Source organism: Arvicanthis niloticus, chromosome 2 (genome assembly GCF_011762505.2).
Source record: "Arvicanthis niloticus isolate mArvNil1 chromosome 2, mArvNil1.pat.X, whole genome shotgun sequence".
NCBI classification, from domain to species: domain Eukaryota; kingdom Metazoa; phylum Chordata; class Mammalia; order Rodentia; family Muridae; genus Arvicanthis; species Arvicanthis niloticus.
The window spans coordinates 118,499,634-118,642,166 of NC_047659.1; the positions used below are offsets into that span (position 1 = coordinate 118,499,634).

Sequence of the window (142,533 nt, forward strand, 5' to 3'; positions counted from 1 at the left end):
TTATTGGGCAAATTGAGGATTACTATTGATTGCAGGGTAATCAGAAGCATGAAGGACACATCTGCTTCATGACACTCAACTGCTATCAGTACAGTTCTTCTTGAGCATTTTGAATACTTCAAGCCAGGGGTTGACATACACTGAGAAGTAGCAGCGGATTTGCTAAAACAAAACAAAAAAAGAGACCAATACACATATTTTAAAAGATGAACGAGAGTTGGGCATGGTAGAACTCTGTAACCTCGGCAACTGGGAATCTGAGGTGAGAAGTTTACAGTAAGAAATGGGCTCCATAGTTAGACTACTTCTAAAAACAAAACAAACAATAAGATAACGTGGACAAAAATGGAAGGTTATAAGGAAGAGAATATCAAACCTGAGGCTGGGTAAGTAGCACTGCCTCATTGCCCCTTCAATCCTGATATGTCATTTCATTCATGTGACAAAAAGGTTGCTAAGACTTTTTGGGAGAAGGTTCTGTTTGTGGTCAGATGTGGAGTAGGAATAGGGGCCGCCAACTCATACTCACTGGGAATTACTGATTCCATTTCCCACCATCATCATTCACATGGTATTTACCACGTCTTCTCTCTCTGGGCTTCTGTTGGATCTGCATCTCCTTTTTTCTTTCCCTGCTTCCCTTTCTCGTCATAGTTTCCTTCCTCACTCCCTCCCTCCCTTCCTTCCTTCTCTCTACTTAGCTACCTGTCCACCCACACCCACTCACAATATTCGCCCTTCTAACCCCATCCACATTTATCCTTCCATCCTTCCACCTATTCTTTCCTTCTATTTATGCTTCATTTGCCCAAACCAATAATTTTATGTCCCAATATGAAAAGGGAGCCCAGGAAAGGACACATTTGTGTGTTGAGAACCTCCAAGTCATTGTTACTAGGTTGACCATATAGTTTATGAACTGGACAAGGGCAAAAGCATGAGATGAGGCTAATAATGACTACATTAAAATTTTTGACATCAACCAGGATGATGCTGGGCAAGGAGGGACATATGGTCATCTTTGATCAAATTCACTTGGGGGAAATTTAAGAGAAAGTTACAGTGCTTTTAGAATTCTAGGCTAAAGATTCCTCTCTGTGTTGGACACACTCTGTCTATGCACACAGAAGTGATCATGGTGTGGGACAGCATTAAGCCAGCCTCCTGCTGAACCAAAATGAAGTCTTCTGGGGTCTGAGGTACCTTTGGGGCTGAAGACCTCTCAGCAGGTCCCTCAGCAGGCCATCCACTCAGAATTTGCTTTCTACCCCTACACCAGTCAAATTATTTTCATATGTACATTCCTACTTCTGGCTAGAATACAGTTAACAATTAACTGCTTCCCTTGGCCTAGGCTGTCCCCTTGTAGTTTGGCCACCCAAATGCTTTCTTTGGACCTCTTTCTCCTCCTGTGATTCTTCTAGCATCAACAAATGATGGCTTAGCCTTTTCCATTTCTAGTTTCTTCTTTGAAAGAGGAGATTACATTCATGAGATTTTCTTTTAAGCAAGCTTGAGTAGATCCCAAACAGGTCTGCCTTCTCTTATGGTAAAACCATGAAGAAAAAAAATGGCTTTATGTGAATGAGTTTGCCTAGCACCTTGTGAAGTTCCCCTTGCTGGACATCACAGAGGCTGTTCTCTGTCTTAAAGCAGGTGGTCCGCTGCATTTCCACTGTGATATGATACTCCATGTGATTTGTCATCTGTGGATAGTAAGGAGAAGGCAAATGGTGAATAACCTCTTCTCACCATTATGGCTTCTATACGGGTGGCTTTACACCTTGCTCCATGCAAGAGCCCAGTCTTACACAGTTGTGGAATCCTTGCTCTTCTTCCTGTCTGACTCCAGTCCTCTTTTAGCCACCCATTGAGACATCACTAAGACTATCACCCATCTTTCTCCATGGGATCAACCATCCTCTGGACAGCATTGAAAAGGCTAATTGTTCCAGACAGGATTGTGCCAAGTTTTCTGTGAAAGGCTAGATAGTAAACAGGCTAATCTATGTAGGCCATGTGCCCTGTGTTGTCACTTTTCAAACTGCCCATGGCAGTATAACAACCCCAGATGGACATATCACAGCTAGCTGCAATAACACTGCTTTAAAAGGCACACAACTAATACAGTTTTTCCTGGGAGGGTAATTTTTAGTTATTATTGAAAGGACAGATTCATCTACTCTAGTGAATGCACATTTCTCTTAAAACACCCACTTTCAGTTGGGGATGGAAGCCTATATCTGTAATTACAGCACTGTGGAAGTTGGCACAGGAAGGCTGCAAGGTTGAGCCTAACCTAGTCTGCACAGTGAGATTTTTATCAAAACAAATTTATTTATTTTGGAATTTACTAAAACAAAAGCCTGGAGCACAGGTTGCCTCTGTGGAGGAGACACAGGGAAGCCACACACTCACCTGCTCCTCAATCTTGAGGATCCGAAGGATCCTGAAGTTGTACAAGTCTTCACTTTTCTTGTTGTATTGATCCGTGACATACTCCAGGGTTTTCTTCACAGAAGAGTGCGATGCATTTACTTCATGTACCCGTATAAATGTTTTCCTCTTTTGTTGATAACTGAAGGCCACCAGGGCCACCAGAATGGCCAACAGGAACCGTGTTGCCTTCCATGATCTGTCTGTCATCTTTCAGCTGGAGAAGCTTGAAAAGATCCTCCCACTTCATCTGTTGAGTCAAACTGACCACAGCTGCCCTGGGTCAGACTTAAGGGCAGCATGTATTCACACCCACAACTCTCCTCTCTTTTTCCCCCATCTGCCCACTCTAGGAACATTTTGTAATGACTGGCAAGCTCACGCCCACTCTCAATCTTTTTTTATTGAGTGATCTCTCTCTCTCTCTCTCTCTCTCTCTCTCTCTCTCTCTCTCTCTCACACACACACACACACACACACACACACACACACACACACACACTTATATGTTTTAATGGCTGTTCCTTCAGCAACACACACTTCTGTGACCTGCTACTTCCTTACTGGATGTCAAGCTAGAGGCCTCTTTCTGCTAAGCTTATGTCATGAGGGACCACAGAACACTTGAGGGATGGGCAACTGAGGAGACAATAGGGATGCTGGATCTCAGGAAGCATAACATAATCAGCAGGACTGTGTGAGGAGAAACTTATCAGGAGGGACCGGATCTGAAGAAGCCCTCTGCTTGCCCTGGCTCTTGGACACTGTTTCTAGGCAATATGCTAAAAGAGCATCGGGCTAGGCAGAGAGAGAGAGAGAGAGAGAGAGAGAGAGAGAGAGAGAGAGAGAGAGAGAGAGAGAGAGAGAGAGAGAAACAGCAAGGATCTAGAAAGCCTCACTTTGTGAAGCTGGTGACACCTGAGTGTGGCTGACTCCATGTTTTACATGTGGGTAGGGAGCTGAGAGAGGGGGATGCCAAGAGTTTCCTGCCTGACAAGTTAGGTTTCAGCAAGATCAGACTCCATAGATTGGTATCAAAGGGCAAGGGGACAGGCATGCGAGGCAAGCTTATGCGATGTTAAGAGGAAGCCTACAGGTCAGTGGTTCTCAACCTGTGGTTGCAACCCCTTTGGCAAACCTTTATCCAAAAATATTTATAGGAAAACATATAACAGTCTCAAAACTGCAGCTATAAAAACAGTTTCATGGTTGGGGTCACCACAACATGAGGAACTTTATTAAAGGGTCACAGCATTAGGAAGATGGAGACCCACTGCTGTAGGGTATTTTTCAGAAGGGTACAATACCAAAACAGGTAGTAAGAGCACTTAAAAGAAAGGTGTGAGTATGCATACCTGTATACCTTTGCTCACACTGGCATGCACATGCATGCAAACATATGTACCCATATCTCTGCCCTAAGTATGCATTCACATTGTTATATGCATTTCCATACAGACACATGCACCTCCATTCCTACCCTAAGTACATATTCCCATTGATCCTTGTGTAGCTATTTCCTCTGAATTGAAACATTCCCTTCTTAATGCAGGAGACTCATTAAGACTAAGGAAGTAATAAAAACTCAGAAGTCTCAGAAAGTTCTTCAAGTACCTCCCCAAGGTTATATAAGCAATCCTCCCCAGACTCACTGCCTACAAGTTATTCAAACAGTTGTAGAAGTCTCATGAGTCATTGCCTATGCTGGAGTAGGATTTTCAAGGATAGAGTTGCCTTTAACTCACCCATACTTTTATAAGTAACCCCCCCCCCCCCACTACTGAAGGTAATCCCAATAAAGTCACTGGTTCACAAAACTAAAATCAGAGATGAAACCAAGATGCCTTTCTTCAACCACACATCATTGCTACCTTATCCAAGTCCCCACTGGGTGAGAGTCCTTCTCATATGGAAGGGTCTAGGGTCTGAGACTTGCACCATTAAATCTCCATACCTACTTAGTGTCATTTAAAGAACAATCTGTTGATACTGACGGCAGTAAGAGCACTCACAAAATAGGAGAGAGAGGAGACAGAAGGTAAGACCTCTCCTGGTTTTATTATAGTGTTGCAGAAGACATCTGTCTGGGCTTTGGGTCTGCTTGATTGATTTCCCAGAGGGCTTAATAGCAAGGTTGATGTCCTGAAGACAACACTTGGTAGAGGAGTTTGCTCATTGCATGGCAGGCGTGAGGCAGAGTGAGACAGACAGGAAGGGGCTGGGGTCCTGATCTCCCCTTCAAGGACATACCCCCTGGGATCCAACTTCTTCCAGTGGTTATGCCACTTAAGGGCATTATAACCTCCGAGGAGCTCCACAGGCTGGGACCATACATGAGCCCTCAGGAGACATTTAAAGCACCAATAATACACTGTATTTCTCCCACCTGTGGGTCTATATCTGTGGAGGTGATGTCTTCTCTTCCTTCATCCCACTTACTACTTCTGTTCTGTGTTTCTCACCTTATCAGCCATGGTTTTCAAGACCTTTTTGTTACCGGTGGAAGAAGTGGGGACTGAGAATGCCATTTGGCTCCAGTTCCAGGACTCCTGGCCTTTGCAGAAATGGAAAGCTGACATCCTTGGGGTTGTCCTCTCGTTTCTCCTTCTCACTACCAGGATTCACTCCTCTGTTGTGCTCCTGGATGCTGGATGAATTTCCCGTGATGATCCCTCAAGTTACCACAAACAGTTTACAACAAAGTAACCTTGCCATCTCCTAGCAATCAGTTCTTCAACCTCCAACACGCTCATTATTTCTCCTATGACTCTCCATCTCTCTCTAATGAGGACCCTGTGAGTGCATGGCACCTTACCACTGTGGCAGTCTACCACCTCAAGATCCCTGTCTATAGTTCCTGTCTCTTTTGACTGTAATCAGTGTATTCACAGGTTTGAACGCTTGGGCTGGGGCAGCTTGGGTGAAGATGTTACTGTCTGTCACAGCAGCACAGAGGATTTCTCTTCTGCTCTGCTATTTGGGTTCATTCCTTCATTCCGAGACTCCTTTGATTTTATCTGTCATCTATCTGTCTGTCTGTCTGTCTGTCTGTCTGTCTGTCTATCTATCTATCTATCTATCTATCTATCTATTTTGGACTGGGATTTGTGGTCCCCTTGTAGTGTCTCTCACACTATAGGATGACTTCAATCCAACCCCTTCTTGGATGTCTGGCCATCCAAGAAAGAGAGCAAAGAGCCAGAGACCATTTCGTTTTAATACTTCTCTGTTCTCCAATCTCTGGCCATTGCACTTTGTAAACATCAGCAAGGAGTGTAGGTAGCTTTCCTACCTACTATGAAAAGCTTGAGTTCTTTTCTGGCACCTAGCTTGACTCCTGTCTTCATACGTAACAAAGACTCCATTGTAACAGTCAGCAGAATATTTATCCTCAAGTTTGCAGGGACTTGCCTCATGGTTGAAGCTATGAACTAGGGGTTACCGGCTGCCAAACTGTCGCTTTCAGGTAGATGAATGTGTAGGCAGTTCATCTAGTTGTATCTAAAATTTCTCACACAGCCTCCAACCTTGGTGTGTTTGTAAGTTCTCTGATTTAAAGCAGAGATAGTAGCCATAGCCAAGCATAATAGTGCACGTCTTTAATTCTAGCAGTAGGGAGGCACAGCAGGTGGCTCTCTGTGAGTTTGAGGCCATCCTGCCTGTGTCCCATGGCCCTCTCCTTCCCTCCTTCTATGAGTGAAGAACAGTAGTCAACAAGGCTCAGCTGTGATGATCTTTTCTAAGGGGTCATTAGTATATCTGATGGAGATGATGGCAGTTCTACTTGGAGGCTAATACTGTACAGCACCCCTGTTCAAGCATTAATCTGTTTTTAGCTTTGGTTATGCTTCCTCGTTTGTATACTGTCAACAGTATATGAGAATATCCTTTCCACAATTTCTGCTGGTTGCCCCAAATTCCTGATACTTACTTATACTAATCATAGGGCAAATGCACCAGACTCTTGCCTCACAGCTTTGAAATCAAACAGATACCTTGTCAGCTGAGCCCCCTACCCTCCCAAATACCCACACTGACAGGAAGTCTCCTCCCAGAACAGCCAATATTCCCTAGGTGCAATACTGGAATTTTAGCAGGGTAGCCATGGATGGCTGTTCTGACTGTCATGTGTTTAGACATATTCCTTTGACCCATTGATGCCATTTGGAAAGCCTAAACTGGGACTACCTCTCTGAGTCTTTGTCTCACACTCTACTCCCTCACCTCATATCTGCCTGTCTCTTAGCAGATTTGTTTATCTATGTCTGTCTGTCTACTTGTCTACCTAAAGTTGTATATTTAGCACATATCTGTCTGTCTATCTGTCTATCTGTCTATCTATCTATCTATCTATCTATCTATCTATCTATCTATCTTATCATTTACCTATAGCTGTCTATCTATCTAGCAGATAATGATTTACTTCTATTAATCCCAGTTGTTGAACCATTTTTCTTAAAACCCACTAACTTGAAACTCAGCTCGATCAAACACAACATTCCCTGAGTGTGTGACTCACTTTGTGCTGAAGTTCTGTCCCACTCTCCGAGAGTGCTAGTCTATTCTCTGCCCTTTCCCTCTGTCTGACTCTAGAATCCAGTCTATTCTTTGCCCTTTCCCTCTGTCTGACTCTAGAATCCTAGGTACGAGGCTCAAGCACCTGCATTGTCAGTTGGCTCTTCCAATCTCCAGAGTCTGTAGCATTTGTTTTCCTCTTTCTTCCTTAGGAATTTGTTTAACTCTCCCTGAATTTTTAAAAGTTAATTTATTTTGCCACTTCTTGTTAATATTTTAAATTTAGATTAACAGCAATTATACCAATTCATAGATAATTAAATTTAGGTCATACTGAGAACTATATTTATTATAGTTTTTATTCACCCCTTTTTTATTCCTTTCAGAAGACATTATAAGTTTTCTTGTATAGTTTGCTTGCTGCTGTTGGTCAGCCAGGTGGTCTTGCTGATCTGGGCTGGGTTCTTGTTTGCACTGAGGCCTGAGCTAAGTAAGGCTCACGTGAAGGTTAACCTCCATTGTCAAGTTCATTGTAGATAGAATCACTGTGAAAACGTGAGTCTCTCCAAAAAGATTTAATTGAGAAAGAAAACTCACCCCAGTGTGGTTACAAGTGCACTGGGAACCTTAACTGAATAAAAAGGAGAAAGCCATCTCTCTCTACTTCCTGACTGCAGACACAGTACAACCAGATGCCTCCTGCTCCTTCCACCATCCCTTCCCTGCCATGTTGAACTGTTTCCTCAAACTGTGAGCCCAAATTAACTTTTCCTACCTCAGGTTATGTTTGCAACGTATTTTGTCACAATAACAAGAAAAGTAAGTGATATAGTACATGTAAAAAAAATTAAGTGATATGGCAACATGTCCTCAATTTTCAGATCCTGCAGCTATGCTTACATGTTGTCTTAGTTAGGGCTTTACTGCTGTGAACAGACACCATGACCAAGGTAACTTTTATAAGGAAAACATTTAATTGGGGCTGGCTTACAGATCCAGAGGTTCAGTCCATTATCATCAAGGCTGGTGCATGGCAGCATCCAGGCATCCTTGGTGCAGGAGGAGCTGAGAGTTCTACATCTTCATCTGAAGACAGCTATAAGGAGGGTCCCATTGCCTACCTTGTTGACACACTTCCTCCAACAAGGCCACACCCACTCCAACAAGGCCACACCTACTAATAGTGCCTCTCTCTGGCAGAGAATATTAATCCACCACACATGGCAAGAACATCTTTGCTTCTGTAAGTAAAGAATTTGAGCCGGGCGGTGGTGGCGCACGCCTTTAATCCCAGCACTTGGGAGGCAGAGGCAGGTGGATTTCTGAGTTCGAGGCTAGCCTGGTCTACAGAGTGAGTTCCAGGACAGCCAGGACTACACAGAGAAACCCTGTCTCGAAAAACAAAAAAAAAAAAAACAAAAAAAAAAAAAGAATTTGATAGAGAGAAAGAGAGAGATCCCCTTGGGTAATCTGGGTAGATCCAACACAGCCACAAAAGTCCCTATAAGAATGGGTAAAGGACACATAGCCAGAGAACCATGAGAAGACCGTGAAAGCACAAAACCTTTGAAGCTCTGCCTCTGGAAGAAGGGGCCAAAAGACAAAATGTACAGTGGCCTTAGAAGCTGAAAAGAGAAGCGGGTAGCCTGTTACCTAGAGTCTTAAGGAAGAACACAGCCCTGTTAGCATTTGATTTTAGTCCAGTGAAAACTGTTAGACTCTGCCCTCTGGGTAATAAGTCTGATCTGTTTTAAGCCACTGTCATTGTAGCACATGTCCTAAGCCTTGTCAGAAAACATCTTCACTCATTTTGATGGTTCTCACAATATTTAATTTTAATTTAAAAACATTTATGAGGACTGAGTCCTTCTGCACTGTGACAGTATAGGGTTCACAAAATTAATGATAAGACTATTCATTTTCTAGAATATTTTCCTAATGTCCCATGTTAAAGTTTCTTTTTATTTCCAACATCTGTATTAGAAAGTTTCTATTATTTTTTTTCCTATGGGAGTTGAAATTTTCTTACTTCTTCAAATATAGAATAATTTTGAATTGCAATTCAGACATTTTCAAAGTTGTCTGAGGGAACAATGAAAGCCTTTTTTGATAGGCACTTGATCAGAGCTGCATTCAGGCTGCAGATTTTGAACCCTCAGTGTTGGTCACAGCGTTTGCAGTGCTGCTTGGATTTGTGCCCAGTGTCCTAGGGGCCAGTCTAACTGGTGTAGTTTATCTCTTTATTCATCTTGAAGGCCTGGCCATACTGTTAGATCCATACTGTAGCGAATACCCTCTTTCCTTAGCTCTTCCTATTACCAGAATCCTAAGCCTGAAATTCTAGGAGAGTCCAGCACATCACACTGAGCCAATTGCCCCAAAGAAAGCAGAGCAGAGTGATGACAAAAGGACAGGAAAGGATTTTAAATAAAATGGTTATATTGGAAAGATGGAAATTAAGCCTTTCAGCTCATCTTTAGGGTACTGACATGAACTTAAATATAGAAAAAAAACTTAGATTGTGGGGACAGCCCCAGAGATGTGCATGCAGAGGGCATTTTTATGGATGTTTGTCACACCAGGGTTTGTGTCACCACAGGGTTGGGGACATCTTCTTTTGTTTGGGGTGGTGAGAAGGGATAAGGCAGGGGAGTGGTGATAAGGGCTTAGACAGAAGAACAAAGGAGGCAGTCAGGAGCACAGGGCTCTGGTGGGCAGGGCCATGTGAAATCCTAAGCCTAAGAGGGTTTTTATTTATTACAGCAGTACCATCCTTTTACCTTTGTGACCCCAGCCCCTAAGCTGATGCTAAGGACAGTCATGCTGTGGAAGGTGCCCATGCTTGTAGGACTGATTGTACTAGGCACTCATATATGGACCATTGACAACGAATTTTTAGATGGTACTAAGGATCTAGATTATTTTGTGGCATCAGTGGAGTTTGCTGTGGCTCAGTTCAATGACAACAACCCAGAAGAGAACACATACAGGTTGCTAGAAGTTGAGAGAGCCCAGAAAAAGGTGAGTCTACATGCAGAGCATTGTCCCCTCATGAAGAGCCCTAGGCTGGGGGTTGTAGGGGGTGGGCATCAGCAGGGACTGGTGAGTGAGGAGAGCACTGGGCCTGCAGAATACTCTATAGTTACGGATCTAGAGACACTCTCTGACCAAGGACACATTTGCTTTTTCTCTGTGCGACTCCATCTTGGGCTGTTGTTAGACCTGGATCCTGGGCCCAAGGAACCCTTGGTATCAAACACTTTACCACCTCAAGCTGCCTTGCAGCTGTGGAGATGCAGGCCTAGCTCATCACATGGGACTGAATATGGAGGTGTGGAACGAATGTGATGGAGCAAGTATATTCTTAGTATGTGCCAAGCATCAATGTAGGTAAAGACTTCTAGTGTGTTTTGTTAAGGTATGTTGTATATTTGATGTGTGTTGTGCAAAGATGGGTGTACCATTACCTGTATAAATTCCTAAGTGCCCACTTTAGTCAGCTTTTTTGGCAATCTCCACAACAATCCCGTGTGGTGAGCATTCTTCTGTGGTAGGATTTCCTGCTTGAGTACTCTCTGAGTTTTCATGTGTATTTGTTTAAGGGCATGACAATATTCTTAATAACTTCTCATAGCATCCTGAGCAGATTTAAAACTGGATGATATGACTATGCATTCACCACAGTGTGTCTCTAAGAGGAGTGCTTGCATGCAGTCATCGCTCATGTAAAAGACAGTAGATTCCACCCAAGTTCCTCATACCCTAGCAAAGGTAGAGTCCTGCCTGTTTCTTGTTCTATATCAAAAGAGTGGCTTAGCAGGCACTTCTGAACCCAGCCCAACCTGCTCAAGTGAAGGGGATTTGTCACATCATCATGTGGAGCTGCAGTATGTGCAGGTCACTTTTTGTGTAGAATTAGATTGTGATCCTGTGACTGTGTCATACCCTACATGTTCATGTCCCTGTAGAGTGCCAGACGTCAGCAGGAAGTTCGGAAGAAGACTGGTAAGTGTCTTGCGGCTCTCAAAGGCACATTCCTGTTAACAAACATTGATAGCCCAGCCACAAGGATGCCTAGTTATAAGCACATGCATATTCCAAGCATTTGCCCACTTTCTACTTGATCTTCCTGATTTTTTTGTATTTATAAAAAACAAGTATTTATTAACTTTTTGCATAATTTCTTTTCTACAGACATGGACAATGATGTTTTTAATGGCTTTGGAGATGGGCCGCACAGTTTGTAAGAAACATGACGAAAACATCCATAATTGCCCATTGCTACGAGGTTCAGGAGAAAAGGTTAGCGAATCAAACGATTTCCAATTGTATCTGATCTTTTGAAAATAAGAAGATAATCAGGCAAAGCCTGGGACAGGGATTAGAGAGGGTGCGGGAAAATCCAGGTAGAATGAGGACACATCTCAGGGCTCTCTCACTGGAAACAGAAAGGACCATCTTTTCCCCCATATTCAGTAATTTATTACTTTATTTAAAAAATATTTGTATATATTTTTTGAGAATTTTATACGATTCTGGTTCTCCTGTAACTCTTCCCATATCTTCCTTCACTGCTCAACTTCATGTCCTATTTTTTTTTTTTTTTTTTTATTAATCTATCGAGTCTAATTTGTGCTACCTATCTATTCCTGGGTGTGGAGTGATTAACTGGGTACAATTGACCTTCCAGGAACTACACAGAAGGCGCCATTTTTCTTTCTTCTTTTTTTAACATTTCAATTTTTTATTAATTTATTTGTTTACATCTCAAACACTGCTCCCTTCCCCACCCTCCCCCCACAGAGTCCCTCCCTCTACTTCCCTCCCCTTCTCCTCTGAGAGGATAGACCCCCCTCTCCTGGATGTCTACCCCTCTCTGCCACATCAAGTCTCAGCCTGATTAGGCACATCATCTCCCACTGAGGCCAGACAAAACAGCCATGAAGACAGAGCTGCCTGACTGCTACATATATGCTGGGGCCTTGTTCCAGCATTCCAGCCCGTGTTTATCCTTTGGTTGGTGGCTCAGACTCTTGAGAGCTTCTAAGGGGTCGAGGTTTGTTGATTCCTTTGGTCTTTCTGTGGGGTTCTCAGCTACTTCCCTCTTGGTTTTGAGTCAGGCTAGTTATTGGTTGGTCTTTCATTCGGTCTCTGCTCCATTCCTGCATTTATTTTAAACAGGATAATTTTTTGGTCGAAAGTTTTGTGAGTGTGCTCCTGTCCATATCCTTCCACTGGGGTTCCTGCCTATCTACAGGAGGTAGCCTCTTCGGGTTTCATGTCCTCACTGTTGGGCATCGGGGCATCTTGTCTAAGGTCACCCGCATGCACTGACTCCTGGGAGTCTTCCTATCCCAGGCCTCTGAGACTTCCTAGAGATTCTCCCCTCCCACACCCCAGGGAGCTACAGATTTCTGTTTATTCTCCTTGCCCTCTGGGCTTCTCTCCAGTCTCTCCCTGCACCTAATCCTGCCTCCCTGTAGCCCTCCCCTTCCCCTCTCTCACCCATTTCCCTTCCTCTGCCTCCTATGATTATTTTGTTTCTCCTTCTAAGTGTGGTTAAAGCATCCTTGCTTGGGCTATCCTTCTTGTCTAATGTCTTTGGGTCCATGAGGTGTATCATGGGTATTCTGTACTTTATGGTTAACATGCACTTATCAATGAATACACACATGTTCTTTCAGGTCTGGGTTACTTCACTCGGGATGATATTTTCTTGTTTTTTCCATTGACTTGAAAAATTCACTATGTCCTTGTTTTTACTAGGTGAATAGTATTCTGCTGTGTAAATGTACCACATTTTCTGTATCCATTCTTTGGTTGAGGGACATCTGGGTTATTTCCAGTTTCTGGCTATAATGAATAGAGCTATTATGAACATGTCAGAGGGGTCATCTTAAGCAGACAGAGCCTGGCTTCTGTCTGCTTAAGATGATAAACCATGCCTGTAGTCCTCATTTGGCCTTTAGAAACCATCAGGATTCTGGAAGATGAAATTTTTCCTGTGGTCATCAGCCCCCTTCTGCTCATATCTTGGGATTAGGAATTATGTAATTTATCTACTTACTCTGAATTTACTGATAGATTCTGGGTGATTTTCAGTGACATCACTGTGCTGTCTGACATGTAATCCATGGGGTCTGGGACCCTGAAGATGGCTTTCCATTGCTGGACTCTGTCAGGGTTTGTTTTCACCTTCCAACTAATGGCCTCGAGGCAGAACCATTTGTACTACTGTTCTGTTGGGAAGTGCCTGATGAGACCTTCGTTCAAGCACTCCTTTTATTCCTTCAGGATCCTTTGGATGGGGAAGTTCATCCACCATCATAGGTTGCAGGGTTTGTGTGTATGAAGGCAGAATGCAATATGCATATCATGAAAACTAAGCAGGTCAGCAACCTTCCTGAAGTGAAACAGGAGTTGGGGAAATGTTCCTGCCTAAGAACAATGCTGATCAGAAAGGGCATTGGGCAGTGGTGGCACACGCCTTTAATCCCAGCACTTGGGAGGCAGAGGCAGGAGGATTTCTGAGTTCAAGGCCAGCCTGGTCTACAGAGTAAGTTCCAGGACAGCCAGGGCTAAACAGAGAAACTCTGTCTTGAAAAAAATAATAAAGGGCATTGGGTTCACAGACAAGAGCTCTACCCTTCAAGTCTTTGAGCTCTTGAAATAAGATTCCAGCTGTGCTGACCACTTACATAACTGTAAGATGACCCAAATCCTATACACATGTCACAAGGCCAAAGTCAGCTGTTGTACTACATTCAAGGAGCCGCATAGAGATGCCTCTAATTTAAACTTTGTCCCATGAGCACTATGACAAACTCACAGAAATGGGAAGGCCCAGAAAAAATTGATTCTTCACCATAGATCCATGAAATTGAAATTCCAGAGGCCCAAAATAGAAAAGACTACCCAGCCTTCCATTCTGACTATTCTTCCAGATAGTATTGCCATTGCCTTTCCTTCTCTGTAGTGTTCTACCCTCCCACTTGTTAATCTTTTGTCCTTCCAAGGCCATTCCCAGAATCTAAGGAGGTAGACTGAGAGTTCCTCAGCCTGAAGGCAAAACTGTGCCTCTCTTAAGGCAGTGAATAGTGCTGACAGCCATAGAAGTCATACTGGGACCTGGGTGGGAAACACAGTCTTCAGTGAATAGGTAAGAACACTGAGACTAATCTACTAATCTTGTCAGCAGCCATCAATGTCCACAGGGGTAGAATCTCTGTCATTGTTAGTTTCAATCACACACACACACACACACACACACACACACACACACACACACACAAATGTATATACCTGCACACAAACATACACACAGGAGTCTGTCTCCAATCCTCTGCAGAAAGGGCATTCACTGTTACTCAGGTGGCTGCTCCCTAGAAGAGTATTCTGCCTTTCTCTTGAACATGTGAGTAAGGGATGTGGAGAAATTGTAGAATGAATGAATGAACTACATACAAATATGAAATGATGAAAAAAAGAATGAATGAAAAATTTAAATAAACAGTAAACTACTTGACAGAATCTACTCAATACTCTGCACTTCACATAGGGTGATAAAGATTATAGAATTTCCATTGCCTATCACTGAGTGTAACATTTGTGACAAACAGTTAATACAGAAAACTCTAAGCACTATTTAGGGACTCAGAATGTTTTTTGAGATGACTTTAATTGTGCTGGTACTAAAGAGACCCTTGACTACAAACAGTTACCCTCTAGAGGAAAGGGGCCTTCATCTGTAGGCACGGAAAGACCCCTGCCCCACTTAAGTCTGTGCACAGGTGCTGTTCAAGACGGTGAACTGAGTAACCCATGGTTCAGTCTCCACAATATAAGTGCAGCGTACCTGAAAAAAAATTACAATGCATTAATCGGGAAAATGCAATGCATTAAAGCTATCTAGATAGTAAAAACTAATTTAAAAAAAAGAACAAGAAAAGTTAAAACATTGTAACCTATAGCAAGATTCATGAAGCTCAAAGCTCTACAAGAACAAATGATGGAAGTTGCAACAACTCCCCCCACCTGAGCCCAAGATCTCCTGAAGAAGCCACCTTGCTGGGGCTGTCACTCATGTTGGGACACTCTGTCCTCACAGCCTCCCTAACACGTATGGTGAAAGGTGAGCTTCTGCCCCTTCCCAAGGGTCCTTAAAGCCAGGGAATTGCTTGAGAAATCATCTGTTTAGGAACTTCCCAACAGAACATCAGTACAAGATTGTCACCAAGAACCACCCTTTAACAGCCATGAGCTGAAGGGGAAGCCTGAAGAAGCAGACAGTTCTCATTCCCCAAAAAGCAAGCAATGGAAGACTGGTGAGTAAAAGGAGAACATGAGCCTCTTGTTTTCCTGAACCTCAAAGGTCTCTGATGGCATCAGGCTGGAACCACAGACAGGGAAGGTTCCGCCACAGACGGAGGCCACATGGGTGCCTGCAGGTTGCCTGTAGCCAGGCAGCTGGGATATGAGCAGAGGACTGCCCTAGCACTGAGACACAGGCTCTGCCTGCTTAAGATGGTCCTATATCCTTTCTTTCCCAAAAGGTTGTCATTGGTAGAAGGGGTTAATTTAATCCCAAACCTTTCTCTCTCCCGGGCCTTCCTGCAATGGACAATTGTCAATGTCTTCATCATATTTCCCACAAAGCGTACGGCCCATCTCCAGGTCTATTAAATATTTCAGCGAAAATATCTGTCAAGAAGAAATTGTAAAACTATTAGAAAATATTTAATTGGCAATAAGTCAAAAAGAACTCAATGGAGAAGCAAGCAAGAAATGTGAAAGTTAAACAGACAGAAAATAAACAGCACAGAACACTTACTATCTTGTTTCTCTGATTTGGGGGTGAGGAGGTAGGTTTTTTTTTCTTTGTGGCTGTCATTTTGGCTTTTTTAGGTAGTCAATATAGCCCAAGATGACATGTAACTTTCCACCTTACTGCTCCTTAGCTTCCCAAGTACTAGGATTACAGGAATACTCTTCCATAGCCAGCCACCTTTTTTCAAAATTTCCTTTTAATTTTACACAAAGAATATGTCCATTTACCTGAGGATATAGCTCAATTGGAAACTGTATGCTTAGCATGCTCAAAGCACTAAGTTTGACTCAATAGAACTCCCAAATGTCTATTGAGTACAACAGAGCCTTGAGTCTTGGCTCAGTCTATCTTCCCCTCGTAAGTGCCCAGTAGTTCTTAGTGACAGAGTTGTGACTACTATCCAGGGTGCAGCATATTCACACAATTAAATCCACAGCAAAGAACTTGTACATGGTACAGCCACACACAGGACACTACGACTATTATCAAATGTTCATCCAAGCAGCATCGGAGGTAACTGCTGAGTGACTCCTTGACCTAGAGTAGAACACTGGTGAGTCAATCTGTCAAGAGCAAGTGGAGGAGAGGACATGCCAGTTCCTTTAAGTTGTATCTTTAGTGTAGGTGCTAACTGCACAGAGCACTCATCTTCCAAGTACTGAAATGAAATGGCTATCAATTATCCCAATGCTAGTCTCAATATTTATTAAAATCCTATACAGGGTATCTCCATAAACAGAGGTATTTAAAAACTCAAGAAACACTTGAACATGGAGAAAAAGCAAATCTAACCAGGAAATCCTCTCAGAGTGGAACACGTGCCTCACTCAGCAGACCTGGAAATTCTGGGATTCAGGAATTTACACAGATGGCAGCAATATGAACTCATGTCAAGTACAAGGCAATATTCTCATACCCACTCCTAACCAACAACACACTTGAGCCAGACACACAACACCACCAATTACCCATCAACAGCCTCATACACATGCCTCAATTCACACTAACAATACTCTCATGCACTTATATCTGACACACACTAACAGCACACAGGTACTATCTCATACATCTTTCCTACATAGCACACACAGTGTATTGGGCTTGGGACCCCTGCCTGGAAGCAGCAAGTAGAATTCTAGTAGAGAAGAGTGCTATGGTTCAGAACCTAAGATTAGAATCTGCTTTAAGAAGTGGAATCATCAAAGGACAGAAAAGAAAGACCAGAGAGCAATGTATCCCTGGGTAAGAGGGGCTGTTCTCCAACGTGTGACTATAGGATTATGCCACAAATCCGTGACCTTCTGCAATTCTACCTGGCTCATGTATCTTCATGTGGGGGATCATGATGTGGGAAAGAAACATTCTCTCCAAAGGAAGCCAACAGAAGAACTGGCCTCAGTGGTAACACTTCCCATCAATAGATGCTGACACCACCTGAATTTATGCAGGCTTTATCAGCTTTGTAATCAGCTTCCTTGAGGACAATCCCATAAGGCTGCTTCAGAACTACAACAATGTTACATGTCTACTCAGATTGCTTTGCTCTTCCTCAAATCCTCTGATGCTATTTTTGTTGTTTGCTTGTTTATTTGATAGTATTCCTGCCCCTTTGGCCAGGAATAAAACCTTCTAGGGTCCCTCCTTGGCACCACTCACTTTCAACCAGGCCAGCACACACACACACACACACACACACACACACACACACACACACACACACACACATCTGCTCCAACTCTTACCTCCTGGTGACCAAGTCACCATTCTCTTCGTCTTGGCCTGAAGGTTCTTGTCCAGAGGCTGTGGGGGCTGCTACACTTAGTAAGCCTAGAGTGAAATGTTTGGGAATTCACCTGAGAAGCACCACCTAGTGGATTCCCAGTACTCCCAGTTTGGCATCCTGCCTCCTTGCTACCATGTCCCTTCTGCACACCTGCATCTCAGTATTTCCCCTCACCAAGACTCAAGTCACAGAGTCACAGTACCTCCTTCCAGGAGACTCAAATCTCCTGAGTATGCTTGTTTTGTCCTCTTCCAAAGGGGTCTGTCTGTGACAACCTACACTTCTCACCCACCCAAAGAGCCATCACTGTCTTACCTTCTCCAGCTCACATGATCCTGTGTCACTGCATTCACCCCACCTGGCCTAGTATTTTACTCATAGATTTGAGGCCAGCATAGCAGTGTGAAAGAATGGCTCCCTGTCTGGCTCCACAGCTAACTGCCTACACAAACATCATACCAGCACTGATACCCATATCAGCAGGAACCCGGTATACATTCTCACCCCGCTGAGCAATACCCAGCTCTCCTAGCTCCCCTAAGGTACCTTTCATCAACTGTCTGCTGTGGGAGTCCTTGTTTCTTCTACTTCTGGTGCCAGCCACTCTCGTCACCTATCTCTCTGCTGTTCTGATATCCCTCAGTCCTGATTTGATTCCCCTCATCCTGAACTCAGATTGAGACATTGGCACCTCCCTTCCCTCATACTTTTCAGAAGTTAGACTAGTGATTGTAAAAGAAGTCCAAAGTTCGGAGCTTTTTCTACCACTAAATTGAGGGGTTTTATAACATTTGTCAAATAAAAGCCTTGGTTTTAACTTACTACAAGCCCAGAGATCCCCCAGCCCTGCCAAGCGTTGGAATGAGTGCAGGCACCAGGCAGGAAGCAAGCTATTCACCTTATGAAGACTTCTCCGGACTCTCAGGAACTTGTAGGCAAAATCATCATCCTGGTTTTCATTGAAGTGGAACACGACATGCTCCACAGAAATGGCAAACGTCTCCTCATTCTTGTTGATCTCTATAAATTTGAAGCTGCAATCATGAATCCCCAGCACAAGGAGTGCCATAGGCAGGACCGACTTCCACAACATGGCTGTCTTCAGAGTGAGCACTGTGACCTGAGGATGCATGGGTGGAGGGTTGGCGCAGCTACAGATGGTGATGCAGCCCACATGGCACTGCCCACCAGAGGCCCTGGAGTGCTAAGAGCCTCACTTTGACTAGGGCATCCTGCCAGTGGCATCTCTACTCCTCCACTTTGACCCATCCTTTGTCTGAAAGCAGAAGGCAGAAGAGTCCACATTTTCCAGACCTTTGTGACATAAGCCACAGGATCATAGGTATTATGCCACATAGCCTCTGCTTGTACATCTCTGAGCCTGTCCCCGCCCCGGCCTGCCCATTCCTGATAAGAATTGCTGTGGAATTCTGGATTATAAATCCAACCAGTTTATCCTTACGACTCTGAATTCCAGAATGGGTAGAGTCACAGAAATTCTCATGAGGTAAGGTAGGTCTTACAGATTTAAAATTAAAAACCAGATGTCAATGACCTTGGAGCCTCAGAGGACCCCAGTGGGAAGGGTGAATCACGGCTGGGAGATCATCTTCTCTATCATAACTGTAGTCTTGGTGACCAACTCATCACCTCTGCCTCCTTCCTGAGGCCTGCCCCATGTGTGCTTTGCAGCCCAGTATCAGGGAGAATGGAAATGGGGGGAAATGGGTCTTCAGAAATGAATACAAATGGCAGCCATGAGCCTAGAAGCTGATTGGACTCAGAAAGGGGCTAATATGCATCTACACCCAGCTCTGCCATTTGTCCCTGTGCCAGATTTCTCTGGAGAAATGCTCCACATGTTGCCTCACTTCTGCAGAAATTGATGAGAAGTAAATAAGGCAAGGGGATTCGTGAGCTGGAACGCTGTGAAGATGGCCAGCATGGGAAGGGACTCATGCTCAAAGTGTAGGGGCATTTGAGGTTGGGGAGGCAGGAGTGGGTGGGTGGATGGGGGAACACCCTCACAGAAGCAGGGGAGTTGGGATAGGGGGATGAGGGGTTTCCAGGGGGAGGGAACCAGGAAAGGGGATAACATTTAAAATGTAAATAAAGGAAATATCTAAAATAAATAAATAAGATTTAAAAAAAAAAAAAAAAAGACCCAGAACCTAACCATTGCCTTGGGGACAGTGTAAAAGCAGAACTATCTCTCTGACATGGAAAGGGAGAGGACTGTGGACATGACTGAAAACGCCTTCCTACAGCTTCCATGTGGGAGGAAGTGATCTCTCAAGGCAGCCTGATGACCGATGCTCTCTTAGTTAGGTTTCTATTGCCCTGATAAAGCAGAGTGACAGAGATCATTTTGAGGAGGAAAGGATTTATTTCATCTTATAGTTTGTAATCTAACATTCAGAGAAGTCAGGGTGGGAACCCAAAGCAGGAATCTGGAGGCAGGAACTAACACAGAGGCCATTAGTGAATGCTGCTGACTGACTTGTTCCTCATGGCTTGCTTAGCCTTCTTCCTTACACAAGTGGAGAGCACCACAAAGAGCCGGCACCACCCACAGAGGACTGGGCCCTCCCACATCAATCACTATTCAAGAAAATGTCCTTCAGACTTCCTACAGGAAATCGGATGAAAACATTTTCTCAACATAGATTCCTCTTTCCAGATAACTCTAGCTTGTGTCCAGTTGACAAAAACAAAAATGATGATGAGAAGGGATCCGAACAATGAAGATATCTTTTCCCCACAGGAGTACTTCAAAACATGCCTAAGCCCTTTGAGTGCCCACCAGAGTAGGCTCCTATATCTGTTTAAATTCACCCTTACTTGTAGCAGGCCCATAAAATATCTTACCATCATCTCTCTGGGATCCCCAGATCTGTAGTGTGGTCCCTTCTCATTGAAGCTTGTGAGTTGACTGTCTTCTTCAAATCTATATTTAGTTTACCAAAGATTAGCAATTCTTTTATCCCTCCTAAGGAGCTGTTTTCTCTTATGTATTTTTGTTGAGATCCACTACCCCTACTCTGTACTTTTTTTTTCCAGATTCAAATAAGAATTTAGGAGGATGGCAGTCTTGACCTAGAATCCAATGTCATCATCCGCTGTTTTATCTACTCTCTGGAGTGCAGACTCCCACATGTACAGTATGTCTCTTGAAGCTCTATGGTAGCAGAATCCACTGATTTGTTACTTTGGAATTGATTGAGGGTTGGGAAGATGGTACAGCACTAGCCACACCAGCATAAGGATCTGAATTCAAATCCTCAGAGCCCACATGACTCTAAGGTATGGAAGGTATGACACTAAGGAATGGAAGCTTATATTAACAACACCAGTGTTCCTATGACAAGATGGAAAGCAGAGACAGAACAATCCCGTGCAGCTCTCTAGTCATTTAATCTGGTACATCAACCAGTGAGTGACAAACTATAGCCTGTCTAGAATAAGGTGCAAAACATGTGCAATTGCAGCCACATACCAATGTTTACACACACACACACACACACACACACACACACACACACACACACCATACATTCAATATTTTTTCCATTAAATAAATAAGAACAGAGCCCAGAAAGATGGCTTGGTGATTGAGAGTATTTATTGGAGTTTGATTCCTAGTACCTAAGCCAGTTAGCTCTGCAGGCACATGTATGCATATGTACATACCCACATGCAAACAATCCCATATCCCCCAACACACACACACACACAACTTACTTGCATGAACACATGGAAAAAGCATACAAACAGAAACACATACATAGTTTTAATAATTAAAAATAAAAAATATTTTTTTAAACTAAGAATGTTTTAAGTATGTATTTTTAAAAACATCCTATCCTCCTTTGGTTTACTCTATTATCACTCAGAGATATAAAGCTAAATGTTCAAGTATTTATCTCCTTAATTTTTAGATGAATTTCACTGTGATCAGAGAACACAATGTATATGACATTCATTCACTAAAGTTCATGAAGGCGTAGATTATGGACCAAAATATGGTTATCCACAGGTTCAAAACAGTTCATAAACTGAACTTAGGTGATGGTGTGTGTGTATCATATATATATATATATATATATATATATATATATATATATATATATCTCATATACATATATATAAGACACAATCAAATTTGTTTAATAAATTCTCACATTTTCTATGTCTTTGGTGATTTTGATTCTGTGGATGTGTTGGTGACTGAGAAAGGTACCTGAAACTCTCCCAATAAGAACCATGTGTTTATTTCTAGCCCTATCAGACAGCCTGTGCTGTTCAGGAGGGCAAGGTCTTCTAGCCTGTCATCTACTCCTTCACTCCACCCCTGAATCTGAGCTTGGTCCCACTGCAGAGTGAACACCACTGTGAGCCTGGTTCCTGATGTAGAAGCATGAGGAAACAAATGATTATTCCCTGAAAAAAGTGTTTTGTATTCTTTCATTTACTTTTCTTTCATTTTCTTTGTGAGTTTTAACATCACTGTGTTGCCTAAGCTGGTCTCCAGCTTGTGGGCTTCTAAGATCCTCCCCGTCGACCTCCTGTATCGTACTAGACTGTAGGTGGGCACCACTATGCCTGGCTTCTGCATTCCTTATAAATGCATAGGTCAAGGACATAGAGAAATTAGAGAATGAATGAATGTGTAAATGAATGAAAGAGAACACAAATCAACCAGTCCAGCCCATATGTAAGCTGCTTCACATGAAATGAGTTGTCTGATTCACTCCAAAATCTATACTTTCAGGCAGGGCAATAAAAATAAAAATGTTTATCATTTAAGACCGTAGCCTTAGCAAATTAACAACATAGAAGACCCCAAGCACTGCTCAGAGACTCAGAAGATTCTGTGAGATGCTTTTAGTTGCATTAGTACTACATAAACCTTGGGCTACAGATAGTCATACTCCAGAGGAAGGGAGAATACTATATGTATCCAAAGTCCCTCTCCCACTTCCCCTGCTTATGTCGGCACACAAGCGCTAGTCAGGATGGTGAAGTGGGAAAGCCACGGTCGTGCATCTACTTGGAAAACACAATGCACCTGAAAAAATAACCATAATACATAAGTTAGAACATTTTAATGATTGAAATAATGCAGCATGCAAGATGAAAAAAAATTAAAAAAAAAATAAAACTGAAACAACCATTTTACAGAAGCAAGCAGCAAAAAGCTCAAACCTCCACTAGGACAATGGACACAAGTCACAAAATCCCTCCACCTGAGAGAAGAGGCTAATGAAAAAGCACCTGCCTGGGTTCTTCACCCGGTCAGCTCCCCCCACAAAATCCTCCTTGGTTTATTTTACATTTCTCTGGGAGATTAATCCAAATATCTGTCTCTACTATGGTTAAAAAAAAACAAAACAAAAAACAAAGAACACAAAAACAAACCAGCAGCAAGTCGATTCTGTGTCCTCAGGACATAATACATTAGTTGTTTGGCTTTCACAGCTAAAGTTGTAAGATGGCTCTCCAAAGAATTCTAGAAACTAAATTAATTGCAAGTAGTGTTTTGCCTGTGGTCTCCATTTGGCTGATCCTAGCCCTCATAGTATGAAAAACAAGATCGTCTTGTCAACTTCACTGAGTCAATGCTCAGTGAAGAGCTCATTGTTAGGGCTTGTAATTCTATTCATGTCTGCCCTTGTCTTCTGATGAATTCAAATTAGCAGCTTTGTCATAAACTCAGTATGTTCAAAGGCTATCTGCATTCTCACAATCATAGCAGCACTGTTGCTAGTAGCCAACATATGGGAACAACCTAAGTGCCCATGACAGATGAATGGCTAAGGGGTTATGTGCCATGTATAATGAAATATTCTATAGTCATGAAAAAAGAAAATACTGCCATTTATAACAGGGTGGATGGATCCTGAAGAGATAAAGCAGACATATAAAGACAAATACAGCAAGACCTAACTCATAGATGGAATTTAATGAAAACTCAAGTCCACACTGAGAGAGAGAGAGAGAGAGAGAGAGAGAGAGAGAGAGAGAGAGAGGAATGCTATATTATAATAATTTATTCACTAGTTAAAATCCACTAACAGAGTAAATTTGAAGTGTTTTTATCATAAGAAAAAGTAACTATTTGAGGTGAAACATATTATAACTATTTCATTATACTAAATATTTCACAATGTAAGATTTCATCAAAATATCTTTTCTCAAAAAGTATATTATTGTTATTTATCAACAATATCTCCATAAAGCTAGTGGTAAAAATGAAGAACATAAACACTGCCACTATCCTTCTTCATCACATAAAAAAGCTACAGTAATCTTCAAAGGAGAGGTGAAAATAATAGAAATTAAAACATCAGTTTCCAAGATTAAAGGAACAAAGTAAGCCACAGCTGTATAAGAAACAGCTTCCATTTTACAGTGGCTTTATTTTAAATGTTGTTAGGAACTTTAAAACTGTTTTCCACTGAAGTCACTTCTCTGGATATGTGCACACAGGAGATGAAATCACTACCTATTGAAGACTTTTTACTTCCTTGCTTATTGAAGCATTACTCATAATAGCTGAGGTGGAAATACTTGAAATGTCTGTGACTGAGTCAGTAGATCAAGAAAATGTTGTACATGTACACAAAGGAGTAGTATTCAGCTGTAGAAAGTGATTGTACCATTTGTCACAACATGGATAGACTGAAAGACAACCATGCTAAGGAAAGGTAATGAGATGGTAACTACCTTATTCTGGTCTTTTGAATGAGATGGCCCCAAAGGCTTTAAAGATATCTCTCTCTCTCTCTCTCTCTCTCTCTCTCTCTCTCTCTCTCTCTCTCTCTCTCTCTCCCTCTCTCTCTCTCTCTTTGCCTCCTGTTTGTGGATCAGATGTTGTAAGGTCTCAGTTCCTGCTCCTGTGTCATGCCCACCATCCTACTGCCAAACTTCTGGCTATGATGATTTCCTATACTTTATGCCTCTGGAACCACGACTCCCCAAATTAAATGTTTTATTTTTTTAATAAATTGACTTCGTCATAGTTTTTGTCATAGCAATAGAAAAATAGCCAAGACACAGGTGGAGGAGGGGAGGAGGGGAGGAGGGGAGAAGGAGAGAAGGAGAGAAGGGGAGAAGGGGAGGGAACAGAAAATACAGAGTTGTGAGTCAAAGACATAAAATGGATCTGTAGGATGAACATAAGTCAAAGATACAAAGTGAACATATCTAGAGAGCAGTGATTCTGTGCCAAACATGAACACTGGAGTACAAAAGTGTATTGTGTTCTGGAGTTTTGCTGAATGTCTAGAATTTAGACTATAATCTAGATTCTAGATTATAGCTGCTCTTGCCACAGAGGGAAATAGGTAATTTGTATGTAGAAGTGATGGTTGCCAGGCTTCCATTGTTGGATGCTTCCATTGCTGTATTGAATGCCTTTCAAGGTAACTTTTTTTTTTTTTTTTTTTTTTTTTTTTTTTTTTTTTTTGCTTCATGACTTGAATTGGCATTGTTGAGACAAATATTGAAAACATGGATGATTTTAAGAGTTTTAAGTATTTTGTCAAGTTGCTTTCCAAAAACGATTGTACCACTTTACAGTCTCAAAGTATATTGAGAGTATATTTGATAATCTTGTTATTTAAATGTGAAAGAAATCAAAGAGTTATTGTTTTAAGTTATGAAGACACTTTAAAAAATGTCACTAGAAGCTACAAAGAATGAGGTAGACAAAGTTGCCCAAATAAAAATGATGATGATGACATAAAATGGCATGAAGTTGGGAGGGAGGGAGATGAATTGATGGGTTTCAGGATAGGTGAAGAAGGTAGTGGTTGTGGGTTATATCAAAATACATGATATACATGATGAAATATTTAAAAAATAAATTAAGTATTATTTTTTGAAAAATTAAAGTTCTAATGGGAAATACTGACAAAAATTAGTAAAATGAATAAAGTACTAAGATGGGACGTATTCTGGACAACAGACTTACTCTGCATACTTAAAATGAAACATTAATTATTCTATTAATTTCTCCATAGGTTCTTGACATTAATTTATTAAAAAAAAAAAAACCAAAGACTGCATTTGGAAAATGGCTAAAATGATTGAGATATTAGTATCAGAATGTGAAAAACATGCCTATTCATAGGAATCATATAAACAACCTAGAAGAAATCAAGTTAATAACTGTTCTAGACAACTGAGAAAGTATAAGTAGGCTAAAGCTAAGAGGTTTAAGATTGACACAAATCACTATCTTCCTACTCAAAATGTGATCTGGCCTGCCTCTGGTCTGCAGGGCTTTGGTCTCATATCAATACCTCCAAAATTACATGCATATGATGTGCACTTTACCAGTTCTCAAAGTTGGCAGCACATTGGTACCACTAGTGAAATATAAAAACCACTCATTTTCTGATTCTCCTTCCAGGTCCTCTGATTTTACTGGTAAAATGAAGCCTGACATGCCAAGATTCCCCAAGTTCTTCGATTTTTACAAAAATTATTAATTTTATTGTTTTATGTGTTTAAGTCTTTTGCCTGCATGTATGTCTCTGTGCCACCTGTGTGCTTGGTGCTTGAGAAAATCCAAAGATAGTGTCGGATCCCCTGGGATTAGTGTTACGGTTGTGAGCTTCCATGCGGGTGCTGGGAATTTAACCTGGGTCTTCAAGAAGAGCAACAAATCCTCTTAACTTCTGAGAGCACTCCAGCCCCACATTTGCTTTTTATATGGAATAAAATTAGAAAAACCACAAATCCATTCTAACTGACTAGAGATTTGGCAATGGATAGAAATGCAGAGAATGGATAGTACATTTCTCTGCAGCTGTTATAAACAATTCCCCTTCTAGTCTGTTGCATGATTTCTCACGGATACTGAAGAAAACATTCACTACATTACTGTTGGCCACAACAGAGAACGGGAAGTCACCAAGTAACCCAGTGGTAGAGTGTTTGTTTAAATAGAGTCTGGTGTATATACTCCAGTGTTTTACAACCTACCCATACTTTATGGTCAAAATACTATCAATCTTTGCAGCTGCGGGTGAATAATCACCTCCAGGAATTTACTAGACATGAATTTTGGACCCCTACAATGTCACACATGTGTAGCCTGCCTCTGCCCTCTTGGGCTCAGATCTGGTAGAACAGTGGAGGGAGAAGCTGATGGCCTAAGCACAGGAGCCCACAGGCCAGGTGTTTGGTAAAGTGAGGTAATCACAAGTAGGCACATGGATTTCCCAAGTGGAAGATGCTTGCCTACTGTCTCCTGCCCTCAAATCAGCTTGATCCCAAAGGCCAGAGGCCAGAAGATGAAGGGTGCTGCTATGAGGCGAAGTCACATGTGCTATATTGCATCACAAAGCATTGCTTCCCTGTAGAGCCTTGGCTTCAAGGTCAGGACTTACATAACTGCCTGATTAGGGCATAAGTGTGAGCTGAGAGTGCTGGAGACCCAGAAGAACCACAAGCTGGGGTGGCCAGAGTGAGGAAGGAGCCCAGCAGGACAAGCAAGTTGGACAGTCACAAAAAGGTAGGGTCAGAGAACACTGGGGTACACCACCTATTATAGTTCCAATTTACAGGATAGAGTAGATAGTAGCAGGCATAGGCAATATGAAAACACACCAGGCTCTTCCTAGAAGGATGTTTCTCTAGATGAATGGATGGTACCCAGAATGGAGGCAAGAGGCAAAGGCCAGTGGCAGAGCCTCTTTAATTGGGGGTGCTACTGATAGTTTTTTTTAGACAAGGGAGAAATGTCTCTTATGGGTGTCCCAGAAAGTTATGTCTTGAATCCAGCTATGCTGATACTGAGAAGGTGGGTTCTTGTAAGATCCTTGAACTTCAAAATGTATCAGAATCAAACAGTCATTTTGTGGTGCCTTAACCAGACATATAAATGGAACATAAAGCTAGAGGCTCTCATGTCGAGACTGACCTTGTGCTTTGTGCCTTGAGAACAAAAGCAGTTCGTAAAGACTCTCCAAGGACCACAACCTTGTACAAAAGCCATTCAACCTCCCACAGAAGATAAACCTGCAAGGACAGCTACCCACTAATGTGTATTTAACCTTGGACCAATGCCACCTTCATTACTGATTCTTGTAGCTACAGCTTCATTTCATAAGTCTCATAAAATCCTCCTCATTTTAACTTAACATTTCTTATCTCAGTCTCCTTGAATGAGATCATTGTTTCTTAAAGAACACATTTTCCCCTTGCAAGGTTCTGCTGTTTTTAAGTAAGTATATTTTTTTGCATATTGTATATCTTTTGTATATGAGGATGTATACTTGTGTGTGTGTGTGTGTGTGCATCACACAAGTCACAGCATGCTTGTGGAGGTCAGAGGACAGCTTGCAAGTGTTGCTTCTCTTCTTCCAACACTTGGGTCCCAGGTATTGAATTCAAGTCTTCAGGTTCAACATCAAGTGTCTTAACCCTCCAAGTTATTCCCTTGGACTTACACATAATCTTCAGAGAGCATTTTTCTCTGTGTTATTTAGTTTGACAGACCTACAGAGGCAGCAGTGGCTGTTCCACTGCAGCTCAAGCCCCAAGGAGACGTGGAGGACATCTCTTGTACCTTTTGACTGAGGGACCATGGCAAAACCCTTGTGGCTCTCTTTGGTCCTCTTCATCATTCCAGTGGTATTGGATCAACTGGCAGTTGGTGTGGATCAGTCCAAGAATGAAGTGAAGACACAGAGGTACTTTGGATCCATTAATACCTCCAATGCCAATGTGAAGCAATGTGTTTGGTTTGCCATGAAAGAATACAACAAGGAAAGTGAGGACAAGTATGTCTTCCTTGTGAACAAGACACTCCATGCCAAACTTGAGGTAAGAAAGTTCTATTCACGTAGCATGTTCACATACTGGGGCACAGGTAGAGGACAGGTTGTGAAAGTAGACAAATGAGACAAAAGGTGACAGTACAATCCTAAATGCGTGACTTGTTAAGCACAAAACCACTGTGACAAAAGCAATATGCGCACATCCACATTGTTTTTTACACATGTTGTACTCACGTTTGCCTGTCTTATTTTCTTTACGTAATTTATTCTTAATTATGTGCATGGGCATGTGTGCTGGGGGTGGGAGGAGTTGAGTGTGCAGGCCAGAAGAGGACATTGGATCCCCTTATCTAGAGTTGAGAGCCACAAATGTGGGTTCTGGAAGCGGCAATCAGCTCCACTTTAAGAGTAGTATGTGCTTTTTAGCTGCTGAGCTATGTACATTAATGTTTTAATCCAATGTGCATTTAGTAGAAGAAAAGATATTCTGGTTTTATCATAAAGGTGTGTCTCTTTTCACAGAGCCATGCACTTCCCAGCTCTAGGGAGCAGGGTGCACATGAAATCCAATGGACACAGTGCTTCCTGGAGTTGTCAGCACAGTGTTTACGGCTCTATTTAGTAGAAGGCCTCTCCAGGGTTGTCATTCAGGAATTAAAAATAGCAGCCTCAGTTGATGATGTGACTGAATTGAGGAGGTTTTCAACAACTAGGTCACTGTTATCAGAGCTTACGCCCTCTCTACCCCAGGAAAACATGTCATTTACATCTTATTTCTAGGATGTGATGCTGATGAGGTAGCATCTTTTACTGACTGGTCATAGTCCACAACCCATCTTTTACAGCCTCTGCTTCACTTTTATTGGTGCTTAGGTAGCACGTACATTTATTAGTATTACATTTCTCAGAAGCCATTTTTTGTCTTATTTGTAGTAGGTAAGATGGTGGAATGACCAACATTAGTCACAGACCTTAAGGAACCAGATGTCTGACTGAAAGCACAGGAGAGCAGTGTGTCAAAGGAACTCCTCTTAGACAACGCTTTCCCCCCATAGAATGTGTAAATGCCTTCCTGAACAGACCAAATATAATAAAATGAGAGCCTTTGAGTGGAGTCCAGTACTCAGTAGGTGTTCAACACTTCCAGATGATGTCCGTACATAGTGTTAGCAAGAACTGTCACTTTCAGGAATGACCTTGAAGATACGGTCTGAAGTCAGAGCAAGAATTAATGGTGTGGGGGAGGCTGTTGGAAGGTGGGTCTTTCTAGAAGCAGAGAACCATGGTAGGATTCAAGGGCAGGCGGTATATTTTGGAGACCATCTAGGAGTCACTGGAAAGGTAGAATGGAAAGGAGACAGGGCAGCAGAAGGTGGCTGGCACAAGGCTGACTTAACGAGATTGATAGAACTGGTCTACCTGACCTTGGGAAGATACACAGAGTGCACTCAGAGCTGGGCCACCATGTGGGTGGTTGGGTTATTTATCTATAAGTTCCCTTCTGTCCATGGCTGAGAGCTGCTACAGGAGCCCTTGGTCCCTGCTAGAAACAGGAAGTCTCAGGCAATAACCACAGGAGCCTAGCATAGTGTTTGGGAACAATACTGATAGCATCTGCTTCGAGAGGGAAAGCAGGAAGGATCAGGGATGCGAGGGTGGAAAGTGCAGCCAGGCATGCTAGATTCCTTCTGGGAGGCTTCCAGCACGGCCCAATGCCATGCTCAGCTTCAAGAGAGGATCAAGATTTTTAATTTATTATAGGAACACGCACATATTAAGTTAGGAAGCGCTTAGGATCCTTGTGATTAAATTTGAGTTTCCAGGGTTTTTTTCTTTCTCTGTTATTGCTATTATTGTTGTTGTTGTGTTGGTAGTTGAGCCAAGCATCTTCATGATGATCTACCCATAGGTTCTGCTATTGTGCTGTTCCAAACTCCCAAATAGCATCCTGGTTAACTTATTTTTAAAAAGAAGTTGTGGAGATACAGCTGGAATGTCCACATGACAGCATGGTTTAGCCTGTTAGCTTAGTTTCTCATTTCTTTGTAGCCAGAAATAAGAAAGCCTTCACTCTTCCAGGCTGGCTTAACAAACATGGCAGATGCCTGAGCCTGGTGAGTATGTCACATGAGCCCTAGTGCTGACAATTTTCCTTTAAAAACCAGCATCAGCTGCTACATGCACACCCAGTCTCTCTGTGCCTTTTCTGCCCTTGAAAATATAAAGGGAGTGACACCCTTACTGAGGACTGAGGATTCTCTGAGTTCTTTCCTCCTTTGTAGAGACTTTAAAACTTGAGGCTAGCAAAGCCAGCATGATGAGAGTTGGCAAAAACCCTTACAGATTTAGGAGCTCCTGCCCGAAATGCTGGAGACAAGATGAATTTCAGGTCATTTGGATTTTATAATATTTGTCCATACATAAGAAGACATTCTGGAAACAGTTTTCAAATCTAAAACCAAATGTCTTTATTTTCCAAGTACATGTAGCTATTATTTTTTACTATGCCTGCATTAACTCTTTCTGTTCATTGTTTTACAACCTCGTATGTATGTACATATGTATGTATGTATGTACATATGTATGTATGTATGTATGCATAATGTACTTTGATTGTATCCCCCATTATCATTTTTGCCCTTCCTTCAATATCCTTTTTATCTTCATCTCTTTTTGTTTTTGGGTCCCACTGGATAAACAGGGATGGAGAGTTATTGAAGCAAAGCTAATTTAGCAGAGGCTATACCACTGAGGAATATGATTTCTCTAGTCCATTAGCCATTAACTGCTCATACTTTTCCAGGGAGGGGTGGAGCCTCATGAGCTCCTCCTCTTCATGCTGGAGTGTGGATGGGCCTAGCCTTGTGTTGGCGTTGTGCTGATGGCTACTACTGCTGTGAGTTCTTGGGTACAATAGTTGTGACTGTCACATCCAGAAGATAACACTTCACAGCACTCGTCCCTATCCTTTGGTTCCTACACTCTTTCTGTGTTTTCCTTGATGTTCCCTAAGCTTTTTCCTGTTTAGGGCCGAGCACTGAAGAATCATGTATTCTCAGCACATTGATTAGTATGGGCCCCTGTATGAGCTCTCAGTCACTATAAGCAGAAGTGTCTCTAACTTAGGCTGTGAGCTATGCTAATCTATGGATACAAAACAAACATTTAGAGGGTGTATTTGTACTTTGACCAAAACCTGTGGCATAAGGTCACTTGTAAAATTTTCTACTCATGGCCGCATGGTGATTCTTGAGAAGTTTCATATTTTGGAGTATTTATGATTTCAGATTTTTGGATAAGGATTATACGGATAGGATGAACCATTCTATAGTAGTCTTAGCCTTTTCTAAGTCCATCACTAACTCCCAAACCCAATGTGTAGCTCTGCTGGTGATGATATCTTGTGGTCAGGTTCTTTCCTCCAACACAGGCCAGAGTCACTTTTGCTAACCTTTAGAGCACAGCAAAAATAAAATTCAACCTTATCAAGGTTTGTAGAAAGACCTGTTAAAGATCCAGATATCTGCTATAAACCAAACCAAAGACAGAGGTTTAAATGAATATCAGAAGTCTTTGGTGAATTCGAACACTAATGAATGAGTAGATATCCATTTCTTTCATTAAACCCACTACTTCTCTCACTACTTCTCCACACTAAGAACCCTGTGCTGAGCTGGAGTGAGGGATTTGGTCCAGGGAGGTTCTAAACACGGGAAATACACAGTGCTCTGAATGGGGCATCTGGGAAAGGGACTTGGGCCCAGTATGCTGAGGGGCTATCCTCATTGGGACCCAAGGAAGCTTGTGGTTCTGGGAACCATCTTTCCCTTTCTGCCTTGACCTTCTTTGGGTCAAGGCATATTCTAGGCCAGCAGTTCTCAACCTTCCTAATGCTGTGACCCTTTAATTCAATTCCTCATTTGTGGTGACCCTCAACCATAAAATTAGTTTGTTGCTACTTCATAACTATAACTATATTTTGCTACTGTTATGAATCATAATGTAAATACTGGTGTTTTCTAATGGTCATAGGCAAACCCTGTGAATGGGTCAGTTAACTCTCAAAGGGGTGGTGATGCCGAGGTTGAGAACCTGTGCTCTAGCCTATGGAACAGGAGATGACATTAGAAGGACCTGCCTTCAGGAGGCTGTTAACAGAGTTTCACTCCAAGTGGCATTATATAATTGGTCTCAGCAACAATGGAATTCAGCAATGGCACTGTCTTTTCCCCAAACATGCGCCTGTAGAGAGAGAAAAATAGAGAGATGAGAGAGAGAAGGATTTGAATGTTTCCCAAAGCATTTAGGAGTTAATCCAAAACATTTTTTAATCCAAATTGCCCCATTGTTTATTGACAGATCACAGACCGCTTGGAATACCACATTGACGTTCAGATCTGCCGCAGCAATTGCAAAAAACCTTTCAACAATACTGAAAACTGCATCCCTCAAAAAAACTCCAAACTGAAAAAGGTAAGTGACTCCAAGTACCATCTAGGGCTATCAAAGCTTCAAGGTAGTTGGAAAATCTTAGGGTGCCCAGACTTTCTAGGGGGTATGGATTGCTCCCTATGTGGAGTCCCAGAAGGTCCACCTTGCCACCGTTAGACTAGAAGATGCAGCATATTATCAAGGTCACTCCCAACCCTAAGGCTCCCATCAACTCTGGACTTTTAATACAGGAGAGACTATTGAAATACGTTTTCTGAAAGTCTGTCCTCTTGGACTGAGACTAATTTGTCCAGCGGGTGAGGTGAATCATTTGTGCTGTGCAGACGTGAAGGAAGTCTGTTGGTGGACAGTCATCTTCACTCAGAGCACAGGTATTACTCATCCGCCTATTCCAAATGCTGGAGATTCGGCAATATCTAGACCAGAAGGCATCCCAAGCTTTCTCTGAACACTCAACTTTTAAAAGGGCTATCACATCCAGACAGTAGTAGGTATTCACTAGGACAAGTATGTCAGCCCTGAACATGTCCTGATGTCATCTCACATACCTGCTTTGTCATTTACTGTTGTTTGGCACATTGTGATTTTATGTTTATATTTCCTGCTTGGCTCCCTGGAATTTTAGGACATGTCTTCTAGCAGATTCCTAGGCTGATGCATAAGAATAGGGTAGTTCCTTTCCCTTTGACATGCTACTGATGCTCTTTGCCACTGTCTTTTTCAGCAAGTAAATTGCAGCTTTTTGGTAGGAGCTCTTCCCTGGAATGGAGAATTCAACCTGTTGCACAAAGAGTGTAAAGATGTCTAAGGGTGCCTTGGAGCACCACTCCCACTTCTGTGTCTGCTTTTCTCTGTAATAAAGAGCAACATCTGGTTCAAGTCTGTCACCAATACACGTCCCTCATGTGTGTGCCCCACTTGCTTTTTTATTTCTTCTATATTATTATAAATAATATAGGGAAGGGGTGAAATATGGGCTCTGCTCAGGTTAAACCTGCAGCCAACTTGAAGCTTCATTTGCTTTCTATGGCCAATGAAAGGAAGAATCTATTTTCTTTGGATAATAATCCCCTACAGAGAACTGAACATGGTGAGTATTGTCCAACAGATTTCTTGTAGATGCCTCACTGGACCTGAGGCTTCTTTCTGCCTAAGAGTTCTAATTGTGATGTCATCATGTCAGGAGGAGCAACCCATCCTTGGGGGAACAGTGATTTATGAATTAGGGGACATTTGTTTCTTCTTTTGATGTGAGAAATGGTCAGAAAGAGAAAGTGAGAGACAGAAGTGAACTGTTGTCTGGGTGTGTCTGTGTGCAAACACTCATGTGTGTGAATGTGCATGTGGGAAAGAGGAGAATGTTGCAAAGAGGGCAGACAGAAGGTGAGGAAGTGGATAAGCATGGGTGATGGCAGGAGGTAGAATTCCTTGGCAGAAAGTAATCATGTTGAAGCTGGAGAGGTGGTTCTGTGATTAAGAGCATTTGCACTTTTTTTTTGAGGGTGTAAGTTCAATTCCCAGAACCCACATGGCAGCTCACAAAACCATTTGACTCCAGGCCCAGGGAATTCAACACCCTCTTTTGGCTTCTATGGGTACTAGACATGCAGTGCTGCACACACACACACACACACACACACACACACACACACACACACAAGCAAAACACTCATAACCAGAAAATAATAAGTCTGAAAAGACACATTTCCAATTGGTAATAGAGAATAAAAGTTAATAGTTACTTTGCTTGACACTGCTGAACCATACATTTAAAATGGTTTAGATGATAAATTTTGTATTATATATATTTTACCACCATTTTAAAAAATTAAATGACCTTTTCATTTTTATTTCATTTCTGTAGTCCAGAGAATGGGACCCAGGGCTTTGAGTGACACATCTGTGTCTTTTTTTATTGTAGTTACATACACTAGTATGTGTTTATGTATGTGTTTTTACATATTCCTAAATATATAACAACAATTAATTTAAAAGGAGGCCATACATTTGAAAAGGTTCAAGGAGGGGTATGTGTGGTGAAAGGAAGGGGGGATGATATGAATATTTTATAATCTCAAAAATAATAGAGATAATTTTTAAAAATTACTTAAGAAATTTATATAAGGTATATTTTCAAATGCAGAGAAAAGGGTCTGTCTACATATGGTATAAAGCAAAATTAAAATAAAAAAGCAATTCAGTCTTTTTCTGCTAGGCTCAGTCTGTTCCTGTGCTAAGTATTCCTGTCTTCTTAAATTGCCATTCTTCAAAAATAATAAATCAGGTAATACAGTTCGTTGAGCCAAGTTGACAATTAAAAAGAACCACAGTCAGATGGCTGAAAGATTCAACAGACATGAGTGAAAATTCCCGAAGATTGCCATTGCCAAAGCAATGAATGACATGGCTCACTGGCTTCTTTGTGAAACTGACCATGTCTCCATTAAATAACATTACTGTGGGTGGCTGAAAATTAGGGAACAAGCAAGGAAGGGCATAAGAAGTTTGTGAAATAAAAATGTGTCTGTAATAATATATAAGTGTGTTTTTCTTTACGTTCCTCCTTCTAAAATAATTTCAAAGGAAACCTATTTTCAGATCTGCTTTATAAATAAAAATCAAGTTTACAAAATGAGTTTGCTTACCTACATTTAAATGTAAACATGGAATCTGAGCTCTGAAATATATTTATTCATAGGAACTGCCTCAGTGTTGGTGAACACAAAGAGTGCACAGCCCCAGGAGACAAGGAACAAAGACATTCCTACCATAATTATTTTGTAGGAGTAATTGTTTATTGTCTTTATAGGACCTTTGTCTCTTAGAGAAGCAGTGTTATGTGTTTTTAGATATGATGATTTGTGATGATAAAAACAGTTTCTGTTCTAATAGGTCTGCAATGGACAGATTCAAGTCCAATTCACTTCAGGATTTGGTACATAAAAGAAGAGTAGAAACAGAATCTAATTTAAAAGCTACTGTGACTTTTAGGGTACATGTGACTGTGAAGACCAGGTACTTACAGATGCCTGTTTTATGTCAACTTGACACAAGATAAAGTCATCAGAAATGAAGGGCTTTCAATTGAGAATGCTTCCATGAGATCTGACTGTAGGGCATTTTCTTAATTAGTGATTAGTGGGGGAGGGACCAGGCCATTGTGGGTGACGTCATCCCTGGGTTGGTGGTCCTGGGTTCTATGAGGAAGTGGGCTGAGCAAGCCATGTGAAGCAAGCCAGTAAGCAGCACCCATCTATGGTTTATGCATCAGCTCCTACCTCCAGATTCCTTCCCTTCCTGAGTACCTGTCTTGACTTCCTTCAATAACGAACAGTGTTGTAGAAGCATAAGCTAAACAAACCCTTTTCCCCCAGTTTGCTTTTGGTTTTCACGTTTCATCACAGCAGGAGAAACCCTAACTCAGGCAATGGTAATGGGTTTCAATTTCTCTGACACCTTTGACAAACACATCTCTTTTGGGAAGACAAAACTAATTGTCTTCCACATTCAAAACTTTGCACTGGGTTGTACAAGACAGTGTGCTCCCATGCCCCTTTTTTTGTTGGATAGGATGCCAACAATCATGGCCTGACCAGCTAACCTAAAGCTTGACCCTATGCAACTCCCTATAAAATTCACTTGGCTGTACTCTCTTCCCAGTTTGAGTGCAGCTGGGAAATTTTTTACAGCCAAGCCCTTATTACACATCTTTAATACCAAACAATGAAAGTAAAGTTAATTCATAGAAGGAAGCACCCATGTTTGAAAGAGATGCTTAATTGAGAGGCAGATAAAGTGATGAATCATAGAAAGATTTGGAAGACTAGGATATTTCCAACTTTCACCAGAACAGAGAGAAAAGAGAGGCTACTTAAGAGAGAGCAGTACAGAGAGAGAGAAAAATAAAGAAGGAAGTTTTGCCAGCAGAGTTGTATAGAGACAGGTCACAGTGAGAGAACAAGCTAGACACAGGTGAAGATAGAATGAGCCAGAGAATAAGAGGGAGCCAGAAGATTAGAACAAATTGCTTAAGGTTAGTACGAGGCCAAGCAAAGCAATTCAGTCAGAAGCTGAAAGGAGCCGGTTTGAATCAGTCAACATGAGAGAACAGCTGAGTTGCCCAGCCAGTCAGAGTGCAGAAAGAGCTAGAAAGGGTGAGCTTATTCAGCTGTAAATCTCAGAAGCTGAAAACATTCTAGACCTAGATAAAATTGTACAGAGACTAGAAGCTTCCAGGCCTAGGCCTAGGTTTGCAGACAGTGGCAGTAAGCCTCTGAGGTGACAATTATACCAGAGGAATAAAAGTTATGTTTACAGCCACCTGTTACTTTCTCCTGGTGTATTTTCTTTTACCTTTTTTTTTTTTTGATGCATTAAGAAACACTGTGTATTAATTACTCACTGTATGTTTTGACACTTCACCTAAACCCGACATAATAAGCCAAATTTGCTGACTAGCACATGAAGGTATTGGCTTTTATTTTGTAAACAGTGCTGTTGGTTCCTGTTCCAGCCTATCCTTGCTTTTCTAGCTAGAGGCCTTGCAGGAAGGTAGCCTCTGCTTCCAAGGTCAGCAGTGACTCAACAGGAGTTCTCTGAGTTTTCCTCTCTGTCATTTGGCATGTTTCCTTTTACCTTCATACCATTTTTTCTCCCACAAGTACTTTCGTGTTTATACCAGGCTCCTCCATTTTAAGATCTTTAAGATTTCATAATACATAAGAATTAGATGAGTAGAAAAAAAAACATAATGGTACCTGGGGGTGGGTAGAGAGACAGTTTGAGGTTAAGAGCATTTTCTGTCTCTCTAGAGGACTAGGGTTCAATTCCTGGCATCTGCGTGGCAGCTCACAAGTGCCTATGACTCCAGTTGTAGGAAATCTGATATTCTCTCTTGGCCCTGGAGACACAAGGCATACATGTGGTAAACACCCATACACATAAAACAGAATTAAAATATAATAAAAAATTATAATGGAGGATTTCCAGTTCATTAAAGGGGAAACATCAATTCTACGAGCATCACTCCTAGGACAGAAAATACAAAGCAACAATTATAATTAGCTCTGAATTAATTAAAAGAACAATAGTGGTCACAAAGATATGAATGGGATAAATTTTCCTATGAAAAGACAGGAACCAATACCCAATAACATAAATTAGATAAAAGATAACTGAAAACCAAAATGACCAAGAGTGGATATATGTGACAAGTTGGTTAAAAATAAAACAAGTTGGAATGGGTCAGAAAATACAATGACACAAGAACCACGTGGAATAATTCTCAAAAAAGAGATACTAAAGTATTTTTAAGTGTGTTGTTAATGAACTGAAAAAGCCAAGAGTTAAGGGGTTTCCTGTAAGTCACCAGAACAGTGAGTGCCACCACCTTTCCTCTATCTGGCCAGTCCCTGACATTGCGTTTAGAATAGGGGCATAGAGACAAAACTCCAGCAAACATATATACTACTGCATAAGTTGCTGTTTAATGTGTAAGGCATGATTCAATTGGGAGTTGTAATAATTACAAATCTGAATGCATTTCAAAGCATATTAGTGCCTTAAAATAGAAAATGTTGGCAGAATTGCCAGGTGACAAGGACACATCTCAAGGATTTGAGTATTATCACAGACAACTGCCGTTGCTTAGTGACAATTTGAGCACCCAAGCCAGGATGGGCCAGAGGAGGTATGGTTCACAGTGACATGCTCTCCTGAGGGCTGCTTGCAGAGTCTGCTGCCCATACCTCAGTAGATTTGAAATTCAGAGATCAATTCCTCAGGGGACTAGAGCCCATAACTGGAAAATGGTGGTTCATGGAAAGATACTACTTGGCAGGGAAGATGAAAGGAAGTGGAGGCAGAATAAAGTTCAGCTTCCAGAGTCCATCTGAAGAAAGAGAATATTCAGAGCCTTAGAAGGTACAGGTGTGGGAAGCATAGGAGGAGGCCCTAGTAGAGGTTCCTTTATTATTCTCCTCAGGGAACTTGTGGGTCCCACCTGGCACCTTGTCTCGGCTCAAAGCTAGCCTTTGATCCTACCACCTACCCACTTATATTTTTCTTCCTTTTTTTGTTCACCTGTCTCCCTTCCTTCCTTCCTTCTAAAGGTTTTCTTATCTGCATCTCTCCCACCTTCCTTTGTTAGCTCTCCTGTGGTAATGAGATATATGTCAATCACTTTGTGTGTGTACAGCAACTTTGCTTTCTGAGTCAGAAGTTGAATTCACAGGAACTAATCATGGATTTACTTGTCTCTTTGGTTCACTCAGCCTTCATTTTTCTTTTTGTATCTGTTTCTCAGTGTTATCTCTCTCCCCACTCCCACCACGTGCGAACTCTTTATCATGGTTGGAAATGACACTTGCAAAATTTGTATGCTTAATGATTGACTTTTTTTGGAATTTGTTTTGGAATTAGTTCTGAGTAAGAAATTAAGAATGTGTGAGGACATGTGTACAAATGGTTGTTGCACTATACATGCTAATAATACAAACGATGTAATGATACATGCTCAGAACAGGTAACAGGATTCAATTATAAGGCATTACTCAGCCATCAGGTATAGCCATGCTTAAATGATGGGGAAGGATAGATAATGTACTAATGAGAAATTGCATAATAATTTCTGATATTCCTAAGTGCTGATGGGATGTACAATGGGACAACAGGCTAGATGTTGATTGGCAAGATTAGGTAGAATGAGGACAATCTAAGACAGATATATCCTGATGGTGTCTGACACTTCCTTCATTTGCTCCAAATCCAGTCTTTTATATTTTCAGCTCAAACCTGCTTCTCCTCCATTTCCCACTTCACCATAACTTTATGATGTCCTGAGGAGTCACCTCCTGACTCTAGAAAAATAGTTTTAGGAATGACTTCCTTTTATCCATTTACACCCTGGCTAAAGTACCTTCTCTCCTCAAATACAATATTCCCAAGGCCCAGCTCCAATCATTGATGCCAAACTCAAACCATCACACATGGCTAAAAATTGGAAATCCTACCATGCCTCCAGGTCCCTTATAATTATGGATGGTTTTGGTTTTTAATATTTAGGTCACATGATTGGCAATGTCTGATTGATCATGGAGAGGGAAGATACAAGGACAATAAACAAGATGTTGGCAAAGACTGGGTTGTCTTTTATCTTTATCCTAAAAGAAAAAAAAATTGCCACATGGGGCTGTTGGTAGCTGATTAACCAAAGGGTAGATTTAATTAAAATTTCAGAGCTGGATGTGGTCGATCATACTTGTAGTTCCCACACTTGGGAGGCTGAGGCAGGAGGGTCATGAGTTCAAGGTCTGCATGGGCTACATAATGTGTCTGTCTGTAAATCTATCCATCCACCAAAACAGTCAAAAGATGAGAGTAGAATCCAGAACGACTGCGTAAATTAATCCCTTATAATTTGCATTCAGGCTCACATCCTTTATGCACCCTGGGAAATGGAGTGTCATGAAGTTGGGGTGGAATTGGGGATATTTGCTTATTATCACCGGAAGGTGTCTCTGTGTTAGGATTCTACTATAGTTCTGGGCCTTTCAGTAAAGCAGTTCTTTCAGGAAGAGAGCCAATGTGATGTGAATAATTAGCTTTGAAACTGAAATTCCCATGCACTTCTGTCCCTGGTTTACCCTTCCCCATTTTCTCTCTTCCACTTTTATGGCCTGTTGTCTTCATTCTGCCTTTATAGCCAGCTTGTAATGCTTGTGTGTAGCAGCACATCTGTTTCCCTTCAGTCCAAGCACATATTTTATTTTATTTTTTTAGATTATATTTCATTAACATTACAAATTTTCCTTGATTGGGGCATATTTGAGTTGTTTCTTCTCCTTTCCTTTTCGCTATTGCACTGTGTTGTAGCATCTTTTCTGACTGTGTTTATATGCAAATACTTCTGTGGGATATGGTAGTAGGTGCTGATGAATGAGTAATGTTTAAATGCTCAACAAAGATAGCGAGATTGCTGATTATTCACAGAGCTGGCCGGAATTCCTCTTCTGTCAAGAGGCAACAAGCTGATTTGTGAATCTAGCCTTAGAGAATTTGATACTGTTAAGGATGCTTTGCTTCAATGTAGCAGGAATTGTAACATTTTGTTGTTAGGTAATTTAAACTTTTTCTGTTCTGAAGCTTAAAACATTTTTTAAAACCTGTGTAGCATAGATATTTATGTATCTTTTCTATAAGTTGTGTGTTTATGATTTTTGTCCACATTTAAAAAGATTTATTTATTTATTTAATATATATGAGTACTCTGTAGTTGGTTTCAGACACACCAGAAGAGGGCATCAGATCCCATTATAGATGGTTGGGAGCCACCATGTGGTTGCTGGGAATTGAACTCAGGACGTCTGGAAGAGCAGTCAGTGCTCTAACCGCTGAGCCATCATCTCTCCAGCCCCTTGTCCAGCTTTTCTATCAGATAATTTATCTTTTTAAAAAATGCCTGTAAAAAAATCTGTTTCAAGCTGTTTGAGAACTTCATAATTCACACAATGTAGTTTGCCTAAATTCACCCCACCCTTCTATTCCTTCCCTATAACTTCTCTCCTTTTCCTTCCCAACTTCAACTTTGTGTCTCTTTTTCTCTCCTCCGATGTCTCTCCTTCTCCCCCCCTCTTCCGCCCAGCACGGTCTACTTGTTACTAACGATATGTGCATGGGTAAGAGGCCACCTGCTGCAGTATGGTAGTCTCCAAGGGTCCATATTTCTGAAGAAAATTGATTGTCCTCTGGTAGCCATCAATTGCCAGTAGCTCTTCAGGTAGGAGTGGGGCTTCATGAAAACCCATGCTGGGATTTGGGGGGAGCTTGATCTTGTGTGTACATGTATCAACAGCCTCTGTGAGCTCAAATGTGAAACAGTGCCATCATGCTTGGAAAACACGGATTCACCATAGTTATCTACTTCCTCTTTCCAGTGACTCCTAAGCTTTTGGAGTAGGGGTATAAGTCAGATATTTCATCTAGACTGAGTACACTCTTATTCTCTGCGTTAATCAGTTGTGGGTTGCTGTATTAATCACTGTGCTGGATGGTTTTACGTCAACCCAGTACAAGTTAGAGTCATCTGAGAGAAGGGACCCTCAATTAAAAAAATGCCTCCGATAAGATGAGGATTTAGACAGGCCTATAAGATATTTTCTTAATTAGTGATTGATGGAGGAGGGCCTAGCCCATTGTAGGTGGTCCCATCCCTGGTCTGGTGATCCTGAGTTCTATAAGAAAGCAAGCTGAATAAGATATGGGGAGCAAGCCCATAAGCACTACACGTCAATGTGTACATCAGCTCCTGCTTCCACTTTCCTGACCATTTTGAATTTCAGTACTGACTTTCTTTTGTGATAAACAGTGATATTGAAGCCGAATAAACTCTTTTCCTTCTCAGCTTGCATTTTGGTCATGGTGTTTCATCACAGCAATAGAAACCCTAACTAAGACAATCAACCATCTACCAATAAATGGAGCATCTCTGGTGAGGGTTGAGAAATGTATTAATCTGTGGGTATAAAGATAAGAAAATGGGGAGTAGTTTAATACTATGACAATTTAGCAGGATATAACCTAGCCAGCCATGAGTCTTTGACCCAATTAATGGTACCAGGCATAAACTCCATCTTGTAGAGTGGTTTTTAAATCCAACCAGAAAATGCTTATTTACTCCTTAACATTTGTGTCACTATTGTACCAGTGGAATATCTTGCCAGGCAGTCATTACCTCAGTGTGCAGGGTTCACAACTAGATAAGACAAGTGATTACTTTTCTCTTTTGGAAGAGTGCGTAGAAACTTTCAGCACTATAAAAACCAGTCAATAGTGATAAAGCTTTTAAGTCAGTCAATAATAGCTCTTTAATATAGAGATCAAAAACTGTGTCATATATTTATCACATCCTTATAATTTGCTTCATGTCCATCAGTTAGGCTAGTATCTTAGTTAAGGTTCCCAATGCTATAAAGAGACACCATCACCAAGGCAACTCTTATAAAGGACAGCATTTAATTGAAGTTAGCTTACTTTTTCAGAGGTTCAGTCCATTATCATCATGACAGGGAGCATGGCAGAGTGCAGGCAGACATTGTGCTGGAGGAGCAAGCAGAGAGTTCTACATCTTGATCCCAAGGAAGCCAGGAGGGTTTTTTCTTTTTCTGAACTGGGCAGAGCTTGAGTATAGGACTTCAAAGCCCACCCCCACAGTGATGAACTTTCTCCAACAAGGACACACCTACTCCAAAAAAGCCACACCTCCTTATAGTGCCACTTCCAATGGGCTAAGCATATTCAAACCATCACAGATAGCTATCATCAAAAAGACCAACAAAAACTGATGAAGCCTGTGAGTAAGCCCTCACCTATATTTATGCAAGTAACCCCAGTAAAATTCACTGCCTCACCAAGTTGATCTTTGGCAGTGTTTTTACATTAGTTTGCTTTTGGTTTCCTATCTGGGATGGTATGCATTTTTTTCCCATATAACCCCTAAATAGTGCCACACAACACAAGAGCAGTAAGGAAAAGGCTGCTAGGACCTGTCTGAGGTATCCAGGCTAGAGCAGCATCAGAGTAGGCAGCTAGCTTACCTCACAAAGGGGATGCAGGTATGACCACTTGGTAGGGGAGTGAAGTCAGAGGGCAGAAGCACCTGAGGCTCAAACCCCAACAGATGCCTATCTGGGAGCAGGAGCATGACCTGAGTGTGCCGGTGGCCAAGAGCAACCTGGGGCTAGAGGCCATTTAATCTTAGTCTTCACTACAGTTAAAGGTACCTTCTGTGGGATAGAGTAGCCACTTTAAGGCCCAGAGACTAGCAACATGTCTGAGAAGTTGGTTTACACATGGTACAAAGGAGAGTGCTCAGGGTGGTGTTCAAGGACCAGGAAAGTAATCCAGAGATTAGAAAACGGAATCGTGTACTGAACAGTTGGTTCAGATTCTCCTTTAACACACCAAATAAGACACAAGGCGATTAATGGGGCTTGTTAAGATGCTTAAGACACGGGGCAGGTGAGGTGGAGGTGGAGAGACCATGTTGCCTGGAACATGGGATTACATTTTGTGCCTCCTGCTGCCTCAACTTCATTCTGATGGTAGGTTACTAGGATCACAGTGGAGATTTGAGCAAGTGGTGTGTCAGTAAACCAGTTTTACTCACTTGTGGGAACAATATTCTAAGATGATCAGTCAGTCAGTGCTGCTCAAGATGGAGTAGACAAGGCCAGTGGATGTTAGTAAACAAAACTTACCAAGGACACAAATAGAAAGAAAGCTTATTGAGATATGTTACAAGTGGGTCGCAGATGAGACCACAAAGAGGAAAGTGCATGGCTGATAGGATGTAAAAGTTTTATGGTATTTGAGGGCCACTTCCTTGGTCTTATTGACCATTTGTGTGAGATGCAAATACAGATAGATAGGTGGGCATCTCACTATCTTATTAAGCAATACATTTTACAAAACAACTTGTCTTTCTTGAGATTATTCATCTATGTCAGATGCTGAAGGTCATTGAGAATTATGTTCAGATGTTTTTATAAGACATCTTAAGTCACAAGCAGGGTCAAAATAGTTGTAGCTTGGTTGTTAAAATATAGGGGTTTGTTTTTGTTTTTGACCTTTTTCTCTACAGTGAATGCCTGCATTGTAAGTAGTATCAATGTCATATATATTGTTCCTTCTCTTATATAGACACAACATGATAAAGTTTAATTCATAAATTATATGCAAGGATGAATAAGAGATACCAATAAAATAGAGCAACTGTGTAGTGTTCTACAATAAAATGACTTTGAATTCATGAGTTACTTATTTCTGGAATTTTCCATTAATACATTTGAACTACAGTTGTTTGTGTACAACTCAAACCAGAGTGAGGTAGAATGCTACACTTGATTATTGATTATTGATTATTGTCTTAAAGGTTTAATTATTTAATTATTATTTTATTGTTAACTAATATTATTCACTTGAGAGAGCCTACAGCATGAGTTGATTGGCATTACCTATGGAGAGGATACATGGGGCCAGAATGATGTTATCAGAGAACGGCTAAATGACCTCAGAAATATGCTGGTTGTATGTATCACATTCATCTTTAATGCCTGATGGATGTTGGATGTCTCCTAGTTTTGTCATCAAATGCTATGCCCAACCTAAATATAGTCTCTCCACTTCTTAAAAATTCTGAAGTGTCTCTTAAGGTGTTTGTTTGCTTGTGGTCTATACTCTATATGCTTTAACTAGTGTGTCCAGATCTTAGAAATTTTAACTCAGTTTCTCTTCTCTGGTACAACTGGGTATCCTTCAAAACAAATGTGTATTCCTGGCTGAGACTTAATGTGCGCATGTCTCCTAGATTGAGGTAGGTTAACAATGTGGGACCAGTAGTGGTTAGGCCTGGAAGCCTCCACCAAGTAGCCTTATGCATTTTCTTGGCTTCTTAATAAGCCCCATTTTCTCCTTTGTAAAGGAGACTGCACCCAGGGAAGATGACAGTAAGTAAATGACAGAAGAGGCTCAGGGCCTGATGAGCCTCCGGAGAGTGAGATCTGAGCTCTAATAAGCCATCAAGGCCATGAGAGAGATTCTAAGGATGCAGTTCTTGAAGCTGTGTGAAATCTCAGGTGGGGGTTACCACATCCGTGCCTGAAAAATTAAAAACTTTGAAACCATATTCTTGCTGAGAAAGGGCGTTTCATGATGTCAGTGCATAAGGATCAGACATCGTTTTTCATTGTGACCTTGAGAACAAGGAAATTTACTCCACCAAAAAAGAAAAGGAGAGGTGATGGGGGCTGGGGGGATGGGGATTGGGGTGGGCAAGAACATAGAAGTATAAATTTTCCCAGGAAACAAATAATTGACATGGGGAAATGGATTGAATTGTAATAGTAAAGTTTTTTATTAACTTTTTTTTTTTTTTTTGGAGGAGAGAGAGAAATTGTAAGATTCTGGTTGCAGTGTGCACTTTTTCATAATATTATTTTATTCACACTACATTCCAGTTTCTTTTCCCAGTCCTCTTCTCCCAGTCCTGCCCTTACAAAACTCTCCCCTCTCCACTACCTCCTCCCCTTTTCCTCAGAGAAGGGGAAGCTACCCTTAGTTACTACCCTGGGATATCTAGTCCCAGCAAGGCTAAGCACATCCCCTCCCACTGAGGCCCAACCATGAAGTACAGGTAGGGGAAGGGGGATCCAATGACAGGCAACAGAGTAAGAGATAGCCCCCACTCTAATTGTTAGGGGACTCACATGAAGACCAAACTGCATATGCTACTAATGTGTGGAGGGCCTACATCCAGTCCCTCCATGTTCTTTGATTGGTGGTTCAGTCTCTGTGAGCCCTCATGGGACTAGGTTAGTTGACACTGTAAGTCTTCTTGTGGTGCCCTTGACGCCCCACCCCCCACCCCCAGCTTCCCCAATTCTATCCTCATTCTTCCACAAGACTTGGCCTGATGTTTGGCTATAGGTCTTTACATTTATTTCAATTAGCTGCTAAAGGAAGCTTTTCAGGAGACAGTTATGCTAAGTTTCCATCTGCAAGCATAGCAGAGTTATGCTTAATAACTCATTAATAGAGTCCAGGGGTTGGCTCTCTCCCATGGGATGAGTCCAAGTTCGGCCAGTCATAGGTTGGCCATTCCCTCAGTCTGTGCTCCATCTTTATCCCTACAAATCTTGTAGGCAGGGCAGATTTGGGGTTGAAGGTTTTGTGGGTAGGCTGATGTCCCTTCTTTCCACTGGAAGTCCTGCCTTGCTACAGGAGGTGGCCACTTCAGTCTCTATGTCTCCTACTTGTAGGAATCTCAGCTAGGGTCACTCTCATAGACTCCTTGAAGCTCCCCCATCCCAGGTCTCCAGGAAAATTGGTGGGGGACATCTCTGGGACTAGCCAGATACTTTTATTTAATTAACAAATTACCCCTAGAACCCCATGTGTGAGATCTCCAAGAAATATTCCAATTCCTTCTAGCATCAAATGAACACCCAGTGATTCAGTTAAATTGCAACATTACCTGGCACCAGCCTAAGACAACAGAAATTTGACTTGCTTTCATAAGACCACCCACTTTAGATGTCAATCACAAGTGGAAAGTTCCTGGGGTAGCTCACACTTTTTGTTTTTTGAACTTGGCTATGAAAGGAAGGTCCCTGCAACCTCTGCCAGGTTTGATATCTTATTCCATTTCTTGTTATGACTGAATATCATAAATTGAAAACAATAGAGGTTAAGGAGGATCTGAGGTTTGTGGTTTAAAGTACACATTTGAGGGTCCATGGTGAGGGTGTCTGCACTGTATCATAGCATGGTGGAAGAGCAAGTGACACAAAGGTACAAAGTCACTCCTGAAAAACCTAACCTGCTCCAGCATTAAAGGGTACTGATCCACTCAGAGATGAGAGAATCATGACCTGTCTACCGGGTAAAGATTCCCCACCTTAATTCTAGTTGCAATCAAATTTCCTCCCCCCACCCCCAACGTCTTAGCATGGATAGCTGTTAAGGAACAGATGAGCAGCTCGCTGAAGAGTTATGCATAGCAAAAAAGGTTTTTTTTTGGGGGGGGGAGTTTCATTCATCCACATCCCTGCCCCAAGTCTTCACCAATCTGGAAGCTCTTTTAATGCATTGAGACAGGTACACAATTGATAAAATCATTAACTACTGCTGATTAATTCAGTCTTCATTCCCTCAAGGTCAAAGATGAACAGCAAGGTCCATCTTACTTGGTTCGTCTGACAATGAGCTCCACCTTTTTGTTGCCACAGGGCTCACCTAGAGTAACTTATGCATACCTGAGAAGGGTTTGCCATGGAATGTGTAGACGCTCCTTTCTCATGTTATCACTCAGGGACACCTAGGGTTCTAATTGCACAAATGGGGATGAAAATCAAATATGCATTTCTCAATATAGTACAATATCATAATGATGTCAACAGACTTTCCTCCCTTGTAACCCACAGCAGTATCAGGAGTTGGAGAGAAAGGATCCATTGACCTGCAGAGGAAGCAGGGGCCTTGCTGGCTACGTCTATACCAGCTCTGGAAAGAAAAAAGGAACTTGGTACCTTCCTTGATTGAAGCACCATGGCCAGATTCTTACAGACCGTGCTGTTCCTGGTGATCACAATGCAGATTGTATCTAGAAGAGTTGAAGCCTGGAGTTCACCAAAGATTGTGAGGTCATTCGAAGACATCCCCAAATCCTATGTCTATGTGCAGCATGCACTCTGGTATGCCATGAAAGAGTATAACAAGGCCAGCAATGACCAATACAACTTCAAGGTGGTGGATATCCTAAAATCTCAGGAGCAGGTGGGTATGCTGTCTGCTCCTTGCTCCTTTATCCTCTAGTTTTCTGTTGGGGGCAGAGACTAGTGTTGAGGGATAGTTACTACATAGGAATGGAAACAAGCCCATAAGATGTCTTTGTCTACAACATACCACTTCGTTTTAGAAGTGAAGAGTAATTGAATTTTGCTATTTATTAGTCTGAGATGTAGAAGAAACAGCTACATTGGTTACAAAATTGGTTATAGTAACACTAAAACTCTAGGTCAGGGGATAGAGAGATAGCCCAACAGTTAAGAGCACTTTCTGTTCTTGTAGATAACCCAGGATTGGTTACCATCATCCATATGGTGGCTCACAACTTTTTGTAACTCCAGTTCTAGGGGATCTGACACCTCTTTCTAGTTTCTGAAGTCCCCAGGCATGTTCATGGTACCCATATATGCATATATGTGTACTAAACAATCATACACAGAAAATAAAGATAAATAAAAAAAATTTAAAGCATAGGTCAGAGCTCAGAAAGAGTATCTATAGGTTTTGTGCAGTGTTGAGTGCCAGTGCACACGAGCTTGTACAGCAGCCTGGAACTACTTTGGGTCAACTAGAACAATTGCTTCATGTTGATTGGCCTTTTGTCATGGCTCACTCATTCAGCTTGCACAGTTCTAGGTAGGAGCTATTCTGTGCTATAGAGAGCAAACCGAGGCATGGAAAGTGTACAGTGTTGTATAGCTGGTAAGTAAGGGAGTCAAGACATAAATCTAGATCCTTGTGATTGTAATCAGGGCATGACTTTGAGAGACTGGATAGGGTGGACAACTTCTCATTCATGCTCCATAATGGGGAAGAGTCCAGCAAAAGGGAAAATGAGGGACCTGAAAGGTACAAAGTCAGAGGAGTCTGGAAAAGCAGTGAGGAGCTGCCTCAGCATGTAGGAAGCCCCATGTCTCTTTGCTGAACAATTGGGAATATACGTTAGGCTCATGACTGGTCAGTGGCTGAGTGAACTGACACTGCTTACGATTATTTTCAACTTAGAAGCACAGACGTTCTCTAAATTATCATAATTTAATCGATGAGTTCTTAAATTATGGTGGTGTGAAAGCAATACACACTCAATAGAAAACTTGCTTTGACATTTCAAATTTAGATATTTTGTGCCACCAATACATAGTATCATATCCACGCTTATGCACATACACACACAATAAAAATGAAAGAAAACTGTTTCTTGCATTTCCGGTTTGCTTACTTCTGAGAGTACCGCTAAAGTAGAAAGTAGTTTGTTCTCTCCTTCCAGATATTTTCTTTCCATATACACAGATTATGGAAAAAGTCAAAATTCTCTCTCTCTCTCTCTTTCTCTCTCTCTCTCTCTCTCCCTCTCTCTCTCTCTCTCCCCCCTCTCTCTCCCTCTCCCTCTCCCCTCCCTCCCTCTACTCCCTCTATCCCTCTCCACCCCTCTCTGTATGTGAGACAGAAAGAAATATATGAGAGAGGCAGAGCGGGAGGGGGATGGAGGAAGGAGAACAATGTCGGAGTCAGTCCTCTTCTTCCACCATGTAGATTCTAAGAACCAAACTCAGGTTTTCAAGCTTGGTGGTAGGTGGTTTTACCCATGGAGCTATCTCACTGGTCCAATTGAATGTATTTTGTATTCATGAAATCATACTGTATTTTGTTTGTTTTGGCACTCATAATGTCACAGAAATTCACACACACATGTGCTGTACTGTGTGTGAATATATATATTGAATTACCATGATTTTTTTGCTTATATTCTAGCAGATCAGTAGGTTTGTTAATAGAAAGCATAGAACAATGAAGATGCCATTCCATTCATCATAGTCAATACTCTGAGTTTGAATTCTTTGGTTAGAGGGTAAATTTGTAAATAATAGCAAATTGCCCCTGAATGCTACTACTCAATCTATTCTCTTTTTTTATTGGATATTATATTTACATTTCAGATTTTATTCCCTTACCCCATTCCCCCCTGCCCTGAAACCCCCTATCCCATCCTCCCTCCTCTTGCTTCTATGAGAATGTGCCCCCCTACACCCCCACTCCCATCTGTCCACACCAATCTATTCTTTTCAAGTTTTATTTGTCATGCTGGACATTGAACACAGGGCCTCACTTAGGCTGTGGACTAAATAAATTCAGGTTCCTACCAATGCTGCCGGTATGACTCTTGCCATTCATCATATCAGTGGAACTCTCTTGTCTTTTAGATGTTTGTCTGTTTGATGGATATGAAAATATATCCTTTTGTATTTTCTAATACCATGAAAAAATGTGCCATATACCCACATATACATGTATGTATATGGCTGCACTTGTATTGTTTGCAGTTTAATTTTGCTTATACAGTTTGTAGACTTTTGAAAACATACAGCACTTAGCTTTTTCTTTCTGTATGTTGTTTGGATTTTGTGTTTTGTTTGAGAATCCTTCCTCCACCTATCATGAATTTATTGATCAACTGAACACTAGGTATGTCTACACTTTTAAAAGTAAGAGTCAGTTACCAGAAGTCTCATCATAAAAATGCCTCTAGGCTTTTGAACGATGAGTACAGCAGAGGCTGAAGCGTTCAGTAGTGGTTGAAGTCATTGTTTGAGAGGGTTCCTGCAGGTATCCAGACAGGGAAGGAGCCCTTGAAGAGATAAGAATGAAGTTGTGTGCAGATTTACTTCATCAACCTGGAACAGACTTTGGGTAATGCTCATTATCAGTATATTTAAAACACAGTACAATTTGGGAAAAGGTTTCCAGGCAACAATCAATTCCATTCCAGGTGCACAATAAAGCTTAAGTCATGACTGCAAATAAGTGTTTACAAAGTACTTGTGATCCTGAGTGTGGGTTTCATGTTTAAAGGCCTAGAATCTAGTGTGGTCTTTGAATGATAACATAGAGGTCAGCAGGCCATAAAGTATATGTGACATCTCCTCTAAGGCAGAGGAGAGTCTGGAATAATCATTCTGGGGGATTTGGGTGAGGTCTTCCTCTGAAGTAAAATGTGGGTGAGGTCTTCCTCCACAGAGAGCAAAATGGTCACTGGAGTCATTAACAAAATCCATTCTCAGCTTTCTGGAATTCAGACATTTGATTTTTATCTCCTTCATTGAGGGGACACCCCTGCATAATCAATATTCCTAGGTCTCTGAGTGCTTCTCTGTGGGTACAGGGCCCTCTGTGCCCCTAACAACTGTAGAATTCTTTATTCTCTCACTTGGTATGTCAGTGCCTGGGCTCTCTCATAGTTGCCTCTGAGAAAGATATGTGCTATCATTTGAATATGTCCTTCTAAAAACATGCTTTGGAAATTTAATCCCTTATATGAGAGTATGAAGACGTGGCCCTAAGAAAGGATTTTATGCCACAAGGAGAATTCTTATGTTCGGCGTCTGACTAATTTCTCTCTCTGACGTTATTGTTATTGTTGTTGTTGTTGTTCTGAGCATGTGGGTGCCTGTGTGAGTGCTTACTGGTCGGCTACAGGTCAGTGCTGCTCTTCTCATTGATCACTCTCCCCAAACTTGGAGCTCACTGATCTTGCTAAGCTCACTGGCAATTTGCTCGGACACTGATTTGTTCTTAAAGATCTTGAGGCTGCACACTCGATCTTCTGTCTTTTTTTTGTCCTTCTGAACTCCACTATGGTAGGATATAGTTAGAAGAATCCTGCTATCTGTGAATGTGGAGCTCTAAAAAGCTCGAAAATTTAATACCTTCTCTTCACAGGTGACCTAATCTCAAGGTACAATAAATAAATGGTTAATTTTTATTGGAAAATGCTCTTGGTATATAATTTTCTTGTTTTATTCTGGGGATACTCATTATTAGTATAAAATTAAAAATCCAGGAGTTAGGGAGATGACTCAGTCAGTAAAATGGTGGCTGCAAATACATGAGTGCCTGAGTTTGGGCTACAGAATCTACTCAGGTGTTAGGCATTTCAGTGCATATCTGCAATCCCAGCACTTGGGGCAGTGGGCAGGCATAGGAAGATCCCTGAGCTAATTTGCCACATAGCTTAGCAAAATCAAGGAGTTCCAGGTTCTGTGAGAGTGATCCAAGAAGACATGGACATTGATTGATTGTGGCCTTTCAGTGCATGTTCACATGTACATATAACATATACATATATACACACAGTAATAATAAATGGTGTCAATAAATGAAACAATTGTGAGAGAGAAGATAGACAGATGTCAAGTTAAGAATTCTCTCAAATAATCTCAAACCTTTTGCCAGGAGATGTAGCACGGAGGAAGAGCAGATATATTTTCTAGCCCTAAATAGCCAATGGCATATTGGTTCATCAGAGGGGATATTTGGTCCTGTTTTCTTCTATGAGATTTAACTTACATGACTCATTGACAGATCACAGACAGTCTGGAGTATTACCTTGAAGTAAACATTGCCCGAACAATGTGCAAGAAAATTTCAGGAGACGATGAAAACTGCTTGTTTCAACATGATCCTAAAATGAAAAAGGTATGTGGTTGACATAGAGAAAATTGCCCTGGTCCCACCTATGTGATAGAGAACGTTAATCGGACACTTACAACACATTTGCTAGTTTCTTATTTCAGCTTTGCTCATTTGAGACTGTGGTAGCCAGATTGCAAACCTGAGATGTTGTTTCTATTATCTATCATTGACCTCATCCTACCCCATTCTATAAGACATATACATACATATACGTACATGCACCCAGAGAGACACAGACATAAGTACACATAAAGATATGTATACACGATACATAAAAGTAGGCTTAAATCAAAGCCAATTCATTATCTATTGCTATTTTGCATTCTGGACCCAGGGTTCTTCTGGGCAACCATTCTGCTCCTATGGTATGTACTGGCAGGAATGTCCCAGACAATGGGCTAGTCACATTCACACATGTAGTACTAAACAGAGGATTGGCTGATAAAGCTGGAGCTACTCAACTTTCATTTAATCTCTTTGGGGCTTCTCTGGCACAAAGTCATAGAGCAAAACTCTGTCCTGTTCTTTTTCCAGGACTAAGGGGTGTCCTGGCATATGGATCTGTCCTTGCTAAAACCAGAGAGATGATCCTAAGGCAATCTACCACTTTAATTTCTATTATTATTATTATTATTATTATTATTATTATTATTATTATTATTTCTCTCTCTCTCTCTCTCTCTCTCTGTGTGTGTGTGTGTCTGTGTGTGCACATGCATGTACTTGTGCATGCCAGAGGTTAATGCTGGGTGTCTTCCTCTACTGTTCTTTATTTTACATCTTGGAAACATTGTCTTTCACTGAAGATCCATTTGGACTAGATGGGCTGGCCAGGAAGCCCTCAGGATAGGTGTGTCTATGTTCTCACACAGTGCTGAGGTCATAGCTTTGTGATGTTGTTTTCCATGGTGCTAGAAATATAAATTCAGATTCTCATACTTATTCAGCAAGCACTTTACCCACTGAGACATCTCTGCAACACTACCATCTTAAAGAAGAGATAAGTAGACTCTGCTATTAGTTCTAGGTAGTGGCCATCTTGGTCGATACCCTGCTCCAAGTTGTACTAGGAGTGCTATGTACTAGGAGGGTCTGAGCCAATGGAGAGCAGGTCCTGACCATCTCATAGACATTCTTGATGCAGGAAATGTCAGGAAAAAAATCATCTTATCTGACTCTGTTAAGCCTGCTGTTGTATGGAAGACCAGGGAGTCTGTGGGGCTGGCTGCCTGAATGAGTCTGCATGTCCAACATACTTCCCCATGTTCAGTCTTCTGTCCTGTCATGGATAAAGGTCATGATAGTTATGCACTAGTGTTACCAGGCTTTGTGCCCAGATAAGTTCATAGGGGCCAGCCTGTCACAATGGGATCAGCACTAATGTCTAATAAGCAAAGACATTTTATATGTCAATTTATGCTGTGTAAAGGAATTATGTTCTGTAAGTGTATATCAATTTTTTTTTCAGAGCTGAGGACTGAACCCAGGGCCTTGCGCTTGCTAGGCAAGCGTTCTACCACTGAGCTAAATCCCCAACCCTGTCAGTGTTTTCTAAAACCATATTCTCATGAAATACATTAGGGATAGAAGTGTTGTTATGCTCTCCTGGAACCGTTGATGAATGTCCAATTCTTCCTTCCAGACGCTTCATGTAAATCGCTTTTCTTTTTAAACTGCTGTGTACTGTGCATATTTTGGTGCAATTTCTTTGTCTCCTCTGCTTGAGGCTGTCATTTATGTCATATTGATATCATAGAAGTATGTCAGCTTTACATTTTATTCTGAGTTATATGAATTTTTAGGACAGAGCTAGTAAAACAAAAGTGCTCATTGTCCACCATGAGCCCGGAGCCCCACCCCTTACGAGCCCGGAGCCCCACCCCTTACGAGCCCGGAGCCCCACCCCTTCAGGATTCTGAGACCAGGTCATGTATCTCAGTGTGATTTTCCACCTGAAGGCTGTTCTGCTTGGTGTCTGGACAGATTTTCTACTTCTTCTTCTGAGAATCACAGGGCTCTGTGCTATTCTTGTTTTATTGATTCCATGGGGCAGGATCAACAGGGAACCAGGCACAGCAGTTGGCCTTTATGGACCACAGGAAAGTGGGCTGTAGAGGGAGATGGATTTGTAAGACTGATCAGTTTCTGGATTCAGACTGATTCTGTGAGGAAGGGTGGCTCCTCTGCCTGAAGATTCAAGGTTGGCCATACATGTACTGCAGTAGGTATAATCGATTCACTCTCTTAGTTCTCGTAAGTCAAATCCTGGGACCTGGAAGTAGGGAATTATGGGATTTTCTCCTATTCTTTCATACTAAAACTTTTTCTGTCTTCTCTTTCTCTCTGTCTCTCTCTCTCTGAGTGTGTGTGTTTGTGCTTGTGTGTGTCTGCATGTATGTGTACCTATGTATGCATGTGCATAATAGATATTTTTGTGGACAAATGTACATGAATACCATTCTTTAACCTATCTTTTGAGATAAGTTCTAACATTGAGCTCATTGATTAGTACACTGGCTGGCCACTGATCTCTAGGATCTGCTTGTCTCTGCTCCTGCTGTGCTTGGGTTATAAATGTGTAACTATGTCTAGCTTTTTTACATGGGTGCTGGGGATCCAAATTTAGACACTTTACTATGCCTTCTCCACAGTTCCCTAAGTAACTGTCTTTTATGTTTCTTTCAGATGGTGTTTTGCATTTTTATTGTTAGCTCCAAACCATGGAAGTTTGAACTTAAAATGCTGAAGAAGCAATGCAAAGATATCTAATAAGCATCCAGTACACCACGCTTGCTTTTCTTTTAAATGCATAAAGATGCTTGTAAGATAATGGACCAACACAGCTAACCTGGTGACTTTATTAAGTGCGTGCGTGTGTGTGTGTGTGTGTGTGTGTGTGTTCCTTGGAACTAGTGCTGAGAGGTGAGATACTATTTTCTGGGGCTTGGTAGCCTTCTCTAGGTGGTTCCATCATTGCTGAGGAAAGGGAATCTGCAGACAATAAATGGACATTACTTCTAGCCTAACAAATCTCCAAGCACAAATAACTTCCACCATCCACAGTGGCTCTATAGAGTCCCTTCTTCACTCATGAAGTTCACATAGTATGCATGGAATTAGCAAAGCACTAGAAAGGCACCTGCCAGTTGCATTATCACCTTGGCTGTCATCCATGTCTTCATTACCGTTTCTGGTTGTTTCCTGAGAAAGGCAGTTCCTACTTAGCTCACAGCAGGCTAATAGGCTTTATTGTCTTAAGTAAGGGCTTGGGAAGATGGAGAGAGACAGTTGCTGTTTTGCATCATAGTTCCTTAGCCTCCAAGTTCTGTTTGGTCCTGAGTGGCTCAAGTCACAATCTGGTAATATTCACAAAGAACTCTCCAATGGTTTTCTGATTGAGTGGTGTATTCTCTACTTACAAATAAATATGGGGCAGACAGCTTTGTTGAGATCAACCAGAAGACCACAGCAGGCTTGCGACTCATTTGTGACGATGACTGGTCTAGATCTACAGGTGCAGACAGCAGATAGCCTTCGTTGCCCCCAACGTCTTTCTGGAGCTTAGAGAGACAACTAAGGTGACACGTTGCTCCTGGCGAGCAGCATCCACTAAAATTGCCCCCCTCCCTTCTGTGTGTGGTGGGTGAGGTTACCACCATGGAATCCTGCTATGGGGTCAGACAGCAGACATAATTCACCTTTGCCTCCTTTGACCAGGTGCCTGGCTGTGCTGAAGGGTTAAATGTAATGGCACTTTTCCTGATCCCAGTTCTGAGGTGGTTGGGAACAGGGTGTGAGACTCTGGCAGAGGAATTCTTGTAGAATTAGGCTCCCTGCTCTGAGATCAGGCTGTCTCTACCGCTCCTTATCGCTTCTTCATGGTCTCACCTCCTTCCTACTGCTGTGCACATTTCTTTTGTTTTGTTTTGCTTTCTTTTCTCCCCCCCCTCTAACTTTACATTGATTCTTTGTGAATTTCACATCATGCACCTTAATCTCTCTCATCTCCTCATCCCTTCATAACCACCCTCTGTCCTTGTAACCTCTCCTTCAAAAGAAAAACTATCCATTGTGGAAGTTGTAGAGTGTGACAGTAGGTCCCACAGTGTATCCTTTGTAAACACTTAAAAAATTTTTTTTTTATTGATTCATTGTTTTACATCATGCACTCCAGTACCATTCACCTTCCCATCCCCTCATATTCACCCTTGCAATCTGCCCCCTAAATAAAAATACAGAAACAAATAAACAAAAACAAAACATAGACAACATCTCATCATGGAAGCTGTAGTGTGTCACAGCTTGCATCCCAGTATCTTCACTTGCAAATGTTCATCGCATGGGCCATTTCTCTGGTTTCAGATCTTTGGCTTCTGTGACACCATCAATATAAGATCCTCACTAGGACTCCTCCAGGTTATCCTGATGTTGTCCTGTGTCATGAAGACCCTGCAGCTTTGGAACAATAGGACCTGTCCTTTCACATGTCCCAACCATTTGCAGATGATATTGATTTTGGGGCAGGCCAATTCAGAACCCTCAATCCTGGGCTGGTAGCACGGTGGCTTTCCCTTATCTGAACCAGCAGTGTGAGCTCTCCAGCACTGTTCTGGCTAGGCCACCCAGCATTATTGGCAGAAGGCAGGGTCAGTTCTTCTGCACTCATGCTCTCAGGGCCAGCTCACCCTCAGCCATGCCTCCAGAGCCAGCTCCACTGTGCTTTCCACTCAAGGCTTGAGTCCCACTTTATCAAGTGCTGCAGCCTTTGAGGGGCTGGACCAACTCTCCCCATTCTCACACCCTTAGCAATGACTCACCAGTGCCTTCATCATCAGGGCCAGTTCCCTGTGTTGCCCAGGGCCCATTCTCCTGAGTGCTATCACTTGTAAGAGGTGGGGCCAGCTCTCCAGAGCACCACAGCCAGTGAGGGGTGAGGCCAGTTGTGCACAGGCCTTGGACATACACATGGTCCCCTATGGCTGCCTCAATCAGATATATCCTCGTGTTCCCAAGTGACAATATGAACCACAGACATTGACATAGATCCCTCCTGCTTTATAGTCAAGGACCCAGACATAGCCCTCAGTAGCATCTTGTGCTGGGAGCTCAGCAGAGGTCCAGGTGTCAGAGTTGATCACTTACAATAGGCTACTCCTCTCCACCCTTGAGTCTCCAGTTCACCTCTCTTGATAATGCTCCAGCTGTTCCACTTCTCTTTCTTTCCCATCTGTCCACCACATATACATTGTGGTGGCTCTTGCTTTAGGCTGGCCACATGGGCTGGCAGGCTGGTGGGCTCCTGTGTGACACTCTCCTCTGGTAAGTGGGTGTCTACAGTGCACCAGAAGGCAGGTCTGTGGAGGGAAGGTCTATGGATGGCATGGTGATCCACAGGTCTCTGTCTGTCTTCCATCTCTCACGCTGTGCTGAGCGTGGTGGTAGGTAAGGCTCTGTGCACCCATGGTCTGTCTTCCTCCCCATGAGATGTGCTACCTGAATTTGATTTTATTTGATTTTTTATGTGTCCTAGGCTTAAAACAGCTTTGGTCACAAAGCCAGGCAGGTATCAAGCTAGGATCAACAAAGGATAGCCATATGGGCTGCCCCTGACTGATATCAGACCAACACCACCAACAAGGTGTTTCTTTGCCCATTGTCAGAGGTTTGTGCACATTTTTATATCTGTGAGCATATACATAGACATCTGGTGGGTTTCCTCACTGAGCAGGGGACACAGGTCTTGGGAGCCCAAATCTTTGAATGTTTGTCAGCAGGTCTTAACTTCTGGTTGGTCCTAGACAAAGGTAGGCTGATGTTCCTGTTGGCTCTCCTATTATCTGGTAAGAATAATACTGATAAGATAGAGCACTGAGGGAGACTATGGTTAATCTCCCTTCAGAGAGGCAGTCACAGGCCTTTGGAAAAATTATTGCAGCATCATCCATAATTTTCTGTAGGGAAAACTCAGTCTGTTAAACCCAACCTGCAGGGCCCACAGCGTTGTAGTGCTTCTTCTCAAGCTGTATGCACAGGGCCATGGAAGTGGTGCTGGAGGAGGAATGACCTTTGACCCTCACAGAAGGGAAGCACACATACCTGACAGTCTTCAGTGTATTACTCAGTTTTGCATAGCGGTGACCTCAGTCCCAGAAAATGGAGCCCCATCTCTCAGTTCAATTTCTCTCATCTATTTTTTTTTCTCCTGAGCTACAACACACCATCTCCATGTGTACAGATGGTATACTGTATTTGGGTTAGCTAAACTCAGTGCTTTTACAGTTCCACTACCTATTTGTGTTCTAATTTGACATGAATTCCTATTTGTATATATGAAAGATATGTGGTATATGCACATGTATGTCTTGTTATGTGATACACCTATATGTATACATGCCTAAGGAAGCCAGAGGTTGTTGTGGGTTGTCTTCTATCATGTTCCACCTTGTTTTTTTGAGACAAGGTTTCTACTGAACCCAGAGCTCACAAATTTGCCAACACATTGCTGGCTTGTGAGCTTCAGGAATCTTGTCTCTGTCTTCCCATGGTTAGGATCATAGGCATGTGCCACCATGCCTGGCTGGGGATACAAACATGGATTCTCATGCTTTCAAGGCAAGCCACTTACCAATTGAGTCATGTCCCTAATCCCTTAATGCCCATTTTTAATGGCATTAACATAAATGGCCTATTTTGAAAGATGAGCTATTTTCAGAGAACTTATTTCAAATTAACTAATTGTCTTGCTATGACCTTGTTCAAAATATCATCTGGTTTGTAATCATAAGGATCATGGGACTATGGAGGAATCCTGTTTCATGTCATTGGGACTAAAACACTTATTGTCTCCAGGAGAGTGCCATTCAAATATCTCTTTAAATGTGACCTAGGTGTTGTTCTAAGTCTTGGGTAAATATTTATGTGGGTGTGGGAGAATGGAGATAGAATGAGTTCTGAACCTGAAAAGGACAGGCTGCTAACAAGGAGAGATGAGCAAACACTCTAGGCTACATGCTTTCAGCTGACTTTAAAAGTTAATCATGCTGAAAGCCAGTCAGTTGTGTTATATATTGTTGGTTTCCAGCAGGCTTTATTGGAAAAGATACATCTGACTGAAGCTACCCCAAGAACGGAAACCTCCTCTTCAGAGAATGTTTCCTGTTATGCCCTTGGGAAAGTTGCTTCTATCTTCCTGTCCACCTTGGAAAAGTAGCTTTTCATTATCCATCTCCTGGGAAAGTATCTCTTTGCTGTCTTCCTCCTTCTCCACTGAAAAGAGGCCTTTTCTTTCCAAACAATTAACCACAGAATCAGCCATTCCCGGAAAAGGAACTACAAAGATTCGAGGACCTGAGACATTCTAATCAGCCCTTTTTTTCCCCCTTCAGGTTCACAGAACTCAGAACATCCTAGAGATAGCAGTTCTGGCTTGGTAACAGAGAGTAGATAGAAACTCCAGGAGTTTCTAGCTACCCTGCTGCCAGGCAGCCTTTCTGACACATCTTTTAGACACCCTGTATGTTGTTTTGGATTCCTTGATTGTCTGTTTGTTTATTTACTATGTGTGTGAGAGCCATGCATGAGCATGAACACTTTGATATGCCTCAGAGGACAACTTGGGGGGAATTTGCTTGTTCTTCCACCAAAGGAATCGAACTTGGGTCATCAGGATTGGCAGCAAGAGTGTTTACCTGCTGAGCCATTTTTGCTGATTTCCTATGCAAATCTTTTACCCACAACTTCCAGACAAGTGGTCTTTGTTGGTCACAGGCTCCATCTTTTCAGTTTGCCAGCTCTCTAAAAAGCTTTTCCTCTTCCCTTACCACTTTTTCCAGGTTGGCTAATCCTCAGAACTTGAAGCTCTTTCTTGCACTTCCCCACTGATAGGGCGTCAAGACTAGGGAATTTGCTGGTTTTGGCCATTTAGTGTTCTTATCATAGGATGAGTATATCTGCTGAGATGCTAGAGAAGAAAGACCATGGTTCTTATTTTGAACAATGGAGCACTTCTCTCTTCTGGGTGAAGGTGTTCCCAGATCTGCTTTCTGTGGAGACCAAGGTTCATGAAAGAGCCTGCATGCTCATGCTCACAGATCCCTAGAGGATGCAGCTACTGTGAATCACTGAAGTGTGCTGATACATCAGAAGCTACAAAGACCATAACTGGGCATTCTGAACTAGTATTTGGCACATTATTTCCAAAGGAAAACAAAACAAAAAGAACTATTTGGGTGTTTGGGGGGCCAGGGGATCTCTTTCCCAATAACTCAGTGCTACTCTTGCATTTTGAAAGTAGCTATCAGCAAAGTTTAAACAGAGGAGGTTGATTGTGGTTCAGTAGACCACATTCACACCGCAGATGGTGGCTGAAAATGGCTCTTGTCACATAGCTGACAGTATCTGACAGTAAAAAACAGAAGATGGGTATCATATATATCCAGGGCAAAGCAAAGAAAAAAAATGGGTTCGACTTCCAGGAAGGAGACAGGCTATGGTTGTGTGTGACCATAGCATGGGACCACTCAACATAAAAGAGTATGAAGACAGAAGAATTTATATTAAACAAGACATTATCAAGGGATACACAAGTTCACTAGTGAAGAAATCACCACTGAGAACACTGAAAGCAAAAAGGAGGGAAAAAAATTGAGGCCAGAACAAGGCTCAAGGGACAGAAAGCGAAGAGACAGAGGGAAAAAAGTACAGACTAGGAAACAGAGCAATGCCGGGAAATGAGAGGATGCAGATAAGGATGCAAGGCCCTTGCAAGATGGTCTTGAGTGCTCAGCTGAGCCTCTGCCTATAGAGAGAAAACAGCATGACAGCATGTGGTACTATGACATCAGCAGGTGCCTGGGCCCTGAGTCTGAGTGACTTATGCCAAATAAGAGCCTAAAAGCAGAGACAGAATGGGCTGGTGCATTCAGCCTGTGGGGGTGGGAGGCAGAGGTGGGTATTCAGAGACACTGGTTGCAGGGATAATGACAGCAGTAAGACTGACACAATGAAGGAACCTAATTGATCAATTGCTATTAGACTTGATGTTAGATATTAAGTATGGAACAGAGGCTGAAGAATGTTAATCTCTGACCTCATTTGTATGAAGAATTTAGGGAAGCAGAGCTAAAACTGGCAGCACTGTGCATGCAATTTGAACTCCATGAATGAGGAAGAGACTTCATGGACAATCAAGGGCCCAGGATCTGGGATGAGTCACAATCCCTGAGGATGTTTCCAGGGACACCTCAAAGGTACTTGGTCCCAGATCTTAGCCCCAGGTCCTGAGCACAGCCACAGTGCAGTACAGGCTCCTTGAATACAGTGAGTTTCATCCTGTCTTGGTTCTGAGGCCTATATCATCATCTTGTTCTGCTAGGCTTGGGAGTCCAGGGGTGGTGGTGGTGGTTGGCTTTGGTGCAATCCCCTTCCTTATGGCTGGATTTATGATAAGCGTTTCTATTTCTGACCAGGTGCTTATTAGTCTGAGCCAGTGAGTCGCCTCCTATCCGTGTTCTTTGTCTTGGCCTAAGAAATTCACACAGGTTCATGTGTGTGAATGGGGCAGTTTTCTACTCTTCGGACTAGTTGCCTACTCAATTTAGAATTCCCTCCTAGGATAAAATTGATTATGCTGGAATAAGAAATAAACCCTCCCACAGGATTGAGTATGGAAAGGTTTTCTTGGACTCATGTACATATAGCTCAACCCAGGTAGCCTCCTTCGATGGTCTGTTCAGAGCTGCTCTGTGTACAACTATGGGGCTTCTTTCTTCCAAGTCCTGTCCTGAAGCAGGAGAGAGTGAGAGATGGGACGTAGAGAGCATGAAGCTTGTAAGTTTTATATTATTTTGAAAGAGGTAGAAAGTACTTTATACTTGCATTGGGTGGGGTAATTTACAGTCTGTAAAACCACTTGAACAGGTTGGCTGACTGCATCTGCTTGGTCTGTCTGGCCTCTGTCGTACCTGGTCTTCTAATTTTGTGTTTGTGAAATTAAGGATGTCTTAGACTCTCCTAACATGGCTGAGGCTTGCTATGTTCTTGTAGCATAAATTACAGGTTCTGTTTTCTATTCTGACTCAGTGCCAGCTGCATGTGGGATAATAACTATGGTAACTTCTCTCTCTGTTTGCATCTGTGATTTGGTGGTTTTGTTTGTTTGTTTGTTTTTTGAAAATGGAGTCTTGGGACATAGTCCAGGGTAGCCATGAACTCATAATTCTTATGTCTCTTCTCCCCCAATTCTGGAATTATAGGCATGCAGTATACTGTAACGTATCATAACTTCCTGAGTATTTTTCTTAATTTCACAGTCTCCATCTGTCTTTCCCAGATGCTCTCTGAGAGCATGACCAGGCACCATTACTATGGTTGAAGATGTTGACTTTGTTTCCTTTTCCTCAGGGACGTTTAGAAGATGCTTGGGCAGCAATGAAAGATGGTGTGTGGGTGTGTGTGCATGTGATAACTGAGAAGGAGTCTGTGCCCAAGCTGAAGAGATTATGGTTTGGAGTTCTGCCTGATAAACTCCAGTGGGTCTGACAGGCTAAGACAGACAAAGCAGTGGATGTGGAATTCTGGAGCCATGTCCTGTCCACTGGGAAAGAAATCTCTGCCTCAGGCCATGCTGCTACTTCTGCTGAGCTTTCAGGTTCTCATCATCCCTGTCTTGAAGGCCAATAAAGAGACAGACAGATCTATTCACTTCCTTCCCACAGTGGAATTTGCCGTGAACACATTCAACCAGAAAAGTCAGGATGCGTATGCCTACAGGATGGAGCATATCATGAGTTCCTGGAGGGAGATGGTAAGTGACCACATCCTTGCCTAGCTTGTCAGAATGTACATGCTAGTCAGTGAAGGATGGGAGAAGGCAATCCACCTTTTTGCAAGTTATATATAACCTAATTCAGTCCGTTGCAATGTTTAACATACATTTTCCTTATAAACATTTTAAATTTTAGATAATTTCTTGTCTTCATACAAGAAACACATGCCATTTTTATTGCTTTGACACCACACTGATTAAATGAGAATTTTAGAGTGGGCATGTCTTTCTAAAGATTCTTAAATTATATTTTATTTATTTATTCATTCATTCATTCTGTGTGTGTGTGTGTGTGTGTGTGTGTGTGTGTGTGTGTGTTGGCATACACATTTCTCAGAGAACAAACTGGGGAGTCAGTAATCTCTTTCCACCATGTATATATTGGATATTGCGTTCTGGCTGTCAGTCTTGGTGGTAAGTGCCTTTATCTGATGAACCATCTCATTGGCCCCAGAACAGATACTTCTAAGCAAATAAAACCACCTAGTAAGAAAAAGATTTACACAAAAGTGCTGACAAATAAAGCTAAAAATATACTAAAGACACATTTTCCCCAAAGATAGTTGGTAAAATCGGAGAGAGTAAAATAAAGACAAACAGAAAACTTGGTTGCTGAGGATTCATGGAGCACAGAGAAACCCACTAACTCTCCTGAGAGCTCTGGACAGTTCCTCCTCTCAATTCACCTTTTGCTTCGGGATCCTGGCTGACCCACTCTGCCCACCCAACACCTTAGAGCTTGTCTGTTATTCTATAATGCTCCTGCAGAGCAGAGTCAGGATGGCAACGCTCTTCTCCAACTTTGCACTTTTAGCTGTGGGGGAGTGGCATTCCATTCCCCCTTCCCTGGCAAGAGAAAAGCAGAGGGGCTCTAGCCCTGCCCAGTGCTGAGGTCTCTGAGATCTCCATGCAGCTCCTAACAGATTTTCTAAAGCACACACTGTAAAACAATCAAGGCTTCTCTTGAAACACTGCTCTGGGCTGTGCTTATACTGCAGGTGTTGACTTGTAGCTCAGTTGAGAGAGTATCTGGAAATATGGCTCCATGTGTTGGGGGGGGGCTCTCCAGCAAACACTGGTAGAGCAGCCACCCTCCCAAAACATGTCCTGTGATTCTGGGAATGGAGATATCAAAGGTCAGATGTCTGCAGAGAGTCTGGGTCCTCTGTCATCAAATGGAGGCTACAGAGTCTAGAGATAACAGTATGGACTCATCTTGACATCTTTGCTTTCTAACAGGTCCCTGCTCTTGAATCTTAGCTCTCTAATCTAGAGACCACTACCCTGGCTTCTGTCTTCAGGTCTCGAGAAACTCCAAACGGAGAAGATTCTGGGTCTCTTTCTATATTGAGTGCAGTCACATAGCCCCTTACATGGCAAGTGGGTCTACTAATTTTAATCTTTTTCTGTTTACAGGTAGATTTTCCAGCCGTGTTTTCCATGAGGCTTCGGCTGCGTAGAACTATATGCAAGAAATTTGAGGAGAGTCTCGACATTTGCCCCTTTCAGGAGAGCCATGCTCTGAATAATGTAAGGCAGGACACCAACCCTTTTAATTTTCACAGCTGTATGTGCTGCAGGGGGACAGGGTCGGGTACAAGAACAAGTGACAGAGCCATGCCTAGAGACCTGAGGATGGGTAGGTGCGAAGCTCCTCAGGACTCTCTAAGCCACAATGTGGAGGTAACAGGTATCCCAATGAGGCACACACAGAGCATTAACCAACCTGAGCTCTCAACACTACCCACTGATTCAGTGTAGCTGCTCTCTAGAGTCTATAGCCTTGCAATGCTTGTGTTTCTTTTGATCCTGTGTTCTGGATATACAAAGGGTTGCCCATTACCTCATCTTCATTTTCCTCCATTGGCTTCAGCAGAAGAAGTCCAGTAGGCTCTAACACATATTTGCCTGAATATGTAGCTCTTAGGGTCCTACCCTGACACAATGTCTGAAAGTGAATGTTGAGGAGGAGCCCCACTCTCATCCCTTCCAGGACTTGCCTTGGGGTACTTGTTCTGGGGAACCGGGATAAGGTAAAGCTTGACTGTGAGGACAACCCCATCTAGCATTAGTTGAGCATCTTATCAGAGGCCTCACTAACACATTATCTGATAGGCTAAACCCAAGGTTGGCTTGTTCTAGTTTCATTTGTGTTGCCTTGTTAAAATACCCTGACAAAAGGCATCTCTTGGGAGAAAGGGTTTATTTTACTCACAACTCCAATTATGTTCATTATATCAGAGACCTCAGGCAGCAGAGAGAGACCTTAAGGCAGCTAGTCATATGGCATCCATTGATGATGCCGAGTTTCTCCTTTGGGCTCCAAGCTCCTGGAACAATGACTCTGAGACTCATATTTACAAAAACCTTGGCCATAAGCTTTGATAGGTTCCTCAATTAGATCATAACTAAATATTCCTGTTTATTCTAATCTAATTTCTGCCATGTGGCTAGTTACCTCTACTCAGCTCTCATGTGTCTATCCTTCTTCATGTCCCGAGGAGACTCCTCCTATACCTGGTTCTATCCCAGAATTCTCTCTGCCTATTGGATATCCTGCTTTCTATTCTACCCTTTCCTATATGCTTTTTATTGACATATGATGTATCAATAAAGTACACAAGAGATTCTCTCTACAATCCATAGTCAGAAATAAAGAAAACTGAATATATGCAGGGTTTTAGTACTTAGCTTACTTTTCCCACTCTAATATATTTCAGATTCTCAAACCAGGAAATAGTGCCACCAACAGTAGGCTGAGTCTTTCCATAATTAATAAAATCAAGACAACTCCCCACCGACATTCTCACTGGCCAACCTGATCTAGGTCGTCTCTCACTAAGATGATCTGGGAACAGATGATTTTAAATTGTATTAGGTTGGCAATTAAAACTAATTAACCATCAGTGGGTAATCTTGACAGGGTGCTTTCTACTGTTACTGTTAGGTATGTGAATTACACAAGAGCATCCTGGGTCTCTAGGATCTAGGATCTAGAGGTCTCTGCTGAGGGGGAATTGCAACAAGTACCCTTGGGTTTCCATGGTGCTTCAGATCAAGACACAAGTCAAGATTCGTGAAGGGTTCACTGAGCAGTCTGAGGACACTTGTCTCCTTCTACTACCTATGGGTCTATGGAAGGGAAAGGGTAAAAATGTAGGCTGTTCAGAGTACAAGACACAAACTTTCTCACCTTTTTTTTTCACTGTCTTTTCTTACTATTTTCCCTTAGACCTTCACCTGCCTGTTCACTGTCGGTACCTACCCCTGGATAACAGAATTCAAGCTTTTCAAGAGTGTGTGCTCATAGTTTCTCTGACTGCAGTCATCCATGGACTGGCCATGTACTTCTCTGCATCCATGAAGGGGTTATCTTTAGCAGAACTTCTATGATCATGTTCCTTGTTTTGCAACATTGTGTAGTATCAAGACTGGGCATGTGAATAATAACAACAGCGAAAATGTGTATCGGTGCTGTTTCCTCATTTAGAATAGCTCATTAAATATTGCATTTCTGAACATGTTTTGTATGTGATTTTAGAGAAAGTACCATGGGCCAGTGGTGGGGACAATTTGAGTTTCTAAAATGTTGACCACACTTTGACGCTCTTGAGGCAGTCACAGGAGACATAGGTAAGTAAGCTGTATAAGAACTGTTGTCACACAAGTTCTGAAGTACAATGGTGACTGTGGTCTCCTAGGGCACCAAATATCCAAGATAGGGCCCAGGTTTCTGACACTCTTACACCACAGCACATGTGTTCAGCCTCTGATTTCCAGAAAGAAGCTTGCATGCTCCCCTGGTTAAAAAAAAAAAAAGAAAAAGAAAAAAAATAACAAGTTGGGTTTATATTTACTAAATAATTACTTATTCCTTGATTTTTTGATCAGTTAAGATATCCATAAAATAGCTAAGAATATTGAATTTGAAAACCTCAATTCCCAAGACATAGCAGAGGACATTTTAATGCTTACTAAAACTCATTGGGTTGTGGGCTGGAGAAATGGCTCAGCAGTTAAATGCATGTACTGCTTTTGCAGAGAACCTGAGTTCAAATCCCAGGGTCCTCTTCTAGACTCTGTGTGCACTTGCACCCCCACCCCTCACATAGTTCTTAAAATAATCACTTGGCATGACATCAGCTAGGTGGCAGGAGAGGACTTGATAGTACTAATTTACAGAAAACTCAATTTTAGTAACTATGTGCACATGAAAATATCCTCAGAAACTATCAGAAATCAGGTGAGATGTCAGCACCTTGGGTAAACACAGAAATAAGAGGAGACACACTAAGAAGGAAAGTTTACATTACTCTTACCAGCCTGCTCCAACTGTAGGAAACAGAGACATTTTTTCTGCTGGTGAGAGAAGACTAGATTCTGCTTTAGATGACAACACTAGATTTACCTTGTGAGTCCCAAATACAGCTAGGACATATTTCACAATCAACCTCTTTACCAAGATGGTCCATAATCTGGGACTCTAGCCCCACCCAGAATAAGAATTGGCCATAGACTTTAGACATCCCAAAGGGAACAGGCCTACCATGCAAACCATGTAGGCCCTAGTGATCTGGGTTACAAACCTTCACCAATTTTAAGTCTGTTACCCATGATCTAAGCTCTACCCTGACCCCAGAAGAACCAGAGTCCTGGGTCCATCATGTTCCAGCCCACAGGGGCTAAGTGTATCCTGTTATAACCCTTTGATCAACCATGGCAGCAAGTTCAACTCTAGAGTGACCTTAAGAACATGGACTAGGCCCAGCTTTTTAGGTCAGTATTCAGACCAGCACCTGTTCCAGGCTTAGATCAGGAGGTGATAGAACCCTGAAGAGGTGGATCATGGGGATAATTATAAAAATACTTAAAAAATACTTGCAAAAGATATTTGGACATTAGACTTTTAGTCTTTCTCTCTCTGTGTGCGTATGTGTGTGTGCACGTGTATGGGCATGTGTCTATGTGTGCCCTAACTTCCTTTCAGTATAGAAGTGTTTAAAGACATATTCCTATCATGATGTCATCATCAAAGGCCCAGAAATACCAAACCAAGCAACAATGGTCTAAAACCTTCAAAACTCTGAGCCCAAATAATTTTTCCTCCTTTAAGGAAATTTTCTTACTTACTGTGTCAAAGCAACCACAATGGGGTTAGCCTCCGTGTATCTCTGTCACCTGTGGGATCAAGATAGGGCTGTACCATTCTAGCTCTGTCACAAAGACATCTTCAGTTATGGCCAATGGAGTTCTCACCATTATCAGGAATTCAGGTCACCAGAATGCCACACATGGCTCAAAGATATCATGTTCTTTTTATTGATGTTTTTTGTTTTATTACATTTATTTTTATGCATATGGGTTTTACTCAAATGTATATCTGTATACCGTTCTGTGTGCCTGGTCCCTGGGGAGGTCAGATCCCATAGCACTGGAATTACAGATGATTGTGAGACACTGTTCCGCGCCCCTTTTCGAGTCCCCTTCGCCCGCGAAAGAGACACGTGAGGCAGTGTTCGGGTAGTTACTACAGCGAGGCTTTATTCTTGTATCAGCAGAAGCAGAAATACCCCAAGCCCGGGAAAGGCACTGCTATATGTACCCTAGAGTGGCGTGTTCACTTCTGATTGGCTGTTCACTCATCACCCCATATTACGCCCCGGGATGGGCAGTGACTTTGGCGTGCTTTTGCCTTTTGCACCTGCGCAGTTAGTTGTTTACTTGTGGGAGCACAGGATGCCCGCGCCATCTTGTAATGGCGAATGTTGTACTGCGGCTCCTAACAAGACACCATGTGGGTGCTGGGAATCAAACCCAGGTCCTCTGGATTTGCAGCCAGTACTCTTTACTATGGAGCCATCATCTCTCTAGCCCTGACCAAAAAAAAATTGAACTGTGATTGGTCCTTGTGATTCCATGGCAAAGAAGCTTTCTATAGCCATAGAAACTTTGTCCAAGGCAACGGCAAGGACAACAGTATAAGCCAGTACCACTAAGCATTTGTGATCACTCAGACATAAGAATATGCAAAATAAACTTAGAAAGGCTTTGTATACCTTTAGCACAGAGTCTATGTCTACTTGCAATATAAACTATGGTACTTTCTAAAACCAGTGAACTAGTGACCCTGCCCACCACATGCTGTGATTCAGTAGGGTCTGTCAACATTAACAGAGTCACCTCCATGGTGTTTGTGATCCTGTGATGTCCCTATCATCTCCCTTACCTCACTTCATATGTAGAATGCAGATATAGACCATGTATGATCAAGGAAGAGTGGCTGTGTTCTAACAAGACCTGCTACTAATGGTCATATGGTTAGAATCCCAAATCCACAGTTTTCTGTCTATTTATTGAGAAATGGAGATAATCATTGGAACCATCGATTATTACATTTTTTAAATAAAACTAATCATTCTAAAGGGCTCCAACAGATGATTCCCTGTAGTGTATCTTTGGAGTCACAGGTTACCAGCAAAGAATCACAAGGATTTTTTAAAAGATTTATTTATTTCATGTATGTGAGTACACTGCCGCTGTCTTCAGACTCACCAGAAGACAGCATCAGATCCTCATTACAGATGGTTGTGAGCCACCATGTGGTTGCTGGGAATTGAACTGAAGACCTCTTGAAGAGCAGACAGTGCTCTTAACCACTGAGCCATCTCTCCATCCCAGAAATTTTTATACAATATTCCATTATCAAACCATTGCCGGTGACAAGCTACTTGCAGATAGGGTATTTGTGTTACTGTCAAATTATTTCTTTTAGTTTTCTTAGTTTCTAGAAATATTCAATCAAAAATATCTCTCTGTTGTTTGTTTTTAGATTTAAACAATGGATTGTAAAATTGAATGTAAAACTTGTTGGAAATCACACAGTAGCCAAGGTGCAATTCAACAAGCATATGTACTTGTAGCCTCATTAAACACTATCATGGAGGGAACTAGAGTGTCTTGAAAATTAGGAAAGGCTTTGGGTTGAATGGGGGCATTTTGTATTTAGTAGTCATGCTTCTTGTTGAGGGCATGAGTGTGAAACTCCAAGCATAGCATTAGCCTACCATCCAATATAGAAACAGGCAGAAGCTAAGAAGAGAGGGGTAAGTGTTTCATGAGGGCACTGGACAGAACATTTGTTCTATAATCTTGAGTAGTGGTTCAGGTCTAGGATATTCTCTGCTTCTAGGGAAAAATAAAGTCTTTCTTCAGTATTGCCTTGAGGTCTTCAATGAATGTCAGTACTGAGAATCTTCCGGGACCTCTTGAGTGGAGAGATGAGAGCCAAGGGCTTATGGTCCTGAAGTTTTTCTTCAGTGTGAGTGGTGAAAAGAACTTAATGTAGCCCATTCAAGTGGTTTTGTGTGTGTGTGTGTGTGTGTGTGTGTGTGTGTGTGTGTGTGATGATTCTGGGTCTCAGGGCATTATGCATGCTAAGCAGGTACTAGGCCATGCTCTTTTACAGTGGTTTTTAAGATCAAGTTTTCCAGTGTGTTCTTTCATGTGCAGTCTCCAGGTTCTAGACCATGAAAGGTTTAGCAGCTGATGAAAACACAGAAAAGCTCCTTTGATCAGGTAAATATATGGTCTAGCAAACGTATTAAAGCCTGGAGTTTGCAAGGCTGTGCCCAGTTATGTATTGGATGCAACCTAATTTTAAATGGCAGATGTAGGATCTAAGGAGGCTTCCAGCTACATAATAAGCTTCTACTGAGCAGGTGATGCTCCCACAGGGCCCATTGTGCTCAGTGCTCTCTTGATGCAGTTGAAAGCCATGGGTGAGCTCCCTCCTAGAGCAGGCCTCATTGATTTCCATGTTGAGTTCCCTTATCTTTATTGAGTATCTCCTTAAAGATGTTCCACTTAAAAACTTTGTAAGAAATTGTTTGAGAGTTTCATACAGACGTATAATATGTCTTGATTAAATACACCTCCATGATTTCCTTCCCAATTCCTCCTCCACCCTCATCCCCATTTTAATCTCCCAGTCTTATGTGCTCTTAAAAAATCCATTGAGTCCACTTAGTGCTGTGAGTCCATATATACAGCATCCCCTCCACATCCAGAAAGCACTGTTTTGCTGCAGTCATTTACTATATTGGCTTTTTACAATCTCTCTACTGCCACTTCTGCTGTGATCCCTGAGCCTTGGAAGGGGGAGTGTGATATCTATTTTTTATCTAGGGTCAGGATAAGGGAGGCAATAATCAAATATATTCACAAGAAGTTATAAGAAGAAATATCCAGCCCATACCATAATCTATAATAGCAAAAACTAGAAAAACCCGAAGAGTGTGTTTGGGGACATTGACTTGAGAACTGCAGCTCTGGGGCTCTCCCGGGTGTAAGATGCCACTGAGAAACCAGGGCATTTGAGTTCAAACCAGCATAACTCCTGTCTAGAGGCACTGCTCTGCAAAGTGATAGCTGGTAGATGAGAAGACTTCCATTTTCTTTATCATTAGGTGCATTCTTATTCTTATTCATCTAGAACTTAGTGAAGCTCCGTTCAATGACTTTTCAGATGAGTGACTCCTACTTGTGGTGTGGACTGCATCTACCTCAAGGTGTCTCTTGAATCCAAGTTACTCTAAGCATGGCTCATAGAATGAAACTATCACTACTTCCTATAGCTAATGAGAAATGAAAATTTTTCTGACTCTTGTTATGCTACTAGGTCAGTAGTCTGGGAGGGGGGAAGGATGAACACTGGGTTATAATAAGCATCTAGGGGATTATAGCTCATTAGTAAGTGTCTTAGTCACTGTTCTATTGTTCTGAAGCTATACCATGACCACAGCAATTCTTGTAAGAGAAAGCATTTACTTGGGGGCTTGCTTAGAGTTTCAGAAGCTTAGTTTGTTATCATCATGGTAGGGAGCATAGCAAGAGACATGACAGGAATTAGTTGAAAGCTATATCCTGATGATCCACAGGCAAAGAAAGTGGGGGAGAGGGAGGGAGAGATATGGGGCAGGGCAAGAGAGAGGTATGGAGGGGAGAGGCAAAGAAGGGGGCTACATTTAGTGATAGACTTCCTCCAACAAGGCCACACCAACTTCAAAAGGTCACTACCTCCTAATCTCTCTGATTCTATCAAACAGTTGCCCTCGCTGGTGATGAAGCATTCAAATATATGAACCTACGGGGGCCAATCTTATTCAAACCACCACAGTAGGTGCAGATAAACAGTGAAGACATATCCACAGAAAGGAATCTTAAGTAATATCTGAAGAGTATGTTATTTAATGTAGAGAGTATGAAGGTGTCCTGGAGTCCAGAGTATAGCTCACGGAGCTTTAACCTGCTAGAAAACATGCCGATTAATATGAGATTGTCTGTGGAATTGGGTGGTCTGAAGTTGTTGGCTGGTTTGCCTCCTTCCTCACGGTGGTATGTGGCTCCCAGATTTGACCGTTCTATACCTGCATTGTATAAATGGCCTGCTGATGGACTTCTTTTGGTGCCATGCCCTGACACAGATCAGGGAGGTGCTGGTGCTTTAGATGGAACAAGTACTTGCAAATACCAGGCACAGATGCACAGTAAGGGTCTCTTCAGTGTCAGAGATGGGCATCTGTGGTCAAAGGCCAAAGTGGTCACTACTTGGTTTTCAACAGTCCTGTTGAAACACTGCTACTCTCATCATGCCACTATATTTCCACGTAGTCTCTGATTGACAAGAAACAAAGGCAAAATGGAGATAGTTGGCATAAATATCCAGATACTCCAAAATGTCAGAATAGTTATTCTCTGGCTTCTTTGGAGTGTGTGCTGGACCCTGGTACAGATGCCTCAGATAGGACTTAGTGGTTTCTGGTTCATCAGTGTTTCTCAAATATGAATTATGACATGTCCCCTAAAGATTATTAGATGTGGCTCCATTTCCAAGGGCAGAAGTTTCCAGTGTTGTCCATTACTAAGTGGCAACAAGGAGATGCTTTTGCTGTTCTTTGTTGGGGGACCACTCCCTGGACAGTGAAGCTACCGTCCACCCTCCCTGTACCAACTTCAGAGACTTGGGGAAAGATAGGTGAGGAATTTCCTCAAGAGAAAAGACCATCTGTGCTGAGAGGAACTGAGGCTTGCCTTCCACCACACTGTACATGTGATGCCCTGGTGGGAAGAACAGGTAAACAATCATTTATAATGAATCTCTGGCCATATGGGTCATGTCATGAGACCACAGCTCAAATGGACCTTAATGGTGGTATCTGGGACAACTCCTGAGGTCTAAAGGAATGGCTACCAAGCCATTTTGCTGACATAAGTCCACCAAGAGCTCAGCTTTCCCCCTCATGCCCATAGCCCACAAAGCTTATTACATGCTGGTGTTTAATGAGCTAATCTATATGATGAGTCTGTACAAAAGAACATTTCTAAAATGCCAGGACACACGAAACTGCAGACACTCGCAGAGCTTCTTAAGCCTGTGATTGCTGATTCCTATGAATGGCAAGTATCTTCAGAAAAAGGAGCAGGCCTGGATCAATGCTGTAGGTAGATCCTTGTGGTGGATCCCAGTCAGAGAAGCCCCTCAGAACAAGTCATTTTCAACAGGTTGAAATGTTTTGAGCCTGGGCTCTTGATGCTGAAGGAACAGGTGAGAATCTAAGGAAACAATCAAATGAGACAGAGGGTTGGGGAGGCTCAGGAAGCCTGTGGTTTATTGTCAGGAACACTCTCTACCCAACCATATCCCATTCTTAGCTAGCAGTTGGAAGAAGAAGGCTCTGGTCTACAGGTGTAACCACCAACTCAAATTCTGCTTGATGCTGGGCTGTCTACATCCAGGCTTCCCTTTGATCCAGCAGTGTTTTTCTTATTGTTTGCACCCAATAAGTGCCCCCAAAGAACCTTTTGAGCTGTTGCTTTGTGATGCAAGATCCTAGGACCAGTAGGAGCTGTTCTGTCCCAGAAGGGATTGACTACTATCAGATTTAAGTCAACAGTTAAGCTAGTAATTATTCTTGGTAAGGGGTCTACTATCCCGGAGCGAGGCTGTTCCTAGGTGTTTAGGATGTTCCTTTTCTTGTTTCTCAGAACAAGTGCTGGAGCGTCATCAGGAGATAGGGCCTGGAAGGAAGACAGTGGAGCCCCTTCTTTCACTCCCTCTTCAGACTGTGTCAGTGAAGGGTCCATAATATAACATCAGAATTCAGTAGGTTCCTTCCCCCGAATCCAGGGGAGGAGAATGAAGACCAGACAAAGAGCATTTGTTACTCGGGCTCAGCTTGCAGGACTAGAGAAGACATGAGCATTCTGAAGCCATGGTGCCTAAGGAACAGGCAGCAACTATTGGGAGTGGCCAGAATTGGGGAAACAGGTTGGCCAGGTCTCCTTTAGGGGCTCTTTTGCTCTTAAGACTTAAGACAGGACTTAGGCAGTTTGCCACTGGACCCTCCTCGGGTCTCTAAGCATGGCTCTATCACCGCTTTTGTATCTCCCCCCCCCCCTCCCCTTTGCAGCACTCACAACTGTGAAAGAGTGGACACTCATGTTCTGTCTTACATTTTCCAGTTCAGGTAAGGGGCAGGTGTCTAGGCTTTCCTCGAATTTCTTACAGATGGTTCTTGTCAGCCTCAGCTTCAGGAAGAAAGTCTGTAGTGGTTTTTCCTGAAGATAGAAAAATACCAAAGTGAGCAGACCCTTATTGCTGCCCATTCATAGACTTGTCTCAGTACTGGGAGAGACCTGGCCTCTCTCCCGAGTTTGGAACTTTTCCAAGGATTATCCCCTTCTTAAAGGTGAAAGTCTTGGAGGGGATGGTCTCTAGCGTAGAGAGTTAATAGACAGGAGGAGGCAGTCTGGTAGAGGATAGGGGAAATGAGAGGCTGAATCACATACTGTTCATATATCACGTACCTCAAATCCTTATAATCTACTCTTCCAAAGGAAACCCATGTTTCACTCTTAGTAGGTGCCTGGACTAACCTACATTCCCAGAAGTCAGGCTCTGGTAGGGTATTGACTCTGCTGATAATTCAGCTCAAAGAGATGAAACCAGAGCTGCAGGATGCTGTCACCTGACCTACATTAAGGAAATTCTCATGTTACAATCACTATGCACCAGCACAGCAGATTGGAATGATGGCTTGTATGGTAAATTTCTATATAATATGAGCTCTAAAATTTTCCTCCTGCTTTGTTCCACTGAACCCCCTTTCCTTCCCTGCCTAGTCTCCCACTCATCCTGTCCTTTCTTCTCACAAGACCAACTCTGCCTCTAGCAAAGTCATAGCCTTAGCTCACAGGTAAGGTTCCAGCCTAAGAGACCTAACAGGGCCAGCTAGGTGCTCGAAAGAGATTTCCAGAGGTCTCAGCTCTGTGCAAGTCCCTCTGCCTTTCTTCCACATTCTGTGGGTATCCATCACCATTTAGGATGGTGGTCAATGAGTTACATGAATCTGCCAAGGACTCAGAGTAGGAGGGAATTAACCCAGAGAAGGAGCTGAGCTGGCAGGTGGTTCTCAGGACAGTTGGCTTGTCCTGACAGGCAGTGAGTCCTCCCAGCCTACCCTTTGTTTCTCTTCCTTTCACTTTCTCAATCTTTCCAATTACTTGTTTGTGCATGTGTATGCACGCATGTGTGCATAAAGCCTAGAGTGACATCAGGAGTGTTCCTCAGTAGCTCCCGTCTTACTTTTTGACCCACAATATGTCCTCACTGAAGCTGTGGCTGAACTATACTACGCTGGTCAACAACATGCCCTCTCCAGGCTTTCATGTCTCTGCCTTCCCAACACTAGGACTACAGGCATGCATCCCTGAGTCAGGGCTTTTACATGGGTGATGAGGATCCAAACTCCAGTTCTCATGTTTGTGTGGCAAGCCCTTTACTGACAAATCCCTTTGCAGCCCTCCAACTGTTTTAATTTTTTAATATGTTGCAATACATATTAAATATCATTCCTCTAGATATCACTTGAGCATGTTTCTGTAAGAAACTCCAATTAAACTCATTTGATTATCAATAACAACAACAAAATAGACAAGGACAAAAGGTATGAGAAAAAAACTAAGCAAGGATGGGAGGGGCATGAGAGACTAATGGGAGGCAAATACGATGAAAATACATTATATACATTTATGAAATGTCATGATGAAATCTGTTATTACACATAATAAATGTATGCTAGCAAAAACTTTTAAAGGTGCTTTTGACATATTTTCAGTCTTTGCCTATGGAATTTTTGTGTAATTATTTTCTTTGTTTAATAGAAAGATCCCCCACTGGGCAGTGGTGGCGCATGCCTTTAATCCCAGCACTTGGGAGACAGAGGCAGGCGGATTTCTGAGTTCGAGGCCAACCTGGTCTACAGAGTGAGTTCCAGGACAGCCAGGGCTACACAGAGAAACCCTGTCTCAAAAACAAACAAACAAACAAACAAACAAACAACCAGAAAGATCTCCCTAGAAATGTCTATCCTGTAAAACATTATTATTATTATTATTATTATTATTATTATTATTATTATTATTATTATGGCATTAAAGTCCAGGTCCTCCTTCTGACTTCCAAAATGCTGGAACTATATTTGTATACCACCGTGCCTAATCTAAAATGTGTTCTTTAATTAAGTAAGTACTATCATACAACACGATAATATTGTATAGTAAATTTTTATGAGAAGACTTAATTTAAAAGAATGTGTAAGTAAAAAGGCATTCTAACCATACAAGCCAAAAGATTCATATGTAACGCAGCCATGGACTGCAAATATCTACCCAAGACTAAGTGTCCTGCCTGCTTCATCAGGAAACAGCAAGTATAGTGGACAAGGTCACCCACCTGTACTTGAAAGAAAGTCATGATCTCCATCAGCCGGTAGGCATATTCATCCTTGCTCTGATTGTTGAATGCACTCAAAGCAAACTTCAGTACGTCAGGGTTACTGACTGGCTTATCGATGTAGATTTTATCCTTTAATGAACACCATGTGTCAGCTGCCTGGATATAGATACCTGAGAGAACCAGTAATATTTTCCAGGGCACAGCCATCTTTCCTGCTGGGCACAGGACCTGATTCTGTTTCCTGCCTTTGCTCTTACAGCCCTGCTCATTTAAGTCTAACCCTTAAGTTAATTCCCTGGGCCCTGGACTCCTCCCTCTGGGGATTCTCTTGGTCCTCACTCTGAGTTCCTTCCTCCTTGCTACCACCTCCCTCAGTCAAAGCTGTCCTTTTTTTTTTCCTGTCCTCGATGGAGCAAAAGCGCTCAGGCAGAGTAGTTTGGATAGAACAAGTAAGACGAGAGGTGGAGGGGCCCCTCATCTAAGTCCCGCCACACTTAACTTCTGTGACTCACCACCGGATAGAAGAGCCTTTAAGAAGACACCCCATGGTCAGATGCTGAAAGACTGGTAACTAGCAGTAGGTGTTAGTGAAAGGTAATTTCTGGACATGCCAGTAGAGGGAGACAATGACTCAGGAAGACAGAGAGAGAGCAGCTTGAATTGATTTTTATTTATGCTAGAGCTGCAGCGTGGCACAGGGGAAGCAGTTGTTTCCCTTCTTGGCTTGATGTTCCTAAGGAATGTTCCGCTGTGCCTCTGTGATAGGGAACTTCCTCTAACACCTTGCAGGCTGAACAAACATTCTGGTATAGGCTTCTGGAAGATGGAACCAAAACTGAGGTGTCTAGAGTTGAGGAATCCAAGGTCAAGTGCACTCCTGTGAATTTTCCTCTAAACCCAGCTTCTTAGCCCCAGGGGTGAGTGGCCTCACCTAACTGTGCTGGCGTACTGCTTGCTTATGTCATTGCCATATCTTCTTGAGGTTCTACAGAGAGGTGGGCATTTGTGCCTCCTGGAATTGTAGCTAGCGAATGTGAAAAGCAGAGGGAGAAAAGGAGGTGCCTAAAGGAGTTTAGGGGTGTGCCTGTTCTGTGGCCACTGGTGCCCTCTTGTGGTCATAATTGTCGAAGCTCAGGGAGTACAGTCAGAGCTTTCAACCGTGGCAGCAAACTGGACAGGAATATGTGAACACCACACTCATTTAAACAAGACTGAAACCTTGTCTTCGTGGTGAAGTCTTCAGCCTGCATCATCAGCTAGTTGTAATGTTTGGGGACTGTGAGTGCTGACTCTAACCAGTGTGTCCATAGTCTGCCTTTTGAGGTGGTACACAGAGTTGGACAAAAGCCAAAAGACTGATGCTCTCCGGCCCTGTAACTCTTCCTAACTATACTGGGGTTAGAAGCTGATGGCTTCTTGTCTCCTTAAGTCTCTGTGCTTTATTAAACACTGGGAACTTAACTCTTTATTACTGTTCTGTTCTTAAGTACCGGCTAATAACTATTCCTGTTGTATGTTTCAATAAGCACTGAAAACCTAACTGTTAATGCATAAATAAGTGTTGGGGAAACTTAACTTTTTTATTTCTCTTATTATCTGTGCTTAAATAAGTGCTAATATCTGGCTATTAACACAGGCTGTTTAGCTGCAGGGGAGTTAAGTAAAAGGATTTATTGCTAGGACTCTTTCTCTGGCAAGTTAAACTTGCTGGCCAGGTTAAAGGCTTGGAGCTCATTAACTCTTTTTGAAAAGAAAGAAATCACTCACACAGATAATGCACACACCCTGGGTGAAGCAGGAAATGGCTGCACCATTTTTTTTTATTGCCTTCAGCTTCTTATATAGCTTTTTGACAAAAAGTTCTCTATGTAAGAAAAAATACCTCATAGCCAAAATGTTAAAAAAAAAAAAAAAGAGGAGTTACAGAAAGGTATTAGTAACAAGTTTAAAGCAATGTTTCACACTGTAAGCTCATTATAAGTTCAAAGTAACAGTTTTTATATAGCATTGCCTAATCATAGTGCACACTTGTGGCTTCATCCTCGAACCCAAACGTTTTTCCTTAAACACAGATTTGTTCCAAGCCTATATCTCTTTTTAGTGTAATTATGAAAGCTCATTGTATTTCTTATTATGTGTTCTTTACTTACTATTAGGAAGAGTAGACACATTCTCTCTTGATTTTAACTTTATAACATTTTTTTTTTTTTTAGCAAAACAACTAAAACCATCTCCTATAGCTTTCTTCCTAAAATTAGTTGAATCAAATCAGGAATTTTAAAAATCATTAACTCATCCAAACATCATTAATTCATGAAAGTTCATCTTCATGTTTATCTTCAGGAAACTTGCCCAAGAATTATTAGCCTATGTAATAGTGATAGAAGAGGCAGATTAATAGCAAGAAGCAATTCTAGGATGAAGTCTCTAAGGGCCTTGCCTCTCAGAGCTCACTCATTGCAGACCATGCAAAAAAAAAAAAAAATGGTGGACCATTTTCAGGAAAGTCACCCACTAACATTTAGCCTTTCCTAAGTGGCTCCTGATAATATTCATGCTATATCTGTAAAGGCCTGGGATGGCCTCCCTTCTTTGGCGGCTGGGAATCTAGTATCTCAAGACTGAAGTCAAGTGTCTTAGGGTTTGTATTCCTGCACAAAACTTCATGACCAAGAAGCAAGTTGGGGAGGAAAGGGTTTATTCAGCTTACACTTCCACATTGCTATTTAGGAAGTCAGGACAGGAACTCACACAGGGCAGGAACTTGGAGGCAGGAACTGATGCAGAGGCTAAGGATGGGTGCTGCTTACTGGCCTGCTTTCCCTGGATTACTTAGTTTGATTTCGTATGGAACCCAGGACTACCAGCCCAGGAATGGCACCACCCACAATGGGCCCTCCTATTCTTGACCACTAATTGAGAAAATGCCTTACAGTTGGATCTCCTGGAGGCATTTCCTCAGGAGCCTCCTTTCTCTGTGATAACTCCAGCTTGTGTTAAGTTGATACCAAAACCAGCAAGTACATCAAGTAAAGAGTGAATGTCACCTTTTTTTCAAAAGCTTTTATGATCTTGTAAGAACTCTGGCTCACTATATCTCAGTAGGTGTTGCTTTTCATTTTGGGGCAGGCAGAATTTCTGAGGTGCCTATATCTGCTTCCTCGAACTGGACATCCCATATGTGTGTGTCTTATAGGAAAGTTTTAGTAGCTTCTCAGGACTTTCAAACCAAAAATCCAGAAAACATCAATAACAAAAAGGATCAGTAATGAGTAAAAACAAATTGCCAGGTTTTCTCTGTGAAGTGGTGACACCAGGAAACCATCTTCAAGATGTGCTATGTGTGCCTTAGTAGCCCACAGCTGGGTCTATTTTCTGTGGCATTCTAAACCATCATATGTAGATGCATACAATTTCCAAGGAGATCAGAATATCTTAAATGAATGCTAGTTCTGAATCCTAGGAGGGCTGTCTTGGGAAGGAATATGATCTTCTCATAAGTTCCAGTGAATGGATGAGTGCATGGCTCCTGGACCACATTTCAAGAGGTTCAGAGAATAGCCCTGGCTTACCTGCCTGGCTCATGTTGCCTTATCTTCTTACCACTCCACTCCATCTTTTCCATTCTTGATCCTGTTTCTGTGGGTCCTGCTAGGTCTTAGGATTAACTGTGTGGTTTCTAAGCCACTTGCCCAGGACCCTGTACTTTCTGCTTTGCATGCTTTAGAGGGCTCTCAAATAGCCCTTGCATTCCTTGTGTCTCCCATATGCTGACTTTCACAGGTTGAAGACACACTGTAGGATTCTGTGTTTTGTGTTTGTGTGTGTGTCTGTGTGTGTGTGTGGTCTATGTGGGGAATAGAGAACAGCTTTGAAGAGTTGGTTATGTGGGTTCCAGTGATTGAGCTCAGGTCATGAGGTTTGTGCAGCTGGTATGTTTACCCATTAAGACCTCTCTGGCCCAGAATCCAGGATTCTAGAACATTCAGCACCCACATCTTTGGCCCAGCTCTTCCATTGTGGCTTCTTTGTCTCAGTCTTCAGGAGTCTTTGAGTTTTGATAATTTAAAAAATGAATCCCACAGAGACTTCCAGAAAATCGGAACTAAAAAGAGGGCAAAGGCTGCATGTAGTGATGGCCAGCGGGAGTTAAACTACAAACACAAAGTTGTGAGCCCCAACTGGAGACTGCCATATATACAAGTCAACAGCCCTGGAGGCCCCATTTCTACCTCCTAACATTGCCCTCACTTCTGATTTGTAAATGGGGTATCCTCTGCCTCAGCTCTCTTCTCAGTGGAAGACTGATGCATTTAGGGATACTGTTCTTCCTTTTCTGTCCAAGGACTCAGAACTGGCATTTCCATTTCTCTGGATGTTTATTTATTTAGAAGCCAAGGTTTCAATTTACCGTTGACTCTGTGTGGACAAAGTGGATTTGAGGAAGGTTAGAAGGAAGAGAGAAGAAAAACTGTTTTCTAATATAAATATGTTCCTCTGAATGTGTTTGTTGCTGCCTATAGATTTGTACAAAAAATGGCATTTTCCAAGTGGTGGTACACATTTTAATCCCAGCACTCAGGAGGATGAGGCAGAAAGGTCAGGAGTTCAAAGCAACACTGAGCTGCATAGGAAGACTCTGTCTCAAAGAACTAAGGGAGGAGGAGTAGCTCAGTGGTTGGTTGGCTGCTGTTGGCATAAGATCAAGACCCTGAGTTCAATCTCTAGTAATGCACAAAAGGATTAAAAAGTCTTTTCCTCCCTCCAGAAGTCAGTCTCCAGAAGTCAAAAGTCCTGAGGCCTTTCTGTACATAGGCTAGTGTTTACTGTGTGGATCAGGAAGCACTACCAGACCAGTTTCTCTCTTCCTGCCAATACGATTTTCTTTTTTGAGCACTTGGGTGCTACATAACAACAGTCCCAAACCATTATTTTAAACCAACAGTTTCAAAGTGTTATGGTGCCACATTTGCTAGATAAAATATAGGTTTCATTATAATAGAAAATCCAAATTACATAGGCTTTGGCCAGCCAGGAAATTATGTCATAGTCTCAGAGTAAAACAATTTCCTATTTAGCTTTATGAGAGACCACTGTGCTGATGCTGTTTCTATGCAGGCATTAACAAGAACCATCTCCCCTGGGATTCGCTTGACCCACCCCTATGCTCCCTCAAGCCGTGTCTGGAGACTATGAAATTCCTCAAACTTTGAGACATTTAGTATCATGATGCCACAGTGGAAAATCCCAGCTCTGAAACATGTGATAGCCGTAGTCAAAATGCAGGGTCACTAATATTTGATATTAAGTTACCCTTGCGGAATGAATATTAGGGTTGTATGAGATATAAGTGAATTTCATTTTTAGACTTAGTTTCTGTTAGGTTGAAGGAAATCCCCATGCACTCCGAAAGGACAAGCCCACTGACTATGTCTAAGTTGACAGCTTGAGCTCAGCCTGGGCTGGACACTGGCAGGAAAAAACAGGATTGCCAAAGGATACTTGCAGGAACCTATGAAAAGTTTGTGTTTGCCAGGAAAAGCCACTTCCTTATCTCCCCCTCCTCTGTTGGATGAAGCATCTGGCTTCCTATCTCAGGTAGGAAAACAAAGCCAATGTTATTGTCTAGACTCCTTTGTTCCATATTTACATGCACTTACTACACATCCCAAAGCCCACAAGAGCTTCCTGGCCCTTCCCTTTTTTCCACTCCCCTGCACTAGGCTAGCTCCCAGGCTGGTACAGCTTACACCTCACTTCCTGCTCCCTTGTTAGGACAAGGTATTTTCCCCAGTTCCTCTCTATTCTCTCTCTTGTAATTCTCTGCCACTATTCTTCCTTCTTTCGCAGATAGCTCTAGTCATGTCCAGTCTGTTATTTTTTTTTTCTCTTTGCTGTGGACTCTTCCCACTGCCTCTGTATGTTCTCTCTTATTTACAACAAAAACTCCATAATTCCCCTTTAGCTATGAAGCAGCCATTTGGGTGGCTTCTGTACAGTATTCTCACTCACAGTTTCCATATCTAAGTTTTCTTTTTGCTTATAAATTTTCCAAAATCCATAACAATCTCAAATCCAAAAAAGACTTGATCCTAAGCATTGGAAATAAGTAATACTTAAGCTGTTCATAATTAAGTCTTAGGCCTTTAACGTTTGCACAGTCATGCTGCATTCTTACAGTTTGGGTGCTTTCTCAGTTCGAAATGACGAGTCATCATGCTGGCATCTGTAGACAGAACTCCTTCATTATCCGTGCTGTGCTCTGGTCCTTAGTGCCTCACCCCAGCAGATTGGCCATCTATATCATTCTACTGCCTGGATTCTACTCCTTTCTTCTTAGAGTTGAATGCACTTTCCATGTGCCTGCATCTGTTTCTTCAGGAAAGGCACTAGGAGGGTATAGATGCCCCCCTTTTTAGCTTTATTAGGAGCCACTATGCTAGTGACATTTCTTTCTATGCAGACTCACAGATCAAATACATTTCAACATGTCAAAAATTTGTTTATAGCTTTAAAACAAATCTCATTAAAAATCCTTTCCCGGGCTGGAGAGATTGCTCAGTAGTTAAGTGACCACTACATGGACTTCCAGAAGCTGGGTTCAATTCCCAGCACCTACGTCACAATTCACAACTGTCTGTAATTCCATTCCAGGGGCTCCAAAACCCTCACTCTGACATACATGCAGACAAAACACCAGTGCAGATACAATTAAAAATAAGTAAATAATTTAAAAATCTTTTCCTTCTGTATTTTGTCTAAATACTTCTTTTTATTTACTTTTTAAAAAAAGTTTCATACAATACATTTTGATTATTTCTGTCTCACAACTCCTCACAGATTCTCCCTGCCTCCCTACCAACCTAACTTCATATTCTTTCTCTCTTTTAATAAAAACCTACGAACACACACACACACACACACACACACACACACACACACACACACACCATGGAGTATGTTTGAGGTTGCTCAACTACTCTTAAGCACAGGGCTTGTCTTAGAATGTGGTTGATAGACCTAGTGCCATTACATTGAACAACAGCTAATTTCCTTCTTCTCGCAACTATCAATTGAAAATAGCTTTTCAGCTGGGATTGAGATTTTTGTGCCTAATTCTTCTTCTCCATGTTAGAATATGCTCTGGCTTGAGCTTATGCAGGTCCTGTGCATGTTGTCATAGCGTCTGTCAGTTCCTAAGTGCATCAGTCCTATTGTGTCTGGAAAACACTGCTTTCTTGGAGTCATCTGTCACCTCTAGCTCTTACAATCTTTTTGTTTCTTCTTCTGCATAGCTCTGTGAGCCATGATGGGGGATGTGAGATAAAGACATTCCATTTTGGAATGAGTCCAGTTGTGAGTTTCTGTGTTAATTACTATATACTGCAAGAAGCTTCTCTGGTGAGATGAGCCATGCACCAATCTCTGGATATAACAATGTCATTAGGAGTTATTTTTATTGTTGTGTGTATTCGTGCAAACATTCGTGCATTGTATGTCTGTGTGTGTGTTCAACTTGAAGTCTGAATGTATGTGTTGTGAAGGTGACATCTGTTGGAGATGGATGCTCACCTCCCCCCCCGCCCCCCCAGATGCACAGCTTACTTTTCTGGTACTGTTTAGGAAGTAGCTGGTTTTTGTTACTTTCTGAGCCTGCTGCAGTTTGAATTTGGCTTGTCCCTGACAAAGCACATGCTGAAACTTCATCTCCATTCTGAGAATTAAGAGATAGAATTTAGGCAAACAGTATAGTGTAGCCATCCAGCGGCCACGGACAAACTGGGTTAACTTGAAAGGAGGCCTGGAAATGAAAAAGAGACAGAAAGGCAAGAGAAACATGGAGCCAAGACAAAGTTCTCTGATCAAGCCTCAAAGTTTAATATTCAGCTCTTGGATACATAGGGAAAGCCCCACCTAACCCATCCTTTGTTTCAGATGGATTATTAGATTATGTCATAGGTCAAGGTCAGCGGGCAGTTTGTTCTAAGCTCCTTTAGGAATTTGCACATGCAGCCAGGGTGAGTGACTCCACCTAGGTCACAATTTCCGGCCTGGGCCTGCTCAAGGCTGGGAAAGGGCACAAGGGCACAATGTAGGTCAGTGGTAGGTGATTTGACTAACTAAGAAGAAGTCCTAGATGAAATGGGAGGGAGGGATGGAGGGAGGGAGGGAGGGAGGGAGGGAGAGAGAGAGAGAGAGAGAGAGAGAGAGAGAGAGAGAGAGAACATGGGTGGGACTAAGCATTCATGTGACTGGTCAGTGGATCACCTTGAGAGTGATCTGCTGTGCAAGCCACTTTGCTTGCCTGCTTTCTGGAGCACATCTATCTTACCATATGTACTGCTTTAAGCCATCAGTAGATGCTATCCGCTTGACCTTGGACCAGAACTGCAGAGTGAAATAAACCTTGGGTTTACAACATACTCTGTCTGTGGTACTATTATTATCAAAAGAATTTGAAAAGGCCAAATTCTACCAGGGTTCCTAAAAGCACGTTGGCTGCTTCACTGATAGAATGAAGAAACTTATATTTTGATCTTGGTTCAAAAAGAGAAATGCCAGAATGTATTCAGGCCTGGGGTGACTTGTGAGCAGAGCCTGCCCCCTGACTCCCAGCCATAGCCTTTCATGGATGGATCTCTGTGCCATGTCCTGTCTTTGAAGTTTGAGTTTGGATCCCAGCTTTTAGGAAGTGTGTCGTGTATTTGTTATTGGAATTGATGCTGATGGAATTATCAGGTTCCCAAATTGGCAAGTTTCGGCCTCAGTCTTCCATTATTTGGAAACACAACTTTGTGTTGGTTCATTTTCTGTTGCTACAACAAAATATACAAGGGTAGGAAACACAGCTTTGGAGGCTCAAGAACATGGTATCAGCTTTCTGTTCACTTCTAGCAGGACCTTCCACAGCCACACACTGACTGAACATCTGAGTGGTTGAATGAAGAGGGAGAGTCAGAATGGTGGGCGGGGTTGTCTCTTTTCTAACAGCCCCCTTTGTGGTAATCAACCCATCAGAGTTTTCCTCACTAAAACTCCTCCATTTCTCTGTGATAGTCGAGCCCCATGAACTAATCACCTGATATAATTGCCACTATTGCCCAATATTTGTAAACCAATCTCAACATGAATCTTGGTGGAGACAATGTATCCACATGACAGCACATGAAGTTTAGTCCTTTGCCCTTTTCTGAACCTCAGTTTTATTTTTTCAAGGCATTTGTCTTCCAAGGCAGAGTTGAAATTACAGCCAACCATGTACTCTGGCCAGTGGAGTGAGATATTGGCGTGCCTCTTACAGAGCAGATAGGAATGTGGACCTGGGAACTGGTGAGAGGGATTTGTGTTGACTGTGAAGAAAACTATTTTTTCCCTGGACCCATCTGTAGAGGCTGGAGTTTTTAAGTGACACTTATGGTCAATATATTGCAATTTGTAGAGGCCATAGCAGGAGGCAGCGGAGGCAGTGGATTCACTGGAGTTAGATGCACTGGGGTTGTAGTCTCACTCCTCTCTCTTGTATCTTTTACTTTATGTTAACTTCAGTTTCCACTGCCACAAAAGTAGAATTCCTTGGCATTTATCCCAGGGAATTGTTTTAAAAATAAAGGTGATTTGGTGAGCATGATACTAACAGAATACCCATCAGGACAGACACCCCATAAGCATCTGTAGTGCTTATCCCCATAGTTGATTATTGGGAAATGGTGTCAAGCATGGTTATAATAATGATCATCAGGTTGGTGGCAAATGAGATGATCATGACTCCAAAGTATCTAAGCTGCAAGATGGCTGTGCAGAAAGGTGCAGAAGTCTGGAGTTTTTATGATTCAGCTGGCATTGGTTTCCCAGAATGCTGTGGGTGCAAGTTCAGAAATAGAATTATACATAGTCATATGGCTTTGACTTCAGATTTTTGGTCTAGTTCAGGTTGATGTCAGAGCTCAAGAAAACAACTTTTGGATAATTAAACCTTACCTGTATTATTGAAAAGATCTCTGTTGGTCACCTCACTGCTGTGACAAAATACACAGACATGCCTTAGAAAGAGGGAAGACTTGTTTGGCTCACAGTTTCAGAATTTTCAGTCACTGGCTTCTTGGTTCTGCAGTTTTCATTGGTGAGGCAAAATATTTTGGCTGAGGGTGCTGGGGTAAAAGCAAAAAAAGCAAAAGGAAAAAAGCAAAAGAGACTGGGAGCAGGAGAGAGAGAGAGAGAGAGAGAGAGAGAGAGAGAGAGAGAGAGAGGGGTTTGTTGAAAAGTTTGCATATTGAAAAGTTCTCAGCCTTTGCTTAAGCCTTTTTCCTCTCCTGCGTCATGGTTTGATGCCAAATTTAAACACTGTGTGATCTTTCACAGGACCTTGTAACTGTTGGCCAATAAAACATGCCCACCCTCATGTCTTCTATCCAGTGTCAGAATGGGTTCTGAGCTCTTTATTAGAAACAAATTTAGTTTCATTTGAAATTAAGGCACCAGCAAAGATGAGACCCTTAAAGCTTTCCTTCCTGGCCACTCCACTGGCCCTTACAATGATGCTCTGTCCTGAAAGTTTTGCAGAGTTGCTTTTGCGATATTCCTGCCCCAAACCACAATATGTCCACAGTACACACTGTTCTCAAGATTTTCTTTCTGATGTTTTTGGGCAGTATTTACTGCTTCTAGTTCTAAAACATTCTATTTAAACTTGGCCAAGGTAACCATTGTGGTCTTTTCCCCTTTCTTAATGGCTCTACAGGCTTGGACAATCGCTACTTTCTCCTGGAAATGATTTCGTTCAGAGCTCTTTTTGGATCTGTTGAAGCAGTTTCCATTAACGCAGCCAATTTCCACTTCTTTGGCTAGTGTTATTTAGAGACTGACCTCAAGTGTCCAGCAATGGCACTTGTTTTGGAAACATCAGACAGTCAACCCATGGGGCTTACACTTCCTTTTGAGTGACTGCAACACAGATTCTGTCTGTTTTCTACCTTCTTTGCTATTCTATGCACATCAGCTGTTCTTTTTGTTTTTGGTTCATTTCTTTTTATTTTTAAAAATTGTTTTATTTATTTATATTCCAAATGTTGCTCCCCTTCTCAGTCTCCCCTCCCAAAAATTTTCCCCCGTCACCCCTTCTCTTTTGCCTCTGAGAAGGTGCTCCCCCATCCCCACTCCCCCTCAAGCTCACCCCCACATCTCCCCCTCCAGTATCCCCCTTCCCTGGGGCATCAAGTCTCTACAAGATTAGTGATATCCTCTCTCAATGAGGCCAGAAAAGGATATCCTATGCTATGTATGTGCCAGGGAACACAGACCAGCCTATTTATGCACTTTTATTGGTGGCTTAGTCTCTGGGAGCTCAGATGGGTCCAGGTTGTTCAAAACTCAAGTCCCAGTGGATCAAGGACCTCAACATAAAATCAGATACACTGAATCTAATAGAAGAGAAAGTGGGAAAGAACCTCTACTGCCTTGGCACAGGGGAAACTTTCTGGAACAGAATATCAATGGCTCAGTCTCTAAGATCCACAACTGACAAATGGAACTTCACGAAACTGAAAAGCTTCGGTAAGGAAAAGAATACTACGAATAGTACAAAATGGCAGTCTGCAGGTTGGGAAAAGATTTTTTTTACATCAGCTATTCTTATCCGGGCTAACATCTTTCTCAAGTGCCATTACAGAACGGATGAATTCTGGTCAAAAGTTTAGATTGAAACCTATTTCTCCAATGCCACAGACAGTGGTTCCAATGAAGAGATTTTAATGCTAGAGCTGAACAGACTTGGTCTCAAATCAGCAGCCATGTTTGTGGTGAGTTAAGGCCAATGATCTGGATAAGGTGTAAGGAAAGGTCCCAAAAAAATGACAAGAAGCTAACCTGCCTCTTGATGTTTGGGTCAGCAGCTTAGAGCAGGTGAAGAGTTTTCCTTTTATCTTAATCTTGCCTGCATTTTCTAAGTTACACACTTACTACTTTATCAAAAATAAAATAATACTTCACTGCTTTTTTTTTGGATCCAAAGAGTAGCTGTTGGGTCCCCCCCCCACCCCCCCCCACCCCGCACAAATGATTTAAGTTGAGGGCTAGGACAGGAAAATGGGTGGATGTTAGAGGCTTCTTGGAAATGCTTCACCTTGGACATCCAGGTTGAGAGCAGAACAGTCTGTAGGACTTTAGGATTCCTGGGCTAAATGACCTGAGATAACTGTGCCAAATGCTTCATTCACTACAGTGCACCTCAAGTTAAAGACCTGAGTCTTAATAGTTTGTCAGGAGCCAACAAGCCAATAACTAGCAGGTGATCTTCTTGAGATGATGGCACCTTTGGTTAAAAATCTACAACAGAGCTCCAATAGGCAAGGTCCAGCAAAAGATCATTTTAGGAAAGATTCCTGCTATTAATATGCTTTTCTTGTCATTACTACATATGTAACAATCACTAGGAATTAGCCCACCCGTTTGAGAAGATTTCTGCAGAACTATGAAGATGTACTGTCTTGTAGTGATGCTATATAGACAAGTAGATGGTTTCTTTATCCTTAATGATGACCCTGTAAGAATTCTTAAAGTTATAGTAATTATGAAGCTCTTTTTAATAACACTATTAAGTCCTTTCTGATAGTAAAAAGTGCAATAAAAACTCTCACAGTCTTTAGTGTCACTTCTGTGATAGTTAACAGACATTCTATTGTGCAGAGCACATTTCAAAAGGTTTTAAAACCATTAACCAAAGATTAAAAAGGGAACTAATGATTATTATAGGTGCTAGGACAGAGATAAAATATTGACTGGGTTTATCTATGCAAAATTTTCATTTATAGCCTAGTTATGGTTTTTAACTTTCCATAAACTTGTGGATCACAGATGATGAATGTTTTGCCAGATAATCACCACTAATGGATATGAATATAAACATCCACTGTTGTAAACTTCTTACTCGATTTATGATTTGAATTTATGTGTAAACTTGTGATGAACTTTTTTACAATGTGATTTTGGCCTGCACTAAGCATATGTTCATTGAATCACAGACTCACAAGCTAGAAGTTTTCGGAGGGACCATCAACACAGTGGTCACCAAAGGCCAGCCTAGAGATAGTGCATGGCTTGCTGCACCACAACCATGGGAGGAATCCAGGTTAAAACTCAGGTATCCAGGATTTTTGTTATGGTTATCAGGAGGGTAATATTAAGAGTTTGAGCACACTCCTTGGCTAGGATTTTGATTTACTCTAAAATTGAGTAAATCAAAGAGCCAGATAAGGAGTTTATCTATTTGATCCAAACAATCTGTTGGTTACTTTTGGCAATGAAGCTCCAACCATACCTGATAAATTTATCTGTGGGAGATAAATATATAAGTGTGGGGATCAAAAGAAGGCAAAACTAGACTCTCTTTCAACCTCGTATTGATTGCACAATCTGCTTCATAAAAATAAAGGTCCTGTACATATATGAGGGAATTTTAATCCTTAGCAATTTTCAAATGCATTCTGTAGACAAGTATCACTTAATATACAGAATGTGTGTGTGTGTGTGTGTGTGTGATATGTATGCACATGATCCTGTGGGTGTTTGTATGTACGTAGCTCACATGCACATGTGTGAATGGCAGATAGAGCTAGAGGTTGACATGGAATGTTTCCGTGATTGCTTTCCATCGTATTCTTTGGAAACAGGGTCTTTCAGTGAACCTGGAGCTCACCACTTGAGCCAGATTCATTTGCCAATGAGTGCCATGGTTCCTGTTGACTTTTCCTCACCTCTAGCACTGGGGTTACAGACATGAACCAATTATTCTGGCTTTTATATTGGAGCTAGAAAGCAACACTCATGTCTTCATGTTTCAGTAGGCACTTTACTGACTGAGCCATCTCACAGCCCAGTTTTTCATATTCATCAACACACAGACCTCAATATATTTGCTTATTTACACCATAAAAAGATATCAAAGTATATTGACTTCAACTTGTGCCTATTAATTGATGTTTTAACAGTCCAGAAGCCAGTGTTGGTAAGACTTAGTGAGTTACAAAAAAAAGTGAAGGGCATGCTGGAGGTATAGGAACAAGTTCAGGGTGTAGAGGGACAAGTTTAGGGTGCCTAAGAATAGTGAGGGAGAAGTTAAGGGTCTAAACAGACAAGATATATTGGTAATATATGAAATTATCAAAGGATAAATAAGATGTTCTACTAAAACCTGATCTCTTACTATTTTATTTAGAAATGATCAAGACAGATAATAAGTATTTATGAACTTTAACACAATATAACATTAAAGTTTCATAGTACTGAATAAAATTTTTTTGAGATATTGTCTCTCTATGACTCTCTGGCTGGACTAGAAATTGCTATATAGACCAGGTTGGTCTTGAATTCAGAGATCCACCTGTCTCTGTTGTTGGGATCACAGGCATATGTCACCATACCTCCTCCCCACAAAGATGATGAAACAATGAATAGTTCATTTATAAATGTTTTTCCATGTATATTTACCAATTTACCTTTTATTAACAATTACATCTAAATTGCTCATGAAAATTTTACATTAATGGTGTTTGAATTTAAGATGTATAATTTGGGTTCATCTGGAAACACAAGAGTCAGAAAGCAACAACACTGTCACCACTACTCCCCTTCCTCCAACACACACACACACACACACACACACACACACACACACACACACACAGGACCAAGGACATTTGGGACAGGAAGAAGAAAGAACAGGGGAAGGAGAATAAGAGATAGTTCCTTGTGCAAGACTGCATATTCCAAGGAAAATGATCCAGGGTAATAAGACTCTCACTTAAGCACCTAAGAGAAGTTCTCTCACAGAGATGCCACCCTTGGTTCTCAAGTTGCAGCTTGCATTCACGAGAGCACTGTCCTGTTTAATTTTGTGGGTAGTAAGTTACAACTAAAGGAGATCTGAGAAGGAGTGATTCTCCCATATAACACTTGGCCCATCCACTTGTTTTTCCTCTTCCAAAAATAGAGCTGCTGTGCTGTGACTTGTCCCCAGCACCACGGAGGGAAGACTGGTTTTCATCCTTCAGCAGCTGGGTGAGGCCCAGTGAGGAATGTTTCCCCAGAGAGATGTGAGCAGAGCAAGTGGGTCAGTGAGGCTCTCAGCACCCAGTATTTGCCCTGATGTCATCAGGAAGAGAATTTGTTCTCTTCTCAGTAGCACTGCAGAGCAGTAGCCAGGAGGGCAACTGGAAGAGCCCATGTTTGGAACATGCTGTTCTTAAGAATCATATTTCCTTGGAAAATGAAGCAGAAGCAGTAGTGTTTTGGAATATGTCCAGATTAGCTTTAAAAAAAATTAAATAGAAAAAATAAAAACTGAAAGTAAACAGCCCTGCTCTGAGAGTTAACTTTCATGGTTCAGCTTGGTTTGACTGTGGTGCCTGGGCTTTCCTTCCCTAGGTGTTGCTGTGGAGGACATGGGGGATGTAGTTAATAGGCACACTCAGTCGTTTTAAACAAGTAGAGTGGCCTTGATAATATGCAGGACCATGTCCAATTAACCAATAGCCTTAAGAGCAAACACTGGACCTCCCAAGGAAGAGAAGGCCTTTGGCCTTAAGCTGTAACATACAAATCCCATTCCCTCATGAACTGACTCTTGGAAACCAGCATTTCTCTTTCCCAAAGCATGGGATGGAAGCTCCACTCTTCCTTTACCTTTTGTGTTATAACAGGGTGTAAAACTCTGTTGGGCATGGTGACGGATGTTCATAATTGTGGCCTTCAGTATGCTAAGGAAGGAGAGTCATGGGTTTGAGGACAGGAAACTTAGTGAGACTCCAAAGAGTTCTCTGGTTTCCTCACTTAACACATCACAGGACTCCCATTGTAGAAACTATCCTGCTCTACTCTCTCAGAGCAGCAGATGAAGAGAGAGGCCAAGAGTCTAGACAAACCTTTTCCCTTTGTTGGGTTCTTCATTTGGTCTATTACCATAATAGCGATACCTCAGATTCCTCTTTCCCAGTTGCATTTCTCCACATATGTTGGCTAGTTTTTATGCCAACTTAATACAGGCTAGAATCATTTTGGAAGAGGGAACTTCAATTGGGAAAATACCTCCACCAGATTGCCCTGTGGCCAAACCTGAGGCACATTTACTTGCTTAAGGACTATGGTGGTTTGAATGAAAATGGCCCCCAAAGGCTCATAGAGATGGTACTATTAAAAGGATCAGGACTTGTGGCCTTGTTGGAGGAAGTGTGTCACTGAGGATGGGCTTTGTGGATTCAAAGGCCCAAACCAGGTCCAGAGGCTTTTTCTCTTCCTGTGAATCTGGGTATAGAACCCCGAGCTTCTCCAGCACCATGTCTCCCCGAGGGCTGCTATGATGATAACGGACTAAATCTCTGAAAGTGTAAACAAGCCCAATTAAATGTTTGTTTGTTTGTTTATATACATGAGTTGCCGTGGTCATGGGATCTCTTCACAGCAACAGAACATTGACTAAGATGATGATTGATATGATTAAGCAAGCACATCTCTCTAGGTGGGTAGTCCTGGATGGTATAAGAAAGCAAGCTGAACAAATCACGAGGAGCATGCCAATAAACAGAACTCCTCCAGGGCCTCTGCGTCAGACCCTGTCTCTAGGTTCCTGCATTGAGTTGCTGCTCTGATTCCCTTTGGATGATGGAGTACACACTATAAGCTGAAATAAGACCTTTCATCCTTAATCTGCTATGGTCATGATGCTTTATCACAGAAATAGGAAACTTAACTGACTATAGGTGACTGTGTATATGCAATGAATCTTCAAAAATGTTCTCCAAAAGAGGGCCCTAGCCTTTCCACCTGTGGGAAGTGGGGCTGGAGATGGAAGAATGGAAAGGGTATGGGAGCTCATGTTCTTTTCCCAGACCCAACCCATGCACATTTTCCCTGTCCACTTTGTATAAGCATAAATGACTTTTTAAATTGTCTTTTGGTATATTGCTGTTCACAAATACTGCTTTCTCTTTTTTTCCAAATCAAAGATTTGAGCTAACTATACATTGAGCAAATCTACAGGTGTCACTTTTGCAGAGTGATCCCTTCCTGGCTTTGTGCCACATTCTTATAATTTTCATAGTATTTCTAACTTTTGCATTAGTTATGGTGCTCTGTGATCTAGGGTTATAACCTACAGATGGTACTGCTGTAATTGTTTTGATGTTTTAATTGTCAACTCGACACGATGAAGAATTACCTGGATAGGGAGTCTCAATGAGGGACTGCCTAAATCAGGTTGTTTCATAATATTCTGTCACAACTGAAATAAGACTAGTACAGTACCATGTGGTGTTGTGATTTTGTGTATATGTGTACTAGGGTTGAGCTTGGGCCATGTACATGCTGTAAAAAAATTCTACCACTCAGCTATGTCTCCAGCCATTTCTAAGTTTTTATTTTGAGGGAGGTTCTCACTGAGCTGTCTAGGCTAGACTTAAACTTGGACTCCTCCAACTTAAACTTCTCAAATAGCTGAAACTACAGTTTTGTGGCATCAGATCCAGCTTGATAATGTCAACACAGCTCCACAGGTTGATTCCTTCTTAGTCTTGCTAGACCTCCTTAGGTCTCCTTTATCTCTCTGGGAAATGATATTGAAAATAGGCCAATGTGTCATCCCACAATGGATTCTAAAGTTCAAGTGGGAAAGCAGCCTTAATTAATCACTTTTAAACACCGAGCCATCACTCCAGCCCTGGGTTGTTTCCCCTTATTTCTGTTATTATAAATAGCATAGCTAGAAGAAGGCTTGTACAAGTTTGAGAGTACAGTCATTTTATGTCATTTATCTTGGATACATAAACAGCTGTAGAATTGTTAGGCTTTTGGGATGCTTTGAGGTTAACCAAGCAGTTTTCCAAATCATTTTCACCAACCTCACCAGCTGGGTTGGGGTTCCTGTTTGTTAATTTCTCTTTTTTTGATGATAGCAGAAGTACAAAGTGGGAACAGATGCTTTTAACTTACCGTATCCTCAGATTTATGGTAAGTTTTTATGCATGTGTTAATGTTTTGCGTATCTTCTTTAGAGATATGTCCATTGAGGCTTTTTACAATTTTACTTGGGTTGTGTTTTTTTTTTTTAATAACTTTCTTAACTTAAAAATGAGATTGTCTTCATTTTCTAATGGTAACATCTTTTTAAAAGGTAACATCTTACTTTTTAAACACTCTTTATGTATTCTGGATATGAATTGTGTATCAGGTGTATGAACTGAATGTGTATGTGTGTGTGTAGGCTGCCTTTTCACTTTTTGAATTTAATTGAACTGTTATGGATCACTGGAGAGTTTTAAGAATACAACTTGGGCAAGGTGCCAGCCCAGGACAGTCACTGAGATACACAAGAGATATTCAAAACTAGGATAAGGATGGGCTTCCTTGACTGCTGAGTCAAGTCAAAGCTCTAGACACAAGGACAGGGGAAGCCAGGAGTGTGGATCTGCTCAGGACAGACTGTCATTATAAGGTGGGGCCTTGGTGACTCTAAGACAGCCTCTTTAGAGTTGTTGATGCCACTGCCATGATTAGTATGACAGTCCCAGAAGCACGGGGTAATGGGAACACATTCACCAGCATCACTGTCTGCCAGTGTCAATAGTGTGGCAAGTTCTCTTAGTGGCCTGGATTTCAGACAAATGCTACTGTTCAGGATCAAAGGACTCTTAAAAAGACAGATGTTGTTCTAGAGAGCTCTGTGATCTGAGTGTATTTCTGGGAGTAGAAAAATCTGGAATATGCTAGAATTTTCTACTGAGGAACCAGTGAACGTCTTAAAGGAGGTAGAGGGAAAGAAGGCAATGGAAAAATGAAATATACTGAGGGAAAGTGAATCAGTGAGAAAATAAGGTAAAAAAACATGGTAGACTATAGTAAAATGGCAACAACCTTCAGATGTGAACTCAATGGCATTTGAAAGAAAGCATGGTGTGTGTGTGTTTGTGGCATGATTATGTTGTCTGTGTGTGGTGTGTGTGTGTGGTTTGTATGTATGAGTGTTTTTGTCTGTGTTGTGGGGGGGGAATGGGTGTGTGTGTGTGTGTGTGTGTGTGTGTGTGTGTGTTTGGGATTTTTAGTTTTTTTTATTTGTTTTCATGTTTGGGTATTTTTTTTATTTCTTCTTTTAAGAGGTAAAGACTATAAAATTGGTGAAGTTTGTAAGGCTTGGGAGATATGGAGGTGAGGGAAGGAAAAGAATATGAGCAAAATGTATTGTGTAAAAAGTTCTAAAAATAAAAATTAAAAAACCAAAAAAATTAAAAATATTTTGAAAAAATAGGTCATTGAAGCAAATTCTATGAACATTTTGACTGGATTAATATGTACTTTATAATAAAGGTCACATATTATACTGAACAATATATATAGTATAAAATGTCTAGATAACAATAATTAATTCTCATAAACCCCAAGAGGAACTATTACAGTTCCTACTTATAGAATGAGATGAGTATAGGAGGTGACTCAGGTCACAGAGCTGGGGCACTCATGTCCAAGAAGGCAGCTTCCAGATGTGCTGAGCTTCACCCTTTAGTCAACAGATAGACAGACACACGAGAGAGAGAGAGAGAGAGAGAGAGAGAGAGAGAGAGAGAGAGAGCCCTAGATATTATTGCTGTGTAATGACTTGCCTTCACACTCATAACATTTCAACCTGCTTATTATGTTGTGGACCAAGTATCAGAAAGGTCCAGCTGGATAAGGCTTGTGGGTGTCACCACATGGCCCCATGGCTTGGGGGGAGATGGACTTACCTTCAGAGGAGCCTTGCTTCCCCTAGGTTGGGTCCAGGAGAGCTTAGTGGAAGCTTTGCACCTTTCTTGGTTTTGCCATGAAGATCACTTTCTCCGTGAGCTATTAAGTCTCACACCATCCAGAATCAATAAGAGACAGAAGACCCCACACCTCAATGCCAGGACCACCAATGAATTTTAGGACCAAGTAGTAAGCCTATCACAATATCCAAGACCCTTTTTATTGTGACAACCACTTTGCAGAAGACCTTGGACAATAAGGTCACTAACTCTCCAACCCTTCCTAGACCCTCTAGTTGAGACTTCCCTTCTCTCACCTCAAGGACATTAATTTATTAGTATCAGAGAAAGCAGCCCTGCCTACAAGGCACTCGGAAATAGAGCAGTAAGGAAGGGAGGCTCTACCTTCCCTTCAGGCTTTGCTTTGGCTTTCACTGAAGGACTTCCACTGCCCTTCAGTGTTCAGGCCAGTAGCCTGAAGGCAGCTTCCTAATGCAGCTCTGATCACTTTTGAATGCAGGCCCCAGTAGCTTAGCTGCTCCCCTTTGCACTGAATGACATGTGGATGGACATTGTGAGGATTTGTATTTTATACAAGCCTGTAGTCTCCCCTTTGTATGCAACCATGACACTAAGGTGATATTATTAACTAATTAAACTCCCTACTTGGAAGTTGGAATTGACTTTATGTCAGTTCCATTTATGTTAAAATCTCCCCATAAAGCTGCATGAAAAGACTTGTATTATGTCAGGGCATAGAAGGGCTGGGAGTATCCCTGTCACTCTACTGGCAACAGTGGACCAGTACTATGGAACTGGGTTGTCGCTCTGCCTGGATGCTGGCTGTTATTTTCACTCACACTCACACTCACACACACACACACACACACACACACACACTCCTGTTTTCTGGTTTTCCTTGCTGCATATCCTGAGACAGAAACAATTCAGACAGAGCCAAATTATTTTTTTTTGATTTTTTTTAATTGAGCAAGGCATGACAGGTACTGCAAGAAGAGAGTAACCAGGGGACAGCTGTTCAGATGTGCAGAACCTGCCTGAAGCAGCTTCTGTACTGTCTCCTGGTGCAAACACACTGGAGGTGTCCCCGAGAGCTAGAGCACCCTTCCGAGGGCTGAAACACTATAGGGAAGGAGTACAGGTAAGGAACAATCGATCCTACGAGACTCAGCCCTTAGGCGTTTTTGCAGTTGAATTTTGTCAGGGAGTGTGTGCCTTTCCAGGGCACGCTGTAGATCTGGAAAGAGCAGAGTGCCTTCTACAAAAAGAAACAAAGGGGAAACAATTAGTGTGAAGCTAAGACAAGTACCCACACCAGGATGATGGAAGTGAAACCCTTCCCCCTTCCGAGTCCCAGGACACTTAGGGTTTGATCATCCCTATTATTGGATGGCATGTGTCCCCTTTCTTGGCACCACAAGTCTATATTCTTCAGCCCCAGCACAGCAGGTTAAGGAGTAGCTGTGTAAGGTGTGGGAGCCCTAGAGGTCAAAGCAGCGGAGAAGGCTCAGGGCCCATGAGCCCTCTACCTAAGTACTAAGAGGGCCACCTGTATCCATTCGTGAAGCACCATTCCCTTCTCATGCCCTTCCCCACACAATGTAATACTTATCGACACCTTTGCAAGGAACACACCTCTCAAAGTGGCAAGGTATTATAGGGTGATAAGGGAAATGTAGCTATCACCATAACCATGGTGTCACATGAACCAATTACACCACAAAGAGCCTACAGTCATGGCAGAAGAGGCACAGAAGCTTTCAATCAATAGGTTCTGTTCTCTTTCCTGTGGTCTTGGCAGGCGGCTCTGGTTAGGATTAAACAGAGCCTTTCTTGCCAGCAATACTCACAGTTACCTCTGACTCAGTGGGGATAACTGTACATCAATACCCCAATTCCCAGGATAAAGTAATTCAGCAATTAAATTAATCATGTGCACATAAACCCCTCCCCTACATGGGCACACGTCTGCATTGGCATGAAGATATTTGTGCCCAACATCCACCTGTATCCATTCATGAAGCACCAATCCCTTCTCAAGCCCTTCCCCACACAATGAGTACTTGTCAACAGCTTTGCCTGCATGATTGCCCTTAGCCATATCAAGTACATACCCTCATCAGATGGGGCTGGTCATGGAAAGGACAGTCAGTCAAATTTGGCTGGGACTTGGTACATGTAGTTCGACCCATCTCCACCTCCAAAAAATAGTTCACTCCAGCCACGAGCTGCAGTGAAAAAGGCAGGATTCAAGTCCAGTCCAGTTACTTCCACACAGTTGCCTTACATCACAGAACTGAAGCGTTTACCTAGGACTTTTGTCTGGATTCCTAAGCAGCCAGAAATCTCACCCACAGATACAAGCTAAATCTTCCAGACAAGTGGCCTCAGGCTCTGCTGGTAATTCTTTTACTCTGAGAAAGTCTGACAAGGTGTCATATGTAGCTGAGTAAGAGGAGAAGCAGAACACAAAAGGTAAAAGCCAGGACCAACAAAACTTTCAGTGAGTCAGGAAGGGAAGGACCAGGTCTGGGGAAAGACCTCCAAGGAGTTCCAGGAGTCTAGGATCGTTCTGGGCATAAGCAAAGGCTCTGGGCTGCAGTGTGGGATTAACTCAACCCTTCTGACTGTGGCTCCTCACACTCAGACACTGTATCACTGGAGGAAAACGGGACCTTTCCCATTCACAGTATGCAGCCTAGAGAGAACACATTTATTTACCCAAGACTCCCTCTCTCCAGGGACGAGAGGACACGGGATGCTTCCCACACAGGGACGTTTCAAGTCAGAGGAAAGACAGCCCTTAAATGTCTTCTGCTTCAGTGAGATTCTCCAGAATTTTCTCAAGCATGTCATTCACCTGTAGGTCTTCCATTTGCAATTTAAGAAGAGCACTTCTTAGTGCTTAGAATAGAGGGATCCTCTGGCCATGATGGGGTACACCAGAACAATTTGTCAGAAGAAATGTGACGCACAGACTGAGGGACCTAGGCTGGGGACCAGGGCTCTGTGTATTGCCCTGTGGGACCAGAAACTTAGTTCTTGATTTGGGGGATGTTCTGATTTTCCTACCAGTTAAATGAGACCCAAAGACCAAATGACCTATAACCCCCTATACTTTGCTCCATCTGTTGCCACAATTAGAGTTGCACAATTAAGACTTGCCATTAAGGTCCAAGGCAGCTGGAAGTGGATGACTTTTCTGAAGGTTGATCAGAGCAGCAGGAAAAATGGAGCAAGATTTAACTTGTATTTTCAAGAGAAGGTACAAATGAGCTCTACACACTGGTGTACAATCCTTTGTGGTCTAAAATCTGGCCCTCCTTTGTGTCAACTTTGGGGCCCAGCAGCTCTTACTGCTAGCACCTCTGTCAGAGTCTAAGTCTAAGGTAGTCTCCATCTACTCAGTGGGTGGAGGGTGATTTATGCTATCTTGGAGGCAATTAGCAAAACCCTAATGTTCCCAAGAATATTCCAGGGCCACATGTAGAGGGAAGCAAGGCTTCCCAGAACAGCTAGACAGCACCTTCTGAGAAGACGGAAGAGGGGACCTGCAAGAGGGGACCTGCCTGGTGACCTGCACCAACATTAGTCAAGAGACTCAGCACCAGTCTACACAGTCATGTATTCCTTAAGGACAGGGACCCCCTGGGGACATTACGGGGAACCAAAAAGCACATGTACAAGCTAATATGGCTGCAGCATCACAGGGTCATTTACCTTTGAGGACCACCCCATCACAAACAGTCATGACTGAAGGGAACCTCATCATGTGACACAGGACTGCTCACAACAGCTGTCTGGACCATTCCACATCGCTAAGAACAGCAAGGCAGCGCAGGCACTGCTCGGAGAAAAACAGGCTGCCAGGCTGAAGAGAAATAGCTCTTGCTAGGGAGAGTTCATAATGGAGACCAGCAAACTAAGTGACGCTTTGAGTGAAGGAACTGAGAATTTGTGGATTCCCAACTTTCCAAATGAAAACCTGGGTATGTAGAGAACGCCCTTGTTTTCAGGAAGTATTTACTCTGAAAGTATTCACAAAAACAAATGAATATAAATACACACCCAGGAACACGTGCTCCTGAGTAGAGCAAAGAGGTCGGAACAAACATGACCAAACGTTTACTGGAAGGATGGGATGAAATCTGTCTGTCAGAATAAGTTTTAAGACGGGCACTTATTAAGTGAGGGCAGCTGTGAAGCCTATTTATCCTTCTCCCAGGTCATTAGCAGTTGACATTTGACCCATGGCGGCTGATGGTGGTGAGCTCCGCCCAGGGAGCTTCTCTGACTGGGAAGGAAGGGAGAGACGGGACTGGGGCGGGAGGCGGGAGGTTGGAGAGAGGGAGAGGATGGGCGAGTGAGAATGGGAGTTGGGCGGCTCTTGAAGTGGTATCTGACAAGGCAAGAACAGACTAGAAACTGACTGAAGAGGGCGGGGCGGTTCGGAGGAGGCGGGGCCGGGAGTATCTTTGGTATCTACGCACCGTGGCCTTTTGGAAATAGAGCTAGGAGGGCAGATACCCACCCGCCGTGCTCTTCTGGGTTGCGGAATAAACAAATGAGGAATAACTCTGTTAACAGATTGAGGAAGGCTGAGAAGAAGGGAAGGGAGTAGGATCGCTCCCATGAGAAGCACAGGCGTTGACTTAAGTCAGATGCAAACCGCGCCCTAGCTAGGGGCGCCTGGGTGTGATCGGCCTGGAGACATCCGGAGAGCAGGGGACAGCCGGGACACGTACCTGCTTTTGAGCTCTCACCACCTGTATGACGCGGCTGTGGTACGCATCGTTGTTGCCCTTGTTGTATTCGCTCACGGCGAAGTCCAGCGCTCGCTGCACGCCTTCCTCGTTGGCATCGGCCTCCACCGGGCTTCCCAACATTCGCGGGCCTTGCTTGGTGGTCGCGGCCCAGGCCACGGCCAGGACGGCCAGCAGGAGCAGCAAGGAACGCAGAGGGCAGGCCATGGTTGGCTAGGGCAAAGGGATGGAAATCCAACAGTACCCTGTTGGCGCAGAACCGAGGAGGCGCTCACAGTCGGCTTTTATCCAATTGTGAGAGTTAGGAACCAACCCTGGCCCCTCCTTTTCCGGAGGCCACCCTCCCTTTTCCGTCGGCGCTCTAGCTCTACTCCAGGCCCCGCCTCCTCCGAACTGCCCCGCCCTCTTCAGTCAGTTTCTGGTCTGTTCTTGCCTTGTAAATCAGATACCTCTTCAAGAGCTGCCCGACTCCCAGTGTCACTCCCTCGCCCATCTCCCGCTGAGTCTCCTCCCTCCCCAACCCCCAGCCCAATCCCAACCCTCCCTTCCTTCTGCACGCTTAGCTTTCTGTTCTTCCCAGTTCCTCTTCTTCGGGGCTCTCTTTTCACAGCTTCCCCATTCACTCCAAGTTCCCTGTTTCGTGCAGTTTGGTTTCAACAGAGAAGTCGTTGTTCTCCGGACCCTAAAATGCCCGTGACATCTGAACCCTGTTTCTCCAGAAAGGAAAAGGGCAACCAGTCTTTAATTTCCTGGATCTTCAGAGTTCAGCCTTGAGCTAATTATCAATAATTATCAATAGGTTGAAACAGGGGGGATCCTCCTTATCCCATCATTTCTCAGTAGAAAGAAGGTCCAGGGTAGACTAATGTGGACGGGAACATATAGATCAGAGTAGCACCTCTGATCCCCAAGGGTCAGACACCACTGCAGCTTTTTTTTTTTTTTTTTGGAACTGTAAGGACTGCTTCCAGTCAGGTGCAGTAAGAGGTGGAAGGTGAGACAACTTGGGCAAAAAGTCTGCTTATTCTTTCTTCATCTAATTCACTTGGAGGCAGGGCTGTAAGTGGCAGAGAGGTGACAGGCTTCAGTGGTCACAGTTCAGCATGAAAGAACAGTTTGTGTCCTGAGGCCTGCAGCTTCAAGATAAGCTACAGACATCCCAGACATCCTGAAAACCCAGGAAGCAAAGAGCTGAGCCATAGGGCTGCATGCAGTATAAAGGAGTCTGTCTGTCCAGGAGAGAAACATGACTCCCTCTGACAGAGGAGACCCAGGGAGCCTGTTCTCTGCTTGTGTGGCTGCTGATTTCTTGATCTTAATTAGAGAGGAGATGAAGGAGTGATAGAAAGTCTCTGTAATAATAAGTGGATATTCCCTGGATCTGGTGGGGCAGGCCTATAATCCCAGCTACTGGGGAGGCTGAAGCAGGAGCTACATAGTGAGAACCTATCTAAAAACATAAAGTAAAAAGAAGGCCAGAGATGTAGCTCAGTGGTAGAGGGCTTACTTACCATGTGGGAGGCCCTAGGTTCGATTCCAAGTATCATACATAAACAAACAAGCAAATAAATAGTGGATTGAAATAATGCTATTTTAAGATCAGTGGCAAAACAGATAAAACACCACCTAATGTTGCAAGAGACAAGAATAGGTTGAGAGTTAAGATCCTGAATACTCAAGGTATGAACTATTAGGAGGAGTACAGCATCTATGTTAGCTGCTTAGAGTGATCAAGTCATAGGTTTTCTGGTCTCCCTCTTACCATAGGAAAGCTTGATGCTTCTCTTATGGAGTGCCTGGGGTTCTTTGAGGTTGAGCTCTGAAGTCCCCTGTGCACACACTTTTGTATTGTCTCCCTTCTCTCCTTTGCTTATTACCAACTCATGGTGAGATGGATGCTTCCAGGCCATGTGCTGGCTTCAGTGCAGTGTTAGGGCTGGGGTGGGGTTGATAACTCATCACTGGAAACTGTGATGTATTCCATGTAGAGGGATGTGGGTGAGCAGTGCTTAGTGTTTTCTGTCTGACTGTTTTACCACTCACAGGAAGGTAGATACTCTGCTAGTCTTGAGTTCAGGTTGATTCTTATTCTCAGACTATTTTTACCAAGAGTAGAGGCAGTGGCGAATATACTACAGCCTACTGGAGAGTCATAGGGAAAGGACTTCTGGGGACACAGGCAGCTGCCTGGGCAGCAGGCTGCTCCACCCATCTTTTTGGGCTTCAGTTTACAAGCTCTCACCAAGAGGAAAACAGAATGGCTGGCTTGAGTTGAGTAATCCCCTTTCAGGATTGATTCCCAGCTGGTCAGAAGTTCTGTCTAACCCACAGGACAGGCTGGTGGTCTGCCTCTCAGTGCTGTGAAACTGAACCTTAGCTCCTTTTACAGGATGTCAGAGAAAATAACTCCTGCCCTACCTCAGACATACTCAGTGGATTCCTGAATGTTGGGACTAGAGGTCTGAGGTCACCAGGGCAGCCCTGTCCTCTCTACAGTGCCCTTGACTCCTTTACCTTAACTAGATGGCTGGATACAGCATCCAAGACCCTTTTTTGCCGTGTCCTTCTCTATCAGGCTGTGACTCCCTGTTTAGATGGTACCAAATCTGGAGTGCTCAGGCTCTCAGCAAAGAATCCTGCTAAGTCAGTTCATAGAGACTTCACTCTTTATAGCTGACCATCAGTATGTAGTTTTTCATCCTCTCTCAATGTCCCTGTACTGTTTTTACTCAAAATCTTAGTTCCATTAGCTGGAAAGCCCTACTAATGAATGTCTTTCTGACTTTTCCATCCCCCAAGCCCTCCTCATTCAGCTCCTTGCCTGCAATTCTCTGCTTTTATTACTATGTTTGGAGTTAAGGTGCTGCTCTCTCCTACTGCCATTGTGCTGGTCTCCTTTGTTATGGCCAGGAATCAAGTCCTTCTCAAGTGTAAACAAAGCTACTTGCTCTGCCAACTCTAGTCTTGTGGACCCCATGGTCAAACTATTCCTACATGGAGACTAGGGGAAGGCAGAGGGCAGATGGGGAGAGAGGGAGAAAAGGGTACACTGCTGTGGAAGGCAGAATCTGGGGGCATTTTTCCTTCATGTTATTACAAAATAGTTTAAAATTACAACAAGGTCATAAGAAACCTAGACATCTATGTCCATCATTTCGTCATTCATTCATTTTAGGTTGAATTTACTTTTCTGCTTGCCTGTCTACCTATCCTTCTCTTTCTGTTCTGAAATGCAGTTTTTACTGGATACACTTTGCAATTGAAGACACCAATATGTCCTACTCCTTAACACTTGAGTCCACATGTTCCTAACTACAGCTGGATATTTATTTGCAGTGTTTTCATTTGCTGTAAACCTGTCTCAAAATGTGCCGATCTTAAGTGCACTTGTGCTGAATCTTGCAGATGTGTACCGTCTGCCGGTGCCACCCACCTCCCAAGGGATGCTCTTCCTTACTTCTCCAGCCAGTTTGGATCTTCACTGGCTATCCTGACAACTGATTCCATTTCCTTCATAGTTGATTTTGCCTCATGTTTTCAGAACTGGAATTGTATAGTATGTTGGTTGTCTCGCCTAACATGAGGTCTAATCTCCATTCCACCTTCACCCTTCAGTCACGTACACAGGTGGAGGGCGTGAACAGGCCCTAGAGAGATTTACATACTAATGAGGTACCTGAAGGCCAGAGGGTGGAGCTGATTAAACATTCCTCCCCAGCCCCTCCTCCTTCTCCCCTCCACTTTAAATTCAGGTCCATCCTGGGTTTTAGGGGGTATGCATCCAGATCCATCCACCATCCGCCATGTGAATAAACCGGTTTTGGAAACCCAAGGACTTCCTAGTGTATTGGGGCCGTGCTGCCATGAGGAACCGTGAGGAGCCATGGAAAGGCTTTTAGTTAATGAGCAGCCGGGCCCAACTTCCAGCTGGAGGAACCCAGAGCGGTCCCAGCCGACTACCCACAACATGGCGGAGAAACCCTGGGATCCCCAGCCTTATTTTTGCCCTACAGTTGGTATTTATGTCTGGCCCCTTTCACTTCAGTGTGATGTTTTTCGAAGCGACATGTTGATGAGCTACACAGGCCTTTATCTTTGATTACCATCGGGAGCTTCCTTTCCCAAAGACCCTTGGGATGCTTTGGCCTTGGGTTCCTGGAAAGTCTGGGCATAGCTGAGGGTGTCTCTTGGCTCTTCCGTCTTCTCTGCTACCTCTTTTTCTTGTTTCTATTTCACTTGGAATAATGTCCTCTCCTCTTCACTGCTTTTTTTTTTTTTTTTTTTTTTTTATCGTGATAACAAATTAAATCTAGAAACACTACAATTGGAACAAAACTTAACTTTATGCAACACTGAGGAGCTTTTCCCAACTCCTTCCCCACATTTGAAAATAAAAATACATTTTTAAAAATTTAAAGTGTGTTCACTATAAAAGCAAATTTAAAACAAACATACAGGAAGTAAGTTACAAATATATGCATGTGGATTTGTATGTGTGTATGTGTGCTCATGTGCCTTCATACACACACATTTGTGAGCACACGTGTTTTACCACACTGAGATCATGTGCTGGTTGTATATTTTATTTTTATTTTATTTATTTTGGAAATTTTCCAGCTTTTTCATCATCTAATAACATGATAGTAGTTTTTTTTTCTTTCAGTTTCTTTATATGGTGATTACACGAACAGATTTCAGATGTCATCCATGCATCTCTGAGAAGATGCCTACTTGATCATGATGGATGATCTTGATGTGTTCTTGGATTTAGTTTGTATTTTAACATCACTGTTCATGAGGGGAAATGGTATGTAATTTTCTTTTGTTGTTGAACTTGTATGTTTTATATACTTGACAGTCCTGAAATATTTTGTTTTCTCTGTCTATGGTGATAGTAAATTTTGTTCAGTATAGAAATCTGGGGTGGCATATGTGGTCTCTCAGAGTCTGTAAGATATCTTTTCAGATCCTTCTGGCTCTTAGAGTCTCAGTTGAAATTTCTAATTCTAGTAGGTCTGCCTTTATATGTTCCTTGGCCTTTTTCCTTTAAAGCTTTTAATATTCTCTTTTTGTTCTGCGTGCTTATTGTTTAGGTTATTATGTGGCATGGGGACTTTTTGTTTGTTTGTTTGTTTTTGTTTTCTGATCCAATCTATTCTGTAAGCTTCTTATACCTTTTTTAGGCATGTCCTTCTTTAGGTTAAGAAACTTTTCTTCTATGATTTTGTTAAATATGTTTTTCTTTTTCAGTTTTTTAGTGGGGAATCTTTTCCTTCTTACATTCCTGTTATTCTTAGGTTTGGTCTTTTCATGGTGTCTGAGATTTTCTGGATGTTTTATGTTAGAAATTTTTTAGTGTTAACATTTTTATTGATGCATGAATCTAATTCTTCTATTGTGTCCTCAACTCCTAAGATTCTTTCTTCCATCTCTTGTAGTCTATTGGTAATGTTTCCACATGCAGTTCCTTTTCACTTACCTAGATTTTCCATTTGTAGAATTCCTTCAATTGTGAGTTTTCTTTATTGTGTCTATTCCCATTTTCAAATCTTGAATGGATTCCTTCACCTATGTGTTTTTTTCTTGGTTTTCTTAAAAGAATTTATTGATTTCCTCCACTTTTTTTGTTTGTCTTTTCTTTGATTTTTTTAAAGGTACTTTTTTTCATTTCTTCTTTAAGGAGCTCTATTATCTTTATAAGTTATTTTTAAGGTTGAATTCTTGTGTTTTAGCTGCACTGAAATAGTCCGGTCTTGCTGTCTTAGGATAGCGTAGCTCTGGTGGTACCATATTCCCCTGGCTGTTGTTGACTGTGTTTTTACCTTGGAATTTATATATCTGGGTTTTGGATAATTATAGATTTGAATGCTGATTTCTTAGTTCCTCTATCACGATCTTCAACTTCTGTGATTCTCTTTTCCATCTGTTGCATTCTGTTAGTGATGCTTGCACCTACAGTTCTTGTTCCTGTTTTAGATGGGTGTTCCTTGGTTTCTGATTCTTTTTCGATCTTCTCTTGTCTTTGTGGCCTGAATGTTTGGTGGCTGACACAGCCTTCAGATCCAGTAGGGAGTCTCTGATCAGGTTGAGGCTGGACTTCTGGTGACTAGGTTGGCCTTTTGTGAAGCAGGGGCTCTTTGTTCTTCTGACTGATATGCCCATACCTGAACAGCAGGAGTATGTCAGAATTAGGCACAAAGGCCAGGCCAAGGGGCAGGAGGTGAGATGTTGAATGTGTCCTTACAAACCAAGTCTAGGTAGTGGGGCAGCTCAGCTAGCAGGGAGATGACTTACCTGGTGGCTAAAATTTGATGTGGCTTCTTTTTCACGATCTATGTCCTGAACTTTTCTTCATATGTCAAATTGTCTGTTTTATCTTTTTTGTGAGGCTTTCCACACTGTATAGTTTTCTCTAGTGTTAGGCTTTTAGATTATTCTTAGTTAGGGATTCTGTAAGGAATTATGCCATGACATTAATTTTGAAAACTTCATATATATTTTTCATCTTAACCACATCCTCTCTCTCTCTCTCTCTCTCTCTCTCTCTCTCTCTCTCTCTTTCTCTCTCTCTCTCTCTCCCCTTTTTCCATTCTCTGATATATCTCCCTTCCAATCCCAAGTTTTTTTTCTCTTAAACAATATAACCCACTAAGTTCACTTAGTGCTGCCCATGTGCACATGAATTTTGGGTCATCCACTATTTGACATGAGCAGTTTACCAGTGGTCACTCCTAATGAAAAGTGGTGTTTCCTTACCCATCATCCATCAACAAACACTCACAATAGGGAAAAAATTCTTAGTGCACTTTAGATTTTTTCTATAATTGAAATTTTAACTCAGAAGATCTTGCATACTTGAGTGTGTGTGTGTGTGTGTGTGTGTGTGTGTGTGTGTGTGTGTGTTTAAGTGCAGGCATGTGTGTATGACAGCATGCCCATAGAAATCAGAAGACAACTTTTGAAAATCAGAAAACAGCTAGTCAAGTCTTGCCTTATACCTTGTTGAGACAGAATCTCTCTTGCTTCTGTTGCTGTTATTCCAGGTTTGCTGGCTTGTAAGCTTAAGAGTGATTCTCCTGTCTCAATCTCCCATCTTCCAATTGGAGTGGTGAGATTACAGATGCATGCCACCCTATTAATAGGGTGTGTGTGTGTGTCTGTCTGTCTGTCATTCTGTATTTATCTTATGTTGGATCTAGAGACAAAACTTAATTTTAGGCTTACAAAACAAGTACTTTTTACTCACGGAGCCATCTCCTCAGTCCTTATCCTTTTGAGACGGGAGTCTTCTAGAACCTGGATCTCACATGTCTGTTAGAGTGGCTAGACAATGAACTTCACTCTCAGTACTGGGATTCCACATGCCACAGCCACACCTGACTCTTATTTTCATGCTAGGGATTCAATTTTAGCTCCTTGAACTTGTCTGACCTATTGTACTGGGGACTGGACTGTGGTCTTACATATGTTAAAGCAAGAACTTTTCCACTGAGTATATCCTCAGGCCCCCAACCTGACATTTTAAAATCACCTCCCATTTGTAATTTCTGATTTACTTTCCCCTTCTTCCTTCTATTTTCAATATACGTATTTGCTCTAGTTACTGTCTCTACCTCTGTAATGTTAACTGGGTACTTTGCTGTTTACTGCCATCTTTAGTGACTGGCATAGGAGCTACCCAGGTATTTGCTGAATGAATTAGTGCTCTTAACTCCAAACTCCTCTTGTTTGTTTTGAAGAATTCATGTCAACATTTCCTCACACCATAGCTTTATTTATTTTTACATGATTTGAATAAATGGTTTTGGTAAGGAAGGGAAAAAAGGAAAACAGAATTGAAAATGTGGAATGAAGTTTTCAGAAGAAAAGCCACACCCACACTAATTATTCTGCAAGGCTGATTATCTGGTTTTACCTGTGATCGTGGAGAACTGGAAGTCCTATGTCAATAACCAGATTATCTTGGGGTATCTTTAACTCTGTTAAAACCATTCATGTCCACCTTTGTGTCTGACTGAACATCCTGAGAGTAGCATGTGAGACATTTTTGGGATGTATTAACATACTGTTAGCTTATTCTTTCAAAAAGCTAAGAATAGAATTGGACAGCAGCTGAAACCTGTAGCAGAGACAACCTCACCTAATGTTCCCACCACTGCTTTTGATGTCTTTAGTTCTATAAGTGTCACAAGTTCATAAAACTGTTGTCATGTGGAAACATGGTATTTCAGGTAACGTCAATCTGTGTTCCCAGGACATGGTCATTCATATTTGACTCCAGAGTGTTCTTTGAGGTATAAGTTGTTTTATGTCCACAATCTAGTATATTTCAGTTTATTGTTTCTGTTTTTGAGACAATGTTTGCCCAAATAGCCTTGAACTCTTCTTGCTACTCACAGCATTCCAAATGATACAGTTGTTATTTATTTATTTATTCTTTTTGTGTGTGTGTTTTTTCGAGACAGGGTTCCTCTGTGTAGCCCTGGCTGTCCTGGAAGTCACTCTGTAGACCAGGGTGGCCTCAAACTCAGAAATCCGCCTGCCTCTGCCTCCCAAGTGCTGGGATTAAAGGCCTGCGCCACCACCGCCCGGCTATTTATTTATTCTTGAGGTAAAAATTACACTATGTAGGGTTGGATGGCCTGGAACTCATTATAGAGATCTGGCAGGCCTGAAATTTGGAAAGATTCCACCTGCTTCTGCTTCCTGGCTGCTAGGATTAAAGGCATGCAACACAATCCTTGGCTAAGTGCACTTGTTTTTAATGTCACTAAAATTAAGGCAGAAATCCACTCTCGAGTGGTTTTCTCATGCACACATACCAAACCAACCCCCCCCACACACACACAAAACCCTAAACAACCCAAACCAAAATGTGTTCCCCCAACTAAACAATAGAGATACCAAAACAGACCAAGAAAACTGCAAGACAACCGAAGAGAGTAACTTTATATTAATGAAACGAAAGAGCCTGGCATGGTGACAAACGCTTGTAATTCAAGAGCTCTGAACATGAAGACAAGAGAACAAAGAATTTGAAGCTAGCCTGGAGCACATAGCAGGATCCTCAAAAATTCATGAATTGGGGATCTACCCCAGCAGTAATTGCTAAGCATGCACAGGGCCATGATTCAATTTCACCACTAGAAAGAAAAAGGAAGGGGGTTAGACTAGTTTCCAGGTGAGTCCAGGTCTGTGTACACTGGTTTGGAAATAGCTGGTAATTAAGGTGTCAGCAATTAAGAGATGAAATCCCATTCTTCTCTGCTTCTTGTCCTCCCCCACAAGCATTCTCTCTTCATGGACTTCACTGAAACAAAGCTGTTTCACCACAAGTTAGTCTTGTACAGGGTAAACTACAAGGTTAGAGGGCTCTAGGCAAAAGACAGCAAGAACAGAGATGAACAAGGGTGGGACAATACAGTCCCAGAGGAAGCACCAATCATTTCCAGTTGTGGGGAAGTGACATCTAATTTATCCCCCAAAGAAGGGTTTTTTTGCAAAGAAGAATGGGTGTAACACTGATCCTTTTCCAGATAGAGTCCACTTTGTCCATGCTGGGGTGACAAGTAAGACCAAGTGACCTTTGGCATAGCATCACCACACCTGGCGGCTCACAACAGCCAGTGTGTTTACCTGCCAGAGTATAAAACACAATGTGGTTTTTAGGGTGAAGGACAGATATGGTGAAAAAAAAAATTATTTGTGTAGACCAGGTGCTGGGTCAAAGAAAGTACGAAATTAAAACAGAGTGTGTTTTTATTTTGGATATAAGAACATATCATTCTTACATGTTGTTTCTAGTTAGCTTGAGGAAGCTGAAAGAGAAATGAAAAAGAAGACTAATACTTGGCCTCAGTTTTAGTCTTTCTTCCCATGCTCTCTTGCTTCCTTTATGTGGATGTAGCTTTGTGGCTAACTTGTTTATTTACTAGTGCTTGAGAAACACTGTGTCCTGTGACTGAGGCATGGTAAACTCCCTGAAGAAGCTGTTAATTAGGTTCCTTGAGGGTGGTCAAGAAAATTAGGTATGGCTCTTATAGGGGATAATATACTTTCAGCCTCCTACATTGCACCAAGTGCTCACACATGTGCCGTGGTGCATGTTTAAGGTCAGACTACAACTTTTTTTTAATTGGTTATTTTATTTACCTTTCAAATTTTATCCCCGTCCCAGTTTCCCCTCCATGAATCCCTAATCCCATCCTTCCTCCCTTCTGCTTCTATGAGGGTGCTCCTCCATCCACCCTTCCTATGGGGTTGCACACTCCTTCAGATCCTTCAGTCCTTCCCCTAACTCCTCCATTGGGGTCCCCGTGCTCAGTCTGATAGTTGGTTGTGAGCATCTGCATCTTATTAGTCAGGCTCTGGCAAAGCCTCTCAGGGAACAGCCATACCAGGCTCCTGTCAGCAAGCACTTCTTGGGATCAGCAATAGTGTCTGGGTTTTGTGTTTGCAGATGGGATGAATCCCTAGGTAGGGCAGTCTCTGGATGGTCTCTAGAAAGTCCAAGATGACAGGAAAGCAAGAGGCTCCCAGGACACAACGGGGATGGGGACAGCATTTAGCTGAAATACTCAACAAAGGGGAGAGAGAATCTGTAAAGACCATATCCAGAGGTTAGGCAAAGCCCCTGGATGAGGGATGGGGCCACCCACCTATCTCAAAAATATTAACACAAAGTTGTTCCTGTCTAAAGGAAATGCAGGGACAAAGCGTGGAGCAGAGACTGAAGATCAGACTACAACTTGTAAGAGTTGAGTCTCTCCTGCCAGACTTTGAAAGAAAAGCCAATACCAATACTCCCCAAATTATCACAAAATAGAATCAGAAGGAATGCCGGGAGCCAAATTCAGGAAATTACCTGCTGTCTTAGAAAGTCTAGTCAGTACAAGGTTAAGAAAGGACGTTCACAGGTCTCAGGTCTCAGGTCTCAGGTCCCAGGAACCTAAAGAACGTCTGGCATTTCCTTGGAGCTGGTTATGACAGTGGGATGGTCTAGGGCAATAAGGTTATGACAGTGGGATGGTCTAGGGCAATAAGGATATGACAGTGGACTGGTCTTAGACAGTAAGGATTCCATAGTAGGATAGCCCTAAGCAATGACCCTTGCCCAAACTTCCCGGTTTGCTGTGTCTTTATAACCTGCCCCCAAAATTAAAGTTTCAGAGCTTGATCAGAACCCAGACTTGCTCTCATTCTTTGTGTCTCTTGTCCTTTCATTCGTTCGCCCCCTTCCCTAAGGTCTCGTCGAATCCCCGCGGGCCGGGGCAAAGGAACACCTACCTAATTCCTTCAAAAAGACCACAATTACCCTGATACCTAAACCACACAAAGACTCAACAAAGAAGGAAAACTTCAGACCAATTTCATGTATGACCATCAATGCAAAAATCCTCAACAAAATTCTCTCAAATCAAATCCAAGAACACTTCAACAACCGAAACAAATAAACAAACAAATGAACAAAAAACCAAAAAGCCACAATCAAGTAGACTTCATCCCAGGTGTGCAGGGATGGTTCAATATATGAAAATTTATTCATGTAATTTACTATATAGACAAACTGAAAAAAAATCATATGATCATCTCATTAGATGCTGAAAAACCTTCAACAAAATCCGACACTTTTCATGTTAAAGTCTTAGAGATAACAGAGATTCAAGGCATATACCTAAACATAATAAAACAATATTCAGCAAGCCAATAGACAACATCAAATTAAATGGAGACAAACTTGAATCAATCTCACTAAAATATGGGGCAAGACAAGGCTGCCCACTCTCTCACTATCTAGTCAACATAGTACTTAAAGTTCTAGCTAGAACAACCAGAAATGATCAAGGGGATTCAAATTGGAAAGGGAGGAATCAAAGTATCACTATTTACAGAGAATTGGTAACAATCCCTAAATACATAAGCAGTACCCAAAATTCTAGCAGAGATCTCATACAGCTGATAAACAACTTCAGAAAAATGGCTGGATATAAAATTAACTCAGATTAGTAGCCTGCCTCTACACACAGGATAAATGGGCTAAGAAAGAAAATTGAAAAACAACATCCTTCCCAATAGTCACAAATATAACACATATTGGTGTAACTCTAAACAAGCAAGTGAAAGATCGGTATGATAAGAACCTCAAGTTCTTGAAGAAAGAAATTGAAGAAGACCTTAGAAGATGGAAAAATTTACCATGTTTATGGATGGGTAGGATTAACATAATAAAAATGGCCATCTTACCAAAACAATCTATAGATTCATGCAATCCCTATCAAAATTCCAACACAATTCTTTAAAGACATGGAAAGAGCAATTCTCAACTTCATATGGAATAATAAAAAAAACCCAGGATAGGGAAAACAATTCTCAACAATAAAAGAACTTCTGGGGGAATCACCATCCCTGACCTCAGGCTGTACTATAAAACAATAGTGATAAAAAACTACAATGTATTGGTACAAAGACAGACAGGTCAATCAATGGAATCGAAGACCTAGAAATAAAGGCACACACCCATGAACACTTGATTTTTGACAAAGAAGCCAAACATATATAATGGAAAAAAGAAAGCATCTTCAACAAATGGTGCTGGCCTAACTGGATTTGTGCATGTAGAATGCAAATAGATCCTTATCTACTACCCTGCATAAAACTCAAATGGATCAAGGACCTCATTATAAAACTGAATACAGTTAGTCTCATAGAAAAAAAAAAAAAGTGGGAAATAGCTTTGAATGCATTGGTACAGGAGACAATTTCCTGAAGAGAACACGAATGGTTCAGGCTTTAAGATCAATAACTGATAAATGGGACCCGATGAAACTGAAAAGCTTCTGTAAGGCAAATGACATTGTCAATAGGACAAAATGGCAGCTAACATATTGGGAAAAGATCTTCAATAACCCTATATTTGACTCTACAGGAAGACCAAAATAGTTAAGTAACCTGGATTCCTGAGAGCTCTCAGAGACTGAGCCACCAATCATAGAGTGTACGTGCACTAGACCCGGGCAGATGTTCACCTCAGTCTCCATGTGGGTTCCCCAAGAACTAGAGCAAGGACTGTCCCTAAATCTGCTTTTCTTTTTTTTCTTTCTTTTCTTTCTCTCTCTCTCTCTCTCTCTCTCTCTCTCTCTCTCTCTCTCTCTCTCTCTCTTTTGGTTTTTCGAGATAGGGTTTCTCTGTGTAGCCCTGGATGTCCTGGAACTCACTCTGTAGACCAGACAGGCCTTGAACTCAGAAATCCACCTGCCTCTGCCTCCCAAGTGCTGGGATTAAAGTGGCACCACCACTGCCTGGCTAAATCTGCTCTTCTTTCTTCCCACTTCTTGTCCCCAGGTATTTCCGATCTGAAGCACCTCCTGTCATCAACCCGCTGCATACACACTTCCCAGCAGACAAGGCTGTGCCTGGGGTGTTCTCACTGAACCTCAGCTGGACACTGCCCAACAGAACCTCAGGCATCTTTAACGTCAGCAGCCCCTTACCCGGGGATTGGTTCTTGGCTGCCCACCTTCCCCAAGCCCATGGACACATCTCTGTCAAGGTGGGTTGATGCTACCTGGGACAGGAAGAGTCATATCTTCCCCTCTATCCCTGCCAAGTGCTCACCGGCATCACAGCCCTGTTACCAGAATGAGCAACAGCACCATAATGGCTTGGTGGGCCAGTGGGTTATCTGATGGGATGGTCTACAGTAGGCAACTGGGACATAGTGATTCCAGGAAACTAGGGAGAAATTACAGATTCTGGAATGAGGCCCTGGAACTGGACAGTTGTATCCCTTCCTATTGGAGGGCACTAAGGTTAACGAAGGTGGTCACAGCTATCTGGGCCTGTGGGATCTGCTGTACAAACCCACCACTAGTTTTATTTTGTATTTTGATTGATAATAGCCCTGGAACTTCTCTCAGGCCATATCCTCATCTCTAGCCCATGCATCCTGATTTCAGGTCTTTCCCTTTGAGAAGCCATAAGAGAAAGTTTTCCTAATAAAAGAGGCTCTGAATAGCTGATATCCTTCCTAACCCTTGTCTCCCTTCCCTCTGGATACCAGCACAGATTTAACACAGCAGAGATTGTCAGTTGGAAGGGCAGGTCCAAAGGTTGGGATGCTTCTTGGTTTGGATTGAAAGAAAACAGCACAATGTTTTCCTGCCTCTCTCGAGTGTTAGAGAAGTCGTGATCCTCCTGTACTAAGGAAATACAGGTCTCCTACTGCTGCCTGCTGCAGTGGACGGGCAGTGTGCTGAGCTGGCCATGTTAGTCTGGTATCCATGTATGTGGGGCTTTGGTAAGTGTGAAGGGCATGAACAGAACAGGAATTGATAGAGAGCTACAGAAGAAGAGCATCACAAAGCAAGGAAGCTGGTGCTGTTTGGCTATTAAGAGGGACAGAAATTCCCAACCAAGGGAATGTTGGCTCTAAATTGGTAAACTGTCTAGAGCAGTATAGGGTGAGTTTTGTGCTTATCTCTCTTTTGTATACAGGCTTACATGTAGTGCACACATACATCATATAAACACACATTTACACATTATAATACTTTGCAAAATCTTTTAGGGAAAGTTGTAAATATTCTTCTAAGCACTTTAACTGAAGAAAGAAGCGTTTTAAAAAATCCTATTCCAGAGATTCCCCATTGAGAAACAATGATTACCTCCTAGTTCTTTTAAAAAGTCCCCCTATTCTCAGAGTGCCCTTCATAACACTGTCCCCATCTGTTCCAGGGTCTAGTCCAGAATCTCACTGTGCCTTTGGTCCTAGTATCTTATAATTTCCTTGAACAGAAACATCTCCTCTACCCGTTTCTGTCATGCCACTTACACTTTTAAGTGTTACAAGATTATTTTCATAATAATTTATATATTATTTTTCAGATTTCTAAAGTATATTTGTTAGCTTCACGTTGTTACAGTAAAATGCCCGACACAGGCTGCTTATGAAGGCATATTTTGGTTAATGGTTTAATGAATTTGGAGAGTTAATCTGAGATTGAGCACATGAATGGACACTCACACATCCTAGCAGGAGAGAGAGAGAGAGAGAGAGAGAGAGAGAGAGAGAGAGAGAACAGAACCCCTCAGTCATCCTCACTGGCATGTCCTCATGACCTAAGGACCCCCCATTAAGCTCCACACCCTAAAGGCCCACATTACTCTGCAACAGTACCACCTGAGTACCAACCTTTTAGGACCTGGATCTCCGGAAAATTTTACTCATGTTTAAACCATGACATGATGGTTCTTGATGATTATGTTCACATGCGTGTTGCATAGTTAGTTGTCTTACCAATGGCAATTCTTGCTTAGTGCACTTTGTCAGGGCACCAGAATGCGAATTTGTCTTTACTTTTGATTGCAATATTGAATTTTTGTTTATGGTGGTGTCTTCCAGATATTCTATATGCTTTCTCTTGTTGAAATCAAGTAATCTATGGATCAAGAGTTTGTACTATGCTTTGGATACTGTATGAATGCATACAGCAGAGCTTCATGTGGGAGAAGGTTGGACCCAGTGTGATGATGCTGGGGAGTGGTGAAATCTTTAAGAGAAAGGGCATGGTGGGAGGCAATTAGTTAAGGCCATTCTTAGAAGGGCCTGATCTTCTGGAGTGAATCGCTCCTAAAGTGTAGCTTGTTCTAAAAGGGTGACCTTGGCTCCTTCTCAGCACCTGGCTTCTTGCCTCATCAGTGATCTTGGTCTTCACATGTAGCATCTTCTATCATGATGCCATCTGCCGTGCTATGGCATAGCAAAAAGCCTTCAACCAGAAAACAATTATTCAATTTTAGACTTTTGGTATCCCAAGTTGTCAGTTAAATAAGACTCTTTCTGTGGAGTACCTGCCTCAGATCCTGGTTATGACCCTAAGAACCAGAGACCTTGTAAATAAATACACACACAGTCCAGCCACCTTCCTTAGCCGCTTTGGAAGCTTAGAAGTTTCTGTTCTGAACTTGTTACCGTGGGGTTCACCTCCCAGGCTTTCATGCAGTCTTCATATAGATTTCTGCTAGCAGCAGTATGTCAGACTTCACACAGACTTCAAGGAAGGGGGTGGCTGGTCCAAAGCACCAAAGTCTGGTGCATTCATTTGCCTTTGGGTGAGTTTTACTTTTTAAAGACCCAGGATTCCTCCAGTAAATGCTAACTTTTAGTTTTAACAATAATGTCTATAGGCTTGAAATATCTCCACTGGTGGCTAGAGGGTATGCAAAACCAGTAGTTTAAATTTAGAAGCTCAATACATTCCAGTGTATTGATTGTAAACTGTGTAAATAACAGGGACATTTACTGGCTTGTGCCAGTACAGCTTGGCACCAGAAGTACAGCCAGGAAGAGCTCCAGTTGGTCTTGGCATGAAAGGATCAGATGGCTGATTCTATGAGACAGACCGAGACATCCACAAACCACCCAGAGTGAGGGATAATCTGCCCTGTTGTGTCAATCTCTGAGCCTCAATTTATCCTGGATTGTAATGCCTACTTTCTTCCTCTCTTCCTCCAGATTCCTTCAGTCTCTGCTCTCTATGATATCCATATCCTGAACTAATACCACAAACAGTAAACCTAGCACCACCTTGGGGCCAGGGCCATCTTGCCTTTCCCTTTTGGTGACAGGACAGTGGAGGGGTGACACCAAGCCCACTTAAGGTGGAGTATTCTCTAAAGTGTGTCTCATAAGCCACCTGCAAGATGTTCTTACCTGTCAAGAGCAAACTGTAGGTATAATTGGTGGCAAGGCCAGATCCTAGGTTTCCGGTTAACTCCTCAGTGGTGGGACTCAGGTATGCACTCAGGTGACTGCTGGAGCATGTGGTGACAAATGGGGTAACTAGGTTAGAAGTCACAGTTATGAGCCAGCAGGCTGACCCACTGTCTGAACTTCAAGCTAAGCTTCTAGTTGTCCAGGTTGGGAAATGCTGGGGCTTATTTCTTTTAATCCCCTGACTTGCTGATCTTCTGTCTGAGATCCAGTCAAGATCCAGCTGAGTCAGCTACTAAGAACCAGGTGAGCTATTTATTACAGTAGTCAACTGAGCAAATGTGAAGCCCCACCTCTTCTTTTTAACCCAAATGCCACATTGAACTTTCCAAGTTTCCAATACAGTAGAATTGTTTCCAAGTTTCAAGAATCAAAAAAAATTACCCTAACATATGCTTTGTGTGCATTTGCTGCTTCTGACCGCATTTTTGTTTGCACAAGGAAAGCACGGACCTGTTGACTATAATGGTACCCCAACAACAATTCATCCTTATTTTATTGCTTCTTTCCATTGCAAACCTGCCACCCAGTGAACCTAACCTATGACTTTCAAAGCAGAAGTCTTCATACTCATTCCCTGATTGATCTGACTCATGTTCTCTGGGCTGAATGAACTTTAAGGGTCTAGAGGGGTGTGTGGCTAAAAGGTCTTTGGCAAGAAGCGTTATACCACATGAATGAAGATCTTTTCTAAGACCTAAAGCCAGATCCTGAAGAAGTCTAATTCTGTTTTATCCTGTGGCTGTGAGAAACAATGAGGAACTGATTCAAGGTAGAGAGGCTTGACAAGGAAAGAAAGGAGGTAGGAGGTAGGCAGAGGACGAGGCAAGGGGATCAACACATTTGGTATAGACTAGTATTTCTCAAGTTGTGGTCCAGGTCCTGTTTTGCTTCCTCTTTTGGTCCTCAAATAGTCCCAAGGTAGAGGGTTGGGGTGACATAGGGATGGAAGCAGAGAGCTCTTCCCTAAACAGTTCTGACAGAAAAGGGAAGCAAATGGACTCTTCCTTTTTTGTGGAAATGAGAAGTGGGCCAAGACCAAACACAATGGCTTCTGGAGCATCAAGGGCCTAGCGGGGAACCCAGTAAGTGAGGAACCATTGTGAGACCAAGACCCTCGGGCACATGACTCAGTGAGGCAGGGTGTGATGTTTGCTCTGTTAGTCAGGAGCAGATAGGTGCCAGAGAAACACCCCATTGGATCCCAGTTGCAGCCAAACTTTCTCAAAAACTGTTTGTGAGACCTTGGTTTTACATGAGCTTTTCTGGGTGTTAAGCAACTCTAATCCCAAACGGCTAGGGAGGAAAATAATGAAACATAACAGGGTCAAGTTTTGTGTACTAGCTAGGTAGAAATGAAGACATTTCCAAGAGACTATCAGACTACTGAAACAATGGACCTCAAATAAATGGAAATTTCTTCCAGGAATCTCATGCTGGGAGAAGGAAAAGGCCCGGATAGATGATAAGCTTGTGATTAAGAAAGAGATTTAACAGTTTTAATATATTAACAGACCACCCTCCTGGATGACACTGAAGCCCAGACTGAAATAGTCAATGGTGGGCAGACCACACCTTGATTAGGACAGCTTAGATATACATATCCTTGGTCCTCTATTTAAATTTTAATCTCACTTCTGGATCTTGAAGATGGGTGTGTGTGTGCAGGGGTAGGGGTAGGGAGTGACGGTCAATGGATCTCTTTGTCCCTCTCCCACTGTGTCCAAACTGAAAAAAAAAAAAAAACCTTTTCTGCTTTCTGCTATTAATTTCACTCCTAAGAATAAGAAACAAGAAACACATTTGACAAGATGTTATGTAGTGGAAATGGAGATTGTATCTGGTAGAGTTTATTAAAACAAAACAATCAAGGCAGGTCTGAAAACACCCCCTGGCTCATTGGAGAAGACTCTGGAGACTTGGCAAGCTGTGTAAGCATTTTGAATTCTTAACACTTGGTCAGACTGAATCCTAATTAACTGGCCAGGATGAATGAAAGCTTTGTCCCTTTCTGAATCTTAATTTTTCTTCTCAGGAACGAAGAGAAAGGGTAGAATAAGGGACATCACTGTCAGCCAGCTCTCTTGTACTTAAGAAGCAGGGGCAGCAATTCCAGACTAATTGGCTTTGCTTCTTGGCTAAACATAGAAGCAGCTGCATCTGTAATTATCATAAATAGCCCTCCCAGGGTTGCAGAAGCTGAACTGTGAAGTGGTCCAAGACTCCATCAGGAACTGGCTGCATGTCCAACTTTCTTACAGTGGCATAGGACACAGGTTTTGTTTGTCTTCTGCTTCTAATCCCACGCTAGTTGAAGCAAGCTTTTCATATCCTTCCAGGCTCTTTACATCCTCTCTAGTCAACATAAACTAAGGAGGGTGAATTCCCACACTGCTGCCCTTTCTCTGTTGATTTATCATAGTTTCTACCCAGTGCCATTACCTTCTTCCCCCTAGAACTAGGAAAAGGGCCAAACTTTTCTCTCTCCTCCCTACCAGCAGAAGTCTAGCATTCTCTTCCTTTTTTGGTTCTAGCCACACAGGGCTGAACTGAGGCTGGACCAGTTCCTCACCCAGTGCCTTTCCAGAAAGCCCAATGTAACATATAACTGTGTGTAGTGTGATAATTTTATACATGTATATAACCTATGGTGATCAAATCATTTTAATTGGCTTTTCTATCTCTCTAGTTATTGTGTTGAATGTGACATGTTTGGAAGTTTTTGAAAGCTTAAAACTTTTCTATATTGTTTAAAATGTGATATATATCAATCACATGCACATATAGGCATCTAACATCTCTCTCTCTCTCTATCTCTACCTCTATCTATCTATCCATCTGTCTGTCTATATCTATCCACCTGCATATATAGACATATGTGTTTAAATGTAGTCACCCTATTATGCTGTAGAACATAATTCTTTATTCTTTATTCTTGGTATCCAACTGTATTTTCATCCACTGTGTAACCCACCTTTACACCTCCTTGCTGACACTTCACAACCTCTGCTGTTCTCCATTCTCATCTTTACCTGGAGGCAGGTTCAAGTCTGGAAACAACATCATGTGAACTGGAGAGTTACCACCGTTAAGTTCTGAGGTGGTACTGATATAGACCTGAGCATCTGGGTTTCTGGTGTTCTCTATGATGCTGACTCTGATACTGCTCTCTGCTGGACCACTCTGCACCACAGTTATGGCAGCAAGTGATGGCAAAAGCAGCAAGCACTATATCCCTTCCTGAGAAGTTTGGCAGGCTTCCTGTGGAGGATTACTTTTCTTCATTTTCTAACATTTTTGTTGATGTTTTTTATTAAAGGTTAGTAAGAGCCTTTGGCTGGATTGAGTCCTGTGGACCAAACATGCAGTTCCTTGGTTGTAGCTGGTACCCTTAACAAGCACATCTACAATCTATTTAACTACTCTCCTGTACACAGAACAGCCCTGCATGTCATAAAACAGCACAAAAACAATGCATTGAAACTGGTCAGTAATGACAATTCTGAAGATTGCAGTTGTTTGCAATGTGACAATCCTGGTATCATTTAGAGCTGTAACATGGGGAAACAGTTCAGAATAGCACTGAAAACGTTTTACTAACATTCCAGTGAAGCAATCTCAATCACAGAGATCCTAAACCAAGTTTAATGGTTTAGTTTAATCACTATACTGAGATATACTGTATCTATAGTTTTGATGTTTACTTTTCGAGAGCTCTTTGTCCCTTCTGAACTGTCTTCCTCTTTGAGAAATCCTTCCACTTTCTTTTTGTCTTTGATTTTTAGCAATACTAGGACTAGAACTCCCTGCCTTGAGCATGATAACCTTGTTCTCTACCACTGAACCACACTCCACGTTCCTACTCTTTGGGTGCTGTGAAAGAAGTCAGTCCCCTCTGCAGAAGCTGAGAACACCACACACCTTCTCTAACTGCTCCCCATAAGGTTTGACTCGTCTTTCTGTCAGTCAGAGGTCTTGATTTTGGATCTGTTGTCTAGACGAATAAAACAAAGAGATGAGGATTGTCCAAAACACAGAGGGACACCGTGTCCACGTTTTTAGCAGGCTTGTTTGTTTGCTGTCCACACCATGGTGGCCATCTGTGCTCTACTGTACAGAACTGGCAGAGCTACAGTATGCCAACCAGCCACAGTACAAGGACTCAAATTGGCCATCCCTGGCCGGCTGATCCTTATCTTGTACAACTTTCCCAAACCAGGCTATAAAGGCTTCCCCTGGGGGTTTCTCATTGCACTTCACTAGAATCCGTTTCTGTTTATGTCAACGAGGCTTAGGGTTAGTTCCTGTAGACAAGCACATTGCTCTGTATACTTCTCTACTTTAAGAAAATTTCATTGTAGTCAACCTTGGCCACTTTTTTTCACTTTCCCAATGACTAAGAAGCTTCTGGAATTTTTGGTAATTTTCAGTAAAATATCATTACAGCCACCACAAATAATAAGCAGAAAGCAGCTCTGTCTCATTTGCTGTGTGATGTCCAGTGAATGGCTTGGTTAATTAGGAATTCACTAGCATGCTCTACAGTCTAATATATTCACAAGCAAGACTAATTTACCATCAATTATTCTATCTGCTAGAGATGGGGCACACTAAGTTGTCCCAGACAGTAGCAACGAGTGGACCAGAGCTCAGGTGTTCTATAAGGTACAGTGTTCTATTTCCCCTGAAAGGAATAGAACCCTCCTAGATAGGTCTTAGGCATCTTTATCATCCAACAGGATTTTGTTTCTAGACAGTACCTGACACACTGATGTGAAATTGATTCACTGAGATGCTCTCTGTAATCAAACACTGACCTTTTCAAATAGGTGCTTCAGGAATGACTGGGGATTGGAGCAATATAAATGAAAAGAGGGAAGTTACATGGACACTCATTCTGTATATTCCCTTTCCAGCTACTCAGGTTGCATCAGTGGAACAAATAACCTTTGGCCAAATATCTGTATGGTGAACATGAGTGTAACCTTTGATTGGAACTTGAGCGATAATGAAACTTTCTTATGCAAGTTACGCATGTGAAAATGAAAAGACATCAACACTTTGAATGCCACAAAGTAGCATAGAACTCTTCCTTTGCTGGATGAGGCTTTGAAAGGAAAACTTTAAATCTCCAAAAACCCTGGTTTAGTTAATACTTTAGAAAATGCCAGCTTGGCACAGAGAGAAAGCCACATACAGTTTGTACACACATACTGAGATGTCCTTATACAAATTCAGCTAGCTTGTCTACAGGGAGGTATGTCATTTTTACTTGGCCTTTTCCATATGTCCTGTCTACCTCAGTTCCTGGGAATCTGTCTCTGTACCTGAACCCACATGAAAACATGGAAAGCTCAGTTGATATTGTCATTATCATCACATAGCTGCAAAAAAAAAAAAAAAAAAAAAAAAATCCCAACACAAATTTGCTTTATCTGAGTGAAGGTTTGAGATTTTTATCTGTTAGAAACTTGATGGGTAGGGGCATCATGTACCCTTGTGCTTTTTAATTGGACCCAGGTGCAGGGAAGCCTTAGGGGAGTTAGGATCACAGGACTACAGCAAGACAAGGGAGGAGAAGGTTACATCTAACTGTATTTGGCCTGGAAGGATTAGAACTGTGAGAGTCTGGGTGTTCTATAAGGTTATGTACCCAACATCTTTATGTCATTATTAGAGTTTAAAGGATGGAAATTGGGAGCCTAGTAAGAGGTGTGAGTACAGCTAGGTGGAGAGAGTTCTTTGTTACAGCTTTAATTTTACCTTATGTTGCTTGTTAATTGCAAACTGTGTGACTGAAGTGGAACTTTGAACGCTTCTTAGCCTCCTTTCTGTAAACTCTAAACGTGGCAACACTACTCCTTTTCATTTCTTTGAATTCATTTTCTTTTCCAATTTTATTCCATTCTCCCAAACACTGGTCCTCCAAGGAGAGGATAAGAAAGATAAGACTAGTAATATATAGCAGCAGTGGACAATTAACCCAAGGTGGAGACCCTAGGGAAGATGCTGATGAGGAATGGGAAATACAATAGCATAGCATGTTGCCAGTCAAGTGTGTGCTGGTCAAGGCTGGTGTCAGCATTTTCTCCAATTTTCTACTCATCATACTGTTCATAGGGACTTCTCTCAGGTTTCAGGGCAGGGCAATGAAGCTCAGGACTGGGTAGCCTCAGGGACACTAAGGTTTCCTGTCAGGGAGTTTTGTGAACAGCCAGCTTCCCATCTAGTGTAATCAGGGGTACTCTGACCATAAGAGCAGATGCCGCTGCTGTTCACTAGAGGCCTAACACGAGGTCTAATCTCCATTCCACCTTCACCCTTCAGTCAGGGCGTGATCCAGGCCCTAGAGAGATTTACATACTAATAAGGTACCTGAAGGCCAAAGGGTGGAGCCCATTAAACATTCCTCCCCAGCCCCTCCTCCCCTCCCTATTTAACTCAGGTCCACCCTGGGTTTTATGGGGCATGCATTCAGATCCATCCACCATCTGCCAGGTCAATGAACCGGTTTTGGAAACCCAAGGACTTCCTCGTGTGTTGGGGCCGCGCCGCCATGAGGAACCATAAGGAACCGTGGAGAGGCCTTTAGTTAAGGAGCAGCCGCCGGGCCCAACTTCCAGATGGAGGAACCCAGAGCGTTCCCAGCGGATTGCCCACAGCATGGCGGGAGGAACCCTGGGTTCCCCAGTCATATTTTTTTCCTACAGTGCATCTGGGCCCAGCTCACTCTAGCCCTTTCCAGAGTCATTGCTCTGTGACAAGGGGAGCTTCTTCCCTGGAGGTAAGCCCAGGTCTCCCTCAAGACGGACCTTAATCAGTGACTGTCAGTTGGATGGGGCAGTCCAACTTTAGATACCCTGGAATCACCTGAAACTTTACCTGACCCTGTGACACCCCATGCCTTTTGTTTCCCACACCTCAGTGTATATCTCTCTCAAGACAACACCACCTTTGCAGTCAGTTATTTGACTTCTCTCTGATTCCCTTCCTACATGTTATATCTAAGACACTATTGCACACCGGTGAGCTACGGATGACACCCATAGTTCCTCACATTCAGTGAACTGCAGCAGATACAAATGGATCTCCAGAAAACAACCCGTGGACATACCCTGCAACTACCAGGTCCACCAAGAATGAAAGGAACACAGAACTGTGTTTGAACTGGCACCGCCATTTGTTTCAGGATTAAAAGAAGACCAGTATCAGGAAGAAATGAGGAAAATGTAAATTGCCATCCTGGTTACTTTAGGAAAGAAAGTTGTTAAACACTAGAAAGATTGCCAATTTCCTTTGAATCTGGGGGAATATTTGTAGTAATGAAGAAAAGTTAAAAATCATTCTTGGGGCCGGGCGGTGGTGGCGCACGCCTTTAATCCCAGCACTTGGGAGGCAGAGACAGGCGGATTTCAGAGTTCGAGGCCAGCCTGGTCTACAGAGTGAGTTCCAGGACAGCCAGGGCTACACAGAGAAACCCTGTCTCGAAAAACCAAAAATAAATAAATAAATAAATAAATAAGATAAAATAAAAAATAAAAAAATAAAATAAATCATTTTTGGGGCTGGTTGAGGCTGGGCTGGGGTTGAGGCTGGGGCTGGAGAGATGGCTCTGTGGTTAAAAGCACTTGCTAATCTTGCAAAGGACCTGGATTCAGTTCCCAGCATACACACATTTGTAATGCTAATTCCAGGGATTTGACCCTCTCTACAGACCTCCCTGGGCGCCAGGCATATACACAGTACACAGACATACATGTAGGCAAAGCACTCTCACACACACACAAAACCCAAACCAAACTGCACAAATCATTCTCTGTAGGGTGTGAGGGAAAGCACTCTGCCAGATTTGACCTTTGGTCTCATGGCTAGAATGATATCAGATCCCATAGAGAACCTTTTAGGATCAAAACCTTTCTTCTCAATGAATTCTACTAACCATGTTCTGGGTTTCGTAATAGGAAGGCATGCATTCTGCTGCTGATTTCTTTTACCATGTGTCTCCTGGGGACTGAACTTAGGTTATAAAGCTTGGAAGCAAGAACCTTTACCTACGGAGGCAGTTAAAGGGCCCTTGAATTATCTGATAAGCACTGTAACATAATTTAATTATGGATATACATTCTGAGAAAAGTGGTATTCTATGATTTGGTGTTGTGAACATTAGAGTATATTTTCATAAACCAAGATAGATAGCCAAGATATATATAATGTTTATCATGTATGCTTTTCCAAGATTGACAGTGCAGTATGTTTGCATATAGCAGTTCCTGGAATGCTGCTTCATGTAATGAAATGCCATCTACCCTTCCTGCAGATGTGCAGATCTTTTCCTAGTAGGAAAGAGATATCTGTTGCTTCGTGGAACAGCCACTTAAATGCAGCCCTATGATGGGCTCAGCAGCAGAAAAGCCACCCTGATGGCTACAGAGCTGTGAGAAACTGTAAAACAACAAATCCTGTTACTTTAAGCCACTAATTTTGGAGCGGTTTCATATGCAGCAGTAGATAACTGATACTTAAAAAATGTTCTGAGCACTTCCAACAGAATGACCCAGGATTAGAAACTCCTCCATCCATAGACTGTAGGTTTATAATTCCAGTGCTGAACCTGGGCCTTCACTCTTCTTGTAAACGTTAAGAACTTTTGGGTTTCCAGGGAGGGTTGAAAGTAGGTGGAAGGGCCTAAACCAAAGTCTGGTGGTCATTTTCTGACTGTGTCTACACATGTCTTCTGTGTTCCTGGCAAAACCACATACTTGACCTTGTAGTCTTTGTCCTGGAATATTATTGTTTCAAGTAGGTGGTCCCTCTGAAAGTCTCACCTGACTAGTGAGTTGTCATAAGCCAATTAGTGTGGTGGGTTGGGTTGTATCTCTATGACCACCATGCTCAGCAAAGTAATGATGTGCAGGAGTAAAGAAGGTAGTTTGGCTCAGCATGGCTAAGTAGCTGGTGTTGGGTCAAATTTTGGGCGTCTGATCCTGAGTAGTTTATTTTATGAACATTTCAGCACAATACAATTTGGTGAAAACTTTCCTGGTTACGATTAACTGAATGCCTTGTACATAATAAAGCATCCACAAGTCTCCTTGAGGAACAAAGTATACTAAATAAAGATTAGTTGTGACTACATTAAAACACATGTGACACTTTCTATAAAGATGGGTACTACAGATTGTCTAAAGAAAAATGATCTCATAATAAGGGTCTGAGGAGGAAGAGGTATGGTCTGAGCCACACTGAGTGCAAAGGTCACCAGGCTATTCACTCCATTCACTCACAGCTTTCTGGGAAGACAACAGGTTATGCCCAAACATGTGGTCAGAGAAGATTGGTGCCCTCTATAATGGAGCGAAAGATGAAGGAAGAAACTGCAGTGTCTAATCAAGAGAGCTGTAGATCAACTTGTCTCTCCATATTCACCAAGGTCAAACCACTTCTCACTATTCTGGAAAATTCCAAAACAACTAGGAAGATAAACAACCAGAAATGTAGCAAGCCATGTTTCTCTTATGCCTGAAGTTGTAAGAACTGAAACTCATTTCTGCTTTGCATCATTACTCTGTATTGTTGTTGCTGTTATTATTATATTATTATTATTTTAGTTACAGGAATAGTCATTTAGTAGTCTTTATATTGGGTTTTAAACTATTTCATGTTGCTGTGTTGTGTAGCTATTTCCTCTGAATCGACACACTCTTTCTGGAGGGAGGAAGGAAGCCCACAAGACTCCTTAGGATAAGGAAAGTTACAAGCTTCAGGAAACTCATAAGACCTAGTGGTTTTAGAAAGTTACCATATTCACAGGGACTGTGCCTACAGAAGAACTGGTTGGCTCAGCAGATTCTTCAGTGAAACTAACTGTATGTTGCATAGGATACTATGGATACAGCTACTGGGAATTGTCACCAGTGTTGGGGAGAGCCTTTTGATGATGCAATTGCCTTTAAGTCATCCACACTTCTGAAAGTCACCCTTCACCATGCTCCTATAAGTAGCCTCAGTGCACTTGCTGGTTCTCTAAATTAGACGTGGGTGGGATGGTTTCTTTGTTTTGCTGTCATTGCTTTTTCTGAGATAGACAGATGTTTGTTCGTGTCTCTTCAAAAGGTCAAAACATGGTATAGCACAATACCTGATGCTGAGTACTTCAAAGGGGTGTGTGTGTGGGGCATTGTTGTTCAGGATTGGAGCTCTAGCTCAGGAGTTTCTAAGCATGTACAAAGCCCTGGGTTCTATCCTGAGTGTATATATAAGAGGATTATTTGGCTCTTGATTCAAACACTAAGTACTAACAGCAATGCAAATGTCCTGTGGTCTCCCCTTGTTTATGCTACAACAAATCTGGAAACATACAGACAATGCAATGGTCTACTCAGGCTTTGTTGGAAACTCATCCATTCCTGCAAGACCTCACTCACTCTGAGAGATCAACATCAATCCCATGGCCTCCCTATTACCCCGAGGGCCTTTACCTCTATGCCATGTAAACATTGCCACACTAGGGAACAAACTTCTATTATGTGAACTTTAAAGAACAACCCTCATCCAACGAGGTTCCCCTTCCCTATTTTTAGGATATGTGTGTTTCACATATGGAGCCTCGTACGGAAGTGAGAGTGGGATTTTGTTTTTTGACCTTACTGATGTGCTATGAGGCTATGATGTTTAAGGACAGACATGCTGTGATTTACATGCATCACAAAGACTGGTTACATGTACCTGAGAACTCTTAAATTGTAGAAGGTCATGAGGTCTTCTTGTTCACAAATAGCACTAGAGAAACCAGGAATGTTAAATATGCATTCTATTCTCCGTAATCGAAAGGATTTACACCTCTTTCCCACCCAGAAGGCTATGAGTAGATGTTGCTAATAGCCTGGTGATCTTTGCTATTCTATAAAGTCAGGCTTAACCCAAATTCCCCAGATTCCTAAACATTGCTTCTCAGTCAGTACAACCCATTCTTATGAAATATGTCCCATGTACTCTGCAAAAGAGTTTAGTATTATGCCTATTGCAAACCCTTCCTCCCTAGACCCTTGTCCTAAGCATTGTTATTCAGTCAACAGAAGTCATTGAGGAGGGCTTCTGAGGAAAAGGGAATGGGGCTGTGGGGAGAGGAATTTGTATGGAGGGACTGGGAGGAGAGGAGGGAGGAATAGCTGAGATTGAGACGTAAAGTGAATAAAAAAATAAATTATTGAGAAATAAAGAAGTCATTTTTATGGAAGAGGGCCTTTGCAAAACCACCACCACCACAAAAAAAAAAAAAAAAAAAAAATCCAAAAAACAAAAAACAACAAAACAAAACAACAACAAAAAAACCCCCAAAAACCAAAAATCATGTACTCTGCAGTAAAGGACTTTTGAGGTAATCATGCCTTAAACTTTGTTATGACAATTGTCATGAGGAAACTTTTTCCCAAAGTTGTACTAGATTTAAATATGTAAAAGATCACTGCCCTGATCAGACTTTGGAAGTTTGAACCAGTCATATTGAATTGACTTTCTTTCTTGCCTCTTGCAGATTGTTCCTCTGCCAGCTGTAGCCTTTGAAGACACTCTTGTGTTAAAGGTAGATGCAGATTTGAATTTACCTAAAAGGAAGCTACAGCTCTGGCTTCTTTCATCTCATATACATGCTGAAGGTTGTTAAGGAGACCAGCAAATACTATTTTGGAAAAAAAAAATTGGGGAAGATACAATGTAGGAAATGAACTAAAATGCATTGGTTCCACACATGACTTCAACATCTCAGCGGCTGAGAAGCTGCTCTTCTCACTCCTATAGTGCAGACCACTACTTGGTCTTCAGGTAGACTGGCACTCACCTGTCCTACTGAATTTGGTTCATGTGTTTATGGTTCCTCCCAGATGAAGAGTAGTGGCTGCCTGTCTCATGGAGCTTGGAAGTGAACAGGAGTTCAAGAAACACGTGCACACAGTTAGAATAACCATTTCCCTGTACAGGCATACACATCCACACAAGAATATGGATCTGCTGGCAGCTACTTGTACCAAGGATAGTGGCACGAGGCTGGAAGAAGCACGAGTGAATTCTTTTTCCAAGGAGTAACCCATGCCCATTAAGTTCCTCTGCTTATGCATATCTCAGAACCAATCCCCAAAGCAAAGGGCTGGTGGGATGCTCTGCTTTTTTTTTTTTTTTTTCTGGAGAAGCCATACTTCCATTTAGGACACTTTCATCAGCGCTGCCATTTTGGGTGGCCCACTTTGGACCTAACAGAGAACAAGTAGGGTTGATGACTTACTTTTTTTTTTTTTTTTTTTTTTTTTTTTTTTTTTTTTGATTTGGAGTGTTTGACTGTTCATAGTCTTTTGTGTCTTCATAGGAAATTTAGGAATTACTTTCTAGAATGCCATTATATACAAAGATTCCATGGAATATATGAATTACTTTGGTAGTATTGATGTAGATGAAGGGGGACCCACTTTTTTCAGGGGTGCTGGGTAGGTGTTACTCATTCTGCTAGTACTGTAAAAATTATTTAAAACCCTAAGTTTGTCAAGTTCTTGTTAGCAGGATTTTTCTTTTGTATAAAAGTAAAGACAGTGGGGAATGGGGCAACTCGACTCCTTTATTGGCAGTTATTGGCTTCCTACTGCCATGGACCCTTGATTGAAAGCACCATCGATTTAACAGCCAGATGTCTGCCTGACACCTGCAGATCATTTTGACTGCACTGAAGCTGCACCGAGCTAAGCAAGCATACAGCCATCACAGCTGAAGGTGCAGCCTCAGCCAGAGTGTCTGAAACACTTTTGTACCAGAAGTTTTACTGTCACAAACTAGTAAACATTGGGAGACACCACAGCTATTCTTGCCTAGACCAGAAGGGGAGCACTTTCCCTGGTGGTCTAATAGAGGGTCTGCTGTGACTGGAACAGAAGCAAGTTTTAATTTGCATGTAAGGCTCCCCCAGCGTGGTGATAAATCAATTCTTTTTTTTTTTTTAAAGAATTATTTATTTAATGTATATGAGTGCACTTCTTCAGACACACCAGAAGAGGGCATCAGATCCCATTACAGATGGCTGTGAGCCACCATGTGGGTGCTGGGAATTGAACTCAGAACCTCTGGAAGAACAGTCAGTGTTCTTAACCTCTGAGCCATCTCTCCAGTCCGATAAATCAATTCTTGAGTGTTAAAGTCATTGTTAACTTAATCATCACTGATATCTAGGTCTTGTTTACTGTTATTTTGCTGAGCTTTGTGAGGTGAGTCACATTCAGCCCAAGAATACGGAAGATCCAAAGTGGGGAGCAGAATGACAGGAGTGAGCACACAAGGGCTCTGGCACCCTGAGGAAAGGGAGGATTTCCCTGGCTGCATGGGCCAGGGGAAAAGGAATTATAGAGTGTCTGCATACAAGAACATCATGAACAGGCAGAATTTAAGGAGACGAGGATCCCAGTCCAGAAAAACAAAAAAAAACCAAAAAACCAAAAAACCAAAAAAACAAAAAAACAAAAAAAACCCCAAAAACCAAAAAACAAAAAACAAAAAAACAAACCAAACCAAAACATGAACCTGAACTGAATGAGAATGCATTAATGATGCACCTTAGTTTAGACCCTAACTATAACCTTCATCCATCCCAGATTGGTCATATACTGGAATGAAGAAAATTGATTTTCTCTGACACTCATGCCAATGGTCCTAAGAAGACAAAGAGAGGAGTTGAGATGAAGACCGAGAGAGGGGGAGGGGTCAGAAATCATTCAAGCTTAGGGTTTCTCATATCACACATCACCTGTTGTGAGTTCTTCTCACTGAGGCCCATTTCACACCCTTCTCTTCATTCTGGGCAATAGTCTTAAGGCTTTCAGCTAACGTTGGGAAACCAGAGACTGGAGCTGTAGAAAAGGAAGCTGCTGCCATCTGCTGTCACTTCTGTCTAAAGCCCAGTGTCGCTAGGTAGTCCACAGCAGCCAGGATAGTGTGTGATGTGGGGTTCTCCAAGGCTCAGGGCAGCACTCAATTGATGTTAGGTGTTTTGTCTCTCACTGAAGACACTGAGTCTACCCCAAAAGACACCTGCGGTGTGCTTCGTGGGAGCCTGACTGGAAGCACCGGGAGCCGAAAAATCACCAGTGGTCCAAGCCTGCCCTCTTGTGGTCATTATCATCAGGTGCAGGATGCAGTTCAGCACTAAGAGTCAGCTCAGGAGGGGTAGGGCTTAAGGCTCTGCCCGTGTGGCTCTTTCCCCAAATCCATTTCTCTCCTTGGGTTTTCACAGCTAGTTCTTTCTCATCCTTCAGATTTAGACCAAATGTCATCGCCCCAAACTGTATTTACTGATAGTACTTTCTCTGTAGATAGTATTTGGCTCTAAGTCCCATAAAGATGTGTGCTCATCTCATTCTCTGTAATGAGTCTATTTCTAACAGACCCTGAAAGACGATGGATGCTCAATACACATCTAAGAGAATATATACTTACATGATGAAGATGCCCTTGTGAGTGTGCCAGAGACTTTCCCATTGTGGTTGAATTGTTCCACGTGAACCTTATGTAGTGTTATCTCACGACAGCACTATAATGATTCTAATAAAAATTGTTAAAACTGCCATTTTTAGTGGATGAAGTTAAGATCTATTTTCATTCTTCTACATGCAGACATCTTGTTAGACTAGCACCATTTGTTGAAGATGTTTTGTTTTTTTCATTGTATGGTTTTGGTTTCTTTATCAAAAATCAGATGTCTATAGGTGTGTGGGTTTATTTTTGAGTCTTTGATTCAATTCCATTGATCAATGTGTCTGTGTCTGTACCAATACCATACATTTTAATCACTATTGATCTGTAGTACAGCTTGAAGTCAGGGATGTGTGATTCCTCCCGAGGTTCTTTTATTGTTCAGGATGGTTTGTCTATCCTGTGTTCATTAGTTTTTCATGTGAAGTTGAGGCTTGTAACAAAGGGCTGGCTGCAATGTTGTGAATCCTACTCATCCATGTGAATCAGTAAGTTGTAACTGCAACTGTGCTGGCACTTAGACATTATAACTACAGCTCATGTCTTCCTTGAGATAGAAGATTGTCTACTATATTTCAATCTACTTATGTAGAAGCCAAAATCCTCATTTATACAGAAGGAACTACAAGCGCATATGAAACTTGGATATCATCACAGAGAATACAGCATACCGGACACATACTTGATGCTAAGAACTTTAGGGTTCTATGTGTTTGATCCCATCTCCCCACATAGCAGTTGTTCTCAGACATCAACAACTCAAGAGGAATGGCAGTATTTTTACTGGTCATTTTTACATGGTCATGGGAGGCTTACAATGGTTCACTTAAAAGAAGTGTGTGAAAAGAAGAAGGAAGAAAATTGCTCAGGTGTGCATAACTAGACTGCATATCTCTGGGACTCCTGGCATTCAGACTGAAGGGTGAATCCATTTGAGAGTTCCAGAACTAGAGGCAAGGTCTGCAAGAACTGGGTAACAGCCTAGCCAGGCTCATGGTCTCAAACTCTTTTACAATAGAATGTTACAGCAAAAATAGACTGTCTATTTCCCTCAAAGGAAGCAGGGTAGAGATGAAGGTAACATATTTCTCTCTCTAAAAAAGGAAAGAAGCTGGGCAGTGGTGGCACACACTTTTAATCCCAGCACTTGGGAGGCAGAGGCAGGTGGATTTCTGAGTTCAAGGCCAGCCTAGTCTACAGAGTGAGTTCCAGGACAACCAGGGCTATACAGAGAAACCCTGTCTCAAAAACCAAACCAAACTAAACCAAACCAAACCACCCCCCCCCAAAAGTGAAGAAATATAGACCATTAGGGATCTTAAAATTTAAGGGAATATAACCATCCTGAAAAGTCAAGTTGAAATGGTAACCAAGCAAATGACCCACTGGTTCTTCCAGTCTCCTTGGGTCCCTGGATATTTAGCATAACTCTTCAGTGGACAATGGTCATTGCTCTAGTTGTCTACAGTCCACAAGATGTTATATACCCAATCAAGAACTCATGAGATCCTGAACCCTGGTACACAACACAGGAGTCCCCAGGGTCAAGGCCCATCCGATTCTAGGTCATTGGCAAATCATTAAGAGTGGCACATGGAAAAATCAAAGGAAGGGATATAATACTAAAAACAAGAGGTGACACAAATATTTGAGAAGATGAGCATTGCCACCCCCAGTATGTAGTATCACAGGAACCCAGGGTGTAAGACAGCATCTGACAGTAGAAGCAGGGTTTCAGTAAGAGGGATTTCAGTAGTGGACATATCTCAGATCTCTTATGCGCGTGGAACAAACCATGTAGGAAAGGTGATGGCAAGCAAGTAGCTTTTCTGGAGATGGCCCACCGTTTTGCATAGTTATGATTGGTATGCCCTGAGAGGCATGGAACCATCCAAGAATTGCTTTTTACTGCTGATACATCTTTTCTGTCACTATTACACAGCTTAGCGATTTCTGGGCATCATCTCATGTTATTGAACACATTTCCTGCAGATCAACATGAAGACATACTTTTAAATAATAATGCTGTTTAGATGAATTAATGACTATAAAATTCTTGATTTGATTCAATAATTTTAGGAAGAAATTTAAGGAGATGGATTTAGTTTTTTTCCCAGAAAGATATAATAAAGTTAAAATCAAGAATGGAACATGCCTCTCCTCAAAGAATAATAAGTAAAGGCTGAATAATAAGGTATACAATGAGCTTTAAAAATTACACTAAGAAGAGAAATAAATTTGGGACATATTTGAGATCAAGAAAAAACATTCATTTTAGGCAGTATTCAGCGATGATGCCACCAGTGTGCACTATAATAAAACAAGGCCATGTGAAACTGTTGTTTTGAACTTACAATGAGTTTATAGTATGAAACACTACTTTGAACTTACTATCTACATCCTTCTGTAATGCCTTTTTGTGTAATTTTATCTGTGAGTTAACTTCATAAAGAACTTTTGTCTAAAATCTATAAAAAGGGTGAGAGAAAAAATAAAGTGTAGCTGTCTGAGCTCTCCTCTATCTACAAAAGGTCTATACTTTTATGTACGTATGTATATCTGTCTGTCTGTATGTGTGTACATATGTACATACATATGTAGGTATATGTGTATATCTATATGTATGCACGTGTACTTGTGAAGTTGATGGATGGTCTGGACCAGCCAGTTTCATGTGTATGTATGTGTGTGTGTGTATGCATGAATTATTTTAAATCCTTTTTATATTTTCTCTGGCTCACAAAAAGTTAATGAGTTTCTAGCCTCTTACCTGTCCAGCAAGAGATCCCTGAGTTAAAGAGCCCAAGTAACTAAGTTTCTTTTCCTAATACCCTCCTGCTAACAGCAGGAACCAAATGCCAGAAACCATCAGCTTCTAGAACCAGAACAGTAAGCAAAAGTTTATGGCCAGAGGTCATGAACCTCTGATCTGCTTATAGCCACCCCACCTCAGTACCTGAATGTCTGAGTAGGGCCTTCACAAGTGCACTCTGAAAATGTGGGTTAAGTTGGGAGTAAAAAGACTCTCTTCTTGTGGTGATGAAAACATCACCACATCTCATTATTCTGTCAATGTGCAACAATTCATTAATACCTTTGGTACCAAAGTTCTTGTAAACTGAGAAAACTGATCGTCACGGACTCTTCCTCCTCATATGTGCACAGTGCTACTTTGAGGGGTCAGTGTACCCCAACAAGTTTATTTATTGTATCTATTGATAATCTCCACATTCTCTCTACAAATGTTTGCACATGATCACTTCTTGTGTACTTCATTTACATGACCTTGCCACAAGCATACAAACAGTAGCGCAAAAACCTCAGACATCACACACAGGTCCTGATTTTCACAAGGTTCTGTCTGCACGAGGTATCGCTTAGTGAACCATGTTCATACCTTCTGCTGATCTGTCTGTTTATTGAAGAGACAGTTGGCCAATTTAGACAGGAGCTTCCTGCATGTGACTTTTCTAGGCCTCATTGTATAGCATGTTGTTTCATCAGAATTCCACTTTAGAAAAGGAGCAGGATTAATTCGTCACTTCCCATTCGTAAGTTTCTCTTTGCAGTAGCTCTTTGTAATAAAACTAATTAATTTGCTTATCATTTATGTCAGCTATCTTTAGCTGCTTTGCTCACACAACAAATAAAACTCATCTTCATAGAAACTGTTGCATACTCTACTGGCTGCTTGTCTTGTGAACATCTTTTATGAGTTGTCTTGTGCTGTTGAGGAAGAGGGAAACAGGACAAAAGAGAAGGATACAATCCATTCAGTGGAGTTAGGAATGAAATGATTATATCTGAGAGCTATGGTGTTGCCAGAAACAACCCTACACACATGGAAGAATTTAAGGGGCAGCAGTGCAGACTTTTGTCCTGATTTGGGGCTTTCTTCCAGGGCCACCTGGAAATGGAAAGAAGAGGAGTGAATCACATACACAAGTGACTTCTTGTGAACCATCCCCTAATTAATAAAGGAGCCAATTCCTGTGAGAGTTATGGGGGACTTCCTGGTTGGAGAGGGGATGAGAGAAGGCAGGATACAGATAGGAGTGTTTGGACTGGGTCGAGGTGTAGCCACTAGTGTCTCTAAGTTTCAATGGCGAATCTGTCAGTATTCACCACTGGAGAATTTAGATTTAATATGGCTTATAAAATTAGTATTCTAGTTGTTGCACCCAGTGATTGAATTACCATTGTTTCTGAACTAAGTTTGTGTGGTGTTTTGCTTTACATGGTAGCTTGACTGGGCTCCAGATAGAAAGATACAGCTGCAAAGTGTGGGTTTGCCAGATGTGCACCACAAAAGGCCGTGGGAGTTTTGGAGCATGGGGCTGGTGTGGTAGTGACCCACCAAAGGGAACTTAGGGAGCTGGTTGGAGAAATTTAGGAGCTCTGAGTCAGAAAATCTCCAAGAGATGAGAACAAGCTGGCCATTGCCAACCAGTGCCTGGCTGGCTAGCTAGCTTGCCAGTACCATGTGGACAATAGTGTGGGTTCTCTTTCTTCCTTCCTCTTCCTTCCTTCCTTCCTTCCTTCCTTTCTTTCTTTCTTTCTTTCTTTCTTTCTTTCTTTCTTTCAATATTTTCTGCAACAGAAAATATATAACCACTTCGGTTCCTTCACTGTCCTGTCTTAATCCCATCTTGATTGAAATGAACTTGCATGGTCTCTAGAATAACCTTTATTCACATTCCTTAATGCTGTTCTCAGTTCATGGGTCTTGGGGCCACTTGTGGCTTCATAAATTATGTCATGACCAGGGCTAAGGCAGCCAGCAATAGTAGTGACCTGCAAGTTATTTTGATTCTGTTTTGATCAGACCTGAAGACATTCAAGAGTGTAGAGGATTCAAGATTGGTGGGCAGCAAAGATGCCTATTGACATATTCTGCTAGGCAATGTAACTATAATCTCAAAATGCACTGCTATTTAAATTATTTCTTTACTTCTTTTACAAATCTACATCCATACAGAAAACAACCCCTCATATCATGTCCTTCCTTTGAGGAATTCTGCTACTTTTTCTAGTTCCTTAGCTCAGGCATCCTCTGTACGTCCAGGCCCTTCTTATTTGCTTGTCAAGTTCTGGTCATCATAGTTTACAAACATGGACCCTGTATCTGTCTCCTTAAAGACTTCTAACATCTTTCTGTTTCTCCATAAAATAAATGAAAAATTCATATTTAATGCCCAGGCTCCTTATTGCTCAGGCTTTCCCTTTACTTCTGCACAAGATCTGATGTTATTCTCAGGGCTGTTAAACTAGAAGTTTGAGGTAGTCTTACCTAGTCCTTTCCTGAGAAAATTCTTTATCAGTTCTACTGTGTGAGCCTATACTCTATTAGAGCACAGGATATTTCCTTTTCTGGACTCATGGGTACCAGTCTACCCATTCAGTCATAAAATCACCCAGAGTCTCACTGGGTATAAGACTTATTGCAAAGACAGTGTACTATACCTGGTATTTCATTGCATCATGGAACAAGCCAAAAAAGTTCCCGAAACAATATGTCTTTAAATATTTACCAGTAGAAATGGAGTGTTATAAAACTCTGAACTATACTAGTAGTATATATTTTGGGTTGATATCAATGGTATTGAAAATATATTTTATATTAATATATACTATCATCAAGAGCACTATATCTTAATTATACTTAAATACAGTCCTAACACTCATCATTAAGACATGTGCAATGCCAAACATTTATCTGGATAGGAAAGTACATATATTGCTGAACTCTTAATAGAGAGCCAATGATGCTAGTCCAAGGTAAGGAGAACAGCTCTTACCATCTGGATGATCAGTAGGCCATTTGTAAAACTTATTTTACTGTTTCTGATCTTGTTGCCCTTTAATTACAGTTAAGAACAAGTTTAAGTACATTCCTAGACATGTTAATCATTGCCATTGAAACTGGTTCAGACCCTAGTTTACTAAGTCTTTTGACTATGAGGGAATATTTGTGGCCATAATTTTAGGAAGATCTCCAGTGGCTAGCCATAGTTTTCTAATTTCAGGTTTCTCAGACAGAATTGGATGATGATTTTTATCCATCACAATGTCAAATCAGGATTGTATTGTCTCCACAAATCCAGGGGTCTTCAATGACCAGTTTGACTAGGAAAACACAGCAAGAGAAAACTTGTGACCCACTTCCTATAAGTTAATTAAGCTTTTATGAGTTCCTTAAGTAATAATACATGTTTATTTTAGAACAAAACCACTAGGCTGTGAGACAACACAAGAGAGTAGAGGGAAGTTCATACAGAAAGGAACCAGAACACAGGAGAGCACCACAACTGTTTTATTTAACACACACACACACACACACACACACACACACACACACACACACACACACACACCATATAATAAAATATAAAATATAATAAAATATATAAATTTATTATATATATTATATATGACAAAATATAACTATATATTTTAAGTGTATAAAAATTATACAAAATTTATATTTATATTTCCATTCAAGGAAAGAGAGCTGTTACAATGGATATTGGAAGTGTGACCTGTGATGTGTAGAGTAAGTTTAGGGACACTGATGGGAATATGAGAACAAGACTAGCAATTTATTTAACCTCCTGTTTCTACAAATGCATGTACTGAGTAGATGGTCAATGTTGTTCCAACACTTAACATATACCGACCCATGTATTTATTCCCACTCTCTACATTCTCATAAAGTTCCCAATTCTACCACTTTCCTATCCTCCATACCTGTCTCTTTCAGTTTTCATGAACTTTTATTTCATTGTGTAGATGATTCACTTATCCTGGACTGTTCTTTTTGAGCACAGGTTTCAAGTTATCGTTTGGAGCAGGATATGGTTAACTGTTGGGCGCACAGCTAAAGCAATGTCTAGGTTTCTCTTAGAACTTACAGGTAGTTCTATGTTCACCAGGAATGACTCTTGGCCCTTGGGAATATTCTTGATTCTTGATTTAACATTACAAGAATGACCCTGTGTAGGACCATTTTGTGTGTATGCCTAAAATATAATATTTTCATCAGCCACTTCAAGATCATATATTTGAAGCTTATGCAATAAAGGAAAATTTGGCAGCTGTTTTACTCCCTCCCTGCTTTCAGTACTCTGATATTTGCTTCTTGGTATGTGTATTATTTGCTTCTCTGTGTGAAATTAAAAGTCTTTTGAGTGCTAAACACTCACCTATCTTTTTTTCAATGTCTTGTGCAGTCAATGTCATATTCACTGCCCTGCACTTATGCCAGGTCACTAGTGCCATGTAGAGGTTCATAGACTGGAAAGTCAATGCTTTCTTTTATTGAATACTGTCCTTCAATGTATTTCCCTATACCAGAGGCTCTCTGAAACCAAAGACCAACACTTTATAATACAGACAATTGTATGCCTTTCAAACCCAGACATGTAACAACACTAAGGATAATGTTTTTCTGCCTTTGCAGCCACTGGTTGGAGCCTTGACCCCGTCCTTTGGTTGTTCATCATTTGAAATATTTTCCCATGTAGTTGTTTGAGAAAAGAAGTTAGTTTCAGCTCTGTTTTCAGAGAAATGTACACTTTTATACTGGAGTCTTTGCTTGTTAAGAGTCTTGCATGCTGAATAGCTTCCTATTGTCTCAGTACAGTATATGAAGATTCTTTTGAGAAACGGCATCTTCTTTTTAAGAACATGTGTTAGTTATATATTTGACTTTCTCATGCTGTTTTACCCAATAAATTGCACATTTTAAAAATTTCAGTATCCATCTTTTTGTTCTTCTTTTATATATATTTTTGTGGTCCTCAAATATAACAGTGCTGAGCAATAACCATGTTATGGAATTAGTGCTATTCTATGCTGAAATTTCTTGTGCTAAATGCATTACTTTATTACAGGTAAAGTCCCCCTCTTTGACAATCTCAAGACACATACCTATACTGCTTAGGAAGCTCTTGTGTCTGCCAATGGGAGAATATTACTGGACACATTGTTGTAAAGGTCTCTCTTGGGTGTCACATGTTTCTGATTTCTGTTGCTGCCAGGCCTCAGAGAAAAAAAATCAACAGTAATTGTGATGTTTCACCTTATAACATCCACTGTATCCTCTACTCAGTCCAACCAGTATTCAGTTACTGCTTTAATTTATGAAACTTAGTAAGTAAAAGACTGTGACCAATTCATTTAATCTGGACTGCTTGTGGGTCTAGCCATTAGACACTAAAAAGCTCACTGTTGGTTACATATTTGAAAGCTATGTCTATCACTGCTTCATTCAAAATATACAAGTAGCACTTTGTTCTGCAGGTAGTAGTCATGCTTCTGGAGTCCACCCTTGATTCATGATTGACCATGACAAGAACATTTTGTGTAGAACCACCTTCAAATCTGAAGTTATGATTGCAAGAGCCTTTTGCTACTAATTTTCTTTTTTCAGTTCTTTTATTCTTTCTTCTCCCAGTTCTCTGATAGTTACTGAATCTTTTTGTGGGTAGAATAAATATTTTGTTTAGACTTAAGCACTCATATATCATTTATTCTCAGTGCCTTAAATAGACATATATTAGCTATTTTCACTTCTGCACACCTTTATTGCTAACTAAATCTTATCTGCATATGTTCACATAATATAACATTTTTTCAAACCATTGGCCATGATCCTCACAGGGGTTATTATCATATACCATGTATATCAGATATATACATTAAAATTAATATCAGTAGTGTAATTACACTTATGAAGTTGCAGTGAAATAATTTTATGGTTGAGGTTCACCAAAACATTAGCAACTGCATGAAAGGATCACAAGATTAGGAAGGCTGAAATTCAGTTATATAATGACATTTCAAAGATTTCTTTCAGGGAACTCAAACTTCCCTTTCCTCAGTGACTATCCAAAACAATAGAACATCACTCCGTCATGTTTTGAATTATGTATCTTTAATGCCACTGTGACATGGGACATGCATCTCAATTTTGGTCAGATCTCTGTACAGATGTTTGAACTCTTGCATCTGAGTTATAGTATTCCTGATGTCTTTTGGTTGTGATTCAATGTAAATATTTTTCTAAGTAGTTGTTTGAGATGAGAAGACTTGTAGCTGCATTTTCTGTTCACTATCTCTATTTTCAACCACTGCTGAGGTTTGGTCTGTTGTATGTATTGTAATGCTGAATTCTGTACCCAAATATCTAAGTTCTTATGTAAATTCTCAGGTTTACAAGCTTTTGTTGTGCAAACTTTGTTCTTTGATTTAAAGCTATTGGTTAATAAAATTGGCTATAGCCAATTACTGGAGAGATCAGAAGTAGGTGTGTATTGAGTTATCAATTTGGGGTTGAAGAATAGTGAGAAGAGGAGATACCAGGAGGAAAGAAAAGAAGACCAAGAAGAGAGGAGGAGATGGACCATAAACATGTGGCTAGCAGATACAAGTATGTGGGGCACACCACTTGGGGGGTAGTCAGGTCAGCAGTTAG

The 142,533-nt window shown here is 41.9% G+C and overlaps 8 protein-coding genes and 1 non-coding gene across 10 annotated transcripts; 4 read left to right on the forward strand and 5 right to left on the reverse strand.

Moving 5' to 3' along the window:
• Positions 1-75: 75 nt before the first annotated feature.
• Cst11 (cystatin 11) lies at positions 76-2,646 on the reverse strand. The gene is made up of 3 exons (XM_034496663.2): positions 2,419-2,646; positions 1,602-1,706; positions 76-162 (listed from the first exon to the last, which is right to left on the reverse strand). The coding sequence occupies exons 1-3, from the start codon at positions 2,644-2,646 to the stop codon at positions 76-78; spliced, it is 420 nt and encodes a 139-aa protein (XP_034352554.1).
• Positions 2,647-9,756: 7,110 nt separating this feature from the next.
• LOC117703224 (cystatin domain-containing protein 1-like) lies at positions 9,757-11,295 on the forward strand. Its single transcript, XM_034494694.2, has 2 exons — positions 9,757-9,972; positions 11,146-11,295. The coding sequence occupies exons 1-2, from the start codon at positions 9,757-9,759 to the stop codon at positions 11,293-11,295; spliced, it is 366 nt and encodes a 121-aa protein (XP_034350585.1).
• A 3,346-nt stretch (positions 11,296-14,641) lies between these two features.
• LOC117704414 (cystatin-12) lies at positions 14,642-18,812 on the reverse strand. Its single transcript, XM_034496540.2, has 3 exons — positions 18,460-18,812; positions 15,541-15,651; positions 14,642-14,806 (listed from the first exon to the last, which is right to left on the reverse strand). Exons 1-3 carry the CDS (start codon positions 18,691-18,693, stop codon positions 14,726-14,728), a joined length of 426 nt encoding a protein of 141 aa, XP_034352431.2. The 5' UTR covers positions 18,694-18,812; the 3' UTR covers positions 14,642-14,725.
• Positions 18,813-26,941: 8,129 nt separating this feature from the next.
• On the forward strand, positions 26,942-35,320 carry Cst8 (cystatin 8). The gene is made up of 4 exons (XM_034496525.2): positions 26,942-27,084; positions 28,061-28,397; positions 32,711-32,824; positions 33,528-35,320. Exons 2-4 carry the CDS (start codon positions 28,158-28,160, stop codon positions 33,609-33,611), a joined length of 438 nt encoding a protein of 145 aa, XP_034352416.1. The 5' UTR covers positions 26,942-27,084; positions 28,061-28,157; the 3' UTR covers positions 33,612-35,320.
• An 8,139-nt stretch (positions 35,321-43,459) lies between these two features.
• On the forward strand, positions 43,460-55,435 carry LOC117704591 (cystatin-13). Its single transcript, XM_034496796.2, has 4 exons — positions 43,460-43,577; positions 47,782-48,133; positions 52,505-52,618; positions 55,301-55,435. The coding sequence occupies exons 2-4, from the start codon at positions 47,906-47,908 to the stop codon at positions 55,382-55,384; spliced, it is 426 nt and encodes a 141-aa protein (XP_034352687.1). The 5' UTR covers positions 43,460-43,577; positions 47,782-47,905; the 3' UTR covers positions 55,385-55,435.
• A 2,697-nt stretch (positions 55,436-58,132) lies between these two features.
• On the reverse strand, positions 58,133-58,280 carry LOC117704756 (small nucleolar RNA SNORA48). Its single transcript, XR_004606289.1, has one exon. It is a non-coding gene; the product is annotated as a small nucleolar RNA SNORA48 (small nucleolar RNA).
• A 3,857-nt stretch (positions 58,281-62,137) lies between these two features.
• On the forward strand, positions 62,138-66,951 carry LOC117703876 (cystatin-9). Of its 2 annotated transcripts, XM_034495727.2 has the most exons (4): positions 62,138-62,443; positions 63,331-63,419; positions 64,857-64,970; positions 66,673-66,951. In XM_034495727.2, exons 1-4 carry the CDS (start codon positions 62,419-62,421, stop codon positions 66,748-66,750), a joined length of 306 nt encoding a protein of 101 aa, XP_034351618.1. In that variant the 5' UTR covers positions 62,138-62,418; the 3' UTR covers positions 66,751-66,951. The 2 variants fall into 2 exon arrangements, with proteins under 2 accessions (XP_034351618.1, XP_034351617.1); XM_034495726.2 differs by lacking the exon at positions 62,138-62,443 and having other exon boundaries at positions 62,458-63,419.
• Positions 66,952-69,937: 2,986 nt separating this feature from the next.
• Positions 69,938-77,576, reverse strand: LOC117704316 (putative cystatin-9-like protein CST9LP1). Its single transcript, XM_034496424.2, has 3 exons — positions 77,233-77,576; positions 74,952-75,056; positions 69,938-74,051 (listed from the first exon to the last, which is right to left on the reverse strand). The coding sequence occupies exons 1-3, from the start codon at positions 77,440-77,442 to the stop codon at positions 73,965-73,967; spliced, it is 402 nt and encodes a 133-aa protein (XP_034352315.1). The 5' UTR covers positions 77,443-77,576; the 3' UTR covers positions 69,938-73,964.
• A 20,384-nt stretch (positions 77,577-97,960) lies between these two features.
• On the reverse strand, positions 97,961-102,172 carry LOC117703797 (cystatin-C). Its single transcript, XM_034495633.2, has 3 exons — positions 101,765-102,172; positions 99,134-99,247; positions 97,961-98,277 (listed from the first exon to the last, which is right to left on the reverse strand). The coding sequence occupies exons 1-3, from the start codon at positions 101,987-101,989 to the stop codon at positions 98,194-98,196; spliced, it is 423 nt and encodes a 140-aa protein (XP_034351524.1). The 5' UTR covers positions 101,990-102,172; the 3' UTR covers positions 97,961-98,193.
• Positions 102,173-142,533: the final 40,361 nt, after the last annotated feature.

What these genes read in the sequence shown, in the direction of transcription:
- Cst11 (XM_034496663.2), bottom strand. Translation starts at nt 2,646, where the DNA reads ATGACAGACAGATCATGGAAGGCAACACGGTTCCTGTTGGCCATTCTG. An exon ending in TCCTCAAGATTGAGGAGCAG is followed by an intron (nt 1,707 to 2,418) that starts GTGAGTGTGTGG and finishes TACTATCCACAG; the next exon opens with ATGACAAATCACATGGAGTA. An exon ending in AGCAAGGGGAACTTCACAAG is followed by an intron (nt 163 to 1,601) that starts GTGCTAGGCAAA and finishes GTTTTGTTTTAG; the next exon opens with CAAATCCGCTGCTACTTCTC.
- LOC117703224 (XM_034494694.2), top strand. Translation starts at nt 9,757, where the DNA reads ATGCTAAGGACAGTCATGCTGTGGAAGGTGCCCATGCTTGTAGGACTG. An exon ending in TTGAGAGAGCCCAGAAAAAG is followed by an intron (nt 9,973 to 11,145) that starts GTGAGTCTACAT and finishes TCTTTTCTACAG; the next exon opens with ACATGGACAATGATGTTTTT.
- LOC117704414 (XM_034496540.2), bottom strand. Translation starts at nt 18,693, where the DNA reads ATGCATCCTCAGGTCACAGTGCTCACTCTGAAGACAGCCATGTTGTGG. An exon ending in TCCGGAGAAGTCTTCATAAG is followed by an intron (nt 15,652 to 18,459) that starts GTGAATAGCTTG and finishes TCTTCTTGACAG; the next exon opens with ATATTTTCGCTGAAATATTT. An exon ending in AAGGCCCGGGAGAGAGAAAG is followed by an intron (nt 14,807 to 15,540) that starts GTTTGGGATTAA and finishes ATTTTTTTTCAG; the next exon opens with GTACGCTGCACTTATATTGT.
- Cst8 (XM_034496525.2), top strand. Translation starts at nt 28,158, where the DNA reads ATGGCAAAACCCTTGTGGCTCTCTTTGGTCCTCTTCATCATTCCAGTG. An exon ending in CACTCCATGCCAAACTTGAG is followed by an intron (nt 28,398 to 32,710) that starts GTAAGAAAGTTC and finishes GTTTATTGACAG; the next exon opens with ATCACAGACCGCTTGGAATA. An exon ending in AAAACTCCAAACTGAAAAAG is followed by an intron (nt 32,825 to 33,527) that starts GTAAGTGACTCC and finishes TGTCTTTTTCAG; the next exon opens with CAAGTAAATTGCAGCTTTTT.
- LOC117704591 (XM_034496796.2), top strand. Translation starts at nt 47,906, where the DNA reads ATGGCCAGATTCTTACAGACCGTGCTGTTCCTGGTGATCACAATGCAG. An exon ending in TCCTAAAATCTCAGGAGCAG is followed by an intron (nt 48,134 to 52,504) that starts GTGGGTATGCTG and finishes ACTCATTGACAG; the next exon opens with ATCACAGACAGTCTGGAGTA. An exon ending in ATGATCCTAAAATGAAAAAG is followed by an intron (nt 52,619 to 55,300) that starts GTATGTGGTTGA and finishes TGTTTCTTTCAG; the next exon opens with ATGGTGTTTTGCATTTTTAT.
- LOC117703876 (XM_034495726.2), top strand. Translation starts at nt 63,180, where the DNA reads ATGTGGAATTCTGGAGCCATGTCCTGTCCACTGGGAAAGAAATCTCTG. An exon ending in TGAGTTCCTGGAGGGAGATG is followed by an intron (nt 63,420 to 64,856) that starts GTAAGTGACCAC and finishes TTCTGTTTACAG; the next exon opens with GTAGATTTTCCAGCCGTGTT. An exon ending in AGAGCCATGCTCTGAATAAT is followed by an intron (nt 64,971 to 66,672) that starts GTAAGGCAGGAC and finishes ATTTTCCCTTAG; the next exon opens with ACCTTCACCTGCCTGTTCAC.
- LOC117704316 (XM_034496424.2), bottom strand. Translation starts at nt 77,442, where the DNA reads ATGGCTGTGCCCTGGAAAATATTACTGGTTCTCTCAGGTATCTATATC. An exon ending in TGACTTTCTTTCAAGTACAG is followed by an intron (nt 75,057 to 77,232) that starts GTGGGTGACCTT and finishes TTCTATCTTCAG; the next exon opens with GAAAAACCACTACAGACTTT. An exon ending in CCTTACCTGAACTGGAAAAT is followed by an intron (nt 74,052 to 74,951) that starts GTAAGACAGAAC and finishes TTGTTTCCTTAG; the next exon opens with ATTCTCACCTGTTCCTTCAG.
- LOC117703797 (XM_034495633.2), bottom strand. Translation starts at nt 101,989, where the DNA reads ATGGCCTGCCCTCTGCGTTCCTTGCTGCTCCTGCTGGCCGTCCTGGCC. An exon ending in TGGTGAGAGCTCAAAAGCAG is followed by an intron (nt 99,248 to 101,764) that starts GTACGTGTCCCG and finishes TTTTCACTGCAG; the next exon opens with CTCGTGGCTGGAGTGAACTA. An exon ending in ACCAGCCCCATCTGATGAGG is followed by an intron (nt 98,278 to 99,133) that starts GTATGTACTTGA and finishes TTCTTTTTGTAG; the next exon opens with AAGGCACTCTGCTCTTTCCA.